A 144,179-nucleotide genomic window follows, 5' to 3' on the forward strand; every position below is an offset into this window, starting at 1 on the left:
CAGTGAATACTGCCATGGACCGTTGCTTAAAATGTGTAATTTGTATGTTTGTGTATTAAAAAAAAAAAAAGGTTATACATTTGTCATCTAGCACCTAAACACATCTAACACAACGTTTTGCACAGGAGGGTGCTTTATTATAAAAAGATATTGTACATAAAAAGAAAACCAGATTATATATACAAAACGATAATAGAGATTATATTGTTTGCAGATATTCTGCAAAGGAACATTTAAATTACAGATCACTTGCACATCTTATGACAAGGCCTTGCAATGCTTAACATTAAGTGGTCATTGTTCAGACAGCTCTATGCGAGTTACATTCTCACAGATATTTCATTGGATTAAATAAATTAAAACACTGCTCGCCCTTCAACAGTAGTTTGAGACGCTGCTAAAAACCAGAATCATCTTTATGTTTGTGCCATGCTAACAGTTATGAGCTCACATTTGTCAGTACTATACACTAAACTTGATTTTTTCCCCCCCCCATGAAATCTATGGATTTGCACCTAAATTCAGGAAAACTTCTGAACTGGTCAAAATAGAAAGACACAAATTCAGCTTTGCATGGTCCCCCTATATAATATATACAATGACAAAACTGATTTCTGCTACTTCATTTTTTTTTTTTTCTGTGGGCAATGAGACTCATTCAGCTAGTGAGCCAGTGTCGCCCGGTCAGTGCAACATAATCAAGTTCACAATACTTCAGCAGTTCAAAACAAAAACACCATCAAAGACCAGCTTGGCACAGTTTAAACTCACAGTATATGGGTGAATCTCATGAAAACATGTCCAGATCACACACACAAAAAAATGCATTAAGGAAACAAAGCCTATAGGACCATTGAGAATTCTTTTCTTTTCTTTTCTTTTTTTTTGCATTTAATAATGCAATGTATCGGATAGCTTGCATTTTGAGTTTTTATTTTTTAAATAATTCCCATTACACTCAATGGTGATTTAAAATTACTGTAAAACATTTTTATGTTTAAAACAGCATAAATGAATGGCAGTACAAGAAATATTATCAGAATGTATAAGAACAAATTAAATAATTTTCAGATAACGGTAATGAGAATTTTTTTTTTGCATTATGATAATATTAATAATAATTTGGGGAAATGTGCTTAAAATTTGTGCATAAAAATATGTCCTAACACAAATAAAAAATGTAATCTTAGAATTTGTTGTTTTTGTTATTTTTTATCGTGGGGTGAAATATACAGTATACAATGTGGACATGTTAATATGAAGTTTTGTTTGATATGCAGAAGAATATCTGCACATTACTGCATCTGTGTTTTCCCTTACAGCTATGAGGTAAAATTATAGAAAATATTAGCAAATCCTGAAGGCGAAATTTAGGTAAAAACATCATTGTCACTTACATATTTTTTTGGCTAATTATTTTCCAGGCATAATAATATTCCAAAAATGACATTCAAACATTTCTTCCTCTTATAAGGGAAGAGTTTGACAGTTTAGTAAAAAAACTAAAAAATAAATAAAAAAAAACAGAGAGAGAGAGAGAGAGAGAGAGAGAGAGAGAGAGAGAGAGAGAGAGAGAGAGAGAGAGAGAAACTTAGAAAAACAAACAAAACTACCTATCCCTAGCTGACACTTGGCAAATACGGATCTCAGTACAATGACAAAACACGCACAAAAACAAACACTAGCAACAGCCTACAGGCAACGTCTCACTGTAATATATGTACAAAATATATGAGGCAACCTAACCAGAAAGTAGTGAGACTTGTTTGTTTCTTTTCATATTCTTTGTAGAGGCAATATGAGCCCTGTCTCCTCAAACAGTGAGCATTGTAGATGCCTCGATACATTGGTGACTGGACAAAAACAAACATTCAGTCATATTCTAATGCACTTTGCAATGTTTGTAAATGATTGGCTGCATTGTATGATGTCTCTGGGATTTAGCATTAGTCAGCATAATGCATGATGGATTCAACGTAGTTGCCAGGAAACAGTCCGGTCACACCATTACACACGCCCTCGAACCAGCCATCATCATTTTTCTTGATGATGTAGATGATAGCGCCCTCCATGAAGGACAGCTCATCATCTTTGTCCTTTGTGTAGTCATAGATGGCCACCACTGAAAGAGGAGAAGACAGGGTTAGTATCCATCCATCCATCTATCTCTCTGCCTGTCTATTAGTCCATCTATTCATCTATCTGTCTTTCTCTTTTTCTCTTTTTCTGTCAGTCTATCCATTTGTCTGTCTGTGTCTGTCTGTCCATCCGCCTGTCCACTATCTGTCTGTCTATCCATCTGTCAGTCTATCTATCTGTCTGCCTGCCTGTAAATCTATCCATTTATCTTTCCATCCTTCTGTCTATCCAGGTTTGTTTTTCCGTCTCGCCTGTCCATCCATCCATCTGCCTGCCTGCCTGCCTGCCAGTCAATCAATCCACATATAAGTCTGTCTGTTTATCTATCTATCTGACTATCTTTCTATCAATCTGTCTGTCTGTCAGTCTATCCGTCTGTCTTTGTCTGTCTATCCATCTGTCTGTCAGTCTATTCGTCAGTCTATCCATCCGTCTGTCAGTCGGCCTATCCATCTGTCTGGCTGTCTTGTCTGTCTAGGTAAAAAATACAGATTTCTCGATTTTAAACCAATTCTCATTTTTGAAGAACCAATATTGATTCTTAAATCCCAAGAATTGATCTATCCGTCTGTCTGTCAGTCTATCAGTCTCTCTGTCAGTCTGATTCTTAAATCCCAAGAATTGATCTATCCGTCTGTCTGTCAGTCTATCCGTCTCTCTGTCAGTCTGATTCTTAAATCCCAAGAATTGATCTATCCGTCTGTCTGTCAGTCTATCCGTCTCTCTGTCAGTCTGATTCTTAAATCCCAAGAATTGATTTTTCATTTTATTCTCTTTTCAGTTGATGAATGAATTTGTAGCAACTCCCATCCAATAAAATCGCATTAAGCTTTGTGCTTTGTTACTTCTGATATGAAACAAAGTCTCAGCAATTTTATTACGAAATTCAAACCATAAATACCGTTTTGGCGCTCTTATGTGCTGTAGCGCCTCAGTTCAAGCGGCACGTGAACCGATCATCTCTTCTGCTTTACTGCTAGTTACAGCAGCAAATAAAAATGAATGAACATCAGAAGGAATGTTGAAAGAAACAAAACAGCTTACTGAAATTAATCATGTCTCATGTAATTGCTCTATTAACTTTTCAACCATGGAAAGGCGTCAAAACCTTTACCTCAGAAAAGCCATTCAATGACCATAAACATGATAATTATCTAGAAAAACTATTCTAGAGGAGCATTTTGATAAATATATGCCCTAGATTACATATTCATTATATTTTACCTGTTCTTCAACATTGAATATATTTTTGAATAAATCCTTCATGTATTAATATTTAAATGTTTACATTTTAAATGTAATCATTCAAAATGTATTAATATAACGTCATTATTATAAAAAACGTGGTATTTAAATGTAAGTAGCCAACAAATAAGTTAATTTAAACCTTTAATATTATGGTGAAGTACCAACTGAGGTTCCCTATATAGTTAACAGCATTGTAACGTATGGTATACACAGATCAGGCATAACATTATGACAGGTGAAGTGAATAACACTGATCGTCTCCATCATGGCCCCTGTTAGTGGGTGGGATATATTAGGCAGCAAGGGGACATTTTGTCCTAGAAGGTGATGTGTTAGAAGCAGGAAAAATGGGCAAGTGTAAGAATTAGAGGCATATGGTTTGACAAGGGTCAAATTGTGATGGCTAGATGACTGGGTCAGAGCATCTCCAAAACTGCAGATCTTGTGGGGTGTTCCAGGTCTACAGTGGTCAGTGTCTATCAAAAGTGATCCAAGGAAGGAATCGTGGTGAGTCGACGACAGGTTCATGACTCATGGGTGGCTAAGGCTCGAAGGCTGGCCTGTCTGGTCCAATCAAACAGAGAGCTACTGTAGCTTGAATTGCTCAAGAAGTTAATGCTGGTTCTGATAGAAAGGTGTCAGAATACACAGTAAATAGCAGTTTGTTGCGTATAAGGGTGCATACACTCTAAAAAGTGCTGGGTAAAAAACAACCCAAGTTGAGTTGAAAATGGACAAACCCAGAAATTAGGTTGTTTGAATAGGTCCATTCACTGGGTTCAAACAACCATATTTCTGGGTTTGTCCAATTTCAACCCAACTTAGGTTGTTTTTAACCCAGCATTTTTTAGAGTGTAGTGTAGTCACAGACCAGTCAGGGTGCCCACGGTGCCCCTGTCCACTGCCAAAAAATACCAACAGAAGGCACGGAGCATCACTGTACCATGAAGCAATGGAAGAAGGTGGAATGGTCTGATAAATCATGTTTTCTTTTACATCACTTGGATGGCTGGGTGTGCATGGCTTACCTCGACAACACATGGCACCAGGATGCACTATGGGAAGAAGGCAAGTCGGTGGAGACAGTGTGATTCTTTGGGTAATGTTCTGCTGGGAAACCGTGGGTTCTGCCATCCATGTGGATGAGACTTTGACACGTACCACCTACCTAAGCACTGTTGCAGACCATGTACACCCTTTCATGGAAACAGTATTCCCTAATGGCTGTGGCCTCTTTCAGCAGGATAATGCGCCCTGCCACAAAGCAAAAATGGTTCACGAATGGTTTGAGGAGCACAACAAGTTTGAGGTGTTGACTTGGCCTCCAAATTCCCCACATCTCAATCCAATTGAGCATCTGTGGATGTGCTTAAAAAAACAAGTCCGTTCCATGGAGGCCCCACCTTGCAACTTACTGGAAGCAACTTCAAGGATCTGTTGCTAACATCTTGGTACCACAGCACACCTTCAGGGGTCTAGTGGAGTCCATGCCTCGATGGGTCAGGGCTGTGTGCGATATATAGTCTGCGATAATATCGTAATTGTCATTTTAACGATGTTCAATCTGACATTATCAAGTATATCCCTCACACAGACACACACCCAGAGTGTGTGTGTGCACATACACTACGTAGTCTTGAAGTAATGTGATGTACGTGATGTAGTCTTGATGGTAAAATGCTCATAAAAGGAAAAAATACATTGAAACTTTTTGGAAAAGATGATTTCTGTTACTGCTGTGAACTGACCACCACACAGAATGTGGCGGGACCCACTTTATATTAGGTGGCCTTAACTACTATTTACTAACATTGTAATTAATCATTTGATACAAAGCACTTATTGTGTACATATGTTTTTACATTGTACTTACATTGTCAAAATTACCTGCATGTAATTACGTCTATAATTAATTTCTGTAGTTACATTTGTAATTACACAGTTGGCACTTCTCTTACACCTAACCCTACCCTTAAACTGACCCACAGCACCACACCTGTCCCTAACTCTACCCGTATCCCACCTCAAAATCAGCAAAAGTGCTTTGCAATACAATTTGAACACAGTAAGTAAATTGTACTTATATTTTGATGTAAGTACATAGTACTTAAGACCACCTAATATAAAGTGGGGCCATATGGAGAATATCAAAACCTTTAGGAGTCAGCTGATCACCAGCACCAAGGTAGCATTAAAATAACACACTCAGCAAAATATCATCTAATTATTGTAATCGAGCAAATCCCAGAAAATATGAAGATATTTTTTTTCAATATCGCACACCCCTAGGACCAACACAATATTAGGAAGGTGGTCATAATGTTATGCCTGATCTGTGTATTTACATCTATCTGAATGGTAATTAATGTACAGTGTGTCCCTTTCAAAATACAAAAAACAAAAAAATCTAATTTTCCTTGAGGAATTTTGCCATGTACTGTACCTGATAGGCCCCAATTAATCAACCTGTTTGTCTGTCTGCCCATCCATCCATCCATCCATCCATCCATCCATCCATCCATCCATCCATCCATCCATCTGTCCGTCCTTCTGTCTGCTCGCCTATCTATCCTTCTGTCTTTGCATCCATCTGTCTTTGCATCCATCCATCCCTTTCTGTCTGTTCATCTATCTATCATCTGTCTTTCCTTCCATCCATCCATCCATCCACCCATCAATCTTTCCATCCACCCATCAATCTTCCCATCCATCCACCTATCCATCCATCCATCCATCCATCCATCTTGATTATGATCTCAATTGAAAAAGGCATTCTCAATTCAAAAATCTTACATTAAAAAGAAACAAAAATGAATGAATCATATTGTTGTGCCTTTGAAGTAAATCTGACAATGAAAACTCGAAATGAAAGGGGTGCTCACTTACCCTTTTCTATATAGGATTTTGGGGCCCAGTGGGGGTCTCCATCAGCATAGGGGTCATTGTAGTGCACCAGAGCGGCATCTTCTTCATCATAATCCACAGGTGGAGGTGGAGGGGGCGGAGCTGCTTCCTCAAACAAGGGCGTGTCCTCAGGTAGAGGAGGTGGGGGAGGAGATGGGCTGTCTGTTACTGGAGGACAAAAATGATCAAAATTCATTATAATTTAGAAATTAAAAACATAAATCACAAAAGAGGTGTAATAAAGTCCCTGTTTGTATAAAGTGTTTTTGAATATTATTGTATTTTTTTTGCCCTACTTATAAGTAATAGTACTATAGAATAAGTCAACTCCCAAAATAAAACACTATTTCATAAAATTGTTTTACCTTTTTTATAACTATTATATATTAATAGTTCTAATTATAACTATTAATACACCTATATATGAATACATACAAATGTAATCAATATTACATTTTAGGTAGAGAGAATAATTCATACATGGCTGCAGGTGAACAGAGACCGTATGTGAAGGTATAAGCGCTATGCTAATGTGAGCGTTACTCACTGTTCTCCTGAACTCTGGCCACAAAGCCAGTGAGGGGAATCTGGGGCGTCAGCTGCACCATGGGAGGAGGCGGTGGAGCGACAGACACTGGAGACACATGGAGCGCAGATGCACACACATTCATACACATCCAGCCAGACAGAAAGAGGATAACAGGCAAAAACAACCCCAAAGAGTTACACCCAGGCAGATAAACAGACAGAAGGTAAAAGCAGTTGTGAGTTATTGTGACATGAAGAGATGAAAAGCAGAAAAGCAGGCAGATCATCGGTTACTAGGTCTGCCTAGTTGCTAGTAACCTCATTTATTTGGTTTAGTGATTCTAGTGGTGAAGAAATTACATACTTGAGATTGATATTTGTTTTGTAATGGCATTTAGATGTTGTAAAGTGAAAATTAAGTGCCACTGAATAGCACTCCCTAGCATGGAACTGAACTCACTTGTGTTTTGGGGATACGTGGGACCCCCGTTCAGGTGGGGCTGAGGCACAGAGAACTGGGAGGAGCTAGCAGGGGCGCGCCGGTAGGTGCCGGTGGCGGACACCATAGAAGCGGAGGAAGAAGTGGTGGAGGAATTGTGTCTGGAGATCTGTCGTGAGATTGTTCCGAACTGAGACATTGGGATTGGGCCCAAACCTGGACCTGGAGGAACTGGTGAAGGGAAGACAGAAAAAAAGGACAGCCACAGAAAATAAGTCCAATGTAAAATAGATCACTCAGTTAGGGGCTGGGTGGAATTACCAAAATAATAGGGCTCGGTATTGATTCAATTCTGATTCATCAACTTGTGATTTGATTCAGTTCTACTCTCAATTTAATTTGAATCAATATTGATTAATTTGTATATAAATACAAATGCTCCTCCTTTTGGATGTTGGAAGGTGCTATACAAATAAAGTTTGATTGATTGATTGATAAATAAGGTTTTTTATCGTACTAGCCTGACGTACTAGCCTGACGTGGTCATACTCAATTCTAGTCAGAATATGAGTCTGATACTGCTCCATTGGGCTGTGATTATGGTGCGTGTTTAAACTGAACCAGGAAAGACCTCAATTGGATAGACCTACAGCCAATCAGAGCAACGAAGTGATGCCTTACGTTAGTTGTCAAATGTCAACAGAACTCAACTGCACTGTGTTGCCAAGTCTGCGTTTTTTAGCACGGGTTGTTTTCCATGTCCACGGGTTAAAGTGACCTCAATTATGTGATATATAGGCCCAGGAATGCGAATTTTAGCAGGCAACCTTGCCAAAATAACACACATTTTACCTCCCAAACGGCATTTTCCCTTATGTCCAGACCGAGCTGCCCAAGCTCAAATGTTGTGTGCGGGGCTGAGTTCAGCATGCATCCAGGCTAGTACAGAACATCTCTCAAATATTGCTGTAACCATATGGTCAAAATTGCCATTTCTTATTTTTTATGGAATATTGCAGTATGCATTATAAATGATTTATCTGTGCATATCAATTCATGTCCCCCAATCAACACAAGTCTCCCCAATAATAAGAAATTCTTGCACTGCTCTGCTGTACTTCATTATGCAGTGCTCTGTATGCTGGTAGGATGACAAAACATTTTAGTCTGGTTTGCCACTCGTCAATGTCAAATTGATTAAAATGGCCAATCAAATCAAAGTAGGCAGCAGAGTTTACATTCTCTTTTGGCTCATGCACACAGCCTTCACACACAGACAAGCATGTCAATCTATCACTTAATGCCATTGTGAAGACAATTCTTTCCGGTGAAAATCAACAAACAAAATGCACACAAATGTGTCCATTCTCTTAATAGACAATCGATGATAAACATCTTAAATCTTTCTTTGAAAAAAAAAAAAAAAAAAAAAAAAAACATTTGACAATGGATTTGAACCCGGAAACCTTTGACATTTTTTAAAAAAATTCTACCATCAGAACAATAGGGAATTTCAAATATAGCTCTATGTATTTATTCACTAGTGCGAAGAATCTTGGGTCTAATAATATATCTGATGCAAATTAAAGGGTTAGATCAACCAAAAATGAAAATTCTGTCAATAATTACTTACCCTAATTTCGTTTCAACACCCGTACCGCTGCGTTCACACCAAACGCGAACTGAGTGTCAAAATCCCGTCTACCACGTCTAGTTTGACGCGTGAACATTTTGAATCCATTCGCGCGACTGCAGCAAATTGGACGTGCGTAGAAATCGAGCATTTGAAGTGAAATAGACGCGCGAGGCTGCTCTTGCCGGGGTTAACGAGCGCTGAGCGCCCGGAGTACGCCAGGATCTCACAACTCCAAAAATGCAAGAGTATTCTTTTTAAATAGGCACTGTCTTTATAAGTAAACCACATATTTTAGCTTTAAACAACTATATTATCAACTGAAAAGCATTAAAACTACATTTAGTGACAAAATAACAGTATTTTTAATTATATGCAGTGTTTCTCATCATGTCACTTTTCACACGTGACAGCAGCAAGCAGGCTCCTCATTGGTTAAGGAGGCGCGAATTGATGCCAAAGTTCAAATTTTTCAACTCGGATGAAGGGAGAGGAAAGGGAGTTTGTGATGAGAGTGAAGCGGGGAATAAAGTGCGATCTGTTTGATGTTAATCACCTCCGTGTTTGCATTCACTCCAGTTACATTTTTTTCACTCGGACACAAGCGTTACAACGCCACGGATGACGACGTTCCCTGCCGCCCTCTACATGATCTCATTTCATTACAGCAGCACCACTATCACCATGGCGACTTCACTCCAATAATCACAACTAATCATAATGCCTTGAAATAGCAAAAGTATGAAATATTAATAATAAAATATATATGAAATAACTAAAAAATCTTGTTGGGGCGGGGGCTCACTGGCGCCCCCCAGCTGTTGGCGCCCTAGGCGACCGCCTAGTTTGCCTATGCCTAGAAACGGCACTGAGCGACGAGAATAGTTTTTGATTGGCAAAAAAAAAAAACGAAATACCGACTTGTATAGTGATGGGCCGATTTCAAAACATAGATTCAAACGGTTATGAATCAGCTATCCTGAATCCGATTCAGGACTCGGATCGCCATTGTCATGTGATTTCAGCAGTTTGGCAGTTTGGCACACGATCCGATTCATGAATCAATATGCTGATTCATAACGCTTCGAAACTTTGTTTTGAAATCGGGTCATCACTATATGATGACCACTAAGTCGTTATTTAGTTTTTTTGTGCACAAAAACTATTCCCGTCGCTTCATAAAATTATTGTAGAATAACTGTAGTGAGATGGGCTTTGTAACAACGTCTTTAATGACTTTTATGGGTCTTGAGAGAGGAAATGACATTGATGTCAATGAAGGCCTGTCTGAGCGATCGAATTTCAACAAAAATATCTTAATTTGTGTTCCGAAGATGAACGGAGGTTTTACAGGTGTCGAAAGACATTAAGGTAAGTAATTATTAAGTAATTAATGACAGAATTTTTATTTTTGGGTGAATTAACCCTTTAAAGCTACACTGTGTGATATTTTCCCCCATCTAGCGGTGTAAAGGTATATGACCATCCAGTGAATAATAGTTTCTGTTCCTCTCAATTCTGATTTCGTGTGGCCGATTTAGTCCCAGATTAACATGGCAATCCCCCTCTTCACATTTGACATGGTGCCATCGAGTGTTAAAACGCGAAAGACGAAGCTTGAATTTACGGGTATGTCCCTCTTTGGCTAATGTACTTTCAAGATGGAGGGGCAACATGGCGACCGGCATTCGAACCCTCACCCGTATGTATTTTCAATGGCATATTATAAACTTACGAGAATACTTTATTACTTGAAAGAAGTAAATATACTTTAATGAACACATCTATTTTTGAAAGAAAGTGCTTTTAGCTAAGAATAAACTAAAAAAGTTACACAGTGTAGCTTTAATGAAAGAATTCTTTGCAAATAGTCCCAAAAGGATTATTTCCCAACTAGAATTAGACCTAGGATTATTTTCACTGCTTTCATGGCAAATTTATTCAAAAACATACATTAAATAGTGAAGACAGGTTAAGCAAAAATATAATGAATATACGTATAATATATTTAGCAAATGCTCCTCTCTAAAGTTTTTCTAGCCATCAAGCTAAATACATTGAGTTTACCAACTGTTTTATTAATGCATTTCTTAAAACACAAATCAGTTACAATTAAATAGATTTCAGAAAGTACATTTCAACATACCTTCTGATGTTCATCGGTTTATTTTGTGCTATAACTAGTAAAGAGGAAAAGACGATTGGTTCACCATTCATTTGAGCGGCTAAAGCAATCTGTCAAGCCACATTAGAGAGCGCCTACAATTTATTTTTTGTACGTAGAATTTTAAAGCTGAGAATGTTTGATATCAAAAAGCAACAAAGTGCAAAGCTTACTGTGTTTAATGGAATGTTTTGTAACGCTTTGTTCATGCATAAACTGAAAACACCACAGACTGAAAGATTGATTCTGGGGATAAGAACAGTTATTCAGAATGAGAATTGAATGAAATTAAAACAATCTATATTTTTAACCCAGCACTACAATATAATACAATATGTGAACAATGTGAATTGTCACCTGGTGCCATACTTGGAGGGGAGGGTGTTGGCACAGCCAGAGGGATTCCCATACTATTACTGCTGTTCTCCCGTCCGCCGCTGCCCCCACTACTGCCACTGAGACACACAGAGTCAGAGGGTTACAAAGAGCTATTAAAGCTTAAAACGTGCATTGTCATAAATTCACAAATCCTTTATTGAGCCACTCAAAAAGTCATTATTGACACATCAAGACCTTTTGTAACATGAGTTTGGAGAATAAATGTGAGAAATTAAAGGTTAAGAAATAGTTTACTGTTATTTCTAAACTTATTCACCTTAATCTTTCCTCATGAGTATAACAAGCCCACTGGGAAAGCAATGACAGTGGTGAATCAAGTTTATGAGAAAGAGAAGAAGACTTGTATATTTAAACAGTGCCATAGAATTTAAAAAATGACCAATGAATCTTTATAAATGAAACTTCACTGATACATTTGTTTTTTGCCAGAGGAAAAGGAAATAATATAGACATCCATGAGAGCTTTGAGATGTCCCGATTAAGTTACAGTCATTTTTAAAGGTTAGAAACACATAGAATATATATATTCTCATAATTGTGACTATATCTTATAATGTTACTTTATAAAACAGTGAAGCACTTTTAAAAACAGCAACGCACAAAGTGCTTTACACAATATAAGAACACAATACATTGAACAAAGTGTAATAAAAATATAAAACCACAGAACACACAAAAATAACCTCTATACATAGAAGTTTTTTAACAACATTTAAAAAAAAGACATAAATCCAGCAGATCTAATATCCACTGGATATTAGTCTCCCTTAATTGGTTCTTGGAACAGCTATCAATTTGATAAAAGATTATCTAAATCATCTCACTATTTTATAATGTCTCAAAAGCTCAGTTTAATAAATAGGCGCCAAACCATTTAATGCTGTGTGTGCCCACAATTAAATCCTAAAATCAATCCTAAAATGAACAGGTAACTAATGTAAAGAAGCTAAACAAGATATCATTTGATTAAATAACTTTGTTTGTGTCAATAGTCTGGCTGTAGCATTCTGTACTAATTGTAAACCTGATTAAGTATAATGATTTAAAGAAAGCAAGGTATTACTACAATAATCAAGACAGGATTAAATAAAAGCACGAATAAGCTTCTCTGTATTATTAAAACACAAAAACCACCTAACCTTGAAAATGCTTCTTAAATGATAAAAAAAAGACTGAACCAACTTCTTAACATGATTCAAAATGAAGATATTCAGAAAAGACTTATTAAGAGCTAGCTCAATCTGATTTTTACTCGAGCTCAGACCAGTTATTACAACTTCAGAGTTATCAGTGTTTAACTGCAGAAAGTTTGAGGCCATCCAATTTTTTATATCTGTTAAACATGCTTGAAGGACACCAAAACTAATCAAATCCTTGTAACTTAGTGATAAATATAACTTTATGTCATCTGCAAAGCGGTGAAAACTAATATTGTTTTCGGATTACAGGGCCAAAATGAAGCGTGTAAATTTAAATCAGAATTGGTCCCAACAGGGTAACCTGCAGAACACCACCATTTCCAAGTGACACTACCAATCCAACAAAATCCCTGAAACACCAACCCATGTTTTCAATGTATTAAAGGACAACTCCGGGGAATTTTTACGTTTATCTTGATCGCTATACCTTTGTGAGTACAGTCTATAGAAAGAAAAAAAAACGAACCGGATTGGTGCTTGCAACACGGAGCTATTACAGTTAATGCCCAGAGCCCCCACTCAGCTAAAACAGCAGCTTTGGGGGCATAAACGTAAAGGGTGTTTTTGTGCCTCTTAACAGACACAAAATGCAATTAAAATGTCTGTCCAACATGAACAGGTCCCTCACATGACAACAAGATGCGATTAGCCACTTAGCCATTGTTTAAATTCACCTGTTTTAGACGGCTAGCTCTAGTCTCGCGCCTAAGTCCCGTGGGAACGCAGTTGTTGCCGGAAAAAAAGGCAAATAGTCCAGTTGGGAAGAGCGTCATGTGTGTAAAGCATGATTATTTTATTACTGCACGTCTTTCCTCAAGCCATGTGTCCCCAAATGGAAGGATAAATAAAGTTTAAATTACCTCCACAGTGGTTGCACCCGTCTTCGACCACGGAATGACATTTTTCTCTAACCCGCCCAGCTGTGTTGTGTCTGTGTAAGTTAGTAATCCTTGTCAAAGCGTTCGCTGCAAATTTTCACATTCTGTTGCCACAATTCGGAAAGGCACAAACGAACCATTTCTTCACTTGTGAGCCCGATCGGATCATCACTCTAGTGATGTACGGTTCTCAAACGAATCGTTCTTTTTAACCGGTTCTTTTGAACCAGTTCTTTTTAGTGAACCGGGCGAACCAGTTCACCAAATCGGACTGAATCATTCTAAACGGTTCACGTCTCAAATCAGCGCTGATCCCACAAGTTACTTTAGTTGCTCACTTTCTGACATGAGTGACAGTCCCTCCGGATAGAAATAAACTAATGTCTTGAATTATATGGTGGAACTCCAACCGTTCACTGAACTGAGTCTTGTTTTGCTGAAAGCACTGACGAGCAGCTGATTCTGAGCATGCGCGTGTAACTGAACGTGCTGGATCAGCAGTACAGAATCGAAAAACGTTTCTTTCGGACACGTTCGATATGGAGAACCGACGAGCCGATGAGCAGAGCCTCTTCATACACACAACGCTCTTCCCAACTGGACTATTTTTTCGGCTACAATGGCGTTCCCACGGGACTTCAGTGCGAGATACAGTTAGCTGTCTAAAACAGGTGAATTTAAACAATGGCTAAGTGGCTAAACGCATCTCATTGTCATGTAAGGGACCAGTTCATGTTGGACAGACATTTTAATTACATTTTGTGTCTGTTAAGAGGCACAAATACATCCTTTACGTTTTATGCCCCCATAGCTGCCGTTTTAGCTGAGTGGGGGCTCTGGGCATTAACTGTAACAGCTCCATTTTGCAAGGACCAATCCGGTTCGTTTTTTTTTCTATAGACTGTACTCACAAAGATATAATGATAAAGATAAACTTAAAAATTTGCCAGAGTCCTTTAACTGAAATTGAATGTTCAACTGTATCAAAGACTGCAGTCAAATCTAAAACTATTAAAACTACTGAACATTCTCCAACATACACTGCCATCATTAATTCATTAGTCACTTTATTCTAATTTATCAAATTAACTATATTATTATTATTAAAACAACCATTAACAATTGCTTGGCCACTGCCTTCTCTACTGTCTCACAACTGAGACTTTATTTCTTGTAATAGCGACTTTTATCTTACAGCTTTAATCGCCGCATCAAACCTTCGCACCGGGTAGTTGCAGGAACTTAGTTTCAAAATTCTCTTGCTGGATAAAAGCATTATTTCTTCCAGTACAGTGTCTCAAACCAATGGAAGGCTTGCATTGTCTTCTGTGTGAGCTTTACCTGTGCGTTCTGGGTCTCTGATTGAGTGAGGCTGTGCGTCCTGGGCTGTTCTGGCTGCCCAGGCGCGCTGGACTGGTCATATAATCATTAGGCACCACAGGAGGCTTGACTGGCTCAAGGGTCTTATATGGTGTGTTTCGTCTGAGAAACACAAACAAACATTTGTTAATTAAGATACAAACAAACTACATGCAAAAAAAAAAGAAAAAGAAATCTGCTGTTGGATGCCAGATTCCTAAAAAAATTATTGTGGCAATAACTGACAAAACTCACAGGAGACAGCAAGAACACATGAAAAGTGAGATATAGTGACTTACCCCAGGGTACCTCTACCTGCCATGGGGGGGCTTGGGGGCTTCTGTGTGGGTGGGTTGGTCCTGGATAATGTTCCTCCACCTGCCCGAGCTGGCTGGTTATTCCCTTGCTGAAGAAATTGCAGGGATAACAACATTAAGGCACCTTTCACAGTCATGATAATATCTATTTATTTAAAATACTAATTAGTTTATCAAACATCCAGCATGATGTAAACTAAAATATGTATATTCTCATATCAGATTATGGAAATGAACTATAGTGTGCATTACACCAGGGGTTTTCAAACTGGGGTCCGGGGACCCCCAGGGGTCCTCCAGAAGGTTCTAAGGGGTCCCCAGAAAAATTCAGAGAATTAAAAGACAAATGGAGTCTACCGAACAATCTAATGGTTTCATTTCTAATTGTTTATCTCCTTGTTTGCCGTATACATACTTTCAAGATTTGTATATGTTTGCTACGTATCTTTCTAGTGAGTTTTTCTCATATAGTCCCCTTTATCTTGCTCACTGGGGTTCTTAACACGGTACGTAAGCTGCTTAAATAGACCTGCATTATGAAAGTTGCTTTAACAAGTAAATTTTCATTGAATTTTTTTCACTTCAGGTTAATATATATGTATACAACATTAAGTATAGCCAATTTAAGTTTGCAAACAATATGTTGTATTTATAACGTCACACCACACTTACTATTTATCTAACAGTTTAAAAGTTTTATATATATATATATATTGTATTTATATGTATTTTAGGAAGAGGGTCCCCCATAAAGGATCTTCATTTGGGGGTCCTTGGCATCATGAAGTTTGAAAACCCCTGCATAACACAACATAATAAAAAATGTTTTGATACCTGAAAAAAAAGAAACAAAGGCAATGGTGGTAGCCACATAGGACCCAGATAGCATTGTGGGTTGTGCTTACCTTTGCTTTAAGCCACTAAGTGAAAGCATTGAGGAAGAGAGAATAATTAAGGTTATTTAATTACTTCAACTTAATAAAAAAGAGAGAGAGGAGAAGCGAAACAAAAAACCTTTGAAAAAAGAACAAATACTGATCTAATTTGACTGATAAGAATCTAGACGAGACAGAGCAAAAAAAGTCAAAGCTGCTTACACAAAACAACTGAATGATAATCACATAAAATGTCAGTCATAGTTACCGTCTAATCAGCCTCATAAGCAAAGTTATAAATAAAGTTAAATGTCTTTTCTAGCTTACGGTGTATAATTATCCCTACGTTCTTTATTCTAAATGTGATTGCAAGCATTTTGTCTCACATGTGAAAAACAAAGTATATATATATATATATATATATATATATATATATATATATATATATATATATATATATATATACTTTTTTTTTCTTTTCTATTTTTGCTCCTGCAATGGGTAGGGGGGTGTCCTATCCCTGTGCGTTGAGCCGACCAGATGAACCAGTTGTTTCCAGTGCTGACAGTCTTGTGCCAGCTGCTCTGCATCCTCCATAGCAACTTCATGTTGTTGGAGGTCGCCTGCTAGGACGTCAAGCCATCGGGTGCAGGGTTTGCTTCGTGGTCGTCTCCAGCCTGTGGCTCTCGGATCAAACTGGAGAATGGCTCTCGTCGGATGATCAGGAGGGAGGCGGAGGACATGGCCAAACCAGCGGGTGTGACGTTGTGCAGCTAGGCATGATGCTCTGAGCTGGCACGTGTGGGCTCTAAGCACTTGATTGGAAACCCGCTGGGGCCACCTGATGTTCTCGATGGTTCTGAGAGCCCTGCTATCAAAGCCATCTAATCTTGCAGCCAGTGTCTTATTTAAGGGTCAAGTCTCCGAGCCATAAAGCAGGATGGAGAGTAGTGCTGAGTTGTTAATCCGAAGCTTTGTCTTGCCATACCGTCCCCATACCACAATCCCACCTCCACCAAACTCTACAATCAGGACAATGCAGTCAGACAAGTAACGGTCTTCATGATTCGTCACTCCACATGTTTCCACTGTGTCCAGTGATGCATGCTTTAAACAGCTCCATCCAAAGCTTGGCATTATGAAGTGAGGCTTGCATGCAGCTGTTTGGCCATGGAAACCCACTTCATGAAGCTCCCGCCACACAGTTTTTATGCTTATATTAATGCCAATGGAAGTCTGAATCTCTTCAGCGATGGAATCAATGTTGGCGACTTTTACTCACCATGCACCTCAGCATTTAGTGATCCATCTCTGTCTTTGCTTTTGTTCCTAAATGCTTCCACTTACCAATAATACCATTTACAGTTGATCATGGAATATCTAGCAGGATAATTTCACGAACTGACATTGCAAAGTTGGCATCCTATCACAGTATCACGCTTGAATTCTTTGAGGTCTTCAGAACGACCCCCTTTTCCCCCAAAAAATGTTTGTGCAAATGCAGACTTCATGGCTAGGTGTTTTATTTTACACCTTTGGCCATGGGTCTGACTGAAAAACCTGCATTTTGTGTCCCGATACTTGTGTCCATATAGTATGTGTGTATATGCAGCTTAAACAGATCGTTTACATATTGTTTACATACACCGATCAGGTATAACAATATTGTGTTGGTGCCCCATTTGCAGCCAAAACAGCCTTGACCCAGAGGCATGGACTCCACTAGAGATTTCACAGATACTTTGGTATCTGGCACCAAGATGTTAGCAGCAGATCCTTTAAGTCTAGGTAGGTGGTACATGTCAAAGTAACATCCACATGGAAGGCAGGAACCATGGTTTCTCCGCAGAACATTGCCCAAAGCGTCACAGTGCCTCCACCAACTTGCCCTCTTCCCATAGTGCACCCAGGTGCCATGTGTTTCCCAGGTAAGCAATGCACAAAAGGGCCACATTCACCCTAAAAAATACTTGGTTAAAAACAACCCAAGTTGGCCTGGAAATGGACAAACCCAGAAATTGAGTTGTTTGAGCCCTAGTAAATGGACCCATTCAAACAACCCAATTTCTGGGTTTGTCCATTTTCAACCCAACTTGTTTTTTTTTTAACCCAGCATTTTTTAGAGTGTTCTTCCATTGCTCTGTGGTCAAGTTCGTATGCTCACGTGCCCACTGTCGGCACTTTCAGCGGTCGACAGGGTGGGTGACAGGGTGGACAGACATGGGTAACTGATCTGCGGCTATGCAGCCCCATACACAAAAAACTGCCATGCACTGTTTTCTGACAGCTTTCCATCAGAACCAGCATTAACTTCTTGAGAATTTTGAGCTACAGTAGCTGGTCTGTTTGATCGTACCACACGGGTCAGCCTTTGCTCCCCATGTGCATCAATGAGCCTTGGCTGCACATGACCCTGTCGTCGATTCACCACTGTTCCTTCCTTTGACCACTTTTGATAAGACACTGACCACTGTAGACCGGGAACATCCCACAAGATCTGCAGTTTTGGAGATGCTCTGACCCAGTCATCTAGCCATCACAATTTGGCCCTTGGCAAACTCGCTCGAATCCTTACACTTGCCCATTTTTCCTGCTTCTAACACATCAACTTTAAGGACAAAATGTTCCCTTGCTGCCTAATTTATCACACCCACTAGCAAGTGCCATGATGATGAGATAATCAGTGTTATTCATGACCTTGTTATAATAATTATCTAACACTTCAAAGTTGTAAATAAAGTAATATGTTTATATAACATATTGCAACTTGATATTGATACTGTATTTTGCCATTGTGACAATTCAACATCCACCAATTATGATAATCGCAACTTAAAGATCTGACTGAGGGCCGAGGAGAGACGTATGTCCTCTGGGCATGTCAGTCAGAGGTGACTGACAAAGAGAGAGCAACATCTAATGAGTTAAGTGTCCTAATTAAAGAGCCAGTATGAGGGCAGCCTGCGGGGCGTGTACTCAGCCGAGGGGGAAAAAGGCCACCACACATGAGCACCAAACTAATGAAGCCTTTAAAACAGGTCTTGGGGTGAGCTGCTGCCACACGGCTTCAAGATCTGACTCAATTATATATAGGGAATGAAAAGGCTGAACAACTAATAGTGAATATTGTTGACACCATGTCACAACCATACACCATCCAGACCAATCATGGCATCATCCCATAAAAGCCATTAGAAAACACATAAAGGTCAGAGTAACAATGCAAAGACATCTTTCTTAATTACTTCTCAGTGCAAATAGGGACAATCTAATGTGATAACATCGGTACGAGGGTTCAGAGAGCAAAATGATGTCATTATAACAGCTCAGAGCTGACACTGATGGACATGAATAATTTAATAACATGAATATAGTAAAGGAAACCTGAGAGGGGTCCACACACACACACACACACACACACACACATATACACACACGCACATGCACACACACGAAGGATCAATTTCTTTATCAGTTTGTTGATTCTTCCTTTTGAATACTGTTCTCTGAAGCAGTCGGGTAAGGTTTTTTTTGTGCAATTTTTTTATGCATTACATCAAGGAAAAGTTATTTGAATACTGACCCAGTTCTACTTCAAGACTCTTTAAACTTACATTTAATCTGAAATTAAACAGTAACATGATATAAATCAAATAAATATCTTATTTTATTGTAAACTTGCGATTGATGTTTTAATCAAATTCTTAAGCCAGCTGGCCTATTTTGTATGCTTAAACTCTTTTTACCTGAGAAGCATTTATAATAATACCATGTCCTCTTAAGGTCTTATTTTTTTTGTCTTGGTTAATAATAAAATAAATCATATTTTGATTTCATTTATATCTATAAATGCCAAATGTTAATCTATAATACTTCTGAATGCAAGTTTTAATTCATAATTTATTCAAAAACTCTAAACCTAAGTATGAACAGTAGTAATAATAATGCTTACTATAGTAAACATCAAACTTACTTTAACACCGTGACCCACATCATCCAGCAGAGTGTAATCTATAGGCTTCCTGATGTAGCGCACGGGTCGCTCCATGTTGCCCGGGGCGATGATCTTGTGGGTGCGAGACGTGTTTTTGTTAGTGGTGAGGATCCCAATCTCTCGTCTGGCAACTTTCTCTTTATGGATGTCCACAGTCTAAATAAGAAAATAACAAAACGGAGATGGAAATGGGAAAATGTTTACAATTAATGTGAGCAATCATAGTTTTCATGTAGCAAATATATATTGCTTAAAATTAGGTGTCTGAATACAGATGAATTGTGACTAAATTAATATTCATACAGGCATTTCTATATGCAAATTTAGACTGAATACTTGTATGATGAATACAGTAGTATCTATTAACCAAAACACAGGATTCATATAGCATCTCTATATTTGTCCATAACTCAAATGATATACATTTTACAACATGTCGAAATATTTATATTGCAAATTTTGATTTTTAAAAGTGTATGTGTACATCTTTTAGAGCATATGACAGGTAATATAGTAATGTGCGCATTAGCACAACTGTTTACATTGATAAGAAATATGAAGTTTCTTAAGCACCATATTAGAATGATTTCTGAAGGATCATGTGACACTGAAGACTGGAGTAATGGTAAGTCAGTCAGTTCAGATGCACCAATGATGTACACATTAATGGTGGGATCCAAGCAGAATTTGCCATTTTTTACATAATTTGCCTGCCATCTTCTTAGAGACAAGTGGTGGCAAACCAGTTTGCAGGAGCCTTTTAACTTCAGTAGAAGGCAAATCATTAGATCTAGCTTCCATTAAGGCTCTGAAAATCTACTCTAGCACATGATGGGGGAACGGGATCTCTTATTACCCTCAATAAATACACCCCACCCCCCACTTTGGATGAAAAAATTCACTCTGACATTTTGTTCAAATGGTGATGCATCTACAGAGAGAACTAAAAGTATCTGAGATGCTCTTTACAAATCGTGGCATATAAATCTTGGCTCGCACTGGATATGACATGTCAAGCATTATGATCATTTAATTTCTAACATATTCAGTGTAGTTAATCACCATCTGCATAATCCATAGTCTAGTCCATGTAAATCTAATTATTTATGCATTACATAAGTGATGGCAGTCAGGAACAGCGAAGCATGTGAGGTCAGCAGGAAATTTGAGACTTTCTTTTGCATTTGGCGCTTTTCTCAAATTTAACACACAAATATATGAACCATAGGACACAATAGCAACGGTCCAAAATGGCAGGTAAATCGAGAAAGTCAAGTCTAATTTGTATAATTCTTTTCACAATACGCAATGTTTCAAAGCAGCTTTACAGAAGCCTACAGTGTTGTCATGAATTGTATGGCAATAAAATGTCAATTAAGATACAATTAAGTGAAAACTAGCTTGTTTGCAAAATATCTGTGTTATCAAAGTCATTTAAAGGGTCATTTTAATGTCGTTCCACACCCATAAGACCTCCATTCATCGAAACACAGTTTAAGATATTTTATATTTAGTCCGAGAGATTCTGTCTCTCCATTAAAAACGTATGCACAGTATACTGGCCCTTTCCAGAAGGACCAGAAAGGTAATAAAAACATCATCAAAGTACTCATTATGTGACATCTCTGGGTTAGTTAGAATCTCTTGAAGCATCGAAAATACATTTTGGTCCAAAAATAACAAAAATTACGACTTTATTCAGCATTGTCTTCTCTTCCGGGTTTGTTTTTAATCCTCAAACACAGATTAGAACGGTTATGAATCAGCATATTGATTCATGATTCGGATCGCGTGTCAAACTGCCAAACTGCTGAAATCATGTGTCATTTGCAATCCAAATTCTACATCGATTTGGAATCGGTTGAGGTTTTATGGGTGTGGAACAACATTAGGGTGAGTCATTAATGACATTTAATTTTTTGGGTGAAGTAACCCTTTAAGTGGCAAGAAATATAGGGTATGGCTTTAACCCTCATGTTGTGTTCGGATCATTTTGACCCATAGAGGATTTTCTTTTTCCAGAAAATGCTAGTTAACGTTACTGTATTGGACTAAAATACTGACTTTAGTCACCCAGGGTATAATTACTTCCTCCAAAAATGAGTTGAGAATTTGTCATTTTGACATCATTGTCTATTACACTTGTGGTGTTCCCAGTCAAAAATAACCAGCTACAAAAATGTGCTTATAAAAAACTCATTATTCTATATTATCCCCAAATATTGGACTCAATCTTTTGTCAACTTGTTTTTTTATTCATTAGGACAGGTTTTGTAGTTATTTTTGAAAACGGATTGATCGTAGGCCTCATTGATCTGAGCTCCTGCTCCTAAGTTCTTGCGTGGAAAAACAGCATTTGTGAGTAATTTTTAGCCTGTGAATCGTACATTTAATTTGTACAGAGTGTATGGCCACTCTCCAGTGACAAGCGTTTACTTCCTTGAAGGCGGGTACTCTGTTGAAGTTTAAAACTATTGGATCTGCCCTGAGCCTCTCTGGATCTACCATAACCAATCACTAACGTTTGGTCGTGACATGTCATCTCAAACCATAGACTGTAGCGCATGACATCAACTTCATCGTTCTCAGCCACTCCCTCTTTCCCCTGATTTGGCCGGTTAAAATTTGATCGGATAAAACCAGAGAATTTACGGCAATACCAGACCGAGTACTGAAGGAAAATGAAAATTAATCGGAAGTACATAGGAGGGCGAAGCTAGGCTAAGTAATTTTGGCAATATTGAGTACAAATTTTTAAATATTCTGTACAATTTATCATTATCACAGTAGTGTGCTGTAATGTTTAACCAGGAAGTTTGTTTTGAAATGCTTTTATCTTGTACAAAATGGTAACACTTGTGGTGTTCCTGGTTAAAAATGACCAGCCTAGAAAAAATTGCCTATTATTCTAGATTATCACCAAACATTGGAATCAATCTTTTTGTAAACTTGTTTTCTATCAGACAGGTTTTGTATTTATTTTAGAAACTGAATGATTGAGGTCAGTTTTGTCACTATTGTCTCTGTAGTTCTGTAGTTTAAGATTAAATTTTGGTTTAAGTTCTGGATTCACAACAAAAAAACGAAATCCAGAAGCAAATTTTTTCAGCGTGATAAAAGTCTTTTGGGGGGTTCACTATCTACCAGTTGAGAACCACTCAATCAAAGCATGTTGGGGTACGGAACACATGTTTTTTTTTGTTGGTGTTGTAGTGCCAAGGGCTGACCTGAGAGATATGGTTGATGGAGGACTCCATCCTCCGCAGCTGTGAAGCCTGGATGTCCAACAGCTGCAGTACATTGTTGGCTAAGGCATTGATCTGATAGGCCACACTTGCCAGGGACTGGGTGGTGTAGGCTTTGGTCTCCTCCAAGGCTTTCCTCTTGTCTTGTGCCTAAACAAAGATAAAAAAGCAAAGATACCACAAGTTGTAAAGGTAAAGTTCACACAAACTATATTATTTATTTCTTCTACAGAACACAAATGTAGATTTTTTTTGGATATTTGAAGAATGTTGGTAGCCAATCTGTGTGTCACCATTAGCTTAAAATGCATGGACAAAAAAACAAAAGAAAGATTCTCAAAATATCTTCTTTTATATTCCACAAAAGAAAGGTGTGTAAGAAGGTGCTTGTGAAATATAGTTTCAAACAAATCATGCACAATAAATGATTTTCCAAAGCATCTCACACTACTAAAACTGTTGTGCTTCTGTGAATGATGATGCACCGTTATGAAAATTTTGCCAGATACAGATAATTATTTATATTTGAAAGCTGATACTAAACTGTATGTTCCTTTTTTGAAGTGATCGCAAACATATTTCAAGCAATCCAAAACCATCATGGTGAACAGTGCGCATATGAAGGAGGGAAATAATCCATTATTTATCAGCTTTAATATATCAGCCCATTTTTTAAAATTGGGCCAATAACGATAACATTACGATAACATAGATGAACCTATATCAGCCGATATATTTTGCATCCCTAATGTAAAGCATTTTGGTATTCTTAATGGAGTCCATAGGAAATCTCACATCAGATCAAATCATGTGGAAAAAAAGCATTGGCTGCCCATTGGAAGCTTGTGATTCACAGTGCAACAAAGAGTAGAGATGGGTCAGTAACATGCTGGATGCAGAAATCACTCGGTCACTATTGTGCATTTAAATAATTACTCTTAAACAATCCAAAAATGTCAGTTTGAACCTCACAAAAGACACCCATGAGCCTCACTATTAAGTACAAACAAAGGCACTGAAACCTAGGTCTGTACATTATGAATACACTGCCATTCAAACATTTAGGGTATATTTGTTTTTCCCTTAAAAAACAGACAAACAGTACTTTTATTCAGCAATGACAAGTCCCAGTGAACCAGTAGCAACTGAGTTTTTTTCAGTATTCTGACCAGTGGTAGCTGATGAAAAATATTATAGGTGGGGCTATTGTATTTGCGGAGGGTCTGGGGGTTCTACCTCAGATTTTTTTTAAATTTCAGGTCCCTTGCTTAAATAACTCAAACCAATACAAATAGTCTAAAAAAAAGACAATATTAATTTAACTGCCATAGAAGACAACAGTTTCACAGGTAATGATAATGAACAAGTTGCATGTTTGAATCAGCGTATCGATTCATGATTCGGATCGCCAATGTTACGTGATTTCAACAGTTTGGCAGTTTGACACACGATCCGAATCAAGAATCAATAAGCTGATTCATAATCATTAGAAACTTTGTTTTGAATTCGGCCCATCACTATATAAGTCGTTATTTAGTTTTTTTGTGCACAAAAACTATTCCCATCGCTTCATTATTTTAGAATCACTGAAGTGAGATGGGCTTTGTAACGACGTCTTTAGTGCCTTTTATGAGAGGAAATGACATTGGTGTCAATGAAAGCCTTTCTGAGCCATCGGGTTTCAACAAAAATATCTTCATTTGTGTTCTGAAGATAAACTGAGGTCTTACGGGTGTCGAACAACATTAGGTTAAGTAATTATTTTTCATTTTTGGGTGAACTAACACAGTTGTTCCCCCTAAGACCTGTAATGTGTGCTAACAAAGTAAACAGTCAATTTTTATTTAATGAGAGGCAGTAAAGACAATTATAATGTTACAAAAGATATACAAATAAATGCTGTTCTTTTGAAATTTCTATTTATTAAAGAATCTTGAAAAAATGTATCACAGTTTCCACAAAAATATTAAACAACACAACTTTTGTCATGATTAACATTGATAAAATATTTTTAACAGCAAATCATCCTATTATAATGATTTCTGAAGGATCACGTGACGCTGAAGTGTGAAGACTGGAGTAATTTTGCCATTACTAAATTATAAATTTTAAAATATATTCAAATAGAAATCGGTTATATATTCAACATATTACTGCGTTTACTTCATTTTTGTTTAAATTAATGCAGCCATAGTAAGCAGAAGAGACCCCCCCCCCCAAAAAAAAAAAAAAACAATAACAAAAAATTACAGACCCCAAACTTTTGACCGTTACTGTATGCTGCATGTTCTTTAAATCTATTAATTAAAAATATGGTCATTTAAACCTGGTTAACAGCCGGTATAAGCATGTGAAGGATGATGTAAAGAAGTTATTTATTGATCATTGAGCGTAAAGTGATCATGACTACCTAAACAAATAGCCAAGATAAAATGATTGGAGTTCATTTTGTGAGAAGAAAAAAAACTGCAGTGTGATACAAAAGATATGAGAGGCCTCCAAATATATAATTTTGCAGTCGTTATACAAATATATATCTCTGAAATACGTGGTCATGTAACAAAACAGGATATTCTGTAAAATAATCAGATTTTTTTTTTTAAACTCTGATGAAATCAACAGCAACAAATAACTTTTTTCAACTGTAACTATAAGATGAGATGATGCAATTGTTACAGCATCTTATAATATGATAATCCATATCATAAAAATTCAAACAAAATTCACATATTAAACAATTTCCTGTTTCATCAATGACATATTCAATAGCTTTGAATGACCAAATATGTACAAACCACTGTTTGACTTTAAGCTATTAAAAGCAAATACACATGGAAATAACATTTTGAGTAGTTTTAGCACATATCTAAGTGGTTTCTGGATGTTGTGGGTGGTTGTTTATTGGCTTAAAGAGTATCAATGATATTCTGGTTCATAAATATTGTACACTTCACTCCTTTAATGCGAATGTTTTAATGCAAGGGTTTGGTTAAATCTCTAACCTCAAATATGAGAAATAGCAAGCAGCACTTTGCTGCATAATTACCAAATTGCCTTGGTCTTGAATCTAGCAATTATCCTCCTCCTCACACTCCATGGACTTGTGAGGGAATTAGCTTTCAGGATACTAATAGTTTCAATGTTAGAATACCATTATATGAATACTAGTAGCTGACTCATTCAGATATTGCGTGCCGTTGCAATATGCATATTGCGATATGTACATTTGTGATATTTTGATAATTTCTATTAAATATATATTGCACAGCCCTAATGTGCACGGTTAAATAAGGAATAATTGACGACGGGTCATTGAATTATTCAAAAAATAACGCACACCCAACCCGAGGTAGTAATGTGTTACACATTCAAGTGTGCAACAGAGTCAATTATTCCGCTAATACCATGTTAACCACCACTCAAAACATTGTTCAGATGTTGTATTTCAAGACATTTGTCGCTCTTGTGTAGCCTAGAACTCTCAAGACAGGTCTGAGCTGTAAAAACCAAACTCTGGTCGGGCCAATCACAACGTGTATAGAGTCGGTGGGCGGGGCTTAACATAATGACGGCCGAGTTGCGTTTGCGTGCTTCTAGTAAACACAGAAGCTGGCGAACGGCGGTCTTTCGAATCAGCTTTGACCGCGACTCTGGAAGACTTGGAGTTAAGCTTTTCTCTGAGAAAAGAACAAAGAACGGCACTGAAGTCATTCTTAAGAAGGGAAGATGTGTTTTGAGTTTTGCCGGCCGGATACAGCGAAAGTTTAATCTATCAACTAGCTCCGCTTCACGTTCAATCAATCAATCAATGTTTATTTATAGAGCACATTTAAACACAACCAAGGTTGACCAAAGTGCTGTACACGGTTTAAAAGAAAACAAAAGAAAACAAGAAAATAAAGAAGTAAAAGAACAAAAACATGCACGCACAAACAATCAATAATAAACAAGGAGAGCCAAGTTAGCATAATAAGCAGTGTTAAAAGCAAATGAAAATAAATATGTCTTAAGATAAGATTTAAACGTATTCAGAGAAGGAGCAGGAGGAAGGCTATTCCAGAGTTTGGGTCCAGCAGTAGCGAAAGCACGATGGCAGCGATTTTTAAGACTAACTCTTGGTACTGTCAGTAGGCCACGATCACGTGATCTCAAGTCTTGTGGCGAGCTATACGGAACTAACAGATCAGTAATATTGCGAGGTGCTAGGTCATTGAGGGCTTTATAAACAAATAACAACATTTTAAAGTCAATCCTATACTTGACAGGGAACAAGTGCAGAGACATTAAAATAGGTGTTACATGATCATATTTTCTTTTCCTGTCAAGCAGTCTAGCAGCAGCGTTTTGGACCCTCTGCAGACTAGAGATGGAGGCCTGAGAGATACCATAGTAAAGAGAGTTCAAGTAGTCAAGCCGCGAAGTTACAAGAACATGGATAGCAATTTCAAAATTGCTCATTGATAAAAACGCTTCACATTGCTCTGGTTGGTTGTAGCGCTATCCAGTTGTGTGCAGAGGGAGTTTAAAAAACAACCGTTTATCCCGCCCCTCGGATTGAGCCCTGTCAATGGTGATTTTCCAGACCAAACATCTTGATGTGGGTCTAGCTTTTCAGGCTAGTTCTTGTGTGTAGGACTAATTTCTTACACATCTCATTCCAAGCCTCCGCTGCTAAATCCGAATGTATGCGTGTGCATGCTTGGGTGGGAGATAGAGCAGGAAAGAGCATGTGCTTTCTATACGTAATACAATTTATTTATTTTTAAATCACAAAAATGGGAAATATATATTTATCCTCATTTATCCTCAATCATTTAGCAACGTGATATGTAACTGTAATGTGGTCGAGACCTCCCTGGAACTACTTTAGCCATGCACTTACCTAAATTAATTGCACACTTTATGCTTCGAATGTTTGTCAACCAATCAAATTCAAACATTCAACAGCCATGTAGTATAAATAATTTATAATAAATACTAAAATATTCCATAAAAAGACTTTAACAATTAGACTGCAAGAAGCATGCAGCGCTGACCCCAGGTCAGCTTCAAACGCCACCTGTTAAAACACGTCACTCCTTCTCAGCTGTTCTAAGACCATGTGTCTGTCGCCACGGGGGGAAACATGAATGATCCATGAATGTCCTGCTTGTGGTTTTCCACTATGTCCAACTAGACGGCTGACCAACAGCTCTAAAACAATGTATGACTTGTGATATCTTGATTTAGATGGTGCAAGACATTAAAGCATAACATTTTAACAATTAATAAAATATGATAATTTTTTTCAATGATCAGGAACTGCATGGTTTTCACTTATTATGTGAAAAATGTCATATCAAGTCTAGACTATGATTCCTAATTATTTACATTTTTAAATGAACACTAACAAAAGTTTGGGGTCCGTAAATCTGTTTTAATGTTTTTAAACAAAGTAACGTTAAAGGGAAAGTTCACCCAAAAATTAAAATTAGCCCATGATTTACTCGCCCTCAAGTCATCCTAGATGTATATGATATTCTTCTTTCAGATGGAGGGTTAGGGTTAGGAGTTATATTAAAAAAGTTCCTGAATCTTCAAAGCTTTATAATAGCCATAATTATTGTTCTGTTTTTAAAGTCCATAAAAAAAGGCACCTGTCCGTCAAATAACTGCTCCACACGGCTCTGGGGGGTTAATAAAGGCCTTCTGAAGCAAATCGATACTTTGTGTAAAACAATATCCATATTTCAACATGTGTAGGTCTACGCCGTGTGATTCGGCGTGTACGTCTATGCCGTGTGATTCCGCATGTACGTCTACGCCGTGTGATTCAGCGTGTACGTTTACGCCGTGTGATTCGGCGTGTACGTCTATGCCGTGTGATTCGGCGTGTACGTCTACGGCGATATTCGGCGTGTACGTCTACGCCGTGTGATTCGGCGTGTACGTCTACGGCGTGTGATTCGGCGTGTACGTCTACGGCTTGTGATTCGGCGTGTACGTCTATGCCGTGTGATTCGGCGTGTACGTCTACGGCGTGATTCGGCGTGTACGTCTACGCCGTGTGATTCGGCGTGTACGTCTACGGCGTGTGATTCCGCGTGTACGTCTACGGCGTGTGATTCGGTGTGTATGTCTACGGCGTGTACGTCTACGCCATGTGATTCGGTGTGTACGTCTACAGCGTGTACGTCTACGGCATGTGATTCGGTGTGTACGTCTACGCCATGTGATTCGGCGTGTACGTCTACGGCGTGTACATCTACGGCTTGTGATTCGGCATGTACGTCTACGCCGTGTGATTCCGCGTGTACGTCTACGGCGTGTGATTCGGCGTGTACGTCTACGCCGTGTGATTCCGCGTGTACGTCTACGGCGTGTGATTCGGCGTGTACGTCTACGCCGTGTGATTCGCCATGTACGTCCACACCGTGTGATTCGGCATGTATGTCTACGCAGTGTGATTCGGCGTGTACGTCTACGCCGTGTGATTCGCCATGTACGTCCACACCTCCGCGTGTAAGTCTACACTGTGTGATTCGGCATGTACGCTACGCCGTGTGATTCCGCGTGTACGTCTATGCCGAAACACACCATCATCTTTAAACACCACACCAAAAACTTTATTTAATAAAATGCTTTACTGTCATTTTTGATCAATTTAATGTTTCTTTGCTGAATAAAAGTATTAAACCCAAACTTCAAAATGGTAGTGTATTCATTCTTTTTCCCGCCCAAATGAACACATCCAAATCCATGATTCACTCTACATGACGCATTCTGGATTTCATTCACCATTGGTTTTGATACTAATTCAAAGGGCATGGTACAAGTCATTGTAAAACATGACTAACTTCTGTCTAGTTCCAAAGATCCCTGTTTTGGACCTCTCTGAGTATGATACACCCACTAAAGCCACAAGAGGAACATCTTTGAGTCATTTAGTCCTGTTATGAGTCCTCTGTGAATATTAGAGAATGTGTCATTGCTAAACCAACTCACATGAGGGTTTAAAGACAGTGACTCCTCACTAGAAATGCAAAACATGTCATTAGATTTCCAAATTCTTAGTCTTATATGGTTTGTATTTTTATAAATGTTTTTTTTACATTCTTTATGGTCAGAGTGTACCAACATAACTTTACTGTGAGACTGCATAAAACTACTCGCATTAATTGTGTAAAGATACATCGATAAAATGGATTGAACATGTGATGTATTGATGCAACACTGTAAACCTGAATAAGTTGGCAAAACTACAAAAAGAATCAAGTTAAAAAAAGAGTAATCAGTTGCATCAAAATGTTTAGATTAAGAAATTCAAAGTTAAATTTAGCAGAATTGGACAATTTTTTTGTACTCAGTTTGAACCACGCTTATGAAATATTTGAGTAAACTAAACATACATTTTATTTAAAATTATCATGTAATGTCAACTTAAATATTTTTAGTTGAAACCTAGCTAGCTTTAACTAGTTAATTCAGTAAATGTTATCTTCCTAATTGGTAACACAATGCTTAGATAGCATTAGCATAGCAATTGCTGAATGAGCGTAGCAGTATAAAACTAAAATATTTAACATATATCTGTTCTCAAACCAACCTCATGCTCCACTCGAACCCCCAGAAACAGAAACACTTCTAAATTAGCACAGCAATACATTAAACACTACTAAATCTCACACTTAACAACATTACTTTTGCACAGAAAAATAATAATGAAAATGCATGTTAAATTAACAAGTGAAAAAACAAAATTTAACATGCATTTTTCTGCAGAAATGTCATTTTTGCAATACTTGAGCACCTATTTTTGTTGTGTCTTATAATGCCCAAATTGGGGACTCTTCATTTGCACATTTTAGAAGACTGAAAGACTTTTTTGACTTTTGTCATTGCATCTCATATTGCACAATCCAATAATCAGATGTCATCAGATGATGGATGATATTGATTTGGTTGTTTTTTCTAATATTATAAAAAAAAAAAAAAAAAAACTAAATTGTATATTTTACTGTGGGTGTCCCAATGGAGACACTAGATTTTCAATTTTCAGAATCCACTTAAATGTTCATGTTATATTTTAGATGTATCTGTGAGCTAATAATAATTTTAAAAAACTGGTACTCTTTTGATATCTCGAGCAGGACCCTGAATAAGAAAAAAAGAGAGTTTGTAATCGTATCAAGGCATGGTGAGGTATCAGTAAATTAGTTCATATCAGACCATACATTCCCCAAAACCAAAACTAGATATAGACCTGTGAAACCGCATGAAAGACAAAAGTTTTTTTGTTTTTTTAAATAACCATCTTCCTCCTGTCAAGACATATTAGTAATCTTTAAAATATATTTATACTGTACTGTTTTTCCAATATATTCTAACCTATGTGAAGTTGAGTTCTGATGATCTGAGAATAGCAGGCTTTAAGAGAGAAAACATGAAAAAACAAATCAAAAGGTAAATCTGCATCAAGAACATCCTACCAACCATCAGATGAATTTCAAAGAGATTTTTTGATTGTTGAATAAGAGCGATGTAATGTGTCTCAAGAAAATGTTTTCTATAACTAGCTTTTACAAAATCACAGCATATTATTAACTGCTGGGATGATCTAACATTCTGTAGTGTGCTGAAGGTAAAACAAATAGACAAATACTCCATAAATTGTGGGTTTTATTTCTCACATGCTAAATGTCCCTTTGGCAAACGAAGAATAATGAATGGACCTCTAATTTAATCATAAAAGGAAATTATTCTCTCATTGTAAACACAAATTCATGCCGTAATAACATAATTGTCATCTTTCTAAAAACACATCCATCATAAAAAGAGTTTTCTCAAAGGCTACCCTACAACATTTGTACATTTCCAACAGTCTGTGTTTTATTGTAGGCGTGTGAGTGAAAAGGCTTCGGTGAGAGACACATTAACACAGGTGTGTCAGCAATAACTTATTCACACCATCATCGACATTTCGCGTCTAGGCGTCTCGCCATTCTACTTAAGCCAATACACATTTGCAACACACACATGAAAAGATATTCACTGTATGTATATTTTTTTAGACACTTATTTCACGTTTCACTTGCATATTACAGCATTACCAGAACGTGGATGAAGTTCAACAGCGTTTAGGGGATGAAATGAATATCGAATATCTGGGCTTTCATCACATTCATACTGTCACCCATGGGACTTGACACCCTTCTGGACCTCGAAACAAACTAAACAGCAGAATTCAGCATTTGGAACGTTCAGAGCATGACGTATTAGTTCGAAAAATGACGTATTGGCTTCAAACACATTTGCAGTCGATACATTGACGCTGCCTGCCCTGCAATAATATATTAGATAGCATAAACCTAGATTGGTTTCTTATAATATGTTGTGCGATATTTTAAGCATTAAACTTATATATTTTTTAAAAAGCTCATCTGTCTCCATCCATCGTACAGAAAGCGGCACGTCTCTGACACACCCTCCGAAAGTGAATTCGTGCATTGTGTCCATCAGAATCAAACAACGCAAATATCATCCGGATACAAACGCTCAGCATTCATATTAAAGGAACTGATCGCGTGTATTATGCCTCAATGCGCCCTCATAAGCGTTTAATAAGGACCATCTGTAATGCTACAAATGCAGTGCTCGCATTGCAATCACATCAACACTGATTCAGACAATACATGAAAGGGAAAGGTAATTTCTCCGATCTATACCTGCACATAATTGTTCTCGCAATATTCCGCAACCCTCGAAAGGTTCTGGTAGCTCTCCACAAGGGCTCTTTTTCCAGCCGGGATTTCTTCCTCTAACAACATTTGTAGCTCTGCCATCTTACATCCCTCTGCATTACTCTTCTCCCCCTCTTTCATTGAAACCAGCGGAGCTTCACTCTCCGACAGGAGGTCCCTCGCCTGGCATTGTGGGAATCCCGTTGACTCCTCTGTTTCAGCAGGACGACAATTCTCAACGCAGAGCTTTGCGCACTGCTCTGTGATTGGGTGTGTGGCTCTAAGAATAGCTTCTGAACCAATGGGAGAGGAGTATGCTTTTCTCAGCAATGCGAAACAGAACAGTCAGAATCTGACCAGTGTGTGAGATTGACGAGCAACCGCGAGCAGCAGATTTACCTTGAAGACTGAAAAATCCGTGTTGTTAGCATTCTTTTTGATTAACATTTTAGCACTTAAGACTTTATGTGCTGTTGTTTTAAGCACGTATGCATGTTACAGAGATCATCATGTGCTTTTCAGTGAACCACGTCTAACGAGTGTAATATAACATTATATAAATAATACAATACTGCTATAGCTACCATGGGGGAAATTATTCAACAGTGATAATAAATTATCTTATTAAATACAGTAATAATGCGATAACGGATGTAAAATAATCTAAAAGGTTATTGTTGTTATTGTTACTGTTGTTAAAAAATAATAAACAAAAGGGTGCTTTATTAATAATAGAGACCTGTCTATGTGAAAATGGTATCAGAAATTGTATAAATCCATCAAGTGGAGACAGCTCCTGCAATCTTAAGTAAAAGACGTTTAAATATCCTTTCGCTAGGCATTGTGGATCCTGTAAGCTAAAGCGCGCTACATTCTATTTATTACAATTGGGGCCAGCTTAGTTGGAAACTACATCACCCAAACTGCCTCTGTTTCAGTTAATACCTAGGACTCATTGAGCAGTATTTCCAGATGGACGAAACACAGGAGGTCAGTTCTGCAGTAGTATTACATATTTTTGTTCTGTTCAGTTGCGCAGAGGCATTTTCCCTTCTCTTGAAGACACATTTTTACGAGTTTAGACGATGATGTCTTAGTGTGGCGACAGGTTAATTAAATTGCTGATATTAAACTAATTAACCAAAGTTGTGCAAGATCAAATATATTTAAAATATCAAATAAGAATTAAGTCTGCATTTAAATTATTACCTTATTAAAGTGATTTGCTTTTTCATCCTCGTCTTGATTAAATGTTTATCTCATTTGCTGACATATGTCAATCATAATGTGTAGATCTGTCCATGAAACGAAGGACAATGGAAGATCCCACATCTATTCTGAGGAGGTTTGAAGCAGCTGTTAAAGTGATCAGAAGTTTACCTGAAGATGGTAATACCACTATATTAGGCTGAATGTCAAGTATTGAACTTCATGTATATATATATATATATATATATATATATATATATATATATATATATATATATATATATATATATATATATATATATATATATATATATATATATATATATATATATATATATATATATCTCTTCTTTTAATCACTCTTTCTTCATTTCACACAGGCTCTTATGACCTGTCCGATAATATGCTGGTTATGTTATACAGTTACTACAAACAAGCTACAGTAGGACCCTGTAACACCCTAAAGCCAAATTCTTGGGATCCTATTGGCAAGGCTAAATGGTAAATATTATCTTTAGATTATTTATAACTACATGCTCATTTTAGGTTTAGTGAGTGTTTAGTTTAACAGAAACTTTGACAGGTTGTTATATCTAAATACTTTGATGAAAATGTAAAATTTTGTCTTGTTTCTAGTCTAAATATTAAAAAAAAAAAACTTAAATCAAGATGCATTAACTAGCTAAGTAAAATTACATTGTATATATATATATATATGTTTGTTTTCTGGAAAATAAAATCAAAATTAAGTTTTTTGATTTTTTTGCTTAAAAAAGCTAAATTATCTGCCACTGTGGTAAGAGAAATAATCTTGTTTCTGTCCGATATGACAAAGTGAGAAAAGCATTTTTTGCAGTGTTAAGCAACAAGCCAGATATAAATATTAAACCCAGACACATGTTGTTTGCAGGGAGGCATGGAAAGCCTTGGGAAACATGTCTAAGGACCAAGCCATGATGGAATATGTTCAGGAAATACAATTGGTTGGTAGTTTTATACATTACAGATACGAATCTCTCTCATAAATGTGATATAAAAGCATTTTTTAAATGTTGTATCATAGATAATAGAAACCCTTCCAGTCACAGATAGGATGGCACAATTATTGGATGCTCTAGATCCATTTTATGAAATAGTGGAGGAGGAGGAGGAGGAGGATGAAGATGTGACCAGAAAAGCAGCACTTTTATCCACAGGTACTTTTCCTAAAAGTATATAAATCCCTTACCCATAAGATAACCTTATTTGAGCCCTTTTAATCAACATTCTACATTTTGATGAATTCAAACAGGAAGCACTAAAGTCGAAAAAGCTGTGTGGCCAGTGTCTAATGGAAGTGAGGAGAACAGCGTATCCTCCTCAACCAATGACACCCATAGTTCTCTCAACACTGGGGAAGAAGAGGAGGAACTGGCTTATGGTATGTTTTAGTTTCCATAAGATTTCATCTTTGTGTCTGGTCCCATGTATCCACCTTATTTTTCAGATGAGAGTGTGCACGGCCATTTATAATTTTAATGTGTCTGCCTTCCGGTGTCATTCATACAGTTATTTTGTACAAAGTAGCTCGTTATGCAGACTAACATTACAAACTGGTATTACTTACCATATTATTTTAATGTATTGTCTTAATTAAAAACATGCTGGATTGTAGCAAACCATTTTACAGTTTACTCCACTTTATTGATATATTCTTCTTATTTCCCTATAGCGGCTAATAAATTGGAAGTCTCGCACATTCACAGAAATCACATTAAATAAGGTGGATACTGTATAGGCCAACGTTCAGTTCTGTTGAAGAAGACAACTCTTGAGGGCCCAGTTTTGTTTTTACACTCTGATTAGAAAAGATTCTGCAGTCATTTAATTAAATTACATTGGCAGATAAAGTAAGCAAAGTGTCTTATAATCTGTGTGTTTATTATTTGATGACAACATTCTTACTAAATATCACACAGATGACTCAGATGATGAGATATACAGGGAGTCAATGGAAAAACCAGCAAAACAAGAGAAGGTACAATCTTTACTTGTCTTTTTTCAATTCCTTCACAGGCTCAAAAACATACTGCACCTCAAAAAAGAAAAAGAAAAAAAGAAAGATATATATATATTCTGCATAAAGAAAAAAATATAGATTTTATTACTCAGGTTGGTACAGTTCTTTAATGTTTTTTAAACAATACCCTTATGTTCAATAAGGCAGCCTTTATGTGATAAAAAATTCAATAATAACTTTATAATTATGAAATATTATTACAATCTAAAATAAATATTTTCTATTTTAATATAAATTAAAATTCCTGTGATGTAAAAACTGAATTTTCAGCATCATTACCACAGTCTTCAGTGTCACATGATCCTTCATAAATCATCCTAATATGCTGATTTGCTGCTCAGGTATTATTATTATTATTGTTATTATAAATATTATCAACAGTTGTGTAAATATTACTATTAATATATTATTATATTATTATAGTAATATTATTTCAGAATTCTTTGATGAATGGAAAGTTCAAAATAACAGCATTTATATAAAATAGATATTTTTTTGTAACAGTGTAAAATTCTTTACTCTGACTTTTGATCATTTTAATGCATCATTGAAGAATAAAAGTAATTTAAATTAATAAAATATTTAAAATATATAATAAAATATTTAAATATTATTTATTTATTTATTTATTTATTTATTTATTTTTATTTATTTATTTATTTATTTATTTATTTATTTATTTATTTATTTATTTATTTATTTATTTATTTATTTATTTGTGTATGTATGTATTTATTTATTTGTTTGTTTTTTGTTGTTATTTTTACTCTTACTGATCACAATCTTTTCAACAGTAGTGTAATGTATGAAAAATGGTATAACTACAAAAATAACTTTGCAATGCAAATTTTTATCAAATCAGAAATTTTAACCTGGACATGTTTTGTGAGATTTACAAACCTGTAAGTTCTTCGGATGCTTTTATTTATAAGCCGATTAACTTATTTAATACTTTAGTGTTGACAGAGTTTTCAAATTCACACAAACTTTTGAAACAACATTCATTAAAAAGATCTAGAACTGGGTTGAATCCATAGAATCAATCAGGCTATATAAGGTCACTGACACAACATACATCAATAGGGATTTGGAATTGTTGTGTGATTCCTGGCAAAAACAAAGTATAACTGAAAAATCATTGGCAAAACATTGTTAAGCGACATCAACTGGAGTCCACCAATTGATAGTTAGCACAAGGATACGCTTGTGACATTTCTTGGATAGAGAGAGAGAAAACCAAAGGAAGAAATGTATTTGTTTGTCATGTCATGTCAGACAAAATAAATGGGAGTATACGATGCTCTCCCTAGGGTTCGGGAGTTCCCAGGGTCCATTTGGCAGAAGTCAACGTGGTTGGGGCCAACATGCAACAAGGGGGAAACAGAGAGCCTCAGTGTGGGAGTCAGGATGGAAAACCGCAGGGAGTTACACCCCCCGTCCCCCACCCGCCGACACTTGGAACCGTCCACACTGAGCGAATCTCTCCAGGCAGTGGAAGAGGTTGGGCTTGAGTCAGTGTTTGAATAAGTCTTGAGCACCATGACGTCAACAAGTAATAATGTGATAAACAAGCCAATTTTCCACCAGCATTTGTATAAACTTATAATAGTACTGAATACTGTTAGCCTGACAAGCCACATCAAGATGTTTGGTCTGGAAACTCACCATAGACAGGGCTCAATCCGAGGGGCGGGATAAACGATTGTCTTTCAAACTCCCTCTGCACGCGATAGGATAGTGCTACACCAACCAGAGCAACGAAGGTGAAACAGAGCTTGTTGATAGATTAAACATTCACCGTATCCGGTCGGCTAAACTCCGAACACATCTTCCCTTCTTAAGAATGACTTCAGTGCCGTTCTTTGTTCTTTTCTCAGAGAAAAGCTTAACTCCAAGTCTTCCAGAGTCGCGGTCAAAGCTGATTCGAAAGACCGCCGCCGTTCGCCAGTTTCTGTGTTTACTAGAAGCGCGCAAACGCAACTCGACCGTCGTCATTATGGCCCCGCCCGCCGACTCTATACACGATGTAATTGGCCCGTCCAGAGTTAGGGGAATACAGCTCAGAAGGGTATTGAGAGTTCCTAGACGAAACTTGCGGGCAGATTAAATTTGCTGCCGCTAGGGTGCGTCTAGATTTCTAGGCTAGAATACTGTAATATTTCCAGGAAATAAGAGACTCTTAATATTGCATTGTTACATTCATTATAGTTTATATTGCTGTTTATTTCCTTTAATCACCATGAGCTTGGATTCGTTTTATAAAAAGAAAGAATCCACACTTTAGATCATTTTAACTTTGTAGTTAATGAATTAATTGCCAGATAAATATTTTGAATCGAAAAAATAGTTTATTGAATCTTTAGACAAAATCTAAAAAATAATTAGTGTTTTAATAAATAAAATGAGTTTTTGTCCAATCAGGCTTTTATGGCTCAAATAGTATAATATGGAGAATATGAAGCTTATATTAAAAAACAACAACAAATATTTAGGCCCAAACTGACCAAAAATATGTAATTTGGTGCAGTTGCTGACATTTATATGTTCAACACACACACAAAATCTTTATAATCTTTATAATAGTATAGTAGTATATTGCAATTTACCTTTACCAAACCATTTTTGGCATTACTGTCACTAGAACTGGGTTGAATCCATAGAATCAATCAGGCTATTTAAGGTCACTGACACAACATACATCAATAGAGATTTGGAATTGTTGTGTGATTCCTGGCAAAAACAAAGTATAACTGAAAAAATATACAGGATTTACTAAAGACACGCAGTAAAAAATTAGCGCTGAAAAGGTGTGGACAGGGTTGTTTTTGCTGCTGACCTTATTGCATATATGCATTTGTAGAAGTTTCCCTTTCAGACGCAAAATTTATGGGAAGAGAGTATTTAAATGAATCACACAAAGTGATTTACTATGGTTTGCACTAGTCAATTTACTGGTGTTTTTGGCATTATTTACCACCCCAAAAAAGCATGTCTTAAACCAGACACTAAGCGTCTGTATTTAATTTCTGCGTCGTCAGTAGTTCATGCACAGAACTTTCCACTCCCATCAGCTTTTTTTCTAATTTGCCCTGTTTAGTAAATCTGGCCCCTAATGTCTTATGCTATTTAAATGCTTAGTCATTACAACTTATATACTGTTTAATTGTATAGCAATGTCTATGTTTGATCTGTGTCTGGGAGTTAGTGGAAGCATAAATGGATGATTTTTTTTCATGTACTCTCAGGGCATCAGTTAATGAGAACTTATCCACATGACAAAAATGAGCGCAGTTGCCAAGGAAATGGTCGGTGCTGGGAGACAGAAGACAGAATGGACAGAAGAGCATTTAATACACAGATCACTGTGAAACTGTCAGAGTTACAGGACAACATGCAGGATGTGCTGCACAGACTGAATACTCTGGAACTTCTTACAGCATCACAAGTAAGGCCACCATTACAATATGGGTCGATACATGTAATAAATGCACAAGTGTAGACTGTAGATTAGTGTACTTTACATTCAAAGATTGGAGCCATTTTATCTACCTAAAATTCTGTCATTAATTCCTCAACCTCATGTCGTTCTAAACCCGTAAGACCTATTATTCCTGAATTATGCCAAGGTAAAAACATAATCACCACTTCCAAGGTCCAGAAAGGTAGTAAAACATCGTTAAAATACAATAGTCCATGTGACTACAGTGGTTCAACCTTTATTTTATGAGGCAACAACCTTTTGTACAAAAAAAACAACTATTTAACTATTTCTTCTCGTCTGTGTCAGTTCCCTATGTAGTTTACATTGTAAATACAGTGCAGCGGTTCCTTAATTCTCATGCATTCATTGTGGTCGGCCAATGGTGAGCCGGCGTTCTGGCATAAAATCCGGGAGCGCTGCACAGTATTTTTTTACATTTTTTTTGTAATTTTTCTTAACATTTAACTCTTTCCCCGCCAAACATGGAATTTTCTGTTATTTGTGAGAAAACGCTTCCCTACCAAATGCAGAGTTTCCTGGGTTTCTGTGTTTTCACTGTTAGACGCTAAGGGGCGCTAATTCACATCTTCAGAATGAGTACAGAATCTCCTGATCAAAACACAAGCGAGGAAGATGCAGTAAAACAAGTGATCATATGTAAACAGATGCATATGTAAAATAACATGATCATCAACATTATTAACATCACATAAATCAAAACGTCCTAATGTTACTGAATGAAATGTGAACCCAGGACGAGGTACAGGACTTTGAAACATTAGGGGTGTTGATGGAATCGATCTACTCCATCTGTGTTTAATCATCGTCCTGTATCTGATCTGGATGTAGTCTTTGACAAAAACATGATTTTCTCAGATTTTTGTACAAAATGTTGCTTTTTTTTCTATGAAACTTATGCATATTCAAGTGTTTTCAGAAACAGTTGGAGTATTTGTTTTAAATTAGAGAGTCAGCACTTATTTAAAACAAATACTAACTATTTACAAAGTTAGTTAGTTAGTTAGTTAGTATGTTAGGGAAAGTACATACCATACTCACACATTTTAGATTTCATAACTGGCATATACAATCATAATTTAAAACAAATAAATCTAATTGTTTTTGATATATTGCATACTCAGATATTTATAAAACAAAATATTCTATGGGCTATTACATTTTTGTGAAAATGGTCAAAAACCCCTGGCGGTGCCTAGTAACTTTTTATTTTTATTTTTACGGTGGCCGGGAAAGAGTTAATGGTAAATTAATACCATTAAATCATGACATCACCATCAATAATTCAATTAACACCTTGAATACCTTTAAAGTTGCTATTAACTTAATTATGTATTTGCTTATATTTGGATTTAGGCTGAAAGCCCTCCTCTCAAAACTTTGAACTCCAAGTCACCAAAAAAGGTCTGTTTATGTGACATCAAATACCTATACATGGAATGCAAAATATAGCTTCATATTAAATATGTTTAATTGTATCTGCCTTTTTTAGAGATGGCCCTGGTGGCCTTTAAACTTGCCCCCCATCGCTGTAGTGCTGACTCTTATCTGGCCGTTTGCTGTGCACTGGCTAGTGCAGTTTTACTTACTGAAGAGAAGGAAGTAAGCATTTGTGCTGTTGTACTATTAACTATGCTATATGTAAACGTTTTTTTTTCCAACAGAAAAAAAATGTTGAGTAAAATATGTCTGCATCTGCATCTTTGTTTTTAGATGGTTAAGAGTGAAGTGAAGAATCAGATACCAACTGTACAGCTCCTGGGGACTTTCAAACAGTCTGGACATTTCTGGTGTATTCAAAAGTTGATGTTATGATGTCCCACTAAACCTCAGAAATTAATACTATTGCTTAGCAAGGATGCATTGAAAGTGACAGTAAAGTCATTTATAATGTTATAAAAGATTTCCACTTGAATAAATGCTGTTGATTTCAAAGAATCCTGAAAAATGCATCACAGTTTTCACAAAATCATCATATTGGGATGATTTCTAAAGGATCATGTGATACTGGAGACTGAAGTAATGTTGCTCAAAATTCAGCTTTGACTGACAGGAATAGATTACATTTTATAAAATATATTAAAGTAGTACTTTTAAATTGTTCAAATATTTCACATGACTAATTTGACTGCATTTTGGATAGGCTTTTGAATTTGAACAGTAGTTAGTTATATAATATTAATATTGTGTATTGTGTTTGTTATTTATATGACTTTGAATGCAGGTATTTACAGTCATTTTGAACCCATCATAGCCTTTTAAATGTAATTTTATTTTTTAATATGCTTAATTTGATTCAAATTCAGGACAAACAAAGTACTTTGACATGGACAGAGAACAATACATGTTACAGCTTTTCCAAACAGGGATTTATAATAAAAATAAAATATGTGTGGATTAATTCACTGTACCAAAGAGAAAAGTTAAGCTACACTTGAACTATTTCTGATAAATATCTTCTCTAGAGTATAGCTGATAGACCGTAAACAAATTGTAGAGTGTGGACCATTGTAAGTGCAAGAATGTAAGTTTTTAATTATAATTTTTATTTTATTTTTTATAATCTACAGAATACAATAATTCTAAGTATGTTATTGTTATCGTCAAGTAGGCAATTATTTTGTAAGGCAAATAAAGAATTTGAAACAGACAGTTGTGTGATCTGACTGCGACAGATAGGCCCATTGAGAAATACTGTAGTGTGTTCCACACGGACGCAATTAAAGGGAGGACAATAACAATATGATGGTGTTCAAAGGCTTGATGCTAACTTATCATGATGTACACGGGGTAGGGATGCATTAAGGCGCTTTGGGGGTGGTCTGAAAGCAGCTACGTCCATGAAAAAAAACTATTAAGTCAATGACTAACGAGACTTCTCTTAAGACAATCTTCTTTTAGCACATAAATACTATTTAACAGTTAGCACGGATAGTCTACTACTGAAACGGGTCTATGACTGAAACACTGCAGACGCTAGTATGTAAACGCCATTCAGTTAACGAATGGACGTCTCTGATAATGCCTTATGAATATTAATTTCGTTATGTGATTGGACGCTCCAGTCAAGTTACCCAGCAACGGGTATTAAATATATTTAATATTCACAAGACATGCCTTCGATGTGCTATGATTCGTAATTTACAAGTGCAGACGATTGCACGTGGTGAATCTGAAAACACGTTTTGTTACATGCATTGATTAAATTTGCGGTTTATTGATAAAAGCAGAAGGAGAATTTGATGGACGAAGTAAATCGAGCAGATCTTCCGAACTGGATCCAGCAGCACGCCGTCGTAAGAGCGAGTCACATTCATATTATGATCAGTTGATGCACTGCATTTTTGGACAAGTGACATTTCATTTGATCTTCTCTTTAGTACCAAGAGCTGATGCGTTTAGATGTTGGTGACAGTGCTCAAGTGTATGCTGCTTTCCTGGTGTATATGGAACTGATAGAAGGTGAGGAAAAATCAGCAGTCCTACAATTGTAGTTAGAAGTGGAATTTAAAAAAGAGACTAAACAACAGTTTGGCTTTCCTTTGAAGTGCGTAAATGGAAAGAGGTGGTTGGAGTTTCCTGCCCAGAGTTACAGGCGGTTCTGCTGGAGGGTCGAGAGAGGGAAGGAGAAGCACTTCAGATGATCTACCCTCTGCCTTCACACAGATCCATCAAACACAGAGAGTAGGCACAGTCAATGTTTACTGTAATACTGTCATACTAAGCAGCTCTTAGGGCTGTGAAGTATCAAAGCTGCTGGAAGAAGTGATGGGCGCTTTCAAAAACACTGCTTCATGAACTTTAAAACATATCGTTTTAAATTCCAAGCTAACATTTTCTCTTTAAGTTGTCAAAAAAAAAAAAAAAAAACCCAAAAAAACCCTCCATTACAATGTTCTGGGAAGCTTAGGTTTTTGTTAGAAAAATAAACCTTGAAATATAAATTAGGGAATGTTCTGTATATTTTCCAATTAGGTTGTCACATAAAAAATTAGGTTCCAATTAGGTTGTCACATAAAAAAATATATATATACATATATGACTGCTTTATAAACCTTATCCCTTAACATGACTTTGATTTAATAAATATTACAATGGAATCTTTATAGGTTGCGGACTGTATTGGACAGAGGTGTCCCGATGCTCTTGTGTGCGGTGGCTTCTGACTCCAGCCTGGTGTACCAGAGACTGTGTGATGGCTTTCTGACCCCTGACCCTCCAGTGGACATCCAAGACCAAGGCCGCCGACAGCATCGCAAACGCAGGTTACAGACGTGAGATGAGCACCCAGGCAGATTGTGATCTAATGTGTGGATTGGGCAGCATCGCAATTGATATAGGCTGGTTTAAATGCATTTATGAACTTGTATTGTCCTTGAAGAGGGAGAAAGACTGCATTTATAAGATACGCTTAGGAATGGAGTCATGGATCTTTTTTGTGTGTTATATATTATTGCAGTATTACACAAAGACAACACCAATGAGCTGCTCCTTTTTTTACTCAAACACTTGAAATGACAGATGTGTAAAATTACACAGCATAATTCCCAAAAAGCAAACAGAGAAAGCTGTAAAATAAATGTTTTTATTGTTGAAACTGTGTTCATTTACTCACCCTCATGTCATTCCAAATCCAGAAGACTTGTTCGTCTTAGAAGCACACAAGATGAATTCTGAAAGTCCATTCCATCAAAACATTTGACATGCCAAAAAGTTCACAAAGATGTAAAAAACCAATCCATAAGAATCAAAGGGTTTAATCCGAATCTTCTGACGAGAAGTGATTACTTTATATGATGAACATGTTAAATTTAGCATTTCATTCACATTTAAGCATTGGTTTAAATATAGTACACAGGCGGTCAATCAAACTTGTTTAATGTGCAAGTTTGTTTTTAGCACGTCAAGCAAGCTTGGTTGAGCTTCCACTTAGCATATTTGATTTGCTTCATGTATGTGCACTGATCAATGTGAGTAAATGACATTTTCTTCTTGGGGTGAATTAACACTTTTAACATCACTGATACAGAGCTGGAAAATACATCAATAAAACAGATGCCTATGCTTAACCTTGGTGAGTTGGTCAACGTGTATTTATTTATTTATTTATTCATTCTCTCACTCGGCATCACATTTACTGCATTTTTGGCATTAATGTTTGGCCCAACTGTGTACATAGAGAACCTAAGCATACATGTGGGGTATTACTCACTTTAGTGTGAAAATACAGAAATTAATGGCTTACTGTTGTCTCTCATATCAGAAAAGAAAACACTGTGTGCTTAAGGCTATGGCAAGTTACTGTCATACTGTAAAAGGAAGAAGCACTTCCTGATAATAAAACTTATCTATGTAAAACTTTCTGAAGGCTGGTTTTGAAACTTGTACTGGTTTACAACTAAAGAAAAAATGAATATAACTCAAGAGAATTTATGACATCCACCTGCTATATAGAACAAAATGAGTATCTGCAAACTACATGACCTCAAGATACTGTAACTGGAGTCTCTAAACATGGCTAGATGCTGTGATCTATCTCCTCTTCCCAACACGTCCTCAAGACCGGCCCTGAAGAAACTGCACTGCCGTCATTCAACATCAAATCTACTGATGATACATACAGCACAGCTGTCCTGAGCGTTGTAACAAAACGCAAAAGAAAACGGTCAAAAAGACACATAAAACACTGTGGGTGAAAAATACTTGCTCACGTAGTAAAAAACAAAACTGGAATGCTAGAAATGGCCTGGTTTCTGTCCATATTCTTTCACTTCCTGTGTCTCAACAGCATAGACAGAATCACTTAAGTCTCTCCGTAAGTCCTTAGGAGATATCATCTCCACCGCTGGTCCACAATGTGTAGTGTCCATGTCAAAGGGAGGGCGAAATCCAGGATTCTCTGAATGGCTCTCTCCACTGAATGTAGTCTATGAGTAGGAGAAGGCTTATGGGTAGGTTAAGGCAAGGGATTGAGGAACAGTCTGAAAATGGCTTTCCCATTCAAAACTCGGGCCAAATCCCAAGTCTCCTTAACCATGGCCTTTCTTTGCCCCCCTACCAGTTAAATACTAGTCTTCAAGAGTCTCAAATACTGACCTGTAAGACATTTGGGAGAGTGTGGATTGTAAACGGAGTGAACAACAGGGCTGAAAGTCACTTAACCCCACGCTCTTGAAGATTAGTACCCGTTGGGTAAGGAGGCATGAAAAGGAGCTGTAAGGAACTTTGGGACAGGATTGACTCGACGTCGGCCCGAATCAAACGTCTCAGCATGCTATGTCATATCCTCGTCCTCCGAGCAGTAGTCCCGTCCCTATAAAAGTAAAAGTACCTTTGAATAAATGGCAAACAGGCTCAAATTTTCTGAAGAATGTTTTGTCTGCACAAAACATTTTTTAATTTAGCCGTTCACATTGTTGTTTAAACCTCCTAAGACCCAGGGCGGTTTTATTTTAGATTCGTAATTTATTTTCATCTGACAAATCCTGACAGTGTCTGTTGTTGTTGGCTGACCTGCCTGTGCAGTGTGAATTGGCCATCAGTAAAGTAACAGCAGACTTCTCCTAAACAAGCTACGTGGTTTGAGATATTGTTCATGCTTACAAGAAACACTGCAGGGTGAACTGCTAATGTTTGACAACTTTAGCCCAAATGATACTTTGGTTTTATAAGCATAAGAGCATGTTTTGTAGGTTTTGTAAGCATATGCGCCTCAAATGTGATTGTCTACTTAGTATTCGTGTCGTTTGCGGATTTTTCTAACTGCACATACTCTCCGCTCGCACATGTGCATTGTATTTTTCCCACCAATTTGTTCATCTAAAAAGTGGCAACTTCCCTGGCCCGATGTTTCACATTTTATAAAGAGACGGAGCAACAACAAAAACAATCTACATGTCATCCATGTCCAGTATCTGCTCTTGTGAGCTATCAAATGGAGTATACTTTTAAGGGGCTAATGCTGTGTCCGAGATACCTATTCTATTGGGTTGAAAATGTTGCTTTGGGACTGTTAAAAAGTATGTTCTATATAGTATAAATGCATGTAGTATAAATTTACTTTTTTGGCACCCTTCTGTTGGTGTACCCAGTACATTCCAGTACCTAAAGGGTGGAGCTAGACTCATTGCAGAACGTTGATTGGTTGACAGAGAATAATCACTTGTGTGAGCTACAAGAGCAATGACAACACAAGAGGCGCCATTTTTCAATATACAGTTGAAAAAACAATACCGTTGCAACACAATGTTTTTTCTTGTCTTGTGAAAAACAACCACCTATTGTTGTTAAAGGTGCACTATGTTGTAGCCTTACGTCGTCATACTCAATTCTAGTCAGAATATGAGTCTGATTCTGCTCCATTGGGCTGAAATTATGGGGCGTTTCAACCAAACCAGGAAAGACATCAATTGGATTGATGTACAACCAATCAGAGCAACGCATAACGTTAGTTGTCAAATGTCAACAGAACTCAATTGCACTGTGTTGCCAAATCTGCGGTTTCCCCGCGGTTTGTTTTCCATGTCCACAGGTTGAAGCGACCTCAATTATGTGATATATAGACCCAGGAATGCGAATTTTAGCAGGTAGACTTGCCAAAATAACTTGCCATAATTACTCCTCTATGGATCATGTTCAGACCGAATTGCCAGAGCTCAAATGTTGTGGGTGGGGCTGAGTTCGACTGGCATCCAGGCTAACCATGTAGTATTTTTGGAGTAAAATATCCAAAAAACACCAGGCCAGTGTTATATATTTTGTTCAGTTGAGTTCTTACAATATCTCAATAGTTTATTTCCAACTATTTGTAAATTGTACAAAAATTGCTATTTTAACCAATGAACCGGGACGTCTGAGGGAGTCGCCTGTCAATTGCGTCACATCTGCGTTACCCTCGGTTTCCAGTTTTACTCTTAGCAGTGTGAACACGTGTCACAACAGCCGTTGAGTGAACGCACATAGTAACGTCATAACATAATTTTAAACACACTTAAAATGTTTCTCATATGATAAATAATATGATAATAATATGATAAACAGAGCTGCTTTACCTCATACTCATGACCAAGGGGGTAATCTAAGTTGAGCACTCGGAAAGCACTCGGAAAGCGTACCACCTATAAGGGCGACCATTGCTAACCAAGCCATTACCTGGTGTTAGCATCCCATTGACTCCCATTAATTTTTTCATCACTTTGACAGTGAATAACTTTACATCTGAGGTGTTTAAAGACTCCATTTTTCCATTGTTTATTTCTAAAGAAACACGACAATGTATAAAACGCTCCGTTACCTTGTATCTTACACTATCGCCCCGTAGAAGCTGTTTTTGTAAAAATAGGCTAACGATTACATCATAACCAACGCGACTCTGTCGCACAGTAGAGGAATTACTGTATAGACAGGAGAAGATGCTCGGGCGCAATCTTTTACTGTCTATGAGACAGTTGGGGGGACGTGGAGACATAAAGTCTGATAAAGTCAAGGGAGAAGAATGGAGAGAAGCCCATAGAGAGCGAAAAGTAACGGGACAAAACATTTAAACAACATGATTCAGAATTCACATTCCACAACTACTAGAAGACCTACAACTGTCAGACAGGAGGCGCACGTCACATCTACATCGTCAAGCTCAGTCTGAGCCTGTGCAGTACGCTCAGCCATCAGGAAGTGAGTGCTTCTAATTGACTTCATTTTCCACCGTTGAAGTCTATGGGGTCACTGTGTCCATTTCTTTTACTGTCTAAAGCCGCGTTTCCACCGCAGGAACTTTACCCAGGAACCAGGAACTTTGGGTGGTACTCTGTGTGTTTTGACCGCAGGAACCAGGGTCTAAACGAAGTTCCGGGTAAATATTTCCCCCTCCAAATGGCCCTGTTCGCGAGGTAGTACTTTTTCAAAGTTCAGGAACTTTCGAGGGCGGGACTTGGGCGCTGAACATGCTGATTGGTTGAGCTCACACAGCATTTTATTGCAACCGGCATTTCAACCACATTTTCTGTCGTTGTTAATTTCCTCTTTAGTAAACCTATACATAACCAGCAAAAGCAGCACAGCTTGAATCTCTTCCATACTCATTATTCATTTTTTTACAGCCTATTTTTCACCATGTAAACGACCTGACCGATTACTTTTAAGTGTGTGTCCTTACATGATGTGACAGCGTGCTCATGTTGACAAGAGAGAAAAGCTAATTTTTCTATAAAGATAATGTTGGAATAATGACACAGCGTATATTGCCCCAGGCAGTTTTTACTTTAAAATTTTTTTTTTCTGAGATGATTATTACACTTTAAACAAATAAAAAGCTTATATAATACTGTATTAGTCCCGGTGGCCGTTAAGAGTTGCTATGGCTAAAGTAAACACATTCCAGCTGCTGGAGAAAACAGCGTTGACATTTTTGATGCGGCAGACAAACTGCATGTGACAAAATGATTGCGATTGAAAGTCATCACATGTAAACACCAGATCGGTTTAGATAACGTCTCATGTAAACAGTCCACTAAATCTTTCAATTGGTACAAAAAATGTCATAATTTTTTTGTTCATTTTTGCGGCCGCGCAAAAATGATTACTACATTCACTACAAAAATGCAGTCCTACATCACCGGACTAATTTGCCTAATCTTCACGGAACTTTAGATCGCGGTGGAAACGCAGACAGTTGCAGGTCTGGGGGGAGAAAAGTTCTTGTAAAAAAGTTTCTGGTACAAATTGTTCCGGGTAATTTTGGTGGAAACGGGGCTTATGCTCATGACTGTGTCCCATCATAATAAAAGTCCCACTGCTCGCGAGGCGTGTGTTGCGTAACAATTGCTCCAGTGGCCTTGCTCAGCTCCACAACACTCGGTCCGGCTCTGCTTCAAACTACAGTAACGTTAATATCCGCATCCATGAACATGATTTCTTCCCGAGTCCTATCCCGATTCTTTTCCATCGGCTGTGAGGTGAAAACCACATGTCCCAAGATTCTGAGCTCAAACTTGGTATCATCAAACAATGCCTTTGTTTTGAATAGGCGCCCTCTAGTGGACGGAAAAATTACATAGTGCAGCTTTAGCCTTTTCGCTTACTTCTTTGCGTGAGAATGATGTCGATCACTACTTTCTGGCATTCACTATACCTATCAAGTAAGGGTACTATTGGTGGTGAAAACACAAGCCAGATCAGGGTTTACATTCCCAAATCGTACTGGACTGTACTGTACTGTAGTACCAATCAGTGGAAACGAGCCATAATTGTTGGGGAAAAGATTCAAGGTGCATGTGCGAGCGGAGTATAAAAAGTGCTATATCCCATACCTTTTCAATCTTCTCATCCAGCATCCTGAAGAACTCCTGCTGGCTCTCTGAGGAGTGGATACTGAGGAACAGTCAAGGCTTGGTAAACATCTTATTTGTCCTGAATTCTTAATACTTAAGAGCTGTAACCAAACACAAACTCACCTTATCTTATTACCATTTCCGGTGGCATCTTTATGCCTGCCCTTGTGCAAAAATGTGCTCTTTTCCTGAAACGCATACAAGAGGGAAAATGTATGTTCTCCAGGAAGATAAAATGATTATTTGGAGATGCATAATGTTTCAAGAATACTGTGTATCGATCTTTACCAAGTTCTCTTGGTTTCGTGTGTTCGTCCGCTCCTCTTCTCCATGCATGTACTTCACCTTCTCAACGCCTTTCAGTTTATACTCATCTACAACACAGAAAGAGTCAACTGGAAAAAGGATTCTTAATCCATTTATAATTTTAATTGTAATTATGTGAATTTTCTTATTTAAACAGGATATTGTGTAACAAAAAGTAGTATGGGACCAAAATGTACATATGTAGTGGATTACGGATAACCAACCCTCCTGAATAACCACCGATATCCACAAGACATACTTTTTAGGGGGATCTAATGGATCATAAAACCAGGAATCCAGTAGTATATTATGCCCCGTAAAAACTGACAACACAGGCTCATCCGGGTAACGGTCACTGAAATTGACGCTTTACACTTGCTAGGAATGTTTTGTGTTTGGTGAGCTAATAAAAATAAAACTCAAATATTTTGTGCACAGTCATTTAATTATGTCATCCAGTATCACAAACTTGCTCACACTTCTTTCACACAAACGCAGCTGCTGCCATTTTGCACTGCACTGTAATGGATAAGATAAAAAACGGGTACGATTTTAAAACTCAAATCAATATCACTTATGCCCATAATTATTAATGTGGTGAAAGTCTGTGTAAATAAGTTGTATTACTGTACCGTATCCCTTAAGTGTCCGTCTAGTTTAAACTTGCCGCTTGCTAGCAACTTCTCTCTCTGTGGAAGCTTTTGCGTTTAAAGAGCTAATCAAATATTTTGACTCAGATCAATATTTCATGTCTAGCTATTTAATTATGTGGCAAGTAGCTTTGTAATAAGCGGGATAATGTACATCCAGTTGGGTTTTATTCTGCAATAACAACCAGCTGGATGTACAGTCTTGCTTATTTATTCAAGCCCACAAGAACAAGACATGAGTTGTCATCAATGTTTCAAAGGCAGTTAAATCTAGATTACTCCAGGTAGGGATTGTCTCTATAATAACTGAATCTAATTCACTTTGGATAAAAGCACTTGCTAAATCACTACTTATACTAATAGGACTGTAAAAACTGCTTTATAATATAGTGTATTCCCACTATGAAACCACCAAGAATTTCAAAAATATACCACTTGGTTCTCAACTTCTGTTAGACCCAATTTCTTTTGCTCTTCAATGTTCTACAGCAGTAGAATTGTTGTCAACATTTAGTTACAATTACAAGAATTAGAATTGAGAGTACAATATGTATGTGTGTATTAACAACATAAAACTTCAAATAAAAGCTTTTCATTTTTAATAAGCTTTTAACCCCCTCCCCTTTATTTTTAAAATAGAATTTATTCCTGTGATAGTGAAGCTGAAGTGTCACTGCAGTTCGGTTCGCCACCTCAATACACAGTCAATTTAGATTCAGGAAATTTTAAATTCAATTCAACTCTGCCTCCGTAAATATCTTATAGATTATCATAACATGTAGATATGTGAACACACAGCTAGTACACTGACCGGAGAAGGCATCTCCGTTGCTGTAGGCCTTACCCCGGCCCTCTTCATCACTGGGTACAGATGACAACTGCTTGGCTGAGGTGCAGCCCATCGCCTCACTTCCTCTCCTCTCCTTCCTGCATGGCACTCTCTACTGCACCTGACCCAACAAATACAGGTTTGAGCTCACATTGAACTGCAGAAAAAATACAAGTTTCAAATATTCAGATAAAGCAATCTACATAAACCAAAACAGATTACAGTGGCACACATGGAGCTTAGTCCCTCTGTACTGATATACACTGAACTTAACCTTCATATCTGTGTGTCACATATGTTTCTTTCTAGTGCTGAGCAGTTGATATGAATTTGGGTTAATAGGACACTGGCTTCAGCAGTGGATGCTGGTGTGCTTGGACATCAGTGAGTAACGTCTGTTTAGTTTATGTGCAAGAGCGAGGCCTGATCTCAGGTCAGACTGCATGTCATCAGAAAGAGCAGAAATGGTGGGATGAACTGATAAGAAAAAAAGGGTTGAGAAGATTAGACGCACATAGCATAAACAAATATGAGGTTTCATGTGCTCAAGGCCTCTTTTTCTGCAATGTTTTTTTTTTCATTAAAATTTTGTGAGTTTTGTGTGTTAAATTAAATGTTTACTTTTAATCAAAAGCAAGTCTAATTAATTGAAGTGTTCAATTTTAATGGAGTAATTATTTTATTTAATCAAACGAAAATTAAATAATTCCTTCCCAAACAAAATGCAGAGGTTTACTGTTAAATTAAAACATCTGAGGAAAAATTATGATTATTTCTTTAAAAAAAGAAGTACCTTGTACTGTACAATAGTTATACAGTATATATATCTGTCACAATCTCTTCGAAATCTTATTTTAATCTCTTAACACAACTCCTAAACAGATAATACAAATTATAAAGTGGCCTAAGTTATGTCTGAAACCTAGGCAGCTTACTTGGCAAGTCATTCAATGACTAAACATTTTGTTTCTGTGTATGACGTTTCCTCCTACAGAAACTGGTTTCAGGCCGGATTCTAAGGAACATATCATGTCTAGTGATAAAAGATTAAAGTTTGATTTTTTACTGATCTTACAATGAATGGGAGAAACTATATATATATAATTCATTTAAAAAAAATCTCATTATACTATTTGAAAGGGATCATGTATATTATATGTGAATTTTTCAACGTGGCAATCAGTGGTAAAACAATTGGTCTTGTAAAGTGCAGACTTTTATAACTGCTCGAAGACGTCATTTCTTGTGCATGAGCTTCATCCAATCAGGGCACACTGCATGCAGCACGTCCAGCTGGAGCCTCGCTCGCGCATAAAGGGCCCTTGTGTGGCATCAAAAGAGCTGCAAGCAGTGTCAGCCAATCCAATGAGGCTGAACTAATCGCTCTCCGAGGTGAGAACCGTTAATTCACACCACATACAAACCACAGAGGTAAAAAAACAAAAAAACAAGTGACAACTGTTCCTATCTGCTGATTCGTTAACAGTGGGACACGTTTGTGCACGAAACACAAACTAACAAAAATGGCCCGCAGAGCAGAAATATTAATATTCAACATAAAGCAGAGCACCCGTGACGATTTTCTCTCACAACATTGATTGCATCTTGTATCAATGTGAGCAATGTGGCCTAGTAGCGAGTGTGCATAATAATAAACACTTAATAACGAAACGATAAACAAGCACACTGCTCCCACTGCAGACCATCACAGATGCTTACAGCTACAAACTGCTATTGACGCACATTAAATTAAATCGGATGTGATTCGTTTTGTTGGTAATGTTCACCAGAACAGGACAACAACAATGGTTGCGACGCAAAGGTACATTTGACTCGAATTCTTTACATTGATATTACAGAGTGGGTTAAGGGCATAGTAAAACACTTTATGCAGTTAATCTTACCCTCAGTGCAGATGCAGAGTTTAATCGCGCTGTTCGTGATCAGGAAAAAGCGCTCAAGCGGGATCACTAGGCTCAATTCAGATCAGCCCAGAGCCATGAATCGATGCGCAGAATCGTCGTTCGAAACGACCAGTGTGTTCAGGCAGAAGCACTCGAGCACGATTAGTTCACCGGATGACCGAATTGATAGAATGCAAAATACGTATTTAAAAAGACAATACAATATGTCTGTGTAACATATCTTGTGGGATATCATTTATAAATTCGTTTTTAAAGACTTTCTACATTGTGATAGTGTTTTTTATTATAATTTGATTTGATTAAACGGTATGAAAATACTTAATTTTTAATCTTATACTGATGCAAGTTGTTCATTCACCAAAGCAGATTTAGTAACCAAACGCCTATTTATTGTTTTTGAAAACTAAACCAAACACTGTATTCAAATAATTATTTTAAAAACTCCAAAGCGGTTTAACTGTAAGCCTGTACAACATTACTGTTCAACAGAAATAATATATCTATTATAAATAGTATTTTAAAGCTCAGCCTTGAAAATGATGTGAAAACCGATCAAAACCTTGTCCTTGTGGTACACACACACACACACACACACACACACACACACACACACACACACACACACACACACACACACACACACACACACACACACACACACACACACACACACACACACACACACACACACACACACACATACACATCACGCAGTTGATGCAGATTTGTTGGCTGTACATTAGGGCTGGGACAACGCGTCGACGTCATCGATGACGTCGACGCAAAAAATACGTCGACGCAAAATATGCGCGTCGATTCGTCACTCAAAATAAAGATGGCGGCGCCGGAGAGTAGTAGCAACCATAGATGTACATAATAAAGTATATTATGTAATTAAGTATATTATTTATTATGTATATATATGGTAGCAACACGAGTGGCTCCTCAGACTTTCAGAAGTGCAAGGCTTGCGGGTTGGCCACAGTCTATGGGGTTGGCGCGCGGTGCGCACGGAGCATCACAGGGATGCGCGCACGCGTTTTGTTGTCACGGCTACATAAACAAATTTTTGCAAACAGGAAGACAGATGTTTTGGTAATATTTGATGTATTTTAATCACAAAAACAAACGTTTGCATCAAGTGAAAGCATCAGACACATTGGCTAGGTTACCTACATAATAAGCTGTTTTAAATTTAAAATGTTCAATGTCTAATCGCGCTGATGTGACCGAGGGTATCCATCCTCTAAGTGAGCAGTTTCATCCCAGGACTATTCCGGTTTTAAACGGAGTATTGGCGCCCATAATGCACTCTACATGTAACTTTTTTCACTGTCATGCCGCGGATGCGCGTGGCGTTTCTGTTGCGGGTCAGCCACGGGGCTGCGTGGCGTTTTCTCTGCCTTTGCACACTAGAAGCGTGTCTGACGCGGCGCTGCTGCTGCTATTGATGCGGAGGGAAGCCCTATTCCTAATGTTAAACATAAATAGCCTACTGATACAGCAAAGAAAACGTCGGGAGCAGCCACATATCTATGGTTTTGACGGCAAAATAGGCTACAGAATATTTCGTTGTGTATTGACAGTTGCAATATTTCAAAATCGATAATTGACGTTTTTTATTATTACAATTAGGCCTATATCTGCATTTATGTAAACCTACAGACTTTCAAACATGAAAATGTAATTTAATAATATGTATTCGTGTCAAAATGATATATAAACATCTTTTCCTATTCTATTTTGCCTGGAGACGCTCCCAACACACGTGAAAAATAGGCGCTCTTCTATTTCCAGCATGCACGCGTTTTCCGCGCGTCACAGGCAGTGTGCAAACTCCAACCTGTTAACATGGGAGCCGAAACAAAAACGGACACGCCACGCAGCCGAGACGCTCACGCTTGCAGTGTGTCCCCGGATTTGATTAACCAACTTGTTGATATTTAATCGATGGGCACAGCCTGTAGGCTGAGTTGCATACATAGAAAAATCGTATAATATGTTTCTTTGTTGTAGGTTAATACTTATTTATTTGTGTGTGTGTGTGTGTGTGTGTGTGTGTGTGTGTGTGTGTGTGTGTGTGTGTGTGTGTGTGTGTGTGTGTGTGTGTGTGTCTGTGTCTGTGTGTGTAGCCTACTTTATGTTTTCAAGGTTTTATTGAATGCATTGCTCTTGTATAGTCTTACTTTGGAATTTTAAGAGCAATAAACATATATTGCAATGTTAAGGAATTTGTTTTTTTCATTCAGATAATTAAATCAACATGTATAAATTGCTATTAGGCAATTAATGGGGAGATAATCGGTAATCGAATCGAATCGTAACCGAATCGGACAGGAAAAATTAATCGTTAGATTAATCGATGCATCGAAAAAATAATCGCTAGATTAATCGTTTAAAAAATAATCGTTTATCCCAGCCCTACTGTACATCCATGATGAGGATCTTCCACCACATCCCAAAGCTGCTCTATTGGAGACTGTGGAGGCCATTTGAGTTTAGTGAGCTCATTGTCATGTATAAGATGATTTGAGCTTTATGACATGGCGTGTTCCTACTGGAAGTGGCCATCAGAAGATGGAAACCCTGTGGTCATAAAGAGATGGAGGTGGTAACAATACTCTGGTAGGCTGTGGAGTGATGTTCAACTGGTACTAAGAGGCCCAAAGTGTGCCAAGAAAATATCTCACACACACTTAAGCCTGCACCGTTGATACATCGGTCCATGTTGTTTATGCCAAATCTTGGTGGAACTAAATGTTAGGATGTTATTTCCACCAAGAGGTGCATATTCGGTCAAAATCTTGTATGCTCTTGCATTCCAGCACTCTGTAAAGTCTCCTAAAGCACACCCCAAAGACTTTCAATGAATTAAATTGGAGGTACCAATCATAGACCATAAAAAAATAATTCATGTGTAAAAATGATTCTTCATGCTCCCTCCATTTATCACAATTTGAGCCTGATGAATCATGACATAGTCATCTTAGAATATGGCAAAGATCTTTCTACATGGTTGTTTTAAAAAAACATCATCTTACGTCATCAATCAGGGTTAGAAGAACTGTTGCCAAACATAATTGATCCAACCATAGACTCTTATGCGTTTGCCTATTTAAATCCATCATTTAGGATATATAATACTAAAAATGCAAACATTTTACATTTTAACATTATCAAACGTCAACATTTTATATTTGTTTGTGTCTTTTCCTTGCTATTTTCTTAGTTGTAATTTCTAGGATCGGAACTTTTGGAATGCGAAAGCCGGGAAGAATTTGTGGTAACACACCCTCTTCCGGCCAACTCATCTGAAGTTGAACTCTGCCGTTAGTGTAGTTGTGTCACTTAGTACAAATGTGTCACTTTATGCCAACCAGTCAAATAGGAAAGAGTCGAGTGGGGCGGCGAGGAGTTGGAGGAGGTTTCTGAAACGGATTTCAAATTTTGCGAAGGAAAAAGACAAGGATAGGTAACAAACGTTTGCTGTTGTGCAGTCATGGATGAAGATTCTGAAGAATCGATCATGGAGGGCAGGGAGGAATATACGGAAGTATACTCAAGGAAGAAAAACTCAAAACGCAAGAAATCTGTTAAGGAGCAAGAAGATAGTGGGGATATGGTGTTAACTGTAAAGGATTTGAATAAAAAAAAGAACAAAACAAATCAGGAAAATTCAAGAGAGCAGATTGTACAAAATACGGAGGAGAATGGGTTCAAAGTAATGCTGACATTTGAAAAGAGCTCAGGAAAACATCTGCATCCATTAGGACTGACCAAAGCAATTGATAAAAGTATCGGAGCGGTTATCATGGCCAAATGTTTAGGGCAAGGGAGAGTGTTGATTATAACGAAAGATGGAGGGCAAAAAAACAAGCTGCTCAAGATGAAAGAAATGAATGGGGAAAAGATCATGGTCAAAGAGATTGGCGTATCCAAGAATGAAAAGGGAGTAATATATGGAATTCCAACATATATACCTACTGATGAAATTCAAGAAAATATAAAAGGAGGAAAAGTGGTTGATGTGAGAAGATTATATAAGACTAAAGAGGGACAGCGACAAGATACTATGTGTGTCTTGCTGACATTTGAAGGAAAAATGCCTGAAAAGGTACAAATGGGATATATTAGCTATCCAGTAAGAGTGTATGTTCCAATGCCACTAAGGTGTTTTAAGTGTCAGCGAATTGGACATGTGGCTGCAGTATGTAGGGGGAAAGTAAGATGTGTTAAATGTGGAGGAGAACACGAATATGACAAATGTACTGAGGTGAATGGACTCAAATGCTGTAACTGTGGTGGTCCTCACAGTGCTGCATATGGAGGATGTGAGGTTCAAATGAAAGCTAAAGAAGTCCAAAAATATAAGGCTGAGCATAAAGTCACTTATGCTGAAGCTGTGAAGATTTGTGGAAGTAAAGTAGATAATGTGGAGAAGGTAAGGGAACAAAACAATCAAGAGTTCAGGAACATAGAAACAACAAAAACAAAAGAGAATGAGAATAAAGGTGAGGGTGCTATTAAAGATAATGTACTAATATTGACAAAAGAGAACTTTCTAGCCTTTATTATAAAGGTTATAAATGTCACTGCTATGTTACCAAGTAGATCAGCCAAGATCAAAACAATTCTAGAGGCTGCATCAGAATTCCTAGGGATATCTGGGATTTCAGCAAACACGATACATGAGATTCTGACTCGATCAGTAACAGTAGAAGCTTCTCAAGTTTCTGACTAGCTTAATGACGATAACTATATTACAATGGAATGCAAGGAGCCTTGTAGCAAACGGTCAGGAATTCAAAAAATTTGTGTTAGATTTAGAGAATAAGCCAAACATTATTTGTGTACAAGAGTCATGGCTCAAGCCAAATCTTCAATTTGTCTTACCAGGTTATACGTCTGTTAGGAGGGATAGAGTGGGGAAACAAGGTGGAGGTGTAGTAACTTTTTTGGAAGAAGGAACCATGTATAGGGAATTAGAAGAGATTAAGGATATTGAATGTGTTGTGGTAGAGGTATTTCTTGAAAAAGAGTCAATTGTTATATATAATTTTTATAACCCATGTAAGAAGATATCAATAAATTTGTTTGAAAAAATTGAAAAATGCAAAAAGGAATTATGGTGTGGTGATTTTAATGCACATAATGGGATGTGGGGAAGTAAAAATATAGATCACAATGGGGAAGTAATGGAACAAATTATGGATGATAGAGGGTTAGTATGCTTAAATACAGGAGAAGGCACTAGGTATAATATAACAGATAATACGGTATCAAATATAGATTTAACACTAATATCAAATGGAATGGCTGAAATATGTGAATGGAAAGTAAGCAGTGAGAATACAGTTGGAAGTGATCATTTTCCAATTGTTTGTAAAATACATGTAAATGGTAGTAATACTGGATGTTTTTTACAAAGGAAATGGATGTATGAGAAAGCAGAATGGAATTCATTTAGCAAGTATTGTGAAGCATATAAGGATACACTGGTTGAAGATTCGGTAGAAACATTCTGCAATTCAATAACTAATTTAATTATGGAAGCTGCAACAATATATATACCACAAAGAAATGCAGGGCAGAAAAATAAAAATATTCCATGGTGGAAAGAAGAATGCAGTAAAGCAATAAAAGAAAGAAATAAGGCATTTAAAAAACTTAGGAACAATATGAATATGAGTAATATGATGGAATATAAGAAAGCAAGAGCTAAAACAAGAATAATAATTAAGAATGCCAAGAGAGAAGGATGGAGAGAATTTTGTTCTACCATAGGAAAAGATACTCCTTTGGATAAAATTTGGAATATGTTAAGAAGTATGTGTGGGAAAGGGAGAAAATCAACTCAAATACCAGTTTTAATTGAAGGGGATACAGTGGCAGTAACAGACATAAGTAAAGCAAATATCTTGGGTAAGGTATTAGAAAAAGCACATAAAATAGAATTGGGAGAAGAATATGAATTAAGAAGAAGAGATATTTTAGATAAAAATCCAGATATAATGAAGAAGAGAAATAGTAATAATAGTTGTATAGATTCAGAATTCACAATCAAAGAACTGAAAATAGCAATACAAAAATGTGGCAATACTGCTCCTGGATGTGATGGGGTAAGTTATTTAATGATAAAACATCTGACAGATAGTGTATTACTGAAGATACTCAAGTTATATAATAAAATATGGACAGAAGGAATACTCCCAAAAATATGGAAACAAGCTGTAGTTATCCCAATAGGAAAACCAGGTAAAAATCCAACAAACCCTGGAAATTATCGACCTATTGCTTTAACTTCAAGCTTATGTAAAATAATGGAGAAGATCATAGTGTATAGATTATCTTATGAGCTAGAAAAGAAGGGTCAATTAAGTAAATATCAATGTGGATTTAGAGGTAAAAGATCAACAATGGATGCATTAATTAAGGTCAGTAATGAAATTGAGAAGGCATTTAAAATGAGAGAAATTATGGCAGTAGTATATTTTGATATAGAAAAGGCTTATGATACAGTATGGAGAGAAGGGTTGTTAATAAAAGCATCAAAGATAGGAATAGATGGTAAAATGTATAATTGGATATCACAGTTTTTATTTGAACGAACATTTATAGTACAAGTGGGAGCATGTCAGTCCTCAGTTTTTAAAGCAGAAAATGGTATCCCACAAGGGAGTGTAATAAGTCCAATTCTTTTTAACATTATGATTAATGATATTTTTGACAATGTAGGACATGGTGTGGGTTGTGCTTTATATGCTGACGATGGGACTATTTGGAAGAGAGGTCGAAATGTTCGGCAAGTAATTTCAAGTATGCAAATAGCAATAAAAAAGGTGGAAAAATGGAGTATAGAATGGAGTTTTAAAATGTCAACAAGTAAGTCAAATTATATGTTATTCAGTAAGAAAAAAGAAATTTATAAAGATATTGGTTTGGTATTATATGGAAAATCACTAGAACAAGTTAAGGTCTTTAAATATCTTGGAATTTGGTTAGATGAGAAATATACCTGGAAAAAACATATTGAGGAAATGGATAAAAAGTGCAGGAGGACCTTAAATGTGATGAGGGCAATAGCTGGCAAAGAATGGGGAGCTGAAAGAGAATCAATGTTAACAATATATCAAGCATTGATAAGATCTATAATTGATTATGGATGCATGATTTATGGTTCAGCTTCAGAAACATTATTAAAAAGATTAGATAGAATACAATATAGAGCTCTACGCATATGCCTAGGAGCATCAAAAACAACACCAGTCAATGCGCTATTAGTAGAGGTGAATGAAATGCCACTGAGATTAAGGAGAGTCAAATTGTCCTTGGTATATCTGACATCTTTAAAGGGTTATACTGGAAACCATATAACTAAAGATGTTTTAAATAATTGCTGGGAATATACCAATAACAAAGAAAGAGGATATGGATGGAACATACATCAGTTAGAAGAGAAATATCAGACTGCAAACATAGAATGTAGTGTGTCTCCAGTGTGGGGAGAGGTCCCAACATGGATAATTCCTGAGGTTACAATTGATTTAGAGATATTAGAGAAGAGAAGAGAATGGGAGGAGATGGGTATGATTAAGTATAATGTAAATAAGTATATACAGGAAAGATTTTATGCAAGTATGCATATTTATACTGATGGATCCAAAGACCCCAAAACAGGGATTACAGGAGTAGGAATATATATCCCAGAATTTAAAATAACCATAAGTAAAAGATTAACATCTAAATTATCGATTTATTCTGTAGAAATGGTTGCTATTATAATAGGATTAACATGGGTAGAGGAAGTAAATCCAGACAGAGTAGTGATATGCTCTGACTCTGCATCAGTTTTAACATCGTTATCAACTCATCAATCATCTAGAGAGGATTTGATGTGTGAAATATTTACATTATTATGGCGCATACAGAGAAAAGGAGTGGTAGTAGGATTTTGCTGGGTGCCAGCACATGTAGGAATAGCTGGTAACGAGTCTGCAGACGAATTAGCAAAAAATGCTTTAAAAAGGGAAGAAATTTATTATAATGTTCCTCTAAGTAAATGTGAAGTTAAAACTATTATTAAGGAAAGTATTATTAAAGAATGGCAAGACAAATGGAATACTGATATCAAGGGAAGGCACTTATATAATATTAAAAAAAAGGTAAATACTAAAAGAAAAATAAGTGGTAGAAATAGGAAAGAAGAGGTAATAATAACTAGGATGAGACTTGGACACACAGGGTTGAATTCTTCATTGTTCATAATAGGATTACATGAGACTGGTTTGTGTGAAAATTGCGGGGAAAAAGAAACGGTGGAGCATGTAATATACGAGTGTAAACGGTATGAAGAAGAAAGAAAGGAATTAATGATATATTTAAACAAAAAAGGTAAGGTAAATAATAATTTGGAATATATACTAGGATATGATTTTAATAGAGACAGAGTAGGATACATGACATTAATAAAATACTTATATAAAACTGGGTTAAGTGAAAGGATTTAAATATAGAACGCGGATGATCTACTCAATTCTGAATCTCAGGACACCACATAATTAGACTGGAGGAGCTGAACACGCAGCGCCAGGTGGGTCCTGGGAAGAAGGAATAGGATAGAGCATTGTATTTTTTTTTTTTTTTTTTTTTTTTTTTTTTTTTTTTTTTTATGTAAGTAGGTATGATTGGAAAGAGTAAAAGCAAGAACAATCTGATGAATAAACAGCGACTGCATAACAGCAAATGTAGGTGGCGATATGCACATAGTATGCAAAGCGCCAGTAAACAGAAGAAGAAGAAGAAGAACCAGTCAAATAATCGATCGCTTCACTTTAAAATAGACTGAAGTTCAAGCGTAAAGACCACAGCCAAAATGGTGTTGCAGACGATGATTGTTCGTGTCGCCGACAGTCTGCCACTTGCTGCATCAATGCAAGAAGACGAGCAGGTATGAATGAACCAATGGCAGCATAACAGAACATTTTTTTAATGTTAAAATGCAAAACGTTTTAGTATGCTGAAAACGAGGCGATACATTGAGAAGTTACCGAGTCTTTTTATTGCTGCTTTCTTTTGCCATTGTGATCTGCATAACCTAACGTTACTACTTTTACGTTACTAACGTAATGATCTCTACAGTCTGGCCGAGATTTACAGAAGTATCAGAGTCAAGCCAAGCAGCTTTGCCGAAAACTCAACGAACAAAGTCCCGCACGATGCACTTTAGAGGCAGGTGCCATGAGCTTCCAGTAAGTAATGTTACCAACACAGCTAATAAACATGAGGCAGAACTGTCATTCTAATTCAAGGAAATATCATTAAAATGGAATTAACTTTTTTTTCTCATTAAGAATTGAATAACATAAATATGTTGTAAAACACTATTTCCAGAAACTGTTTTAATATTTAATAAACATATTTTATTATATTTGATAAATTCATTTGGACTAAATGTATATTTTATGAACCGGAAGAACACTTAATTTCATAATGATTTCTCTTATTTAACCTAAAGTATTTATCCAAACATCAATATATAATAAATAGATTAGGATTTTGTTGTCAATATAGTTAATAATAGTTTTTTTTTAAGTTATCTGGAAAAAATGCTGTGTAAATGGACAAAATTCATTAGTCAGTTTTGAGAAGCATCACACAATAAATATGCAGCTATGGTTCACATAATTGATTCATTATTTTGGGTAACACTAACAGAACAATGTTCTCATTTGTTAACATTAGTTAATGCACTACTAACTAACACGGATTAGCAAAGGCTACATATATTTCTACAGCATTTATTAACCTTTGCAAATGTTTCTTGATAAAAATATTCATGTTATTCACAGTTCATTAAAGTTCCCCTATTATGCTTATTTTGAATATTCCCTTTCTTGCAGTGTGTAATATAGTTGTCTGTGAATGTAAATGGCATGCAAAGTTGTAAAGTCAAAAGTGCACAATAAATAAAGTTATTGTCTTCCCAAAGAAAGAATAAACTCTGAACCCCTCGACCTGTCGCTCAACACTGGATTCGCAAAACGCTTGTTCTTGAAAGATGGGTCAGTACGCAATTTATTTGGGCCAGCTTGCTCCTCTTACTTTACGGCTATTACCTAAAACTGTCTATTAATGCAGATTGTCTGACGTTTTAGGTAATAGTGGTCCCTAGCTGCTTAACATAAGTATTTCATTAAGACAGTAATAACTAAACTTAAGTTTAATAAACACTTAACTTTCCTGTGTTTGGTTGCCTTTTCACGATGAATAGCTTGCTGCTGTATTCCTCATTTGTAAGATGATTGAATAAATGTAAATGTTCTTTGAGTACTTTATAGCGGTGGTTCCGTGTTTTTTTCTAGGCGTGGTTGTGTTTATTGGGTGCAGTATAACATGTCTTAATATATATATATATTTTTTAATGCCGTTTTTTCATATTTTACCTTAATTTCACACCGCTGTCTCTCCACTGTCCTTTGAACGGCTCGTTTGCTTCCTGCTTCTATGAAGCCCATCCCTCCTAAAAACGCAAGGGTGTTAGATTGGTTAGATGGCCAAATGTAGTTTTATGTATTTTTATTGGCAGAAGTGCCAAGCACAGGTTGTCCGGAAATGCCACGCCCCTTACCATTACAGGCAGAAATCACATCTGCAGTGACTAGCAAGGGTTTCTGATGTCACCAACCCCGGGAAGAAGCTCATTGTAGTCCAAACCGGCCGTTTTTTGTAGGCAATAAACTGACATAACTGTAAAAGACAATACCTCTTTTTGCATTGAACTTTCAGCGCTGTAACTTTGCAGATACTGTTTATGCTCAAGCAGAAACATTACACACTAACTAAAGTTAAAAAAAGTGAAATCGCATGCAACCACCCCTTTAAGTAAAGGATTTGTTTTACCAACTTTAATGTTACATCAGTCATTCATGTTAGTGCTGGGCTAACGTATGCACTGTTGATAGAGTTCCCGCATGTGCACTGCAATAAATTAGAAATATAAACATCGATTTGTTGATGTACATACTCTTTTTAATGCTGATGGTGAGGAATTACAGCTGCAACATCTCATAATGTACCTCACAATGAGTAGCGTAATCACTGAGAAACATCATTCTCAAGTCGTACTTTCGATGGAGGTTAGGAATAACTAGTTCTTCCAATGTTTCATCATTGGACTCTTGCTCGTACTGATATGGTAAAAACAACATCATCATTACTGTCTTTACAGTGTACAATCACTGAGCTTTAGGAAGCCTCCAGAGCTGAAGTTCAGTTATGGCGATGGCCGTTTAGCTTCTGACGTGTGCTATATGTTTTCTCGGAATGGCAGATTAAATGTAGACAAAAGAATTGTAATGGTTTATTGTTCACAAATGATTCATGCAAAATGCAGTCACATTTAAATGCATTCATTCACTCAACATGAGGTCTGACAGGGTATAAATAGATACATTTGTTTTTTAAGAATCACAAATTACCAGCCGCTCATGCGTTACCCAGTTCTGTTTCAAATCCAAATTGATGTTTGGAGATTTAGACCACGAGGTCAAAGTCGTTCCGCTGAAAAGATTAAACATGTAAGGTTATTACGGTAATGGGAGTTTGATTATGACATGCACTGTAGTTGGTTTACCAATCAGAGCAGAAGTAGAGGAGGCTCTCGGAAAAGGAGGGACTGAATCATCTGATGTTTTAGGAGACATCCAAAACAAAATCAGGAACCTTTAAAATAGCTTAATAGGGGCACTTTTACTAATGTTCACAGATGTAACTTTTGATCTTAAAAATGTTTTAAATGTTGAGATACTAGATGCTGTAGAAATATTGGTCGTAATTTATTTAACATTAACAAATGAAACCTTATTTTAAACTGTTACCATGTTGCCGTAAAACAATTGTGGGACTCTTTGAATTGCAAGTGAATAAAAGATTGTTCCTGTCAATCCAATTAAAATTCCGATTCAACATCCTCTGGGATGTGTGGCCAATTTAATTCAGATTGACTCGTGAACCTGAAAGGGGGCCAACTCTGATAAATGATCATAGAGCTTGTGGTTGAATCTGGTTCATAAATCCATTTTGTTTTCCAGCTATGTCATTGAGAAAGGAGTGTGTTACTTGGCCTTCTGTGAAGCAGGATTCCCCAAGAAACTAGTGTATGGCTTTCTGGAGGAACTGGAGCGAGAATTCAATGATCAGTATGGGGCAAAGATCCTGTCAGTGTCACGGCCGTACTTTTTTATTGAATTTGGTGAGAAACATCTTATTTATATAAGCGCAATTAGAATGTATAATTTAACTTCCTCAAGGTTTATGTACACTACTGTTCAAAAGTTAAAGGTTTAGTTCACTTTAAAGTGAAAATTAGCCCATGATTTACTCACCCTCAACACATCCTAGGTGTATATTACTTTTTTCTTTCTGATAAACATAATCAGAGTTCTATCAATAAATATCCTGATGTTTCCAAGCTTTATAATGGCAGAGACAGTCCATTGAGAGAATCTCAAAAAAGTGCATCTATCCATTATAAAAGTAATCCATATGGCTCCGGGGGTTAATAAAGGTCTTCTGAAGTGAATCAATGCATTTGAGCAAGAAAAATATCTATATTTGAAACGTTACAAAGTGAAAAATATCTAGCTTCCACCAGACCACCTTTCTTATTCAACTTACAAAGAAAGTGTAACGTGTAACCTACATGTTTGAAGCTCCAAAAAGTGCATCCATCCGTAATAAACTTAATAAAAGGGGCCTTTTGAAGCGACTCAATGGGGTTGTGTAAGAAAAATATCCATATTTTACACACTATTAAGTAAAATGTCTAGCTCCTGACAGACCGCCTTCTGTATTCCACTTACGAAAAAAGACGCAACATAGTGGCATAAGCGCTTTGAACTGCGAAAGGCGTTACACTTTCTTTGTAAGTTGAAAAAGGAAGGTGGTCTGGTGGAAGCTAGATATTTTTCACTTTATAACGTTTCAAATATAGATATTTTTCTTGCTCAAATGCATCGATTCACTTCAGAAGACCTTTATTAACCCCCGGAGCCATTGGATTACTTTTATAATGGATAGATGCACTTTTTGAGCTTCTCTCAATGGACTGTCTCTGCCATTATAAAGCTTGGAATCATCAGGATATTTATTAATATAATTCTAAAATGTGTTCATCAGAAAGAGGAAAGTCATATACACCTTGGATAGCTTGAGGGTGAGTAAATCATGGGGCAATTTTATAGTGAACTAATCCTTGCATGTAAGTCTAAGATTTATCAATAAAAAAAATAACATTTTGTTTAGCAAGGATTCATTCAATTGATCAAATTTGACATTCATTCAATTGATCACATTTTACTAAATAAATGTGCCCACTAGATTGTCCCTTTTTTGTTGACCAAATGATACCCATTTATCTCCAGACACTTACATTCAGAAAACCAAAAGGTTATACATCGACGGCAGAGCACGAAGAAATTTGGGCAGCGTCAATTCAGAGTTACATGATGTCCAGAGGATCATGGTCGCTAATATAGAGGAAGTGCTCCAGCGGGGAGAAGCCCTATCAGGTGAGTGAACACTTTTTGCATCCTGCTTCAGTCTCATAATACTATTTGTATTTGTAAAATCATGTATTTATTTTTCCCTGTCTTTCTGTAGCCTTGGATTCCAAAGCTAGTAACCTGTCCAGCCTGTCTAAGAAGTACCGCAGTGATGCCAAATATCTCAACACGCGCTCCACCTATGCTAAGGTGGCTGCCGGTGCTGTCATTTTCATCACGCTCATTGTTTATGTGCGTTTCTGGTGGCTGTGAATATACGTGACAAATTCAAGCAGAAATTCTCAGGACCTCGCTCTCAAAAATGGTTTGGACACCAAAGAGTCTGTTCTGGCCTTAAGGTTGTGTCTGTTTGAGACCCTGAATGTAGCTTTTGTCAAGTTCATAATGGTGTTGTCTTTTTACAGCTGTACCTTGCTTTATTTATAACCAGTGGAAGGTGTTAATGATGTACTTGTTGCCTTGTATGTCTTCAGTATGTTCATAACAGAGCTATGCAAAGTATATGTGGGTTTTATAGGTGTTAATATCACATCTGTACCTGGTGGTGAAACAATTATGCATCTTTGTTGGGACATTTTAAGTGCCCACTATGTCAAAAATGTTTAATTTTTAAGACATTTTTAAAATGTGAAGGTGGTTTTCTAGGAACACCAGAGTAAATGTAGACAAAATAATTGTATTGGTTTATTGTTTACAAATGATTCATGCAAAATACAGTCACATATAAATGCATTCATTCACTCAACATGAGGTCTGACGGGGTATAAATACATACATTTGTTTTTAAAGAATCACAAATTACCAGCCGCTCAATGCGTTACACAGTTCTGTTTCAAATCCAAATTGATGTTTGGAGATTTAGACCACGAGGTCAAAGTCGTCCCGCTGAAAAGAACAAACCCAAAATTGTGATGTTAAATTAGCAATAAATTCAAAAACAATTTTTTTGTTTAAACATTTCTTAACAATGCAAAATCAGATTCTCCTGATGCTTATATGAAACACTTTAAACACATTCTACACATTTTAGTGTTTAGAGAACATGTCTAGCGTCATACCTTTAGCCCATACATGGAGGCATTGATTAAATATGAAAATATTTTCCTGAATTCATTTGATTAAGCTTTGTGTACAGTAGTGTTCAAATGTTCAGAGTCCTTAGATTAAAAAAAGGAAATGAATACTAATGTTTAACAAGAACAACTTAAATTGATCAAATGTACATTTGTAATGTAATAAGATTTCTATGTCAAATAAATGCTGTTCTTTTGAACTTTATATTCATTAAAAAATCCTGAAGTAACATTTGTCTGGTTATCACTAGACCAAGCTCAATTTAGGATTGAACATTGGTCTGGGGAATCTGCTGGGTATGTTCTACTGCACAAGAGGAGTGATAAACGAGCATAAATTAGACGACTCTACGCAATCAAGTAGTCCTTCAACCAATCAGACCACCAGAGGCGTGATCAACGGGAATCGGGTTAAACAGTTGGATAAGCCAGTCTATGATTTTGTTCCCTCAAAAGTGTGACAGAGGCAGCAGAAATTAATGTACAGGTTTCCAGAGTTACAGGGCGAAATCGAATCGGCATCAGATCACGCTGGGTTTGCCCAGTCTTAAGTATCACAGTATCCACAAAAAATATTAAGCAACCGTTTTCAACACTGATGATAAATGTTTTATTTTTATTATTTTACAATAGAAATGTTTTAAAATGTAAATTTAAATAATATTTATCTGCCAATTTTTAAAATCAATTTACAACCATCAGCATTTTGGCTACAGCATGAAAAAGGTCAATATAACAAACCGATGGTTTAGTCATGAACTGTGAGGCACTGAGCTGTATAATGTCTGCTGCATAATCCAAGATTATACTGTAATATTCCTGCTGCGTTGCTGTCTGTGTTTTAATGTTTATTAAACAACAAAAGATCAACAAAATAAATCGCTCAATACTCTTGGACTAAACTTTTAAAGGATTAATTTCCGCGATTCAGACAGAATCCAGTCATAAAAACGGAATTTACTGCATAATGCGGAATGGCACGGAACTGGCTTTGATGAGTAAATAAAGCTATGGTCTATAATATACTAATAGTAGGGGTGACTCTGAATAATCGAAGATTCGATGCATCGATATACGGAGCCGGATTCGACCACTGATCTCACGGTCGAATCTTCGCGGGTGTTATGAAACGAGGATCATACCATTTTGGCAATATGGGGGTGCTCAATATTTTAAAGACGTGGCGCGGTGCTGAGCTGAGCGTCCGGTGTGCGACCCTTTTATGGGTGCTGAGCTTCCCACCGCGAAGGAAAACGCCGTCCCGCGCCTTCAATGAGTGTACACAGTCCTCTCAGCATTCGGTGCCTGTTCGCGCCGATTCAGGAAGTTGTTTAAAATCCTGCAGCGCCACAGAGCGCCATTTTAAGGTTTTATATTAAATTTATATTATATTTACATCATATCGTACATACTGATTTCACCCTGTGCTACAATATATACTCACTGTGCAGCTCTTCTGTCGATTCAAAATTGAGCTTGCACGTATATAATATGCACGTCTGGTGGCTGAGATACCCGAGATGTGGCGCTGAGCTTCGCATCCAGTGTGCGACCCACTTTAGGCACCATCGGTTTAAGAACGTGCATGTAAACACACTTAAAGTGTTCTTTTCCTCTCTTGGCAGGTATTTTTAATACTAGTTAATTTATCAAAATGTTCTTTAATATATTTGTGTGATGTTCTGTACTTCAATCGCGGCTTTAACATGTTATGAGAAAACGGTTTACGAATGTTTATCCACTACATTACCTTTTATTTAAACCTGAATAAGAAAACCATTGTCAGTTCGTCTTTCAGTTGGCAGGCAGTCTTGGTTGCTTTATTAAAAGTTGTTGCTTTGTGCAGTGTGTAAAGGAAAATAAAAATAGTTTTACCCTCCTGCTGACTAGTGTCGTGCCACCCAACCGATTCACACACACACACACAGATGATTCGTCTATCGGTCGACCAAAGAAAGATTCGACAATTCTGATTCGAATGGGAAAAACCTTAGTCGGGGACACCCCTAACTAAAAGTGTCTGTGAATATTAAACTGCAAAAAGACTGTTTACATATGAACCCAGGCCAACATATACATACATACATACATGCATACATATATATGTTGGACTGCTGAATGTTAAAAGGATCCGGTCTATGTTCATTTTAAATGATTTTCTAATGCAGCAATAAACTAGCTAGTAGGCTATAATTTCATGTGCTGTTTATTTTTTAATTTTGCTGATTTAAAACATGATCAAAGTGCTATTTTAAGGAAAAGTTTTCAAATAAGAGGGCATGTGACAAACATCGGTATTGGTCAATACGTTTTTTAAATTGGTTTCGGCCCCCCCAAAAAAATCATATCGGTGCATCCCTAAATATTCCTTGACATACCTCCTCATTGTAGTTCATGACATGTTGTTTGATCTTGGATGAGTCCACCCATGTGATGAAGTCTTCCATACTCCTGTAACAATATTGCAAAATAACTACACATTTCAGTTGCTGCAGACTAAATGTCAATTTTGAAATTAAACTTGTGATTTTTAAAATGTATTTCTTCAATGGGTATCAGAAAAAGGCAATGATGATTTTCATAACTAACCTTGTTACAAGAAACGCAGGATCGGTGATAATCTCAGGCCCAACTCGAATATCTGTTGCTCAGTCAAGAAGTATTTTGGTTACAATTAAGCAAATTAATTTGCGAAGAATATTTTCTTCATGATATTACAGCTTAAAATGAGATGAACATCCATTATATTCAGGGATCAAGTCAATTTAATTATACAAAAGTAAAAAGTAATTTGTACAGTAGCTTGATTAAAAGTATAAAAATCAGGATTGCAATTTGGAAACTTAATTCAAAATAAAAGCTTTTATCATGCAAAAAAAGAGTTCATATCTCTCAATTTTGAAAGAATTTCGAGTATACACTAGGGATGTGACGGTGTGAAGAAATTTTCCCGCCGGTTAATTGACACGTGACAATACTGGTATCAACGGCAGGGGGCTTTTAAATGGCTAATTCTATAGAATCAGTGTATTGATTAAAGGGGGGTGAAACACTCAGTTTCAGTCAATCTCATGTCAATCTTGAGTACCTATAGAGTAGTATTGCATCCTACATATCTCCGAAAAGTCTTTAGTTTTATCATATTTATAAAAGAAATATGGGCTGTACCGAGTCTTTCCGGAAAAAACCGAGCGCCTGGAGGCGTATCGTGTGGGCGGAGCTAAAGAATGACGATCGCGAACAAAGCGGTGACGTCCTCAAGCGTGGAGAAACTCATGGCTATCGAGCTCAGCTAATACAGATAATGATCCAGAATCAAATCTGAGGCAGAAATAAATTGAACAGGAGATACGGCAACATCAGGACGTCTGTCTCTGTGGTATGTAATGTATTTAGGGGCCTGTCAACATTTCTGTGTCTTTACTCGCAGTTTATGAGGACATGATTCGTTTTATGGACTATTGTATGCGACTAGACCTTAGAAGTAGCAAGCAAAACGGTTTTGCACGTCAGAGTCAGACTAGTGTAACGTTATACAGAACAACAATGGAGTAACCATTAGCGCATTTGAATGACGAAGCACGCGATCGTATCGTTTACTGATGTTTACTCATGCGACGGTAGCCAATAGCAGAGACATTTGAAGCAGTTTTACTCACCGGCTGCTTCCAAAGCAAGACCGAATCTTTATCGCTGGGACCGCTCCGTCAAAAACACACTTCTTTGGTATGATTTGGTAAAGTCCTGTGACAGCAGTGACCGTGGAAATCCACTTTGCGACACGACTGAAGCGATGCTTTGAAGCTTCCCGTCATTTCTGCGTTCAAATCGGTTCAAATGTAGCGCTGCCTTCACGGAATGCTGTGCTGAAGCGTTGAAGTCGCTCGATGTCACCCATAGGAATAAAGTGGAGCGCGGCGCGCAACATAAGTCTTCACGGAGGACTGGATCTGCAGCTGAGAGACTGTTTACGGCGTGCATTTCCTCTCTCTCGCTCTAGTCACGCGCGCGCACCCTACCGGGAGAAGAGCCCGTACGGCCCATACAAGGACCTTCCGATCTATTAAAGTCAAGTAGACCCATACTCGAAAAAAACTCTCCGAAACTTGTGAGAAACTGGAAGGAGTATTTTTGACACAGAAATACTCCATCAAACGTCCAACAGTTTTTGAAACTTTGTCTATGTTTAGGATGGGAATCCAAGTCTTTAACAGTGTAAAAAGCTCAGTATGCATGAAACAGCATTTCACCCCCCCCCCCCCCCTTCTGGACATTGACAGTATACTGTATATGACAGTATATATACAGTATACTGTCAATGTCCAGAAGGACCAGGTAGGTAATAAAAACATCATCAAAGTAGTCTATGTGACATCAGTGGGTTTGTTAGAATCTCTTGAAGCATCGAAAATACATTTTGATCCAAAAATAACAAACACTACAACTTTATTCAGCATTGTCTTCTCTTCCGGCTCTGTTTTAAATCCGCATTCACGACTCAGTGATGCTGCTGACGTTGAGCGCCAGTGTATTCGGTTATAATAAATATGGTTGAGCAGAAAAATGCAAGTCTTCCTCTGTGTCGAAATGTGGTTATTTTGTTTACAGCGTGAATTTCCCTCAGACTACAAAAGAAGCTCGGGAACACCAGATAACACGCCAGCAGCAACACTGCAGAGTCGTGAACGCGGATTGAGAACAGATCCTTAAGAGAAGACAATGCTGAATAAAGTCATTAGTTTTTGTTATTTTTGGACCAAAATGTATTTTCAATGCGTAAAAAATTCTAACTAACCCACTGATGGCACATGGACTACTTTGATGATGTTTTATTACCTTTCTGGACTTAGACAGTATAACGTACATAGATTTTAAATGGAGGGACAGACAGCTCTCGGACTATAAAATATAAACTGTGTTCCGAAGATGAACGGCGGTCTTACCGTTGTGGAATGACATGAGGGTAAGTCATTAATGACATCATTTTCATTTTTGGGTGAACTAACCCTTTAAGACTAAAATGACACTTTAAGAAGCTTGATACATATGGGCCCAGGAATTTTTTGTTGTTGTTTGTTTCGTTTTTTTTTTATCCAGGCCAAATGAACCAAGTGAACTGAACTAGTGTGAACAACAGCCTAAATAATATGAAGTAAACATAATATACACAGTTGAGTGTCATTTCTGACTAAAGGATACGGCCCTGCTCGATGAATGTTGTAGCAGTCTTTAGGCTCGGAGCCATACGCAGTTTCAGCATGATTGTGGGAAGCCGTCTCCTAAAGAAAACAGCAATCAGGGAAAAAAAGAACAAATTGGAACTGGCAGAATGAACAAAACTATTTTATCAACTGAACTTTGACCCCTTTTATTTTTGTGATATATATTATATACATTTCTGAATTCTAAATAATCGTGTAATTTCTTTGATTAATTGTTGAAGTGCATACCTGCAGAATGTAGAGGCACAGACTTCATTTGCAAGGGAGAGATTCTGTTTGGTGGGAATCAAACCGATACTGTAACTGCAAAAGAGAAACACGATTTTCAGATTCGACTGCAGCTGCAATTACAATGAGCCCACTGAACATCCATAAGTACCCAACTTACAGTTTTTCCAAGAAAATGGTTGTGCTTTGAGCTCTGAAACCATCTTTTTCGTTCAAGTCCCGTATTTTCTGTGCCAATTCTCTGATATTTCGACTAAGTTTGTTGTATCTACAGAGACAAAGCATAACGTTACACGTATTCGATTCGTAAGTCATGTTTTGATCAGCTGTCTACTCTAAAAATGGACTTTAAAAAATACTTGTTTAAAACAAATATGCATAAAAGGGAGTCATATTTACTATATGTATTGTTAACAACTGATTTTCTTTAAAGTTACTCACTTGGTGTAATCTTCCCTCTTCTCAATACGATATCTCCTCAATATTTTAACCTCGTGTAGATTGTTGTCAACCTCCCAGTTAATAAAATCAACTTTCTTCAAGAGTTTCTGTTCGTGGAATTTCAATTTACGAACCATTTTACAAATAAAAATGACTATATTTATCGCTACGCGTATTATTTGGCTCTAGTGATCAATAGCTTTCACACGCGTGCTTATCATTTCACGGTGGTTTTCTGTAAAGAATGTGCGGCTGTCGGGCTCGACACTGGCGCCCAGTGGTCAGGAGAAATACAACAACATTTATATTAAAAAAAATAATTTTTACAGTTATAAAATGACTGTAATAAAGTTAAAACAGTTCAAAATAAAAACGTAGTGAATAATAATATGCATAGTAATGAATGCGTTATACGTAATAGCCTACGTTATATGTCATTTATCTTTTCTAAATAATATTTTTATGTTGATTATTATTCAACATCAGATCCCTGTGTATTTTTCCAAACTGGAGCAACTACACACTGACATTATGAATTTTGAAAACGGGTAAATACAAAGCAAAGACACTAGCCTATGCATTCCCATAGCCTACAATCAAACAACGTTAACTTACAATTTTGATGCAGAACAAACAAGTTAATGTCTACATTATTTATATGCCAACCCCCCTGTATTTATTAAATTAAACAACAAACAATAGCACGTACATTTTCCAAAAATATAAAAAAGTCGAAAATCTAAGTTTATTTGGCACAATTTCATACACAATTGTCATTCAAAGTGCTTTAAATAAAATAGATTAACAATTAACAATAAAAATAACAGATGAATAAGAAATTAAATTAAAAAAAATAGGCCTATACTTTTTAAAATTATTTCTATTTACAGATATAGGCCCTTAAAATCACACAAAGTAAGCTGCTTTGCAATTAAAACAAATAACAAACAAAAAACAGATAGGCCTAACGTCGTTTTAGGAATTTACAGGATTTTTTATAATTATTAAAAAATCCTTTAATAATTGCGTTGTCTTGGGTAAATGTAGCCTAGGTAAAATGTCTACAAAAAGCCACAAATCGTTGCTGTGTGAAATCACGTTGTATCTAATTTAGGAATAGCTATCAAAACCCCTGAACATCATGAAAAAAAATAGTTCTGTATACAACACACCGGTAGATGTCAATATAAGCAAATTTCCATCTTCATCTGAAAAAAAGTTTAGGGAAACGACAGAAATGAGTGTCAGGCATAGTTTCGCTTTGGTTGAACGTGTGCTAGAGGAAGTCATCGTGTTTATAAATGAATCGGATGCATCATTCAGGGCTGTACTGCACACCTGCTGTGTCTCTTGGACTCCGAGCTCACTCAGCACAACACTGAGCTGCACTGGTGAGAGACCAGGTAGGCATAAAGAGTTAACACATCTTCACACTCTTTTTACATATCTGATTATTTTAAATTGCAACGGACAAGGAACCATATGCGTACAGCATTCGGACGTCATGACGTCAAGAGCGTATTTTGGTTGAGGTGTCGTGTCAACCGTGCGGGGTCCCATGGTTAGTGGTGGCGAGATGAAACTTCATGAAGCATTGGGCTTGTTTGAGATGAGCAAAATCTGCGCAGAACCTTTTTTTTTTTTTTTTATTTTTTTATTTTTTTTTTTTATTTAAAGAATCAAGATTTACAAACAAACATGGCTGCATAGAATCAGTTACTTAAACAGTTACTTATGTCCTAAAATAGGACATAGAGGATATAGCCTGAGGGAGCAGCTCTTAATATAAACAGTGAAAATTAAATGAATAATTAAAACAACAACAAAAGTATAATGACATGACATAAGGGGAGAATTCAAACATTGTTCAGTTATTAGCCTCAGTTGGGAAGTGTTTTAGGATGTCAAATATTTTTTGTGCTTTAGGACCTTTCAAGATTTTTAGAGATTTCATATACATTTTAAATTCATTTAAAAAAACAACAAATTTGGGAGATGATTTCACAATTCTACACTTGTGAATGAAGAATTTAGCTAGACATACAATTGTATTAATACAGAGCTCATCACCTTTGTTTTGTAATATCAGTCCAAATGTTATGTCGTCCCTAGAGAGAGAAGTTGGGAGTGAGGACATCTTTGGCTTAACCCATTTATATATATCACACCAAAAAGTTTGAATTACATTACATGAGAAAAAAACATGGTCCGTGGTTTCAACATCATTTTCACAGAATGTGCATATATTATCATCTATACCAAAACGAAGATGTAGTAAATCTTTAGAGGGGTAAATATTATTCATTATTTTGAAGTGTGTTTCTTTCACTTTAGGAGCAATAGGGAGTGTTAGATACATTGTTCTTAGCTTAGAGATTGAATCCTTATCAAATTTTTGTAGGATGTTATTTTTATTTTGGTTATTAGGGTAGAGATGCTCGATAAAACATCTTCTAATAAAGTGGTTAGTGCATTTTTTATCCAGAACATGGATTCCTTGAATTGATAGTGGGGCCAATTGTGGTTGAATCGTATAATATTCCAAAATGCTTCTTGTTAGAAGGACATAACCTTGAGGTAGTGCTTTATGTAATTTAAAAAAATCTGATTTTGAAGGTTTGAAATTATGTTTGATGCAAAGTTGTTCATAATTTAAAAAATGTCCGTTAGTATCCATTAAGTCGGTCATGGACCATATGTTTTTCCCATACCAATCCTCAAAAAACAAAGATCGGTTGCGGTGCAAGATGTACCTGTTGTTCCAAAGTACAAATGTATGGGGTGAAAAGTTATGTATGTGTAACATTTTCCAATACAAGAGTATTTGTTTGTGAAACTCTGATAATGATATAGGTAATTTATCAACATTAAAGTCCGCTCTAAGAAGAAATTCTAATCCTCCAATTTTCTTGAATAAGGTCTTTGGAATACAATACCAGAAGGAGTTATTGTGTTTGATCCAAGATTTTAGCCAATTTATTTTTAAGGTTCCATTAAGGCAGTCAAAATCAATAACTTTTAGCCCTCCATCATTTGTGTCTTTAACCATATTGCTCTTTTTCATATAATGTGGTCTGTTTCTCCAAATGAAGTTTAGGTTGATTTGGTTGATAGACTTAATTAATTTGTTTGAAATGGCATTGGAATAAGCTGGGTAAATACATCTTGATAAACATTCCATCTTTGTTAGGTAAATTCGACCTAGAATTGATAAATCCCTCTGTAGCCATCTATTTAACCTTGATTTGCATTCTTTAATTTTATTTTCTACATTTAGAAGTTGGCTTTGTTTTTGGTCCTTGCAAAGGTAAATTCCCAGGTATTTGATTTCTGATTTGATAGGGATATTACAGATGGTTTTCAATGAAGTGTCATGTACAGCAAGCAATTCACATTTTTTTAAGTTTAATTTTAGACCTGAGGCTTTCGAGAATTTTTCAATTTTGGCAATAGTTGTTGAAATTTGGTATCTATCTTTTAAGAATATTGTAGTGTCATCCGCTAGTTGGCTGATTATTATGTCTGTGCCCAGTACATTAAGTTTTTTAATTTCATTACAGTTTTTAATATAGATTGCTAGCATTTCTGTGGCTAAGATGAATAGGTATGGTGATATGGGGCAACCTTGAGGGATACCCACATTAATCTTGAAGCTTGGGGTGGTACCACTAGGTAATAGGACACAGCTACTAATATCTCGATATAAGCCACCAACCCATTTTCTAAATTTGATTCCAAACCCAAAGTGTTTGAGTACAGAAAGAATAAAAGGATGTTCCACGGAGTCGAATGCTTTATAGAAATCTAGAAAGAGAAGGAAACCATCATCCTCTATTTGGCTTCTATACTCAATAATGTCCATTACCAATCTTATATTATTATGAATTGATCTTCCTTTTAAAAATCCTGACTGTGTATCTGCAATAATATCTGAAATTCCTGTTTGAAGACGAGAAGTAAATATATAGGTTAGAAGTTTGTAGTCTGAATTTCTAAGTGTAATGGGTCTTCTGTTATCAATAATTCTGGGATCTTTTCCAGGTTTTGGGATAGATATTATAACTCCATGCCTCATTGTTGGTGGGAGTACACATGTTTCAAATATTTCATTAAAGACTAGTAGCAGCAGGTCTCTTAGATCTACCCAAAAATGTCTGTAAAAGTCACCTGTGAGACCATCAGATCCAGGGGCTTTGTTAATAGAGAGACGACCAATTACTGCGTCTAGTTCTGCAATTGTTATTTGATTATCACATGTTTGTTTGAGGTCATCTTTTATTTTTGGAATATGTTTTGCTATATCCTGAAAAAAGTTCTGACAGTCCATGCTAGAGAATTTAGAGCTATAGAGCTGGCTATAGAATTTCCAGATTTCTGAAGAGATTACTTTTTCATCTGAGATTTCATTATTATCAACCATCAGGGATCTTATGCTATTTTTTTCCTGTCTTCTTTTTTCAAGACCACAGAAATACGATGAATTTTTTTCCCCCTCCTCTATCCATTTAGCTCTGGATCTAATAAACGCCCCTTGGGCCTTACGACTGTAGATTTCATCTAGTATAGGTTGGAGGCATAATATCTTCTGTCTATCATCTTCTGATGGGTTTGGTTTGTTGCAGTACAAATTTAACTGATTAATAATGTCTACCTCTTGTTTTTCACAATTTTTTTTAAGCATTTTACTGAATGAGATGGTAAATTGACGTATTTTATATTTTAGAAATTCCCACTTTTTGGTAGCAGTTGTTAGCTCCTCAGAGCTGGCATATTTATTAATTAATACTTTGATTTTTTGGCAGTAGTCATTATTTTTGAGCAGACTGGAATTGAACTTCCAATATGTGTGTGAGTGAGCATTGTTGTTATTGGGTTTGATTTGTAGTAGAATAACACTATGATCTGTTAGTGGTGCAGCTGAGATATCAGAACTGATATTATAGATCATCAAATTATTTGCAATTAACCAGTGATCAATTCTGGATTTATAATTGTGGCTTGAACTAAACCAGGAGTATTTAAGTATTTCAGGATTTAAGTGCCTCCAAGTATCAACCAAATTTAGTTTTTCGCAGAAGTTTGTGAATATAGTGTTTGGATGATTTACAGAGTACCTGCAAGGATATTTATCAAGAAATTCATCATGAACTAGGTTTAGGTCACCACCAATGATGATGTTATCAGTTGAGTGTGTTAATTTAATATTGCCTAACTTCAATTCAATTTGCTCAAGTAGGTTTCGGTTTTGTCTACTGATGTTATATCCATAAATGTTGACTAAGATGAATTTCAGACCATCTATGTTTATAATAAGAATCAACCAGTGGCCAGCTTCATCTGCCATATGGGACACAATATGACCTTTGAAATTATTTAGGAGGATGGCGACACCTGCTGATCTCGAAGTGCCATGGCTAAAGTAAGCTTCATCTCCCCATTGTTTAGACCAAAATATAACATCATCAATCTTAGAGTGCGTTTCCTGCAAAAAAATTATATTTGACCTCTTCCCTTTACAAAATAAAAAAATACTTTTTCTTTTTGTCATGTCTCTTAGTCCCCTTGCATTAACAGAAATTAGAGAAATGTTACTCTTCAAACAAAACATAGAAGAAAATAATAATAATAAGGATAAGAAATAATCAATAACAACGGATTACTGAACTTACTCAGAACAACGGTAGAAGTTTCCTATCAGGAAAATAAAATATTGTAGTAGCAAAACCCTGAGAACACGTTTTCATTTAAACTCACTTATATTCGGGATTAAAAAAAAAAACCCTGGACAGTTGTGTCTATGGTGAGACTCTTTGACCATTAATGAAAGCATGGGGGCCCCGGAACACTGTCTTTAGACCAGCCTTCCTTGCTTGTTCAACTTTCGGCCACACAGCCCTCCGTGCCTCTCTGTCTTCCTTAGTGAGGTCTTCTGCGAAGCGGATGTTGAGATCCTTGCAGACGTGGTGAAGTTTGGTGATTCGCCAGAGTTCGTCCCTGAAGTGGCGTCCTGTGAACTGCATGATTATCTGACGAGGGCGGTTGGTGTTACTCGGCCCCAGTCGATGCACAGAATCTAGGATGAATTCCATTTTATCTGCGCAGAACCGATCACCGGTGATCAGCGCAAGATGCATGCCGGTTAGAAATGTGTCCGAGGGCGGTCCGCCTTGCTTTGATGTCATGCTGACGTATGTCAAAAATCTCTCGCGATGGCGAGGCGGATGTGTCGGATTCTGCAGTCGAGCGCAGTTGCTCTCCACCGACTGCGCTGGCCAAAAGCACGATGGGAAACGACTTGCTGACGACACAGCTTAATGCTCATTGGTTTAAACAACTGTGATGTAAGGTTGTTTTCTTAAATATTTGATTTTAAAACTCTGATATCATGTTTTTATGTGTATAAATTATGTGTGCATATTCTCAAACTCTCGGACAGTGCGGTCTTTCTGTGGGTTAGCTATGTGATTGTTGTCATGTTAATAAAAATATATAAAAACATGTGTGTAATTAAAATAAAATTCTTGATAAACAGGCCTTTCGAAAGGAAATAAATAACAAAAACTTTGGGTGTCTTGTTCATAATTTTTATTTTCATATAAAAGCAACAGAACTTAAATTACATCCAGTTTATCAGCAACAGAGCGCACGAGTGTGAATCCCGCGAAACTCCGCACCTGATCTCGCAGGTGTCTGATCCACTACGAGAAGAGAGAACTGTAATCTCACACACACACACACCTGATCTCGCAGGTGTCTGATCCACTACGAGAAGAGAGAACTGTCCGGCTTGCCTGCTCTTTTTTCACTCCTCCCCTCACTGCAGCTGCCTAGTCTCGCCTTTATTTCAGGCAAGGCAAGGCGCATCTCAAACAAGCCTATTGATTGAAGCTTTTCAGCAAAATAATTTCACAAAAGGGTTAATTCATTTCTCGAGGCTTCAGTTTGCTCACAACACTATACCACCTGGTGGTCAAATAGTGTAAAACAAGCAGATAGCTATATTACACGTGGTCAAAGAGTGTAAAACAAGCAGATATTCAATGTATTTTATCTAACTAATCTAGACAATCTATTTAATCTAACTAATCTAGACAATCTATTTTATCTAACTAATCTTGACAATCTATTTAATCTAACTAATCTATTTATATGAATATAATTGTTGGCCTATTTCTGGTGGCATATTGTATAACTGTGTAATATTGGCTTGAAACGAATCGGGCTATGTTGTGTGTAAATTACTATCCCAGGGCATGCCTTGTAATATTATATAGCACCTGGCTGGAACCATTGTCAGTTTGAAACCGAATGAGCCTTAGAGTTTCCTAAGACTCGGGTAATGTAAGCAATTATATAAATCTGTGTGAATAAGATAGAGGGAAGTTAGCAAAGGAAGAGCATAAAAATTGGACTTAACACAGCCTCGGTACACCTACACTATTGCCAAAAGTATTGGGACACCCCTCCAAATCATTGAATTGATTTGGAGTTCCCCTATAGTTCCACTGAAAGGAACTCTTAATGCTTAAACATTCCAAGACATTTTGGACAAATTCATGCTCCCAACTTTGTGGGAACATTTACGGGATGGCCTCTTCCGGTACATCATGACCAGTGCACAAAGCAATGTCCATAAAAGACATGGATGAGTGGAGGAACTTGAGTCCTGACCTCAACCCGATAGCAGGGCCATGCACAGACATTTTGAGGGGCAGTGGACCAAACCACAAAAGGGGCCACTATAAGGGGGTTGAGTATCAATAACAAACCTTTCACAATCATATTGAAAATACAACTGTTAGTGCTTAAGTGCTATTCAATTTTTTTATGTTGTAGATTTAAGTAGCAAATGAGAATCACCAAAATGATTGAATACATTTTGAGATAAAAGGTCTTGTTTATGATTTTCAGTTTTGTTCACAGTAAATAAAGGATCAGTTTTTCAATAACAGAAGAATATGGTATTTGGGGTAAAAGGCATATTTAACATGATAAACAGCAGACTGACTTTAACATTTGTTGGCATGACATGGTTAGATTCAGAAGGTAAAAATATATGAAGTTGGGTGTCCACCTCAGAGATAATCATCATATTTATAATAAAAATATGATAATAATCATATAATACAAATATTTAATTGTTACTACTGTAAAACTTTATTAAAGTATTATGGGATTTCATTTAGTGCTTTCAGATTCTTTACTTTATTTTAAAAATAATTTCTTTACTTTTTTTATATTAAACATATTTTAATATTCGTTGAACAATAATGAGTTTTCAAAATGAACAGAAAATAGGCTACTGCAAACTTTGCTAAAGATATATTTTTTTTGCAGTATGAACATAGACCTAATTAAAAAGCAATTTTTTCTTAGGGTGCGCCTTTAGCCCCATTGTACCCTATGATACAACTAATTTATATGATATTTATAATAGCCTTTATTACCTTTTTAAATTGTGTATATGATTAATATGGTATTAATAAAATATGCCATTTTAATAAAATATGCCGCGGACTATCACTCTATTTATACTCACCTGATTATCGTTATTGAGAGCAGCTTGGAACGCCCCCCACAAACGGGTTTACCCATGTGAGAACAAATGCTAACTCACCATTTTTCATTATTTAGTTAACTGCAAAAGTATAAATGAAATGCCTTTATTACAGAGTCTTTAAATCCATTTTGACCACTTCTAGTACCCATACTGTAAGAGCACGATTAGACACCCATACAAAAAAAGTGTATTTTCCTACTTTCTGGAATACCACCCTGGAGGCGGGTGCGTTATGTGCACATTTTATGTGTCTCCCTCATTATCACATCTGATTTAACTAATCAGAGACTGCAAGAACTAAATTGGGTGTGTGATAAGGGAGACATAGAAAATTTGCAAGGCTGGGCTGCCTCCAGGTAGGGATGGGTTGAAACCAAATGTCGACATACGTCTCGAATTTTCATCGCACTAGTGCTTTGAAAAAGTGGTCCGGAGCATTGCTTGAAATGAGACTGTCACATGACCTGTGGAAATTAAGCTTTGTTACCTCACTCTAAATGTGTAGGTGTTTTCAAACACCTGACCCGAAACCCACCCCACCCCTAAACCCTACCCAACTGGGATATGTGCAAATCCGGGGGGTATTCCAGAAAGCAAGGTTAACCTACCACCATGACCTCTCGGTTGATTAACCCAAACCTTACTCGAGTTATGCTGGTTCCAAAAATGCATCTGTGAGTAAGTTCAGATAACTTATGTTAAAGGGTTAGTTCACCCAAAAATGAAAATTCTGTCATCATTTACTCTCCCTCAAGTTGTTCCAAACTTGAATGAATTTCTTTCTTCTGCTGAACACAAAGAAAGATATTTGGAAGAATGTTTGTATAGAAGCAGATTTTGAGCCCCATTGACTACCATAGTAGGGAGAAAAATACTATGGTAGTCAATGGGGCTTAAAATCTGTTTATATTATATTATATTCATACAATTAGCATCTCTGTCTGAGACAATATCACACTAAGGAGGGAATCATCTATGAATGACACATGTCTTTCCTTTTACATGAAACTTCCCCAAACTCCTGCTCCCTCTTATATTTAGATCACCTGAAATACACAAAAAATCTACTTGATTCTATGTCAGTCCTCACTGTACTGTATATATATGTTTGATATTATTGGAAATGTCTTAGTGCGACTGGTACAAATATCTCAACTCCACAGAAGTAAACCAGAACATGATAAAGGTTTTGAGAGTATCTTGCCTTAGGATGGAGGGTGTGGCTTTCAGCCATTTGGTCTTTTGTCAATATAATTCTATGGGTCAGTGATTACATTTCAATTCCCATTGTTAACATATGTTTCCATTTGAATGTTTCTGTCTTGGTCTGGGTATTTAAAGGAATGTTGCAAATAGATCAGGACTTGATACTGTAATCAGGCCCTGTCAGCCCGTAATGCTGGATATCTTAAGATAACCCAGCATTATGTCATTTTTAGCAGTCAGGAATGAATTTCATTCTTTCCTTCAGAGTATTTGATGTTATGTATGGATTAGGCTACCTTTGAATTGATTATGTAATTGGCATTATACATTTACCTGACTATTAATGAATTGTTACACTTTGATTGTTTCTGACTTGCTCTGGATTATTCAGGTTATGGACAGGTATAATTTCAACTAAGGGTTAAACAGAATAATTAAGTGTGTGATTAAACTATTAAATATAAATCACCAAATAAACAATTGGCATAAAACCTAAATTCGAAATGATGATTGAATGGCGTCAGATAAAGAGGAATTGGAATTAAATCCCTTTGCCCTGCTGAAAAGACAGAACGTGCAGGGACCTTTACCCGCCATTGTTAGCCTCCATTGGGATGATTTGGTCAGGCTTACACCTTGTTATTAGCCTGGATGCCAGCCGAACTCAGCTCCGGCCACAACATTTGAGCTCGGGCAGTTCGGTTTGGACTTGATCCATAGAGGAGTGATTATGTCCGAACAGAAACTCGTCGGACCAATGAAATCATCAGGGCGGGCTTTAGACAATGATGGACAGATGATAAACTGTAACGTTATCATCCACGCCATCAAAGGCACTTGGGTTATATTTGTTCAAATCCTATTTATATATATATATATATATATATATATATATATATATATATATATATATATATATATATATATATATATATATATATATATATATATATATACTATTAAATATATATATATAGATGCCTTATTAGTGGCTGCATGGATCGGTCGAATGAGGTATCTATAAATATGTCTATGATCACGCTGGGATTTTGACCTTATTCAACAGAAGTCATGGCATTTGGAAAACTAGATGAGATTCGCCTGATGGTAAAAAACAACAACATAAATACAGTTCTGTTTCTTGCAGAAACTGATCATTTCGTGTCTTAAGACATCAGTGTCGCCACGAGCCACAGGGTTTAATATGGATTCGTATGTCTGTGTGTTTTTTACTCTCATCATTTGTTAAATTTAGTCATAGTGACTGTCATAAAAAACACTCCATTGACATGCATTATATGAGCAGTTGGAGTTAAAAATCTTAATTTGTGTTCTACAGAAGAAACAAACACACCTATCTTGGATACCCTGGGGGTAAGCAGATAAACATCAAATTTTCATTTTTGGGTGAACCTATCCCTTTAAATAATGTAAAAAATGAGTTCATCAGAGTGGTCCAAGACCCTAGGACTTTTGTAGCACTTAAATCACGAATGTACACAAACAAAATTGACTGGATTCAAGGAGTTTTGTGGTTGAAATAAAAAAAGTAACAAATCCTCCATACTTTTGTCTTGAGCATGTTTTTCGAATTTGTATAGGTATTGTGAAGAATGTTGGTGTAAAATACTGTTTTACAGTACACACCCCTTCATTGTTTTGCTGATCTGGTGAAATATATTCACCATTTAAATTGTATATTCATTCAGCTCCTAGAAACGGAGGTAGCTATTATTTATTAGACTTAGGTAAAACTTCCCACTATCAAAAGTATGTAGCCTACTCAGACTGCACTTTAGGTTCCAATGGTGCAGTTGCTGGAGCTGTTGACTTGTCGGCCTGAACAGAGCAGAATTGTGTTTGACCCCCCTCTGCTCAGCCTCATCTCTGCATAAGGCAGCCTGTGTGCTCTGTGTGTGCCCTGCCAGCCACCTCACCTCGGCTTCTCAATCACGCCCAGACTTCTATTTGCCAATTATTATTTGCGTTATTTACGTTAACGTAAAGCTAGCGATTTTAAACTTTCACCGGTTTTTCAATTAACCGACTCAATTTGTCGTAATAAAGCTGGTCTTGTGTAAATAGTCTTTTCTTTTGTGGAAGCAAAACTGCGTGAAAATATATGATTGCAACACTATCACATCCTCCTTCCATCCGGCTGTGTGTCAGCGGGAGTGGCTTACGTTTGGCCTCTTTGCTGTCTGATGCATACTTTCTGCACTGAATGGAGCTGTCACTTCTGAAAAATAGCTGCTCAAGCGACAGAATTAATTTGGCAATCTCAGCAATGACATCGATACGATGAGTTTTACTGGGGTGAGTGAGGATTATCTGTGAAACTTTCAGAGTTAGTGAACAGATATTGTAATGACATGTCGACTGTGCTTATTTAATTCTATATGCATGCGGCTAAGGTAGGCATGTGGCATTTTTTTCATGGTGAAAGCAAAATTGTAGTTTAGTTAAGTTATTTTGATGGAAAAGAGGATAGGAAAATGAAAAAGTTAACTTGCATGCATTTTGTAAAGTGTCTCTTTTATTTATTTTTTATTTAAGAAAGGGGGAACAATGCATTAATGAATATTAAGACAAATGTAATATGCCTTAGGCTAATTTCCATCTGCAGACCCCATGCAGGTACATATTAGATGCTAGGCTACATTAAAGGAAAGAAAGGAAAAGTGTTGATATCTTTTAGTAATGTCTAATGGGTTGAGGCATGTGAACACTTAGTGAATGCATTAGTGATGTTATGGGTTTATACCACACCGAGTACGGTAATACTGATAGGCTAACACTGATTAGTCTATCAAAAGGCACGTTATTGTTATCCTGGTCACAATACATTTTTATGTATTGTTTTACTTAAATGTGCATGTCGCAGCATGCAGCCTACACTATCAGTTATAAGTTAATCAAAGAACAAAAATCACCCACTGATTTTGGCTGAATAACTTTTGTAGCTAGTGTTAACATGCATTAATCTACATTTATTTTATACAGTGAAGATTATGCAATGTTATTTTAAGTTTGATTATTCAGTTTCTGTACCTGAAAGTTAGACCTGAAACTTCTTAGCACTGTTCTTACTTTTTTGCTGACTGTTTACCTTGTATTCAATGTTTTAAATGTATATTACTAGGCTTATGTTAGTATTTTTTTGCTGTGGAATATCAGTTGGAATCAGCAACTATGAAATTTCACTGGTATATACAATTTTGGTATTATGCTTTATGTTTTTCGGTCTATGTACGCTCTAAAGAAGACTTGAACAGCCCATGCATAAAAATCTAGAACTGCCACTGCCCCGCTGGTGATACCGGTATTACTAGTATTACCAGTGTTGTCATACTCCCATGGTGGGAACATTTACTCATTATTACTGTTACGAAGTTATCAGGCATGGCAGAGTATCTAAAAAAGCAGGAATATTTTAGTAAAACACAAGGAGAAACAATAGGAACAGGGACCCGTGAGGCAACACCCACAATGACTAAAAAAACACAACTAAAAAAACACAACATAAGCACTACATAAGGAAAACTAGCTTAACAAGATCACAAGGGGAAAACTTGGGAAAATTATCAACATTAAAAATTTAAAAGACTACAAAATATGGCATAAGACAGGAAATAACAAAATATTTTTATTATATTATAAAATATAATAAAATTCTTATATTTAATATAATAATTACATATAATTTGTAATACAAAATAATATTAACCTTTGTCATTAGACACACTATTTAGTTCCCTTTCGAGAGAGGTTCCTCGTATTGCGTATGCATATGGGAAAAACTCCTTTTCTCGAGAAAGTGAAGCAAAACTTTATTAATAAATGTATCTATGTAAAGCGCAGTGCAGCTGCACGGCCATAGCCCGGCGCGAGGAGCGCTCTGATTGGCCGGGCCGCGGCAACTGCAGGAACCTATGGTGAGGCGGCTGAGAGGAGCGAACGAATGGGGGCGCTCAAGAGAGACCGCCGAAAAAGGGGGCTTATGTTAGCATACATAATGCTATATTATGCATATATATTATATATATATGTATGTGGAGGCTATATAAGACCCTGATTCACCATAGGTATCAGATTTTATCTCCTTGGATAAAGATTTAATGGTACTTGGAGTTTCCTGTTGTTCTAGCATCTTGCGTTATCTAGAAAATGCTGTTTCCCTTAGAAATTTTCAATTTAATCAGAAATTGTTTAAACAGTTAATAAGTGGATAAAATCTCTACTTGCTAGCCTAGAAATCAAGACGCACCCTAGCGGCAGCAAATCTAATTTGCCGCGAGTGTCGTCTAGCAACTCTCAATTCACTTCTGAGCTGTAAATGCCAAACTCTTGTCGGGCCAATCACATCGTGTATAGAGTTGCTGGGCGAGGCTTAACATAATGACGGCCGAGTTGCGCTTGCGCGTTTTTCTAGTTAACACAGAAACTGGTGAACAGCGGTCTTTCAAATCATCTTTGACCGCGACTCAGAAAGACTTGAATTTAAGCATTTCTCTGAGAAAATAACAAACGGCACTAAAGTGATTCTTTAGAATCGAAAATGTGTTCTGAGTTTTGCTGACCGGATATGTCAAAAGTTTAATCTGTCAACGAGCTCTGCTTCACCTTCGTTGCTCTAGTTGGTTGTAGCGATATCCAATTGCGTGTACGGCGTGCAGAGGGACTTTCAAAGACAACCGTTTATCCCGCCCCTCGGATTGAGCCCTATCAATGGTGAGTTTCCAGACCAAAAATTTTGATGTGGGTCTGGCTTGTCAGGCTATAGCTACTTGCAGGAATACAGTTGTAATTGCCACTTTCTTCAGTTTAAGACGCTGAGCGAAGCTTGCTTGAAATGGGCCGAACAAACGAACAATATTGAAAATTAAATTGTTGTGGTATCCGATTATAATAAACATCAACCATGACTGTTGACATTTTTTATCTGTGGGAAGGGTAGAAAAGTCCTTGCACAGCCTGGAACATGACATGTGTCCATGAGAGAAGTTTGTTTACCGTACTACATCATCTTGTCTCTCTTTTTCTCTGTTAGACTAAACTGGGACACTCATCCCTGTCCCCTGTCTCTGTATCAATTGAGGCGTCCGGTATTTCCATGTCGCCCACCTCATCACAACTGAAGTATGTATCTCTGGGGGTGCTGGTACTGCAGACCACCTCCTTGGTGCTGACAATGCGGTATTCCCGTACGCTGCATTCTGAAGGTCCGCGCTACCTGGCATCGTCTGCTGTAGTGTGTGCGGAAGTTCTTAAGATAGTTGTATGCTTGCTGCTCGTCTTAAGAAATCACAGTAAGTTCTCTGCTCTGACTATATTGATGTTTCATTTCAGTAAGCTCAAATCCCTGAATTGTAATGTGTGAAAACTGATGTAATTATTTACTTATTTATACAGTGTTATGCAGTCTGTCTGTAATGTATTAGATCTCTCGATACCAGTTCAAACCGAATTGTCTTTCTTGTTAGGAACAGTGGAGGAGAATTTTGCCTGCTCACTGTCTAATGTGAAGTGCTGTGTGTGACTCTTAGGTTTCAGTGTTCGTGCACTGAATCGGGAGATAAAGGAAGAAATAATCAACAAGCCTCTGCTGACGCTGAAGCTGGCCATTCCCTCAGGTATCTACACTCTGCAGAACAACCTGCTCTATGTGGCTCTGTCAAATCTAGATGCAGCTACCTACCAGGTAAGAAAACATAAATCCAGAAGAAGGCTCTTTTTTAAAAGCTTTCAGATCATAAGTTTAGTTTAGGTTTTTAGATTAGTTTTTATTAAAGGGGTCATATGTATGGATTTGTGTGTTGGCAGTGCCTGTACACAACCATTTATCATATAATGATAAAAATCCATCAAGTGTTTTTTAAAATCCTCGTTATATGTTTTCCCCTGTCTCAAATCGAGCCGTTCGACCGCGTGATGTCACACGGTCGGACACCCCTCCCACGACTGTTGATTGACAAGCAACGTTTACCCTCAGACGCGATCCGAATCATGAATCAATACACTGATTCACAACCGTTTGAATCGCTATTTGAGGATTGAACACAAACAAGGAAGAGAGGACAATGCTGAATAAAGTCGTTGTTTTTGTTATTTTTGGACCAAAACGTATTTTCTCCTTCTCATCAGATGATGCTTTACAACACGGCCACTCTCTTGCAGAGTTTAATTCCAACCCTGAAAAAACACTCACCTTGCCTGTAACTTGAAGCCGAGTACACACTGCCCGATTTTATCCCCGATTTTGACTTGGCAACAGGTTTTGTGAAATAGCCGACAAATGCACGAGATCATAGGCAATTCGGTGCTCGTGCACGCAAGTGACAATCACTTAGTGTGAATGATCAAAGACGCGATCAGAGAGAATCGCAGACACCCATGAGATATTTGGCATGCTAAATATCTGGACCTGTAGGCGATTCATAATCCTGCCGCGTGAAATGAGTTCTGAGTGAAAATTAAGATTTTTGTGTATGTACACCGATGTTCTAATTGAATTTTTACAGTAATATCTCTTTAATGCATCAAATTTAATGCATCATTACTGAAAAAAAGTATTAATAACTTACTGACTTTCTTTCTTTTTATCTTATTTTCATTCCTATTATGGTTTTCCAGGTTACATATCAGCTGAAAATTCTCACTACAGCCCTGTTCTCTGTGTCCATGTTGGGCAAAAGACTCGGCCTTTACCAGTGGCTCTCACTACTCATTCTGATGGCTGGCATTGCACTTGTCCAGGTAAGGATATAGTAGTCTTGTGAATTTAAAAAAAAAAAATTTTAACAGCCAACCAGCTTTTGTGACTCTTAAAATAGAGCATGACATGATTATTTGCTTTCATTAACCCATAGATCTCCTCAAATAAGCACACACTAGACTCAACTCTGAGTTTGCCTTTAGCATGTTGCTGAGCAATGGTATACTCGAATAATCATAAAAATAGAAAGCACACACAGATATCATGTTTTCTGTGCGTTTTTCACTGTCATACTTTGGCTTGGATTACATTAAATGACCAAGCATTTATTCATGCAAATGCTTTTAAACCATTCACATGCAATAAGACATGAAAAGAACTGAGTGCATTACTATTATCTTTTAGAGCAGAGTTTATAATAAATAATTTAATTTTCATTTTATATGTATTTTAAATCACATTTTATTACTTCTTTTTATTTTAATTAATGTATTTATTTGAATCTTATTTCTATTATTTACTTTTCCATTTTTACACAGTGTTTCTCTTAACTGAGACCCATCCCCCTGTATATTGTATATATATATATTTATATATATATATATATATATATATATATATATATATATATATATATATATATATATATATATATATATATATATATATACAACTCTTTCTTTGTTTCTGTTTGGCATGAACCAACAGTGGCCATCTGAAATCACGACAAACACCCAACAGAAGGATCTGACGGCCAGCTCTCAGCTGATGGGACTGCTGGCGGTTCTTGTGGCCTGCTTCTCCAGTGGATTTGCTGGCGTGTATTTTGAAAAGATCCTCAAAGAGAGCAAGCAGAGTGTCTGGGTCCGTAATATTCAGCTAGGTCAGCAGATTTCTTTTAAGAAATATATGTAGAAACTACCCAGCAATCCATTGAAATCCTTAAAGGAACACTACACCGTTTTTAGAAATGGGGCTTATTAAACTTTTTTCCTACATTTAGATATGTGGGCAAATGCATTTTTGTCTTAGTGCATGCATTGTTTTAGTTTGGCAGGGTCACCACTAGCTTAGCTTGGCATAATGAATGGAATCCTATGTTGCCAGCTAGCATGCCAGCTATTTCTAAAAACGGTGGAGTGTTCCTTTAAAAGAAGCTAAAATGCTTTTAGTCTTGGTAGCCATTGTTTTACATATTACTGCTTCAGGTTTCAGGAAGTGTTTGTGTTTATGAGCCACCATCCTTATTTCTTTCATAACACTTGTTTCCTTCTCATATCAGGTTTATTCGGACTGATTTTTGGCCTTGGGGGAGTGTTTGTGTACGACGGAGAAAGAGTGAAGGAGAATGGACTCTTTCAAGGGTACAATAATGTGACGTGGACTGTGGTGTCTCTTCAGGTACATTTACACTTCCTCTTCAGAATAAACAAAAACGTACATACATACGCAGACCTGCATGTCACACTATTTGTTATATCTTTTTTGTATTTGCTCCACTTATCTGTAGGCTTTGGGTGGTTTGGTCATTGCAGCTGTAATTAAGTATGCAGATAACATCCTGAAGGGCTTTGCCACATCCATCTCAATCATTCTGTCCACCCTCATCTCTTATTTCTTATTGGAGGATTTTGACCCTACCAGGTAATACAGTTGTTTCAAAACTCATTGATTGTATTTGGGTCTTTCTCAGGAAACTGTGCCATGTGTGTCCTGTGATTTACTCAAGCAGCAACCTCCCACAATCTCTCTTGAAGCCAATAAGGAAGTAATGTAAACTGCAATTCCTCAAATGTCCACTAGGTACAGGCTCCAGATATATAAAGCCTTAAAGTTCTGCATAATTAAGGGCGTGGTTACTTTGAGTGACAAGTGGATAGCCATTTATCCGCCGTCTATAGTCATTGCGTCACCTAAGCTCCGCCCACATCCCGCTTTTTGCCCATTTTTTGTTATCCGGGAATGACGCGCGATGACACGCTAGCAAGATGGCAACGCCCAGCTCGTCTCTACTTTACGCTTCAGAACGGCTTATCGGAATCCTATGGGTGACGTCACGGACACTACGTCCATATTTTTTTACAGTCTATGATTTACTACTGTGATTTAGCTACTGAGTATTCCTGTGAATTACCAAATTGTGTGCACAAGAAAGGATTAAGCAGTCAGTAAAGAAGTCACAACTGTAACAGTCTTAGTGTAATGGTGGCTAAATATCATCCCGCCCTAAACTCACACCAAAAGGTGTGTCAATGTTGCTATGTTGTACTGGTCGGGATGCTCCAACAAACAGAGCAATGTTTTGATAGCACCACAGTGCCTCTTCACCCTCTGAGGGAAATAAATTCACATTTAGGTTACACTTTACTTGGTAAAATTTTATTTTAAGGTGACGTAGACATGTTACTACATGTAGTTATATAGTAATAACTATATGTGACCCGTGCATGCAAAATGAGTCGCAATGAGCCAATTTCCAAAAATTAGTTATTTTATTAAATTTATTAAAAACCCTTCAATGTATGATTTTTTTGAATTGGACAAGAAATTAAATCAATAGAGTCAGCAAAGTTAATTTTAATAAAAAAAATAAAGTTAGGTTCCAAAACAAAATCACCTGGCAACCACACCTTAAATCCCTGGTAATAATACCACCTTTTTCAAAAGTCAAAACCAAATATTTATAGGGAAAAAAAAGTATTTTCAACTTTTTTTCATGATACCACAAGTTGTTAGCCTGACAAGCCAGACCCACATCAAGATGTTTGGTCTGGAAACTCACCATAGACAGGGCTCAATCTGAGGGGCGGGATAAACGGATGTCTTTCAAACTCCCTCTGCACGCTATAGGATAGCACTACACCAACCAGAGCAACGAAGGTGAAGCAGAGCTTGTTGACAGATTAAACATTCGCCGTATCCAGTCAGCAAAACTCAGAACACATCTTCCCTTCTTAAGAATGACTTCAGTGTCGCTCTTTGTTCTTTTCTCAGAGAAAAGCTTAACTCCAAGTCTTCCAGAGTCGTGGTCAAAGCTGATTCGAAAGACCGCCGTTTGCCAGTTTCTGTGTTTACTAGAAGCACGCAAACGAAACTCGGCCGTCGTCATTATGGCCCCGCCCGCCGACTCTATAAACGATGTGATTGGCCCGGCAAGAGTTAAGGGAATACAGCTCAGAAGGGTATTGAGAGTTGCTAGACGACAATCGCGGGCAGATTAAATTTCCTGCCGCTAGGGTCCGTGTAGATTTCTAGGCTAACAAGTTGTTTGATTAACATTAATGAAACAGACAGCCTTATATTAAGACCTACTGGACATGATGTATCTAAATAATGTCACGCATCAGATGTTTTTCCACAAAAGTTAACCATATGTTCACATAAGACATAAATAATGTTTGCGTGAATACTCGCCAGGACAGATATTTTGAAGTACTGTAATTCTGTGTATGTGTAGATATCAGGATTGCACGCTGTGTGAGGCGTCTTTGTGTGCACGGGTCGGATCTGTCAGTCAGCGTGAGTGAGGTCATTTTTGTGAAAACCTCAAAATCGTAATTTTTCACCTGTTTTGCCTGTAGCTCGAAATAATTCTATGTGCATTACGACTCCTTTTTCTAGCATGGGTCACATATTATGCACAATTACAAGTAACTAACCCTAACCCTAAACCAAGCCAAACACTAACCCTAAGCCTATACTAATTACATATAATTAATTAATATTACCCAGTACTTAAGTGTATAATTACAGTGCATAACTGTCCACTGAAGGCAAGTTGCAGAACCCAAGTGCAGTTTATTTACATAAATCCTAGCATTAATCCAACATAAATAAACTTGACTTGAACTATCCTTGTGGACTTGAACTATCCTTGTGTAAGGGTGGATCGCCTACAGTGGTTCTGACTGCAGGGTTGCCGAACGACTAAAGAAACGTTATCAGCGTGATGGTAGAAAACTGTACATTTCTTGTCTATAACCACCCACTGCAACTTATACCAACGACGGAAATAAGCGCAGTTACAATAGCAAAATATGTGGGAGAGCGTTGCTTTAATGTGACTATATTGTATTGCAATAGGGAGCACTTCAAAGTCAATACCAAACCAAAACTAGTAAGCAAATCATGTATAATTGAAAGAATTTAATGACAAAATCCGGTTATGGTTACACTTAAAATAGTTACAAAATAGTTGAATGAGATGATAAAACTTATACCATTAATCGTACCCAGCATGTATAGAATGTTACCTGAGAGATAGGGAGAGATAGAGAGAGATAGAAAGAGAGAGAAAAAGAGAAGAGCCAAAGAAGGCCCTAGAAGAGACAGCCAGAGAAAAAGAGAGAGACCGTCAGAGGAAGAAGACCTCCAGAGAAAAAGAGAGAACCTCAGAGGAAGAAGACCCAGAGAAAAGACCTCGAGCAACAGTTGCAATCTTCTTTTATACATCCCTTGACCATGTGACTGAAACCCTGAGACATTCAAACTGACCAGTCAGACCAGACTTCCCCCACTGTACTACAGGTGTGGCACCATTTGGCTTACAGGCCCTAAACATCTCTTTGTCTTTAGGAATCCCAAACAGCCCCACTGATAAGAGAGAGGGGGGTGAAACACAGTAAAACAAATGTCTTTGTTCAAAGAAAAATATCAAAATATCTTTGATTATTTTGGATTCTTTCACTTGAAACATGAAATCAACATGAACATAAACCTGGACTAGACACAAAACTCAACAAACAGCAGTTTACACAAAAAATACTAGACCAAGATGCAGGGCAAACATGAGGGCTTAAATACACAGAGACTAATGACTAAAGGCTGGAATACACTACACGATTTTTAAAATCTGAACAGATTTAAAAAAAACACTAGGCATCATACACTTGCCAACTTTGTAAATGGTTGCAGAGAAAAGCTAGGCATCATACACTACCAGACTTTAAAAACGTCCGGAACACAAACTGAAACAAGCGCCTGGTTGCTAGGAGACGCATGACAGACATAACAACAAACATGGATGTGCAGGAGATGAGCGCGGTAATTTTTGAAGCAACTATCTGTGCGCTGAGCAAAAAGTCAACAAAAAGAGCCAAAACGCACTAGACGTGGCCAGTAATGGTCAGATTACAGAGGGAGTTAGAGGTAACGTTAAGTGTTTTGCTGTGCTGATGAGTCAAAATATTGAGTCTAATCTGTAAGATTGTTCTGTTCGTTCATTGTTATTTTATTTTATTTTATTGCAACACATGTAGATAGAGGACGGCTTCGGATTCATATGAATAAATAGATAATTAAATCATTTATTTATTTACAACATTGAGTTTTTCATTAAAGAAACACTAACTGTGTCTCATTTCTTTAAATTTCGAAGACTGTTTCCTCCGGAGGACAAGTCCTGTGTAGGATGCAGTATACGGAGTGTCCTCAATCAGAATTAAATGAGACGTCCTTCGTAGGACACACAGGCAGGAAGTATCTCGTTGCTATGTCAGCAAGTTCAGCCCGTTCAGCCTCGTTGTGCTCTCACGCCAGTTATATGAATGAAAATTATTTATAACTTGAAAATGACTATGAAATGTTTCTTGTCTTGACAGGAATGTACTGTTCTAAACGTTTAAAATGCACTAAACTTGTAATCCTGTTTACCACAACTATCTGTTTGAGGTAGAGCTTAAAAAAAGAAGAAGCTTGAACTACTTAATTTAAACACCACACCTACGCTCGCATGTACATTTGGTGGTGGTGCCGTTTTTTCATATAATATTAAAAAAATATGACGATTGTTAACGGAGACGCAAAGAATTGTGGGTTATCTCCAGCCGTGAAGGCTACACCTCATGCACACTCCGAATTCCTGTGAAAGTAGGACGCATTCGAAGGTCGCATTTGGAGTGCCCTACTCACTTTTTTGAAATGAGACGGCCTTATGACGTATGCACCCTTCGAATGTGACCTCCGGAGGACGCAGCCTTCTGAAATGACACACAGCTATCGTGTAGTGTATTGCAGCCTTAACAAGACACACCTGTGAACAATCAAGACAATGAAGCAATGACAAAACAGAACTGATAAACACATGACAAAAACAACCAATAAGAACATAACACGAGGACAAGATAATCACGACAATAGAGCACATGGCAGGATCACATGACAAAACCAGGCTTTGCCTTGTTGGCAAGTGCTATTCACACTAGCTCCGTCTAACAATGCCTGGCTGTGCCAAACAATATTTAATAAAACCGCCAATAGTTCAACGTCCTCAGTGGCGCAATCAGTATAGCGTATGCATTGAATGAATAGATCACTGTTGCGATCAAAACGGCTTTGATTCCTCCTTGTGCTAAACTTGCTTTTCTCTCTTTTCTCATCACAAATCACATTGGAAGGCATTTATTTTCAATAAGAATTAAGCAAATGTTGTACATGTTGAAAGTGCCATACAAAATGTTGAATAATAATAAAAGCATTTATTGGGTAGGGTTAGGGATAGGTGTATGGGGGCTTTTAGTGTTCCTTTAAGGCTGCATCCATTTAATAATTTAAATAAAAATAATAATTCATACTCTGTTATTACTGCATCCTGTTAATGTACAAGAACACTGAGGCGCAAATAGTATCTGTCAAAATAAATGATAAATTACATATAATTACTATTTATATGGCAAATAACTGCCACTTTTATATGGTATAAATAGAATAGTTCACTATTTTCACTTAGTAAATAGAAACTACAGCTATTTGCCCTTAGTGTAAATATATGTTACAGGGTGTTTTGGTGTTGGGTTCATGTTTCTTGTTTTTAGGTTTTCATGTTCACTGTCATGATCTGTCATGCACTTCTCATCATGTGATCCTGCCACTGGCTTAGTGTCTTTGTGTCCTCAGTCTTTGTGTATTTAAGCCCTCATGTTAGCCATAGTCTTTGTCTGTTATTGTCAATGTGTACCTCTGTTGGTGAGTCTCAGTTTATGTCAAGTCAAGACAAGTTTAGTTAGTCAAGTCGTTTGTTTGTTTTTGCCATGTCTTTGTTTTATGTTTGGATTTTTGATTTTGAGTTACGATTTAATAAAGCTGCATTTGGGTTCTCAACCTCACCTCTCAGTGGAATATCGTTACAATATCCATTGATACGAAAATATTTAATTTTTACTGAGTGTAAATAGAATCAAGTAGCTATTAACACTTGAGGCCTGTTGCATGAAGCTAGCTGAACAAACTCTGAGTTTCAGAGTAGGTTTAGAGTTGACAAATCCAGATCAATCATACCTGGTTTAGATCAAGTTCGACCGTTTCTCAAAGCTTGGTATAAACTTTCTCTGTCAACTCAGGTTTAATCCAGAGTTAGCGATTAACTCTGATGCACCTGTAAGTGTGACGCGTGCTGCAAACAGCCAATCACAGTGTCCGTTTGATTAACTTCTCGCAAGAAAGAGGGCGCAATTCACTTCTCTTCTGAAGATTGAGAGATCTTTTTGAAAATTATCATGAAATTAAATCCATTTACAAAGCAGGAATAAACACTGCTGCTGCAGCGACAGTTTGAGAAGGCAGCTTAAAGAATATCTGACTATATCGATGCATGATGTGAGTCAAAGAAATATGCCTAATAATTATAGGTTCACAAAGAGCTCAAATGAATACACGTTATTCAAAAGAATTATGAATGCATGCTTTATATTCATATTAATATTTGTCTACTTGTCAATTAATATAATAATGTTATTAATATATTATATTAATTAAAAGTAATTATAATTTGTATAATATAAATATAATAAATAACTAGCGCCAAAGGATGAGCAATTTTGTATCTAACGTTTTTTTTTCACTATAAACTGCAAATTTGGAACGAGAGATACAGGGGGTGTGGCTTTATCGCGTCTTTACTTGCAGCTGATTGGTCCAGTTTGGGTTTGCTTTCTCTAACCCAGAATAAAACCTCCTCCAGAGCAGGTTACCATGTAGTGCAAGTTACCATGGGGATGAACACCGTTAAAAACCAATCCACCATCTTGAGCCCGAAAAAACAGAGTTTCCTCAAAGTAATCTTGAACTTACCTGGGTAGCAACTGAAACCAGCTTTGTGCAACAGGCCATTGGTGTAGCATCTATCGCTATTTACACTTAGTGCAAATAGCTGCTGCCTTAAAATTTTAAGGTGATGTAGTTTCATGTTACTTGCTCAAATATGTAATGAGTACTAATTACAGTAATTAAAAACATGTACTTAGAGTTATGGTTAGGGTTAGATTTAGGGTTAGGTATGTGTAATTTTGCATAACCTACTGTTATTACTGTAGTAAATAAGTACATGTAATAACATTAACCTTAAAACAAAGTGTTAACCTCATTGTTTTATCTAGCAGATGCTTTTATCTAAAGAGACATACAAATCAGAAGTACAGCATGTAAAAGGTACACCATGTAACATTTTTTTCAGTACAATATTCAAAAACCAAAAGGCCAGTGTTATATTTTGTTTAGTTGAGTACTTACCATATCTCAAATGTTTCTAACTATTTGTTAATCGAGAGGAAAATTGCTATTTTAATCAATTGACCGGGATGTGTGAGGGAGTTGCCTGTCAATTCCATCATATCACCATTACTTGGTTTCTGGTTTTATTTATCAGAAACGCTTTACTCTTACTGCTGTGTGCAATGTGTCATAGCAGCTGCCGAGTGAATGCAAAGTGTAGCATCATAACATAATTTTCAACACACCAGATGTATCTAATATGATAAACAGATCTGCATTACCTCATACTCATCATGACCAGAAAATTCAGAAATGGCGGAATAATAAAAGTCCCACTGCTCACGAGGCATGTGGTGTATCTTATTAACAATCGTTCCAGTGGCCTTGCTCAGCTCCCACGCCACACGGGTCTGCTCTGCTTCATACTACAGTAATGTTAAGTTTTACTCTTATAGTGACTCTCATAGAAAAACACCCCATTGACATGCATTATATGAGCAATGGTTGGAGTTAAAATCTTCATTTTTGTTCTACTAAAGAAACAAACACACCTACATCTTGGATGCCCTGGAGGTTAACAGATATTTGTGCAAACTATCCCTTTTTTTCTTGTAGCTCAACAGGCAAGTGTTTATTTTGTACTGTTTTTATTTGTTAAATGCATGTCCTGACTAGAGTGAAATATTTGTCAATTTACATTTGTGCTATTTTACATGTTTAAATAATGCTAGAACACATTAACATTTCCTTTGAACAAGCCATCAAACAGTCCTTTTATACCACGGGTGTCAAAGACATGTGCATCTGCAGGGAAGCAAATTAAACCTTTGTGTGCATTCATTATATTGGTAAGATATATTCATAACTTTAATAATAATAATACATTTAATTTATAAAGATAATCTGTTTTAAGCTGCAACAAAGCAGATAAACTCTGAGAAAATGAAAAAGAAAATGATTGTCGTCTGTTGTAGCGATAGTCTTTCTTTTAATTACACATGCAATATTTGTGCTTCTCACCTGAAATAGGTTATGTTGGTGATACAACAGAGAAACACATTACAGTTTCCCACTTTGAATGTGCAAGTTACTCACAGTAATAATGACAAGGTAGAGAAGTTCAAGGGGAAAGTATTAGCAGTAGAAAAGTACATTTCACAGCAGTGTTTTTTTACAAGTTGAACTTGATTTTAATTTGAGTACTGCAATTTTAGAATGCAATTTAAAAGGTTTTCAATGGAAAAGCACACTGTAAAAAAAATGTTGCGATCCCTTAAACAAGGCAACTTATCGCATTCAACTTTTTACGTTAACTCAACTAAAATACTTTTCTTCATCTAATGTGTACCAGGTAATCTTTTTTATTTAAAACTTCTTTTCAAGACAATCAGACACGTTGAACTATATTTTTTTAATTGAAAACTTAAGAAAAAAATAAGGCAAACTATCGATCTCAACTTTTTAAGGTAACTCAAATAATTTGCTTCAGTTAAAGTCAACTTAAAAACTTTTGTTTGTGAAATAAGAAGCAGGTAGTCTTTTGAACTTAAAACCTGTCAAGGCAACTAAACAATGTTTAGCATTTGGTAATGCAAGCAGCTAATCCCTTTTTTCCTCCCCATATTTTATTATCAAGTTAGCTACACAACATTAACATCATTTGCCTCTTAAAACTAAAGGCACACAGTTTACTAATTTCAACTGGGCAATTAAGTTGCAAAAGTTCCAATAAAAAACGACATCAGCACACAAATCTCAAGTCAGTAAAAATATGAACTCTTAACCATATTACAGCTAAATAGCAGTGAAAACAGAAGCAGCAGCATAAATCAAGCCAGTTAATGTAAATCAATAATCATATACAATAGTTATTTTTTATGTGCCTGCTGCCTCTTCAGTCTATCTTCCTGCACACTTTGCAGACAAATGTGACAGGTAGTATTATTTTTGTTAAGTAAGCTCAACTTTTTGATTTTACAGTGCAGCACAGTGGAATGCAAAACAAAAAGTTCTGTGCACTAAAAACGTAAAACATTCTAATAATGTGCCAAACCAGTTAAAAGAAGTTCAACTGTTAGGAGCCAGTCACGCAGAACAAGTTTTGCATACCAGAGCATGTTTTTTCCATAACTGTTACTCCCCCTTTTGAGAGTAGACATGAAAATGCACTATCCAAACTTAAATGGCTGTAATTAATGCTTCGGAATATAAACCTCAGTTTGGTCTTATTTTAAAGATTATCACTGAAGTGAAAGTAGTTCAAAATATGAAAGTTTGAAAAAGTTATGGAAGATTAAATTATCTATAAATGAAAAATACTGTACTAAATATATTTATTGTTTATTAGATATGTATTTTACATAAAAAAAACTCTAAAATTAATATAAAATCAAAGCCACGTGTCTAACCAATTTGTGTTTCAAATTTGAAGTTGATATCACAAAAATTAAAGTTCCCTTGAAATTTTGTTTAGGCGGTAGGTTTTTTTCTTTCTTTTTTTGATGCATTTTCCTGTACATTTTTGTCCAAATATCACTTTCATCACAAAAACCAAATATAGGACTGAAAATGCTGTTTCATGCATACTGAGGCTGGACGTTTGATGGAGTTTTTCTATGCCAAAAATTTTGGTTTCTCATCTGACGTCAGATATGGCGGAATGTCCTTTTACGGACCGTACGGGATCTTCTTTCAGAAGGACATGTTCTATGTTCTCTGAATAGGAAACGAGACGCTGCGCTGTGAAGCAATATGGGGAACGCCCTCTGTGTGTTTGCCGATTGTCTGAAGCCCTTAAAGAATCACGGCAATTCATTGGCTGATGGTGCAGCGCTGCCCCCACGCTCAACTACTTGAGCCTATACTAGCGCCATACCTATACTAGCTCCATCTTATCTCCAGATTTCTCTGACGAAAAAGACGGCTTGTCGGCAGTGCGGGGAGCTTGGCAGCGTATGCAGCGTCTCGTTCCCTATTCAGAGACCATAGGTTACGTGAGTAACCTGAGACGTTCTCTTTTATAGGTTCACTCGACGCTGCGTAGTGACACAATATGGGGAACGGTATACCACACACAACAAGCTATCATGCTGCCGCATCTGGCACAAACGCCAGGAAGAATGCTGCATGACTGTTTTTAAGCAGATAGAACATGCGAACCCAGGACCATGTCAAGATCTAAATTGTAAAACTTGATAAATGGGTGCGGGGAGGACCAACCTGCCGCTACACAAATGTCTTCTAAACAAGCTCCCTTGAAAAGAGCCTGAGAGGCGGCCACACCTCTAGTAGAGTGTACTCGAAAGCCTAGAGGTGAAGGAAGCAAACGCGCACCTCATAAGACAAAGAAATAGCCTCTGTTAGCCAATGTGAAACTCTCTGTTTTGAAGCGGCAAGCCCACGGCAGCCGGTTCCGAAACATACCAGTAATTGGTTACTTCCTCCAACCACCCACATTCATCTTCAATGCTAGAACCGGACATAACAAATTGAACCTTTCGTCCTCCGAAGAGTTGAAAGGCGGGAAAGAATGGAGGACAGTGACCTACAAGCGAAAAGAGGTTGACAAAACCTTGGGTATATATCCCGCTCTGGGTCTTAAAGAAACTAGCCCAGGAGCAAAATCCAAACAAGTCTCGCTAACAGAGCTTGTAAGTCCCCTACTCGCTTTAAAGAGGTCACAGCCAACAACAGAGCCACCTTAAGAGTCAGAATTCTAACAGGTGCTGACTCCAAAGGCTGAAAGGGAGCCTCTGACAACCCTTCCAGGACAACCTTCCAGGTGCCTGACCCCTCTCATGAAGGACGAAATCTGTGTCTTCCCAAAGGAATGTCGTCCATCTCCCAATGAGCTGCCATGGCAGCTATATACACCCTAAGTGTCGTCGCCGCCGCACCGGCCACAAACTTCTCTTGTAAGAACTCCAGTACCGAGCCATCAGGGCAGTTAACTGGGTTCACTGCATGAGCTGAACACCATGTCCCAAACACTCCCCACTTTGAGGAATAGAGCTTTATAGTAGAAGGAGCTCTAGCATTATCAATGGTCTCCTGAACATCCGCAGGAAGATCAACCCTCATAGTGGGTGGCTCTTGATTGGCCACACCCACAGCTTCCAAATTTCTGGACGAGGACAGATCCTGCCCTGAAGCTGGGACAACTGGTTTTCCCTGACTGGAATCTCCAGTAGAGGAGTCTAGCAGAGGAGTCAGCTCTGAAAACCATATCTGGGATGGCCAGAATGGTGCCACCAGCAGGAGAGAGTCCGCTCTGTCGCACCCTGTGCAGGACCGCTGGAATCAATTTGATGGGCGGAAATGCATAAAGTTTCAGCCTTGGCCTAGGATGAGCAAACGCATCCAGTCCCAGTGGTGCTGGAGGGCTCAGGGAGAACCAAACTGGGCATTGGGACGACTCCTCCGACGCAAAGAGGTCCACCTCCGCCCTGCCAAACCTCTCCCAAATCTGGGCTACTGTTAGCGGGTTCAGCATCCATTCCCCTGACCTGAGTTTCTGCCTTAATAGAAAATCTGCTGCGAGGTTCAGAATCCCAGGAACATGGCCCGTCCTGAGGGACAGGATCTTAGCCCATGGAGAAGGTGACGCGCATGCCTGTCCAGGGTGCGCAATCGCGATTCCCCCTGGCGATTTACATATGACACCACTGCCATGTTGTCTGTCCTGATAATGAAATGGTGTCCTATTAGGAAGGGAAGAAAGTGCCAAAGGCCCAGGAAGACCGCTTTCAACTCTAGACAGTTTATGTGCCAGGTTAGAGTCTCTCCTGTCCAGACTCCGCATGCTGGTCAGCCTTCGAACACCGCACCCCAACTGGAGAGAGAGGCGTCCGTCGTAATCATCTGACGACGGAAGGCAACCCCCATACTGACACCTCTTTGGAGAAAAAGAGGGTCTCGCCACACTGATAGAGGTCGAGAACAACTTTGCGACACTCCTAGTAGGCGATTCTGTTGATTGAGCCTCTACAAACTTCATCCACCAGTGGAACGGTCTCATGTGAAGCAGACCCAAAGGAAGCTGCGGCCATGAGACCTAGAAGCCTGCGACAGGTCCTGACAGACACATGATGGCTGAGCGCGAAGCGGGCCAGACATGTCCTGATGCTGGAAATCCTGGCAGGAGCAAAACAGGCCTGCGTTGACACGGAATCCAGACAGACCCCTAAAAAGATGGTCTGCTGGGATGGTATGAGAACACTCTTGTCGGTGTTCACTCTTAGGCCAAGAGACTGGACATGGCAAAGCACAATGTCCCTGTGGCGGTTCGCCAGCTCCCTGGACTAAGCCAGAAGGAGCCAATCGTCCAGATAATTCAGTATGCGGACGCCCTGGAGCCTCAGCGGGGCCAGCGCAGCATCCATGCACTTCGTAAATGTTCTTAGTGTGAGACCAAAGGGGAGTACTTTGTACTGAAAGACCTTCCCCTCGAAGGCAAACCTGAGGAACTTCCTGTGTCGCCAAATAACCTGAATATGAAAATAAGCATCCTTCAGGTCTATCGAAACGAACTAGTCCCCTGCACGAACCTGGGCAATTATAGACTTCAATGTAAGCATTTTGAACTGCCCTCTGGTGAGGGAAAAGTTCAATCGACGCAGGTCTAGTATAGGCCGCAGACCGCCGTCCTTTTTCGGAACCAGGAAGTAACGGCTGAAAAAACCCTGCTCTACGTTCGTAGATGGAATTTCTTCTATCGCCCCCTTTTAAAAGGAGGGAATATAGTTCCTGCTGTGGCACAGAGGCCTCTGAGGTACTGTTTACCACAGTTTGGAGGATCCCGTTGAAATGTGGGGGTTGCGGCAAAACTGAAGCGTGTAGCCTGACAGGATTGTGCGAGCTACCCATGGCGACACCCGTGGCAGACGCTTCCACTCGTGAAAGAATTGAGACAGAGGAAGCGGATTGGTGAGGTGCAGTGAATCATACCTGTTTTGCTGAGGTGATGGGATGGACCTCAGTGGGGGGCATATCTGATCGCAACGGAGAGCTTTGGGCGTCCAGATGCGTAGTGAGCACTTCCCTGACCTGGGTAGATGAAAGAAAGTTGGCTGTCCCTTGCAGAAAACCGTCCATGTCTCCTGTAAAACGGGCAGCTCGTAAGGTGAGAAAGTCTAAAACGTCTCCTTTCTCTAACGGCGGAGGTGTAAGGGGCGAACCCGCACATCGAGACGCGCTGGGCGGCGAATGGGATGGGACTGGTCTCAGGGAGCAACTGAGGGGTGGGCAGAAACGCTTGTGCGGTCAGACCCAGCCCCATACGTCAGATGCTGCTCTCCTTTTTCTGGCCAGAGGGTCAGGAATGGCTCTGGGGAGCCGGAGTGGGGGGCCTGCTGCCGGAGCCCTTCATCTCGCGACATCTGTGAGGTCTCTGGCACCGGAATGGACGGCCACAAGCTCCCCAAACCGTGGCAGGTTGGGGATGACTCTGGTCACTCCTTCCGGCAGGGAAATCTCTCCTGTGGGAAGGGCGCTCTCTAGGCTGGGAGGAGGAGGTACTAGGAGATTCCCTCATCCTCCTAGGCATAAACTGCCTAAAAGCAGCTGACTGGGATTTGGCTCTGAACTTGTCAACTACCGTGCTGATGGCTTCGCCAAATAATCCGGACGGGGACATGGAGGAAAACCTTCTCTTTGTCACGGATTTCTGTTAAGTTTAACCAAAGGTGGCGCTCGGCAGCCACCGACCCAGCCATTGAGCGTCCAACAGCGCGCGCAGTGTGTTGGCTTTCACGGCTAAATCTGTGGCCCAGCGGAGCTCTTTTACGGCCTCGGGCGTGACACCGCCACCCTCATCCATGTCCTTCAAGACGTCCGCTTGATTTGAGAGTTGAGGGACAACTACGAAACTCCATCGCACTTCACAAAGAGGAGAACAAAGTTCTGCTATCCGTAGTCGCTGAAGTGACGAAGGTTGAGAGAGCTGGTAAAATCCAGGATAGTTCGGGCCAGAAAAATCGCACGAAGGGAGCGATGCTACTGCTTCGTCAAGGCAGAGAAATCTGGAGATAATCATCCAGCCGCTCAGGTTTTTTTTTGGAAAGACTCAGTGAGACACATCTTTTTTAAAAATATATATAATAAAACTAAAGACTTTTCTGAGATATGAAGGATGCAATACTACTCTCAAGATTGACATAAGATTGACTGAAACTGGGTGTTTCACCCCTCTATAAAATAAAATTTGTAATATGAAACATTACACCGCCCACTAGGGAGGAACCTGCTAGAATAAATTTGAGTACCGTTTCCATGGTAAGGCAACGTCCGATTTCAAAACGGTTTTCACTTTTCACAATGCATATTGTTTCAAAGCAGCTTTACAGAAAATGTGTGTCTACATTTTAATTTAGATTATTTAGATTATATTTTATAATAATAGGGTCATTTGTTATCAGAGGTGACTGTGTCCCACTAATGTCCATAAAATGTACAGTTTTAAGATGATACAAATCATGTAATTAGCTAACATCATATATTCATTTAAGCAGAAACAATGATCTCATTAAAGCAGTTATTACAAGTTTTGTATGTTGATTCAGAGTTGGCGTCATCTGAAGTCCTATCAGGGGTTACCATCATCTCTGAAATCTTGGTAAGAGGCTGGATCCAAGCTGGAGCTGGTGTAATCTCTAGTTACCTCAGGATGGGCATCCCGAGGTAGAAAAGAGAAAAGTAAATGGAAAATAATTAGCGTAGCTGCTTTGCATGTCAAGCAAAAGATAAGCATGTGCATTGCATCTGATATAACTGGATTCAAGGTTATGAGATGAGTCTTTAATCTAGATTTAAACTGGGAGAGTGTGTCTGAGCCCCAAACGTCATCAGGAAGGCTGTTCTAGAGTTTAAAAGCCAAATCTGAAATGATCTCCTTTAGTAGAGTTAGATATTCTGCTAGGTACTTAACATGCAGAGTTTTGTGCCTGTAAATAATGTAATGGTTTGTAGAGCAATGGAAAATCAGTTAAATACACAGGAGTGACCATTTAGGGCCATATGGGTCAGTGGCAATACTTTGTAATCAATACAGAACTTAGGTAATCAGAGATAATAGAATTGGTGTTATATGATCATACTTTATTGACCTGGTAAGAACTCTAGCAGCTGCGTTTTGGAATAACTGTAGCTTGTTTGTTGAGGTTGCAGGACAACCAGCTAGTAACGCATTACAGTAATCCAGTTTAGAAATCATGAATGCATGAACTAACTTGCATCAAACAGACACCATGTTCTGTAAGCGAAGTGGAGGAAATCTGTTTTTCTAACATGTAAAATATGATTTTCAAATAGATTTTTAACTTGAATGCATCCACCTAGTGCAAGTTTACATAGAAAAACAATAGAAAAGCAACACAAAGGAATGCAAAACTTTGGCTTCCGTTTGTTTGCTGAGCTTTTATCAGTATTTAACCAAAAATTATTCAGACACCAGATATAATTTTTTACTAGTGGGTGCAAGACACTATAGTTCATTTATGCAAGTGAGATAGCAGAATAAAGTGAACCGTGACATTATACCCAAAGATTCTTCCTAAAGTGGACTACCAGTAAAATTGATAAACATTTTGACCTTACCATGTTTCGCTTAAGTGTTTTATCTTTAATAGCTAATAAAATGTTTAATGCGACCACAGACTGAACAAAGCGAAGCAATGCTTGATCATTGCTTGACCTAAATTGGTATTATCTAAGCGTGTACTTAAAGCTAAAAGCTGATTGGTTGATTTTAATCCATTACAAAATTATCTGACATTATGAATTTGCTCTGAGACAGTTTAACTCTCAGTTTTAAATCATATTTTATTACCATTTTCTATAAACTATAGCCAATAAACTGTGATAATGTGAGAAAATGTCTGAATAAATGTTGGTTTGACTGTACATTCATATTCACTGATTTATTTATAATATGTGATTTGGTAGGCCATGTATTCAGTTATATATTCAAGTTTTAGGTTATGAATTGAAAACGTTTTGTGACAGGGTTGAAATAATCTGAATATTGTGACGATAACCTAATGTCTATGGCAGTTATGACATGGTAATTTTGTTGAGATGTGAAAACAGGATTTTTCTAAGGTTCAGCAGTAACCTTTTCAAATGAAATTACTTTAAAACAAAAAATCTTGACATTTTCTGGCATAAATGGCACTGTTTCTTGGGAATGACCCACTTTGTAGAACTTAAAAAATAAAGCTTCTTTCTTTTGCAGTGTGTTCTTCCTGGGTGCAATGCTGGTTATCGCTGCTACGTTTCTCTACGGGTTTGAGAGCACATCTGCGGTCAACCCCAGTAAAGTATAGACGACTGGACACAAAATGAAAAATTACTCTAAACAGTCATCATGAGCGTCTGCTAAGATGCTCTGCTTCAGGTGAAGTTCCGGTCAAGAGAACCAGTGATATTTTAAGGATGCTATTACAAGTTAGCACAAAAAACCCAAGTGAACCTAAGTATGCAACTATCCAGAACTTGAATTTTTCCATATCGTGTCATAACACAAAGAACCAAAAGTGTAGTGCTATGACGAGGCCACAACTGCTTCAGGCAGGTCAAGTGGCAGGATTGTTGGTTACACTCAGCTGAGGACCTTCAAGGACTTCATTTGAAATGTGTTTACATATAATGAGAGATTTTTGACAGAGCTTACATGTTACAGCTTGCATATTTATTTTGTGTGCCATACACTGGTATATGGAAAGCGGGATTGTTTAACTTTTTTAATGACTCCTTTGAGAAATATCATTTTCTTAAAGCCAATAAAAAGTGTTCCTAAAATGCCTTCCTGCCATATTCAGGTAATAAAAACATGTTCAGATGCCATAACCATCAGATGCACTGACTGCATTTTGATTGGTGGAATAATCCTGCATTGTGGGAAATGTTGAGCTTGTGCTTAAGAGATCAGACCCTTTGAGATGCTTAGTGCACTTTTATTAGTCCTTGAATGAACAATGTGAACTGTCAGACCTTGATGCTCTTGGCTGGGGTTTCAAAGGAAATATATATGTTGCATCACAGTTTGTTTTATGCAAAAACGACTTGCATGCAAGAAGAGAGGTGAAAAATCCCTTCTCTCCCTAAGTGGGTCTTTCTTGCCCATAATGCAATGCTATGAAACTTTTCCACAGTAAACTCAGTCTCTTCCATTGCATAGACTCGTTTTGCAGTGGGAAAGCATGTGGATATTTTATTACTCGTCATTTCGGCACATCCTGTTTTATGAAACGCTGAAATCTTGACTTAAACCACTTATGTGCTGCTGGTGTTCATGCATTTCCAGATACCAGGTCCATACGTTTTAATGTATCTTTATTTAGATGACCATCTTGAGGAGGAATATGGCTTTGATCGAGATACAGAAGATGTAACTGAGGGATGATAGAGGGAGATGAAGTGAGGTATTATCATATTACAGAGAAGGAACCCTGTTTGATCTGTTCGACCTTCGTCTAGATCAGCGCTCCGAGCTTTAAGCGTACTGCATGCATCTCCACTTCCAACAAAAGACTATCGTTTCCTTTGAAAGTGATTTAGGCGAAGAATAAATTCTCTGTTAGATTCAAGAGTTATTAGTCATTGTTTTCTGTTATATGTCCAGACTGGATATCACCTGTTCATTTTAAACCAGTCTAATTCAATGCATAATAAAACAATGCCATTCATTAAATTAAAAGCATGCAAATGATGAATAAAACTATCAAGTCATTTGTAAGTAGTAAATTTAGCAAACAGTTTCTCATGAAAGCAACAGCCACACACTTATACTGTCTTCATGTTGGTTGGTTGGTCCCTCCACCCAAGCAGTTTGCTCAAGAGAAAGATTCAAAAAAAGTATTTTTTTAAATCAAATTTAGAGTTGTTGTTTTTTTCATATTTCCTCACTTTGTAAACATCTGCTAGCTTTATATAAATCTTTATTTAAATATTAATTTGCATTGCGTGCTAAGACTGAAATTCATTTATCTTAGTTATTGTATAATTACCGGTATTTAAACAGCCCTGTATAACATTTTTGTGACACATGCTACTTTATTAGCAAAAGCTTGATTTTGAAAAAGAGGATTTATTTTCCATAAAAATTCAGTAATTGTGTCATCCTAATCAAAGCAACCTATTTCACCATTTTGTTTGTTATATATTGGCTATGTGGTGCATTAAGCACAGCTGACCGAAAAAGGGATAGTTCAGCCAAAAAATTTAATTGTCATTATGTTGTTTCTATGACTTTCTTTTTTCTTCTTCTTCTGTAGAACACAAAAGAAAATGTTCAAAGGATGTTGTGGTTTCTTTTTGTACATAAAATGAAAACCATTATACAGATAAAAAACTTTTATCTTTTGCATTCTACAGAAGAAAGAAAGTCATACGGGATTGAAATGACATACAGGTGAGTAAATAATGAAGGATTTTTTAAAAATCCCTTAACATTTGTAATGGAAACTCCATTTCACCTGTGTCATAATAACCCAAGGAGTGTCAGTGGGAGAGGACGGAGTGAGACAGCTTGAGAATAGAGAGAGGGAGACAAGGGACGTGGAATGGCACAGATGGAGTGTGTATGGCATGTGACTAATCTGGCGATGCCTACGGTGCAGCACCCACTGCGTAAACGCAAACGGATTCATGTGCGAGCATAAACAAAGTCCTATCGACTCCACTGCCAGGATGTGTCTGATTGTATCTGAGTGTATCCTTGACATTACTAGATACACTCCACCTCAACTGGCGGAAGTCTTCATGCACTCTGCTGTCTATTTTGTCTTACAGCGTGTAAAAGATTTTTGCTAGCATTTGAAATGAAGTCACAAGTCTCAATCAACTGATAGAAGTTTCAAAGAGTTTTGCTGGTTGTCCTACAAAGCAAAAGTGTTTACTGCAATGATTCCATTGGATTCACTTTGTGTGGTATGCGACCAAACATTCAATCTCTTTCATGCATTATATACCATCCGTCCTGAAAGTTTAGGGCCCTGTTGCAAAAACCCATTAACTTTAGACCCTTAGTAATAATTGTAAAGAGGGTTAGTGAAAATCAAAAATTCTGTATAATTTATTCACCCCTCATGTTGTTACAAACCTGTTTGACTTACTTTTCTCTGTGGAACACAAATATATTTTTGAATGTATACTCTGTTTTTGCCCATATTTCGAGACCAATGGCCTGTTGCACAAAGCTGGTTTCAGTTGCTAAATGGACTGCATTTATATATTACCTGCTACCCAGGTAAGTTCAAGATTAGTTTGAGCAAACTCTGTTTTTTCGGGCTCAAGATGGTGGATTGGGTTTTTAACGGTGTTCATCAACATGGTAACTTGCACTACATGGCTAACCTGCTCTGGAGGAGGTTTTATATGGGTTAGAGAAAGCAAACCCAAACTGGACCAATCAGCTGCAAGTAAAGACGCAATAAAACCACACCCCTTGCAGTTTATAATGAGAGAAAAAAAAACGTTAGAGACAAAGTTGCTCATCCTTTAGCACTAATTATTTATTCTATATATATATTATACAAATTATAATTACATTTAATTAATATAATTGTTATATTAATTGACAAGTAGACAAATATTAATATGAATATAAAACATGCATTCATAATTCTTTTGAATAACGTGTATTCATTTGAGCTCTTTGTGAACCTATAATTATTAGGCATATTTCTTTGACTCACATCATGCATTGATATAGTCAGATATTCTTTAAGCTGCCTTCTCAAACTGTCGCTGCAGCAGCAGTGTTTATTCCTGCTTTGTAAATGCATTTAATTTCATGATCATTTTTAAAACTTTCTTTGCGAGCAATGAATCAAACAGACACTGTGATTGGCTGTTTGCAGCACGCGTCACACTTTCAGGTGCATCAGAGTTAATCGCTAACTCTGGATTAAACCTGAGATGACAGAGAAAGTTTATACCAAGCTTTGAGAAACGGTTGAACTTGATCTAAACCAGGTTGGGTTGATCTGGATTTGTCAACTCTAAACCTACTCAGCTTCATGCAACAGGCCTCAATGTGATTTGATGTTTGTTGACTATAGCCCCTTTTCCACCGAAATTACCCGGAACATTTTGCACAAGGAACTTTTTTTTACCTGAACTCCCCCCCCCCCCCCCCCCAGACCTGCTACTGTCTTCATTTCCACTGGGGTCTAAAGTACCGTGAAGATTAGGCAAATTATTAGTTCGCTTACGTAGGACTGCGCGCGGCTGCTCCTCCCAGTCAGTGACGGACATTAATCATTTTTGTGTGACACTGTCTGCAACAATAACAAGTGGAGGAGATTCAAGCTGTGCTGGTATGTATTGATTTACTAAAGAGGTAATTAACAAAATGGCACAAAAGAGACGAGCACTGATACTAAAGCGAATTCTGAAAGCTTGTAAAGCTAGATTTAAAATGACCACGACTTTGACCGATGGCCATAAACTGTAAAAAAAAAAAAAAAAAAATAGAGAAAAATTGCTCAGACAAATGCGCTCCAGACTGATATTTACTGAATGCAGAACGAACCTCGCAAAAGACTTTTAAAAATACAGCCGGTGGAAAAGAATCAGACAGGACTCGGGCAGAAATCACATTCATGGATAAGCTAATGTATTAAAGATTTATTAACGTTGCTGTAGTATGAAGCTGGGTTGGGTTGGAGCGGAACAAGGCCGCTGGAGCAATTGCTAATGAGAGACAAGCTTCACACGCGGCTCGAGAGCAGTGGAGCTTTTTATTATCTTACAGATGACCGCTTCCGCTTCTTTTGGTCATGCATATATAGGGTAATGCAGAGCTGTTTTATCATATTAGATACATTTGTGTTTAAGGTTATGTTATAATGCTTCTCTGTGCGTTCTCGGCAACTGCTATGAGACACTTGTTGCACACTGCAGTAAGCTAGATTGATATTAGGCATGGTAAATCAAAAAAGCTAGATTTAAAGATACACTGTGTGATATTTTCCCCCATCTAGCGGTGTAAAGGTATATGACCATCCAGTGAATAATAGTTTCTGTTCCTCTTAATTTTGATTTCGTTTTAACTCCTACGGTGGCCGATTTAGTCCAAGATTAACATGGCAATCCCCCTCTTCACATTCGACACGGTGCCATCGAGTGTTAAAACGCGAAAGGCGAAGCTTGAATTTACGGGTATGTCCCTCTTTGGCTAATGTACTTTTAAATTTGGAGGGGTAACATGGCGACCGGCATTCAAACCCTCACCCGTATGTATTTTCAATGGCATATTATAAACTTACGAGAATACTTTATTACTTTAAAGAAGTAAACATTAATGAGCACATATATTTTTGAAAGAACTAAGTGTTTTTAGCTAAGAATAAACTAAAAAAGTTACACAGTGTAGCTTTAAACAATACGACTAACTGTGTTAAGCTATATAACAATGATTCGTTTTCTGTCAATTAATGTATCCAAACAGTTGCACACCTGTCTAATAAAATGTATACTATATAATAAAGCATCTTTGGTGTTTCTATGGTTTCTACTAAATAATATCAAGGGTAATGCGGGTATGATATCATTGATAGGCGATCCACAGACATGGCCCGTGTTTTGGTTAAAATAACTTATTTCTCTGGATTTAAACATTCTTGGAAACATTTGGGATAATGTAAGTACATGAGTCAACAAAATATAAAACATTGTTCTAGTGATTTTGGGGTATTTCAAATTGTACATATTGTGCCATGAATATTAGTACTGATTGATTTTATGGTATATTTATGCCCTGTTTTGAGATTTACATTTAAGTTGACTTTAATATGGACAACAACAGCTGAAACATTTGACCAAAAAATCTTCTTTTGTGTTCCACAGTAGAAAGAAAATCTTAGGATTTTGTTATGTCATGAGGGTTTTGGTTAAACTATTCCTTAAACTTAAGGGATTTGTTCCAACTGGCTGCTCATTACTCAGTACTAGTTACTCCCAGTCATTTTAAAAAAAACGACCAAGTACTTAGAAGTTGAAAGGTAGTCAAACTTCATGGTGCACGCAGAGAAATCTTTTCTCGACATTCTAGTTCAGAGGAATTTTGAAACCCTACAAAAGCTGGCATTCCACAGAGCAGCTTGCGATTTCCCAAAATCCAGTGTCCAAACAGTGCATGCAGTCTTCAATGTTCTTCAGGCACTGTTAAGACTATTTGGGTGGTATAACCACCAGAGGTTGTCCCCTCCTGGGCCTCCACATCAGCACCTGGGCATCGTTGGCATTGGGCCTGCCCAGCGCATTGGGTGGGATAGGCTCATTGTTACTGAGAATGTGTGGCTGTTCCTGGTGCGGTCGTCCCATCAGTTTGGCACGAGAGCCAAGCGGCATGGAAGGCTCCACCTCAATGTCTACCCGCATACGCCAGCGTACAGTCTGAAGAACAATGCGCTCTTTGGTGTCTGCGTTTAGCGCCACCAGCCAGGTGATGAAGCTCTGGTCTCGGGTGATGTGTGTGAGCATGGGCGTGTTGCTGTTGCTGATGGGCACTGCCCAAGTCACACTGGGGTAGAAGTTGTCATTCATGCTCACCGTTAGCCGGGATGGCTTGGACGTGGGACCTGAGAGGGTCACTGTTTCGGTAGTGTTACCATACCAGGGATAACTGACTCCGTCAGAATCACTAATGGCCTTTACCCGTCCTTCCCGAAGCTCTGGTAATTCCCAGCTGGACCTGTGGAATGAAAAGAAGATAAGCGGTCAGAAAGGATAAAAGAGGCCAAAGAGCGGCAGTTCCTTAATACATCAAATGGGTGAAGAGGGTAAGTAAATAGAGATGATGAAGGTGGGTGAAAGGATCTGCTCAATACAAAGTGCCTCATACAAATCATGAAAAACAGTGATTAAAAGGCACAGGGCTGTGAATGAAATATTCATGAATGTGTTTTTTTCTCAGTTATCCTTCCCACTCATTTTAATTATCTCTTCCTAAGCTTTCTTTCTCAGATTCTCTCCTACTCTGGTGGTCTCCTTTTTGCCCTGATTTTGGGGTTAGTTTTAAAGCTGGAGCTTAAAAGCCAGAACTTCTCCCAGATTTAATGGGTTGTTAATGCTCATGGTAAGAGACAGTGTTAGGACAATGTTTGAAATGTTATTTTAGGAGGACCAACAAACTATCCAGAAAAAGCATCCTACTTGGCAAAACCATGTCCAATACATTAGGGTTGGGGAAAATTCGGTTTTGAATTGAAATAGAAAATCACTTTTGAAATTGTCTATCTTTCAATTTGTAAAAAGAAATTTAAATTGAAGTGGAATGACAGGAAGAGCAATTTACTCAATTCACCATTGTGGGTTAAAAGGATAACTCACCCAAAAATAAAAAGTTACCCCATGATTTACTCACCCTTAAGCCATCCTAGGTGTATATGACTTTATTATTTGAGACGAATACAATGGGATAATAAATAACTTCTTGGCTCTTTATAAAGGGAGATTATTTGATTTTGAAACCTAAAAAAGTGCATCCATCATAAAAGTACTCCACATGGTTCCGGGAAGTTAATAAAGGCCTTCTGAAGCGAAGCGATGCGTTTGTGTAAGACAAATATTTTTAAAAACTAGCTTCCAACAGACATACGCATCGATTTATGGCAAAAGAGTGACCTCTGACCCAACAGGTGTATTGATGAACATGGAAGAACAGAGGATAAAACAAAACACCAGTCGTGCATTAGAAGTCTAAAAAGTTCATTTTTAAAGAGAAATGTCAGAGGATTTCGATATAAGAAAAGTTTTTTTTTTTGCCCAGCCCCATCTGTTTGAACCGCATCAAATCTTACGCTACTCATACATTGCGTCAGGGGTTACTCTTTAGGTGTAAGTCGACTTGCGTAGGCCGTCTGCCGAAAGCTAGTTAATTTAGTTTATAAAGTTTTAAATATGGACCCACTTTATATTAGGTGGCCTTAACTACGATGTACTAACATTTTAATTAACAATTTGATACAATGCATTATTGTGTACATACATGTTTTTATTGTACTTACATTTCAAAAATACCTGCATGTAATTACATCTGTAATTAATTTCTGTAGTTACATTTGTAATTACACAGTTGGCACTTCTCTTACACCTAACCCTACCCTTAAACTGACCCACACCACCACACCTGTCCCTAACTCTACCCATATCCACCTCAATATCAGCAAAAGTGCTTTGCAATAAAATTTACATAGTACTTATGTTTTGATGTAAGTACATAGTACTTAAGGCCACCTAATATAAAGTGGGGCCTTAATATAGCCTATAGATATTTATTTCTGACAAAAACATATAATTTTGCTTCAGAAGGCGTTTATTAACTCCCTGGGACCATATGAATTACTTTTATGATGGGTGGGTGCACTTTTTGGGCTTCAAAATCTCAATCCCATTCACTGCTATTAAAAAAGCTTGGAAAAAGACATTATTTAATATAACAGAGATTGTATTAATTTGACAGAATAAAGTCATATGCACCTTGGATGGCTTGAGGGTGAATCATGGGGTAATTTTCATTTTGGGGTGAACTATCCCTTTAAAAGACCTAAACCTTCATACTTCAAAGCTATAAAAACGTGTTAAAACTTTGATACAAGACTTTGTCAAACCAACAGAAAAGTTTATCTTTCAGTGTAAAAATACAGTGGTACACAGTTCTTTAAATTGCGGTTCATTTGACTTATTTTGCATTCCAATTCTAATTGCAACTCTGCATCCTGTTTGCTAGCTACTTTAATTTAAATTCAGGAATTGGAGTTTTAAAAGCATTCCCAGTTCTAAATGGTACACAGCCCTGCAGTAAATACTATATACTAAGGACAGATTCGATAAAGATATGTAGAGATGTCAAATTTCACAACATTATACTCACTTATTTGTCGACCACTGATGACCACAAACTCAACAGAACGACCAATAAAACATATTGACACTTGAGCTTGCCGTTGTTTGTTTGGATTATTGATTACTCACATGCCAATATCACCATATGTATTGAAGAACTCCATTTGGGTGCACGCCTGAATCCAGCCCACAGTCCATGTTTCGTTTCTAGGAACCGGGGGCATCACGATCCCAGCCGATGCTCTGAAGTAAGGGGTCTTGTATCGCAGGACAATGGGCGAATTCTCCTCAATGATGGTCGGGCACTGGTCAATGGAGGCTGAGACCTCATAGACCACTATGTTCTCCCGTCGGATGCGGGGCTTGCAGGCGATGCTCTGAATGCAACCCATGGTCCTGCTTATTAGGGGTGTCAATGTGGCCAATGACGAAAAAAAGAGGATATATCTAAGCAATATATTCATTGGCACTTTTTGCAACCCTTGAAACGCTGACAGATCCTCGTCTTCATTTCCAACTCAATATATCCTCGATAAATCCTCTGGGCGAAAGCAATAAAAATCATGTCTGCTATAAAAAAGACATGTTTTGCTGCATTTCAGAGTGCCCGCGTGTTGTTCTAGTACATCTTTGAGACAGATGGAGATGTGTAACGGGAACACAGGGGTGTTGTGGACCTACGGGCGTGTGGATGATCCGTGTCGCCTGTTTCTGAGGCGCTGTCGTGCCGCACTGCCCTTGATGCTCGTCCCCAGCAGATGTGATCCGGCCTCCACCGAATCGGACACCCGGTGTGCGCCTGTTTCCCGTCCTCCTTCCAATTGACGCGTCCGGCTGTTTCTCTGAGCCCTTTGATCCTGGTTTTTCTGCTGGGCGCGGGCATGTCAGTGCAGAAGAGGGAGCCGATGCTGCATAGAGAGTGTATGTTTGTTATTTTTCCTCCAGGTGAACGACCTACCCAACATTTCGTTGATGCGGCTCCTTTTGAAACGGGAGAAGCGACACACAGCCGGATCCGACCAGGGAGGGATGATCAGTATATCTGATTTAGGCTACAATGCAAACTTGGGTCACCTTTACAAACGCGATGCATGTCATGGGCATCACTGGACTAATTTTGTTTTTTTCCTTTGTGTGTTTCCATCCCTTACATCCATAGCGAAGACACCCTGTGCAAATCTTTGGAGAACACAAAGACAATGATGATAATAATAATAACAATAAAATACACAGCGAATGCAATCACCCTGCAACATTATATAGCGCAGGGATTTTTAAATATATTCCTCCAATGAAAAACAGCAGAGCATCTTAACGCAGACATGTGCTTATATGGTCGCTGTTCAGTTGCAGTGAGGTGCTGATCAGTGTTGCCAGATCGCGCACGAAAAACACGCAACCTGGACTGGCTTAGCCTACATAAAACCTAGCATAAGCATTGCTAAATTGCAACTTATTCTTTTATAATAGTAATAAAAACAACAAACAAACAAATGCAATCTAAACTAACAATTAGCTAAATCTCTTGAAATTATTAAAATATGCACTTTAAAGTCCACATGAAATCAAAATGGATTTTTGTTGTTGTTGCTTTTAGCAGGAATATGTTAGCCTTGCTGTTATCTTTAAGCTAGTGTGCTCCAAAAATGACAACATTCGCATTTGGAGATGTAAACATTCAAAACGTACAGTCTCACGTCTGCAAATATGGATCAATGATTTTTGATGACATCACTCTGCACCTGATTTTTTGTCCAATCAAATGCTCTCTAGAATCTGAAGCGTCCCACCGACTGATTTATATAGATCAGTGACCCGCCCCCCACTAAATAGATGCTGAAGCTAAGACTGAAATCAGTCACAACATTTACTTATTTTCTACATGGTAAATGGCACATATAGGGCAGTGGACTATGGGGCTAGGGATGAATTCAGACAGTGTAAATATGCTTTCTATTGGGGTGAATTAAGTTTCAGGTTAGTGTCACGTGAACTGCCGCAGCACGCACAGTCTCTGGTCCGCTCCGGGTGTTCGGGGGTGGTCAGGACCCTCCCCATCTGTGTGTTGTCCCCTCTATAAATATAATTAATAAACACACTGAGAGGGTATTTGCTTAAAATAACTATATGTAGTTAAAAAATTACCCCCCCCCCCATCTCACAATAGTTTGGTCCACCACGCACGTCACCTACACACACACACAAGTCCAATGGATTTTATGTTTATTGCCCCTCTCCCCAACTGATAGATGAAATTTACAAACTTGTCTGTCAATATAATTTATATTGAGACAATATGTATTGCAAAAAGTATTATACAAATAAATGTGAATTGAACTGAATATTTTAATTATATGTAATAACATTACATTATCTAGTGCCAAGACAACTTTTTTCTTAGAGCAGTGGATGGACAAGTTTATTGTGCTATGAGGATTATTATCAGCAAACCTGAAGTACGGGAATGTATTCTGCGAATAGGCCAAAGCCCGGAAATTCTCAATATATTTATAAGCAACTTTAAAAGAATAAAAACAAACATGGTGTCGCTTAGCATATAATACGCAGACATGGCAACACGGGTGCTGATGCTGCTGCGCGAACCCCAGGCGAAGGAGGGGTGCGCGTTCTAGAGAGCGTTCAGAGGTATGGGCGTCGTTTAAGTGACGTCCGTGATTCATCTGCTCTCTGATTGGCCAGACACGTGTACGGCGGAAGTGGAATTGCCCGGCGCATTTCCTTGACACGAATCAACCGGTCATTCAACCAGCTCTGTACCCGATTCACAGGGGTCGATGGTCATTCATTGAGTGCTACTATCTCTTATCTAGACGGTTTATGATTGTGGGCTTGCTGCACAGGCTGTCGGAGAAGCTTCCAAGCGTTGTGCACAGGATCAGTGTGATAATGAAGCCGCAGGTTGTGTTTGTTTTGGGCGGGCCTGGAGCGGGGAAAGGGACACAATGCGCGAGAATCGTGGCGGTAAGAGATTCAGCGCATTTGTCATTTATAATATTAGCTGAGAATACATATTTAATAGTTGTATATAAGTCAACTATGCTTTATGGGGCTTGTAGTGTGTTAATGGGTTCAGGTTTTCTCTGCTCCTTACGCGAATTGTTCTTTTCCGCATGTCCTCTAAGACATTTCATAAGGAAAATGCAATTTTTCATTGCCATTTGGTCGGACTACAGTCCATCTGACATGATAGGATAATTATTTTGATGGAAACATCTTTCTCTCTCTCTCTATGAGTAATAATTCCCTGGAGTTTTTCCAGCTATATCCTGGTTATAAACAGGACCATTGTTCAAACAGGTCCCACACCCTGATGTCTGCTGAAGGGTTCAGTCAGTGTTTAGCTGTCATAATTTTGCGTCAGCACTGGGTAGAAGGACACGTGGCTGACATCCATAAAATCCACCCACAAAACGTAAATCTGATATATATATATATATATATATATATATATATATATATATATATATATATATATATACACACACACACACACACACACACTTCTTTAGAATGTATTCACATATTTTAAATTCAATGATGCTTGACCTTAATTATAGCACCAACCACCAGTTCTGAACTGTTGAGGGGTGGTGCTTTGAAGGTCAAGCATCTACGAAAGATCTAATGAATGTTAATTTTAATATTAATGTAAAATATATTGACACACGTGAAGAATGATTTATATTTTTTTTAATTATTGCCTACTCTGACAACTTTTTATTATTATTTTTTATTTAGATAATTTAACCTGTTACTCTGTGAAAACATGACATTGTTTTATATAAATCTTGGGTAGTTGACGGTTTTATATATATATATATATATATATATATATATATATATATATATATATATATATATATATATATATATATATATATATATATATATATATATATATAATATTGTCAGCACAATATATCGAAATTCAAAAATGCAACAATATGCATCATGGATTTGACAATCTGTATTGTGTACAGTTCTCCTAAAATGAAAATTACTCTGAAAGCTATAGTGTCAGTACTGCATTAAATGATATATAATGTTGAATAGAATGTGTAATAATTCAATGGGAGAATACACGGTGGTCCTGATAATGCCAAATATCTTGTCACCAGTAAAATGTGGCCTACATTATTTTAAATATAAAATTATACCGCTAGTCTGCAGTGATTTACAGTAACTTGATTTACATAATCAGATTACTTTTCTTAAATTACTTTTTTTTACACAGATTACTTTTTTATTAAAGTAACGGATTACTTTAAAAATTTAAATCAAAATACCTTACTTTTTAAATTTATTGACTGACAGCTCTCCTGTCCCCATGACTGAGAAAAAAAAACGTGTAGAAGCGATGTGTGTTAAACATGGTGGGTTTTGTTGTTCTAGACTAAATGTGAGCATGTATTTACTCACCGCACTTGCACAAAAATGTTCACTATTCCTCAAATTGAATAAAATCACTCAAATGCAAAATCAGAATACTATGCAAACCAAATATTTTATGCATTTAATCTAAAATGTATTGACCAATGTCTTGCTGCTGACCTTCGACGATTCAGTTAAATCATGATCAAAAATGTATTTAGTTTTGTTTTTAATTGGTAAAGTTAGTTTTAAACTTTTCTTTCTTCTGCATTTGATTATGAGCTGTGCCCTGTGCTTTATTATAACCCCCCCCCCCCCCCCCCAAAAAAAAAAACGAAACAAGCCCAGCTGAGAAAAAGTAAAGCAAAAGTAATGTAACAATACTTTTTAAAAAAGTAACTCAGTTACGCAATTAGTTACTTTTTAAAGGAGTAACGCAATATTGTAATGGATTACTTTTCAAAGTAACTTTCCCAAACACTGTTAGGAAGTGACCTAGTGCAAGCATATTCATAATATTTCTAAACTCTGTTTTTTCAGCTTCAGAATCATAAATATTTTTATTCTGGAGTCACCATTGTACTGTGTATTGAGTTACCAAGCCTATTAATTTCTACTCCCAATGTAATACTAAGTTTAGCATTTTAATCAACAGTACATTTTTTGTTAACCTTTTAGCTATATGTCTTGGTGTATCACAATAATATCGTATCGTGATATGTATTGAATCATGACATGAGGGTATCTAATATATATAAATAGGAATGTAAGTGTATATTGTATTTACAGTAATTGGAATTTCTCCATTTAAGTCAGAATAATTGTTTAAAATAGCTTAAAATGTAGAATAACATGTCATGCCACAGCTTTTTATGTCAACTACTCATTTTCTATAACTGCATAGCATTGTTTAGGCTGCAGAACAGATATAAATTCTTTTGTTATTTACCCGTTATCATTTTCTCTCTACGCCAAGTGCTATAAAAACCCTCTCTGTTAGCCATATGGCATCTAAACCAGGTTCTTTAATGAGCCTCATACATGAGTTGTATGCTTATGATGTCTACACACACAGCAGCCAAACGTTTGGACACTCAATTAGTGTCTCATGATTGAAGTTGTGGAGTGTTTTGCTGCAAAGCTGCCTGTTCATTTACAACACGCCTCTTTTTCTCTCTCCATTCATATAAATGCCAGCTGTGATTATCTATAATAAAAATCTTTTTATCTTCTGGGTTGTGTTAACTGTGATGTGCTGGATTGAAGTTCTTAATGTGTGATGTTTTTGTTTAACGCGCTGCGCTCAGAACTACAGCTACACTCACCTGTCTGCCGGAGACCTCCTGAGAGAGGAACGCAGCCGCACAGGCTCGGAGTTCGGTCAGCTCATTGACAGCTACATCAAAGAGGGCAAGATAGTTCCTGTTGAAATCACTATCAACTTACTGAAAAAGGTGGTTACACTTGTCTGTCCTGTTTTAAAAGCAGTCCAGTCAGAGTAATTGTAGAAGGGAGCCGGAACATTAGCAGTTGACATTTCCAAACAGATTGAGAAATATTCATTGACAACTAATATGTGCAGTTTTACTATCAGGGGAGGAGAGTTCAAAAACTGGTTTATAATGGGCATAAATCATAACTCCGCCGATACCATTACAAAAAGGCCAAGCCTCTTTATAGCAAAGGTCGAATTCTGATTCACCTTTTGTGAGGCGAGTTGCAGATTAGACATTCATCTCATCTAAAACATTTTCAGATATTTGTTTTTTTAGTTTTTGGTTACACTTTATTTTAAGGTGTCGTTGTTACAGTGTGATTGTATGTTTATGTAATGAGTAATATTAATTAACATCATGTTAATGTTACATGTTATTATAGGATTAGAGTTAGGTTTTAGATTAGGGTTATTTGCATGTAATTATGCATAATTTACTGTTATTAATACACTAAGTACATATAACAAGGACACAAATAAAGTGTTTCCCCTTTTTTGTTGTAAATCTCTGCATTTGGCAGGCCATGGAGCAGACAATGAAAGCTGATGAAAAGAAGTTTCGCTTTCTTATTGATGGTTTTCCACGTAACCAAGACAACCTGCAGGGGTGGAACAATGTCATGGACGACGAGAAGGCAGATGTCAAGTTTGTTCTTTTCTTTGACTGCAGCAATGAGGTGAGGATGGACATATTTTCTGGGGTGGGGTTAGTTTATTTATTTTTCTTACAATTACAATAATTTTGAATGATCTTTAAGATGGTCATGGAAAAACTACACTATCTAAACAAAAATATGGAATGTCATTTCAGCTAGTTGTATGTTTCAGGTGTGCATTGACAGATGTTTAGAGCGGGGAAAGAGCAGCGGACGCACTGACGATAACAGAGAAAGTCTAGAGAAGAGGTATTTCTATAGCTCTAAAGCTATTATAATAGCTTATTAAATATCAGATATATTGACATGCATGCATAAGTATATAGTGACCTCAGACATTTGCATTGTATTTTGAAAATGTGGCAGTTACCATAGTTATATTGGCATTATATGGAAATGGAAGGACTGTTTCTCTGTTTACAGCAACTTTGGGTTGCGCTTTTCATTTGCCTTAACTTTTCCTACGAATTTTTGTTTAATTGTCAGGATCCAGACTTACCTTCAGTCCACACGACCCATTATAGAGCAGTATGAGAAGCAAGGGAAGGTGCGCACGATTGATGCCTCCCGGGCAGTGGATGAGGTATGACTGATCTTTTTTTTTCTCCCTTTAAGCTTTGCGTTAAAGGGTTAAATAAATACAAATAATTGTATTATTCTTTATTAACTTTTAGTATTATTCATTATAAACTTTAATAAAAAGGGCACTAATAAAAAATTATTAAGGGCACAAGGATCCTGGCAAAAGTGGTATAGGTGCACTCGCAAACCATAGACAACAAGATCGTGTTTTGTAATAACACTTCTAAAGTTATGCAAAATTAGGCCATTTTTTGCAGATCTCTTGACCCTTAGATCATTGTGCAAATGAAGCGTACCAACTTTCATTTCAATAGATAAAAGGAAGGTTGAGATACAGCCTCTCATCCAATTTTGGATCAGTATTGTTAACTTTATATCATTTTAACTTTTGATTTAAAAAACAAAAGAAAAAATCAGTTTAGTAATTTCTATGTCTTGAGTCAAAAGGTGGTGTAGAATTTTATTTCAAAATAGCGACTACTGTAATGGGTGGAGTCTAAATGTAAGACATTGATTGTGATCAGCATGAGAAGATAAATCATCCGTAATCAATTTTGTTTCTATGGCAAAGTTTTAAAAAGTTATAGCTAAAGTACATTTTTGAACTTTGAATTTCAGATGACTAATTTTAGTCCAAATTTCAACATTTTCCTATGTACAGTTAAAAGGGCTGTCTCTCATTGTGGAGGAATAATATAAAAGTGCCCTTATTATGCTTTTTTTAAAAAAAAAAAGCTTTGGAGGTCTCCTACAACAGTTTTAAGAGGTGACCTACGACATGTTTTGTCCTGCTCCCACTTGCAAAAGCCCACATAAAAGTATAAATAGATTTTTTTTATGTACGTCCATGAAATAATTTCAAGTAATTTAAAAGGTTAGTTCACCCAAAAATGAAATTTATGCCATTAATGACTCACCCTAATGTCGTTCCACACCCATAAGACTTCCGTTCATCATCGGAACACAGTTTAAGATATTTTAGATTTTACTCCCAGAGCATATGCAGTCAATGCCCACTATACTGTCCATGTCCAGAAAGGGACTAAAAACATCATCAAAGTAGTCCATATTACATTTTGGTTGATTAGAATATCTTGAAGCTTCGAAAATACATTTTGGTCCAAAAATATCCAAAACTATGCATTTATTCAGCATTGTCTTCTCTTCTGCGTTCCTCCAAAAAGATTCAAACCGTTAATGAATCAGTGAATCGATCAATGCTTCGGGTCGCCAGTGTCACGTGCATATTTAATGAGCATTAGCTCCCCTGTCAGTTGAGTTCACATAGGGGAGGGATTTTTTTGAAAGCGGCAACTGGAATCTTTTTCTCGATCACAGAGCTTGTAAACGTCATTATCAAACAAACACACACAATGATTTATTTCTTACTGATTGGAATATTATTTTTGTATTACTTGGTTTGCCCAATCGGTGGTTATAAGCAGGAACCACACACACACACACACACACACACACACACACACACACACACGTGTGCCCAGATCAAGAAAATAATATTGTTTCACTATTTGAGATTCACCGGCCTGCCAATGGGCTTATGTTTTGGCATCGTTTTTTCCCGTATCAATTCCAGCAGGAGTCCTTATGAAGTGCAGCAAAGTGGATTCACAGTACTTAAAACATTGTCTTCTTGACATGGAGACAACACAAACCAAACTCTTCCAGGGCTCAGCTACAGCTACGGTGTTAAACACACTACATGAAAGGGAATATTTGAAAACGCATAACAGCATAATTTAGCACTTTAATAAAGAAGCCAACAATTACAATTGGGGCTATAGAACCTTTGGTGCTTGGCCCCTAAATAACACTGCTTTTTAATATGCCATAGTACTGTAGAGGTCAATGTGGTATACATCCTTACATCATCTTGGGTTTCATTTTGCTTCCTTTTAACTCTTCTTTTAGGTGTTTGCAGATGTGAAGAACATTCTGGATAAAGAAGGCTAAATGTCCACAGCAAAAATCCAAATTCTTCTTGAAAATGAAGGTGTCTGTTTATTGATGTCAGCAGTGCTATGCCATATATATATATATATATATATATATATATATTTATATATATATATATATATATATATATATATATATATATATATATATATATATATATATATATATATATATATATATATATATATATATATATATATATATATATATATATACACACACACACACATACATATACATTTTTACTCATTATATGGTTAAATTGTTTTTGTTTATTTTAGACACAAGAGTTTATGCTTATATCTGTGTTTGTAAGTCTGAAAGGAAAACGCTTTGTTTTTGAGCAAACAATCCGTACTTCAATATTACACTAAAAAGTAACAATATTTCAGAAAATAAGGTAAGCTTGAGCAGTAGCATTCAGGACACTTCTATAGGAACAAAGCATGCATGCATTTGAAGATTATCTTTCTTATCATACATGAGAGATATACTTAGAAACTTTTACTATTCAGTGGATAAAACACAATTAGAAATAAGCAAAGAATAGGTTGGAAAATGCTTCTGCACTTAACCATTTCATTCTCCAAGCAAATGAGTGATTAATAAATGTCCAACAGGAAGTAAGAGCCTTATAGTAGATTTCAAGACCTGTTTGTGTTATATTTGGTGACCTTTTTCTCATTGTTTTGCATAGTAATCCACAGCAGGTTCTGAGGACCTATTGCTGGCTACCCAAGAATTGAGAACTCAATTTTAGCTGTACATTTTCTTTTATCATATTGTGGCTGCTGTATTCCAAACACTTGCCATCTTTGCTCAGGCAGTAGATTTTTAAGATGTGGGGAATGGGGGCTCATGTTTTTATTTGATTTTCTCAGCATCTTTGGCGTCGTTCATGAATAAACTGAATTTGTCGCATTGATGTGACAGTTCAATCTGTTCAAATTGTGTCCATAAATAACTTAAAACAGTTTATGAAATATCAAGGATGGCAGATCCTGCTGAAGAAAAATAAATGTTCTGATACTGAATGTCTTCTGACTCTTCCAGTCGAATATCTAATTTAAATTTTGCAAGATTCTTATCTCAATATTTCAAAATTCTGCACTACAGGAGAAGAACAAAAGCCTAAATGCTAGTTTCACATCCAGGCACGATTATATGCATCATAATTTTTTTGCCACGTTAAATAAATTGAAAATATATTTTTAAAAAAATAAGTTATTTGGGGTTTTTCAATTACCTTTTTTTTACACTATGTAATTTCAAATAATGATTCAATGAATCCTCTTAAGCCTATCAGTCTTAACCTGATTCACTATATTATACCTACTATAAATGTATATATTTCAGACCTGTTGGGATGGTTTTTGCAGGAAATTGCATGCATACGTCACCAAAAGTTGGTGTATAGCTTGACAGAGCTCATAATAAACAAGAATCAACATTGGCTTTGCTTTTCGTAGATGGTGAGAACTGAGGGATTTGAAATGTAAAAAAGATGCAGAGATTATGTTTTTATAGGTAACTATTTTATTGAACTGCTAAATTGCCATGTAGCTCTCGAACTTTGTAAAGCAAGCATCATGCAGAGCCAAAGCACAACCAAAACAATGTTCTTCTGCAAAATGTATCTGTTTTTTTGTTTTGTTTTGTTTTGTTTTGTTTTTTACTGCTAGAGGGAATTAATGTACCTTTACCCATTTAGGTGCCAGAGGTTTTTTCCATTTGGAAAAATTTTCCATATTTGATTGAGACATCTTAATTTCAAAAGTCTATATCTTAAAAGTCATAAAATATAGAGACACTTTCTGTAAATTAGAGAAATATCAAAGATGACATAAAGTTTATGTAGGGATTATATTTTCCCATCTAATTTGCATATTATGATGTCATATGGTGATGGCAATTTTGGATTATAAAACCAGCCCTTACATCCAAAGAGCCCCTATAGGAATTCTTTTGCATTCTCTGCTTTGAAGGTTAATATACAAAATTTAAGTGTGTATATATGAAATACTGATGATTATTTGTCTATTAAGAAACTTCTATTAACTTGATACTGTAAACATGAAACCATGGATTTTAAAACGAGAAAATGTCTCAGCACGTGCAGAACAGTAAAATCAGGAGTCATTTTAATTTTATTTAAAGGTACATTTTTACTCTATACACCTCTTTAAATCGTAATCCATTTTGGATTACATACAAAAGGGTCACACCTCTTAAATACACTCTTAGCATTTTCTGTTCAAATATTATTTCGTATTATGTTCAGAGTAACCAGCAGTCAATAAACACTTTAAACAGTACTGCCTATTTGTGAATTCCTATTCTTTCTCACACTATAATAGAAAAGAGATAAATATTCCCCATGCATTACATTCAACATAATTGTTTAATGTAATGTCACTGAATCTCCGTAATGTTATTATTTCCCTCACGCAGCATTACTCACGCTCTCAATGCGGGCTGCATCCTCTCCCGCTGCAATATATAGGCTAAGAATAAACCATCTAAAATGTTATGAGTAGTCATACTACTAAAAGAAAATGGGATCTGGTGATTTATATGATGTTTGCGCTTTGACTTTACGAAGAGTGTCATTCCGCAAGGAAGCGCGTCAAACTGACTATTCGCTAAATGTAAATGTTTAGTTCATCCAAAAAATGTAATTCTGCATTTAGCCTACTTCATGTGTCATGTTTTCACGTGTCTCACGTATTTCAAGCATTTAAACGTCCGTGTTTACTACGCGCGTCGTGATAAATGTGGTCATCATATAAATAAGCTATCGTGTCTCTTCAGACAGAAGACGTGGATTTGGATTAGACACTCGATTGGGCCTATATATTTTTACGATGCCATAGAGTTCATTGCGTTTATTTGATCTTTTAAGTTTGATAGAAATTGACTTTAAATGGACAACAAATCTCATGTTTTTACAAAGAATATCTTCATTTGTGTTTAGAAGTTAAACCAAACAACATGAGGCTGAATACGTTTTTATTACATCTAGTTTTAGCAATAAACAATAGTGGCCCTTTAGACAAAGCTACGTTCATGGTTCAGACCCAACTTGTTTTTCATTTGTGGAAGGACCAGATTAACTTGTATGTTACCTCTGTAGCCTACTTTTGTTGGTGAATGAATCAGCGTGACACTTTCACCATCTAGTGTTAAACAATGTGGAAATACTATGGATGATTAGGTTCTATGGTTTTGGACATTACATGTAGCCTACTTAAGGCTATTTAACTCTATATGCCTCAACAAACCACTTGACATTTAATATGTTTATTAACCTGTCTTTATTAAAAATCAAGATAATAATTGATGTTGAAAGAAAAGTGTAAGCTATATTTTATGTTGTGTTTTATATTAATCACCATTTCCCTTTACAATAAGGTTCCAGTCAAAGTTGGTTAATGCATTAACTAATAAAAATGCAATAGATTTATTACAGTATTTATTCCTCTTTGTTAGCGTTAGTTAATAAAAATACAACTGTTCCTTGTTAGCTCAAGCCCATTAAATATTATCAGATGCTTCTTTTAATAATGTATTAGCAAATGTTGAAATCAAAGAAGATTAATAAATGCTTTAGAAGTATATTTTTGCTAATTAGTATCTCATAAAATGATGTATAGTAATAATAATAATAAAAGTACTATAAAAAATTTGTTTAAAAGTTTGATGAAATACGGCATTTTACACCACACTGGAATTGCTTCACTTGTCATGTCAACTACCCGACAATACAAAATAGTGGCTACAAACTCTTGAAAAGTATGTATCATGGGTCTATATGCATGTAAGGTTCTTAAATACAGTATGTGGAAAAAATAAAGAATGGAACTTTGCACTTGTTTGATTTGGTATCAAATATTTAATAGCAAGGACATTCGGTCCTCTAGTACCAAAACAACTGTACAAACACATGTGAATACAATATAATTGTCAGACAGAGCAGAGCTTCTTTAAATGTACCATTTGATAAAACGTTCACACTGCAATTGCATAATTCTTTTTGTACCAATCTTCCCCATATATTATATATACAGTGCATAGTTTGCCAGGAAAGGGAGTGAAATTACATTCTGTAAAATAAAAATAATGATACAATTATGTTCAAATATCCAATCTTACATCAGGAGTTTGCAGTCAAAATTTAAGTACAACAATGATTTTAAGTCAGTATTTACATTATTATTAAAATCTTAACAAAACATCACGATACCCAGTTGAAATCATGAAGCGTGAACCAGAACATGCTGGTGCACTAGTCCTTCATATTTCAGAAATAATATGTAACTTCACCATATGAGTAAACACAGCCATCTAAAGACCTGTGCAGGCATGTGTATTTTCTGATGGCCTTTCTTGTGGCAGTACCAGTAAAGGATCGAGTGAGTCTCCTTCAGCAGAGCTTTACTTGAAAAGGTTTTTGTGAGTCTCTGAACAGCTTGAGGTTTTTCAAGAGGTCACGAGGGAGCTGGCAGGCAGGTCTGTTCTGCTTCTGCGGTGCTGGACCTTGGTGTTGGTGATGGCTCCGTGCTTCTGCCGCAGATGCAGACGCAGCTGGCTCTTGTGACGGAAGTGCAGGTCACAGTTCTCACACTGAAATGAGAAGCCAGAATGATTTCATTAGGACCCCGTATGTACCCCTGGTTTCACAGAAGCTGCTTAAGATAGTCCCAGACTAAAATGCAAATTTGAGCTGTTTTAACTCACTGACATATCTTAAAATATGTGCCATTGTTTTGACTGAAGATGCACACCAGTAATGTTTTTTTTCTTCTTCTCTAAGACACGTTTATAAAAGCTATTTAAATGCCGTTATTGAACTAAGGCCTAACCCTGGTTAAGTCTAAGCCCTGTCTGTGAAACCGGGCTTAAATCTTCTTCGGTTTTAAGTTAACATCCCAAACTGACATGTGAAGAAACTACTAGTCAACTGATATATCGCCTCAGACAATATTTGGCATGTTTTAAATATCATCATCAACTGTTAAGTATGGTAGCCCATTTCCAGCACATAAGAAAAAAAATGCTTTGGGAAATCATAATTATGACATACTAAGTTATAATGGTATAACACTTAACAGTAAGGTCTCATTTGTTAACATAAGTTAATTTATTAACTAACAATAAGCAATACATTTGTTACAGTATTGTTAATCTCAGTTAATGTTAGTTAATACAAATGTTCATATTAGTTCACAGTGCATGAAGTAATGTTAACACTTTTGATTTGAATGATCTGTCTGTCTTGATTTGAATAATGTATAAATAACCATTAACCAAGATTAATAAATGCTGTAGATGTATTGTTCACTCTTAGTTCATGCTAACTTAGTGTAAAGTGTTATAAAAAGTCATAATTATAACATGTCAATTCACAAAAGTCATAACTGACATATTTAGACTATAATCTCATAATTATGACACTTAAGGGCAGATTTGACCATTTTCATTTCATAAATTACCATGATGCATGATGGAGGCAGAATTGAGCTCAAAAAGATGAAATAGTCAAAAACTTTTTGTCAATTTTGACTTCCTCATAATAATAACATCTTAGTATTTCATAATTTCAACTTCATGTAATAATTATATATTTTTTGTCAGTGATGACAGTGAAAATTATGAATTTTGATGTCAATTTTTATATCAGAATTTTCACTTTTCATCTTGTTACTTTTTTATCATAATCATAACAGTAACGCATCTACAAATCAAAAGTTGTATTTGTTGATATTTCATGCACTGTGAATTGTTTTTGGGCTACTAAGTGTAAGACTTTATTTTGACCGCGTTGAGAATGCAATAAAGCTCCCATTCTTCGTCTTTAATATTTATTATCTTTGTTTTACAGTTATGTCTAAAATATAAGGCATTGCAACATCTAATAACTGTTTCAAACTATAATTTAAATGTGAAATTTAAACTACACTGCGGTATATTTATTTGGCTGCTACATTGTCCTCTGTTTATCACATTTGTAATGTGAATTTGATGATGACAGTGCTTACATGATAAGGCTTCTCGCCTGTGTGTATTCGTAAGTGACTCTTCAGTGTCTGGAGGTGGCGGAAGCGCGTGCCGCAGATGTCACACGGGTATGGTTTCTCTCCAGTGTGGATCAGTACGTGAGCCCTCAGATGAGCCACCTGGGAAACCAGAAAGTAGAAGATGAAGACCCTCATATACATGGCCCATGTACAGACACATGGTCTGGAGTTCTTTTTCACCTGGACAAAGCGAGAGCCGCAGGTTTCACATTTGTATGGTTTTTCTCCTGAGTGGATCCGTGAGTGTGTCTTCAGATTGGCGGGCCTGTTGAACTGAGCTCCACATACGTTGCAGCGGTACGGTTTCTCTCCTGTAAGTTTAAAGCATTCAGAAAATGTAAAAACGGCAACACACTGGGTTTAGAGAGTGTCACTTAAGAATATTCTTTGTTTGTTTACCTGTGTGGACAGACTTGTGGTTAGCTAGGTTTCCTTTATAGCGGAACATGGCTTGGCAGCGGTCACACTTGTATGGTTTTCCGTCCTGCAGCCACTGGGGCTTCTCTGCGTCAGATTCGCTTTTGGACTCACAATCGTTACAATAGAGTTTTTCCCTCTCTGCCAAGACAATCAAAACAGTTGTTGTTAGGCTTTTTCCACACAGTCTGCATATTGTGAGTGATGTAATCAGATTTTTGAGACTGTGAATGATGGTAATGATATAGGCATCAATAAGATGCCAAAAAACCTTTATCCACAATAATTAAGGATAGTAGACATTGTGGAGGGGGGAAAGTAATTTTTACTTGGCTAAACTGTATTTTTCAAATTCATGATTATGTTGCTAGTTAATATTAACTATTAAAACAATTAAATATTTTAATATTGAAATAGGTATTAAATCAGTCATTTATATAACATAAAATGTAATATCTAAATATTATTGCATATTATTATAATAATTTATTATTTAAATTACATATACATCACCAATATGCATAAAATACTTGGATATGAATAAACATTATCCTTAACTACAAAAATATTTAAGTTAACAATTCATATTACATAAAAAAGCTCAGATTGGGGCCAAGAGTTTTATACATAGTTAATAATAGTAATAATAAATTGTGTATGTATGTGTGTGTGTGTGTATATATATATATATATATATATATATATATATATATATATATATATATATATATATATACATACATATACACACACACACACACACATATACATATACACACACACACACACACACACACATAATTTTTTATTATTTACTATTCCAAAATATAAATAAATATGATTATTACAGTTATCGCCCCCCAAAAAAAGGGTCACAGAAGAAGTAAAATCTGACATGCCGACCTAAACAAAAATCCTATTCCACCCTAGATGATGGGGGGAAAAAAGATTAATCTGAACATTCTGACTGATGCTCCCAAAATATGAATCTCTTTTAACCAGATTTCAGCCCATGTAAAAGTAGAAAAAAAAGTGTATTCACCTGTTCCTGTGGGTCGCATGCTGCTCTCCTCTGTCAAAGAGTTGGGAAGTGAAGAGCCACGCTCCTCTTTTTTGATGCAATCATCTTCAGTTCTAAAAACACATGATACCATGTTTACAAATACTGCGTCAGATGCTAATGCTTGCATTGGCATCCAAGACTTTCACTAGACTGACCTGCTATCCATAATGAGTTGCTCCTCATTGTTTTTGTTGGTGGATTCTGTAACTATGTGGGATGGAGTTAGTGAGCTACTGTCAGTCGCTCCATCCGTGGCGTTCAGCACGATGAACTTGTACTTCTTCCAGTTGTGGGCCTTTGGGTGACTGATGGAGCTGGGAGGAGACGCCGCCCCTCGACTGCAGCTGCTGGACTCTGCAGGTGAGTTGGGTTGGCAGTCTGATCTAAGAGGGCTCTCGGGACCACTGGTGTGACACGGTTCAGTGTTATCCACCTCTGAATGCAGAATCGGAGCCTTCCGCTCTCCATCAGCTCGAGCTGAACGAAAGAGAACAGGTGGACGGTTCCTCTCTTCTCTGGCTTCCGTGGCTCCTGCATTAGTCATCGTCCTAGCTGAGACTCCGCTGTCTGGCAGGGAGTGCTGTTGACGGGCTATTACGCCGGTCTTGGGGATCTGCCAGAGGGGGGTTTTGGTGTTGGAGGTCTCCGGCGGAAGAGGTAGATGTCTGTAGAAGCGGGTCGGGCTTTCAGTGGACGTGCTGACTGCATAGTGCAGGTTGGGAGGGCCGTAAGTGCTGAAGTTAACACTTGATTGACTGTTCAGGGCATCTCGAAGGATGAAGGGATTTTCTGAATTTAAACAGCTGTGATTTACCAGCATCTTTGCTCTGTTCTGCTTCACACACAAGCCCCTATGAGAAAACCAGCAGATGCTAAGTCAGTGATTGAGTCCAAGATAAAGAACAAGGAAATCTTGTTAAAAATGCATGAGTCAAGTTCTATAATTTGTCTTGGTTTTTATTTTGTTTTGCAAAAAGTTCATATATTTGTCTGTCTGTCGGTCAGTCAAATTATTTTTTCTTTATTTTGATATCTTTATGACATTTTGTATGCCCCTCAAAAAACATGTATTGGTATTGTAAACAAAATGTTATCTTAATATAGAAATAAAAAACATGTTCATTAAACATGAAGTGAATAGCTTTTTAATTAATTAATGAATCAAATATTAAGTAGGATAATTTTAATAGACAAAAATGAGGTCCAGTTTCCAAATAACATGCCTTTGAACACTATATTCTCTAGTCTGTGCTTGAATTGTTTTGTGTGCCGTTCTAAGATCTCACCTGGAGTCTATGAACCTCTGGCAAGTGTCCATCACATGGTCCATCTGTAAGTATGTGGCTGTGTTGAGGGTGGCTATAATGAAGTTATCTTTAAGAGTGAGGCAAGACGTATACATGAACTCCAACAGTATGGCGAAGCCATCGGGGTCTACCTTTGGATCTAAACTTACAACGCTCAAGTTGCTCTTATGAATGTCTGCAAACATGGAGTAGAAGAGGCCGCTGGAAAAAGACAAAATGGAATACAGATGTCACTTAAAGTGCATATCTTATATTTGCTATTTAAAATCAGAAATCATAGCACTTACCTGCATGCCATCAGAACTGTCTTATGGGCCTGGAACTGCTCCCCACCGACCACAATGGTGACATCAGTCAGGATGTTTCTGCTGCGCAGGCGGTTAAAGTTGAACAGCACGTCACCGGCATGCCGAGTGAATTTAACGCAGCCGTCTGCTGCACTTGACATATTGTTCACCTGCACAGAATTAGTTCAAAATATAGTAAAATGTTTGCAAAAAATATATATCTTTACTTTACTTCACCAAATCTAAAATCACTAATTCACAGCATACATTTTATTTTATTTTAATGTTACAATGTTATATCTAATGTTATACAATAGAATATATAAAATGTCAAAATGAAAGACATGCAAGTTTAGTCAGATGAACACTAGATGTCCACAAAGTTATTTGTCTTGGTTTTTATTTTGTTTTGCAAAAAGTTCATATATTTGTCTGTCGCTCAGTCAAATTATTTTTTCTTTATTTTGATATCTTTATGACATTTTCTATGCCCCTCAAAAAACATGTATTGGTACTTTAAACAAAATGTTATCTTAATATAGAAATAAAAAAACATGTTCATTAAACATGAAGTGAATAGCTTTTTAATTAATTAATGAATCAAATATTAAGTAGGATAATTTTAATAGACAAAAATGAGGTCCAGTTTCCAAATAACATGCCTTTGAACACTATATTCTCTAGTCTGTGCTTGAATTGTTTTGTGTGTCGTTCTAAGGTCTTAAGAAGTTTAGTCAGATGAACACTAGATGTCCACAAAGTTACACAAGTTATGACCGACTTTTACATTAGGCCTAAAATATTTTGTATTAAATATACTTTCACTTTGTGAAATGTGTCCATGTTGTCATTGTTTGCTTCAAGTTTATTTAATTTGAATTTTCATTAGTTCTTTTGTGAAAAATAGGGCACTAAAATAATAGATTATAAAATAGATTCTCCCAAATCTACTATAGTTGTATTTTCATATTTGCTAAATGCACTTGACTTGAGAGACCAAAGTGTGCAGGCAAAACCTAGTGAGCTGCCTAGTGCCTAACTAGACAGCATGTTTGGGACAAACATTTTCAAACAGTAATATTTACTCTTTTATACCACTGGATCTCCATCACTACATCTTTAAACATTTTATATAATTTTCTGAAACTATGCTCAATCTGAATATATAGCATTCCCTTGCATAATGTCAAACACCACTATGTAGTGAGCAGTAGGCTATATGATTTAAGACACCAGCGTGATGCAAGCATGAGGCTGTTCCTGTAAGTGACACTTGTTGAATAGCGTTCATGGTGGTATATCAAACCTCGTAGGATATTGACGTATTAAGTATTATGACAGTATACAAATACAAGTCACACGAGTGAACTGTCTGTTACAAGTGTTTTGGTGTAAAACAAGCGTTTCAATTTGCTACGTGAATGATGCAGTGTAAAACAGAGATTACAGTACACATAAATAATCTCATTAACGTGCTTAAAAACTGACGCAATCGTAACAGTGTATAATATAGGCTATGTTCGCATTTTGGATTTATTAACCATTGATCATTTATAACATTTTCCATTAATTTAGTCATGTTGAGAGTTCACCAGCATAAGCACATGCGCAAGGGCGAATGACAAATTCAGAGAATTAAAAATAATGTAATACACAGATTTTTAAATAATATAACGGTAACGTTATATGACCTATACGCGTCTCCTGATTTTTAACCACACACAGGCTGTCTATTCTAGGTAAGTTAACCTTAACGTAATAAACTTTGTTTCCCACCCATAAAGTTGCGCAAACCTGTCTTTATTATACAATCCCGAGTGAGCTTCCTAAATCAACTTAAAACACACTATCTAATGCAACTTTATACAATAGAGTGAAACTGACATATGAGACGAATAAGATTAGTTATTCACGCAATTAGGCCAACAAAAGTCGAGTTGCGTAATTAACCCGACACATCTAAATAGAAGAAAGTAGTCTGATTTAAAACAAAATAAAAATTAACGAACAACTCGTTTTTCTCTAGAGCGTCTCATGTTTAGTCTAGGCTTATTACTAGATAGAAGAAAATCACCTGGTGTATTTTTCTTGGAAGTGTCCGCCGAAGACAGTTCTTGGAAGAACTCTTCTGAGAAGACGCAGTTCGCAATTCTCGGAATTTTACCAGAGGACTGAACCACTGTCACACGAGAGGGGGAAACCAGAGCTTTCGCTCTACACGATTCTCTAGTGCTAAATACCTGCTTATCAGAATATCATACAAATCTTTCTGATTGATTTATAATTAACACGTGTACTTCGTTGTATTGCTTTTGCTAGCTTAGTTATTAACGTGGTTGGAGTCATTACAATCCACTTGTCTGTGTGTAGTGGATTGATCCGGAGACTCGGTCATGACCTACGTCACTCTTCCCACCCTTTCACTGCTGTACAGATTCCGCAGAAATCATTCCTCGCGATATGACCCCTCCGTTAATGTGTATATTATGTCATGTTAAAGACAGCCACTGACTCAATGTATAGTCAACATAGGCTACATTATCTTATGAGACAGATGTACAAAAAGCAATCTATTTCTGTCTGTCCGAGATAAGCAGACTAGTTTCTCATGATGTCAGATGTGTAACAAGACAACAATGTTGACATTAGCTATTTGTTTTTCTCCACTTCTAGATTATTACCTATGATAATAACACAATATTATTAATAATATTTTACATTTATATGTTTTATATTATTATAACTGTACATGGATGCATTTAATGAGTAATATATATATATATATATATATATATATATATATATATATATATATATATATATATATATATATATATATATATATATATATATATATAGTAATTAAATAATTAAACATATTTCATTTAATATATTTTTTCTATAAAAATGTATTTATTTAATTTAGTGCTGTCAAATTGATTAATCGTGATCACATCTAAAAAAAATAGTTTGTTATTACCATGGTGTATAATTATGTAAATACACACACATGCATGCATTTATTTAATACAATTTATATTTATAAATAATTATATTTATAATTTATATTATATATATAATACAAATTATATAAATGTATAGCCTACAGTATTTACATGCACATTTGTATTAAATAAAAACATTACTGTGTGTTTGTATATATATAGCCTACTATGTAAACAAAAAACTTTTATTTTGGATTTGAATGATCATGATTCATAAAGTGTTGAAATATTTCTTCCAAATCATTTTGTTTGTTTTATATTACATGGAGTTTTGCTAACTTTAGAATAGATTTTAAAAAATGCACTTTGCATTAGTTGAACATAGATAAATAAATCAAAATAAAGTCTTACAAAATGTTCTCATAAAAACATTTCTTTTCAGAGAATAACATACAAATTTGCTACAATTTACAGACAAAACATTGTGTAATATTATGGAAAACAGTGCTTTTTGATACTGAATTTTAATTTTTGGGCGCACTTTCCCTTTAACATTCACCTTTTCTAACTGCTCTCTAAAGTAACATCACAAGATCTGGGAGGTCAGATTGATTACAGCATAGAATTAAGATGGCAACTGAGGCAAATAGGTTCTTACACACACACACACACACACACACACACACACACACACACACACACACACACACACACACACACACACACACACACACACACACACACACACACACACACACACACACACACACACACACACACACACACACACACGCACACACGCACACACGCACACACACTTAAGCTCATGACTGCTTCGGCAGTGTAACTTAACTCTCAACAAAGCAGCTATTCAGGACCATAACGCAGAGCACTATTTATACATCAGTCCCAAAGAGGTAGGCTACTGGAAACACGCACATTAGGTTGCACAGAGCAATCTCTCTGTTAACACATTCAGGTACTCCAAGAGCACAACTAATAGCCAATTATAAATTCCTTTATGAGATACTATAGGGCCAGAGGTCAAAATACAAAAACATTTGTAATAAAAGTATAGAGAACTGAAATCACAACAGGTGTGATGAATTATTCTAGTTGTTTCATGCATGATTTGACATGCATTTGTTTGACATTGTTTGACAATATATATATATATATATATATATATATATGTTTTGACTAATATAAGAATATTTTATCATTTAAATGAGAGTGTTTTCATTATTTACTAAATATTTTGTCAACATAATATAATGTTTAAAAAAGTTTAAATGATTTAAGGACAAAGATTTAAGATGTAATTTATTTTACATTATAAAACAGATTAGCCATGTTTTATAAAACATACTTTAAGAGATAGACTTCATTGCCTTAATTTCATATTATGATATTTGCAGTCAGTGTTGGGTAAATTTAATCTAAATTTAAAATTAATCTAGAAAGTAATCAATTACTATCGACAAATTACATCTTTAACCGTGTAATTAGATTACTGTACTAACTACTCTCTCTAAAGTTTTGCATGACTTAATTATTACTAATTGCTTTCTAAATCCTATCAACCTCACCAATTGAACAATACAAGAATGGACATGAAATGGACTGCTTCTTTGAAAATAATTGTTTTCCTAAAAAGATCATTAAAAATTACATAAATTATTCTTGAGCTGACCAAAGTATTTAAAGTGAGGTTACATTAAAAACAACTAATTATGTACATTAAAACTAATTTTACATTAAAAATAACTAATTATGTATTTTAAAAATGTACGCAATTAGCTAACAATGTATTAGCTAATTTAAAGCAGAAACAAAGCTCATTGGATGTTAACAAATGATTTGGATATATAGAACATTTTAGCATTGGTGCATGTTGATTCAGAGCTGGGTCATCAAGTCTTCACAGGTGTTGAAGCGTCTGAACAATTGTAGAATTATAGAATTGTTCTATAAAATAAATTGTTCTGTTTATGTAGTCTACACAAGCAATTATGGTTAGTTCACCCAAAAATGAAAATGATCCCATGATTTACTAACCCTGAAGTGACGGTGTAGCCTATGACATTCTTTTTTCCGGAGTTGGCTATTTTAAAAAAGTCTTGGCTCTTCCAAGCATTATAATATCAGTGCCTGTTGGGTCATGCAAAAGTATATAAAAGTGCATCTGTCCTTAATAAAACTGTTCCACACAGCTCTGGGGAGTTAATTAAGACCTTTTGAAGCAAAGTGAAGCGTTTGAGTAAGAAAAATATCCATATTTAAAACTTTATTAAGTAAATTATCCAGCTTCCGGCGAATAGCCTTCAGTATTCAACTTACGGAAAAATTGCATCGCCCATTCCTCTCGCAGTTCATAATGCGTACGCTACGTCTGACTACATTGCACACCAGTTATGCGTCAGACGTGAGTAAGCATTTTGAACTGCGAGAGGCGCGGGCGCTACTTTTCCGTGAATTGAATACGGAATCCGATTATAAAGCTCGGAAGAGCAAGGACATGTTATTACTCTGATTGTGTTCGTCTGAAAGAAGAAAGTCATACATGGCTACACCAAGATGGCTTGAGGGTGAGTAAATCATGGGCTAATTTGAAGTTTTGGGTGAACTAACATAAATATCTAATCGGCCAGTCACATGGCAGCATCTCAATGCATTTAGGCATGTAGAGATGGTCAAGACAAACAAAATGTGCATTAGAAGGGGATAGAAAAGGGATTTAAGAGACTTTGAAAAGTGGCGTGGTTGTTGATGCCAGATGGGCTGGTCTGAGTATTTCAGCAACTGCTGATACTGAGATTTTCACACACAACCATCTCTAGGGTTTACAGAGAATGGTCAGAAAACGAGAAGATATCCGGTGAACGGCCGTTCTGTGGGCGAAATGCCTTCTTGGTGCCAGAGGTCAGAGGAGAATGACCAGACTGGTCCAAACTGAGTAACTCAACAGTAACTCATATGCAAATAATGCAGAAGAGCATCTCTGAATACACAACACATCAAACCTTGAAGCAGATAAACTAGATAAGCAGAAGACACACCGGTGTCACTCCTGTCAGATAAGGACAGGAAACTGAGGCTATACAATTCACACACGCTTATCGAAATTGGACAATAGAAGATTGGAAAAACGTTGGTTGATGAGTCTCGATTTCTGCTGGGATATTCAGATCTAGGATCAGAATCTGGTGTAAAATGGTTCCATCCTGCCTTGGATCAAAGGTTCAAGCTGCTGGTAGTTTAATGATGTGGAGGATATTTTCTTGGCACACTTTGGGCCTCTTAAAAACATTTGAGCATCATAAAAGCAACATCTCCTCTTCTTCATATCCACAGTGTGTCCATCTTCTGATGGCTTACCAGCAGGATAACATGCCGTGCCGCAAAGCTCAAATCACCTCAAACTGGCTTCTTGAACATGACAATGAGTCACCAGATCGCTTTGGGATGTGCTGCAATAGGGAATTCTCATCATGGATGTGCAGCTGACAAATCTGCATCAACGGTGTGATGCTTGTCAATATGGACCAAAATCTCTGAGAATTATTTTCAGCACCTTGTTGAATCTATGCCACAAAGAATAAAGGCAAAAGAGTCCAACCCGGTACTAGCCAGGCAAGAAACATTTGGATGGTAAAAAAAGTAGCATGTTAGAATTGAAGACAGTGACTTCTAATCAAATAAAACACTGAAAGACTGTCCTAGAAATGTCTGCCATGCATGAGCCAATCATTACAATGTAGAGCTTTTATGTTGCACATCTTGTTCTGTATTTCTTCTGTATGGGAAATAGTTTTGAAGTTCTTTCATTGTGAAAGGTTGGCAGCTTGTCATATCTCTTAAAGCTCATTGTGAAACTGCCCCCACCTCTCTCACACATCCAAACACACGCTTCCTCTTTCTTTAGAAGAGGAAAGTGCCCTATCGGAAATAAACGCTCAAATGTTGTCACAGATCTCAATTCGGATGGACAATGACATTTTAGAGAAATTTGGCTCGCCTTACATTCATGCGGCTTTTCTGTGTTGTTGGCCATGTGGCCATGAGTGAAGGTCATCCTTTTCTTCAGAAACATCAACACATAATATATTTATTACGGATTTATTGACCAATCATGCCACACCCAGGGTAATTTACCTTATTTATTTTTTACAGCCCACCCAGAAAAATCTTTGACCCACCTTATGTGGAAAGTCTGTATGTTAGAAACTTTAATTAGACTAATGCTTTAGTTTGAATGGTAAATCAAGGTATTTTTTTATCAACAGTTTAACATACATATTACTTACATGTATGTCATACAAATCAGTATACCTACCAAAAATGCAGTATTCTTTTTACTCATCACTATCACACATCAAAGACACAGTTCAGAAAATTGAGAGGCTGTTCCAAGAAAAGCGTTCATTTACAGGCCTTAGATGACTCAATGATTGTGGTTATGAGTTCACTATGTGCTTTGGTTCTTGGGGTTCTTTCATGGGGATCGGTAAGCTTGCACCTACAGAGGTGTAAAACGTTCTTTGTTTATTCACGTTTGTCTTTGCATATATTTTTTTCTGATAAAAAAACAAACAAATTTGTTTGGAAATAAGTGTGAAATTTAAAGCACTTTATTTCAAAGTGTACTTGGACACACAAGGAATTTACCTTGGTTAATAGTAGTTAATAAGGTAAATGTGTACCTTTAAAAAAAAAGCTTTTGTACCCTTTTTTCTGAGGTTGTAGATATTACTGAAAATATTATCTTTCAGCAGTAGCATATTCAAATATTGACAGTATTTCTCTTCTGGGAAAACAGAACAAAAATACTGATGAGTCATCTTGCACACATGGTCCAAATGTTTGTCCAATTAAGGAGGCGTTTACCCTGCATGGCTTCTAATAATAATAACTAAAAAAATTAACTTTAGTAAAATCTGTATGCATTTTGGCCATTAATGGAGCACTATGTAGTATTTTTGCAGTAAAATATCCAAAAACCACTAGACCAGTGTTATATATTTTGTTCAGTTGAGCACTTACAATATCCCAAATGTTTCCAACTATTTGTAAATTGTGAGAACATTGCTATTTTAACTAAGGACCGGGACGTTTCAGCATAGCGTTTGAGGAAGTCGCCTGTCAATTGCGTCATATCTACGCTACCCTCGGTTTCGGGTTTTATTAGGCAGAAGCACTTAACTGCGTTAACAAGTTAATGCATTGAGGAACGTAATAACATCATTTTCAACACACTTAAATGTATCTGATAAACAGAGCTGCTTTATCTTATAATCATGACTGGAAACACGGAAGTGCGCGCTCCCGGCGACTGTGTCCCGTCCATTCATAATAAAAGTCCCGGTGCTCGCGAGGCAGGTATTTGTGTTACAATCACTCCAGCAGCCTTGCTCAGCTCCACAACGCTAGGTCCTGCTCTGCTTTATAGTACAGTAACGTTAATAACCGCATCCATCAACATGATGATTTCTGCCTGAGTCTTATTTTCCACCGGCTGTGAGGTGAAGACCACATGTCCCAAGATATTGCGCTCAAACTTGGCGTCATCTAACTACGCCTTTTTTTTTAACAGGCACCCTCTAGTGGACCGGAAAGTTGCATAGTGCACCTTTAATTTACACGTCAATGACATTTTAGGAGCCTTAAAGGAGTACTTCAGCGCTGGGAAGATGAATCTGTATTTAAACTGGGTCATTAATGTAGTAGAAATGTGAAATTCTTTTTAATTTGGTGCTTTGTAGACTGAGAAAAGACAGAAAATGTTTTTTTGTCTCATGAGG

General features: G+C 37.0%; 10 protein-coding genes across 20 annotated transcripts; 5 read left to right on the top strand and 5 right to left on the bottom strand.

Annotated features, from left to right (window-relative positions):
- Nucleotides 1-860: 860 nt before the first annotated feature.
- Nucleotides 861-33,234, bottom strand: abi1b (abl-interactor 1b). Of its 6 annotated transcripts, none has more exons than XR_010907837.1 (12): nucleotides 33,026-33,234; nucleotides 23,304-23,471; nucleotides 20,056-20,232; nucleotides 16,113-16,127; nucleotides 15,190-15,296; nucleotides 14,873-15,013; nucleotides 11,413-11,510; nucleotides 7,280-7,489; nucleotides 6,839-6,925; nucleotides 6,274-6,459; nucleotides 3,041-3,112; nucleotides 1,984-2,122 (listed from the first exon to the last, which is right to left on the bottom strand). XR_010907837.1 is itself a non-coding variant. In XM_067454175.1 (11 exons), exons 1-11 carry the CDS (start codon nucleotides 33,179-33,181, stop codon nucleotides 1,947-1,949), a joined length of 1,521 nt encoding a protein of 506 aa, XP_067310276.1. In that variant the 5' UTR covers nucleotides 33,182-33,234; the 3' UTR covers nucleotides 861-1,946. The 6 variants fall into 6 exon arrangements, 4 of the variants coding, with proteins under 4 accessions (XP_067310276.1, XP_067310277.1, XP_067310279.1 ...); XR_010907836.1 differs by having other exon boundaries at nucleotides 3,041-3,115; XM_067454175.1 differs by lacking the exon at nucleotides 3,041-3,112 and having other exon boundaries at nucleotides 861-2,122.
- Nucleotides 33,235-33,919: 685 nt separating this feature from the next.
- Nucleotides 33,920-41,819, top strand: acbd5b (acyl-CoA binding domain containing 5b). 2 transcript variants are annotated; one of them, XM_067454179.1, is made up of 12 exons: nucleotides 33,920-34,030; nucleotides 34,334-34,429; nucleotides 34,630-34,750; nucleotides 35,160-35,232; nucleotides 35,313-35,445; nucleotides 35,541-35,669; nucleotides 36,208-36,266; nucleotides 37,619-37,808; nucleotides 39,554-39,753; nucleotides 41,164-41,211; nucleotides 41,300-41,409; nucleotides 41,521-41,815. In XM_067454179.1, exons 2-12 carry the CDS (start codon nucleotides 34,342-34,344, stop codon nucleotides 41,537-41,539), a joined length of 1,170 nt encoding a protein of 389 aa, XP_067310280.1. In that variant the 5' UTR covers nucleotides 33,920-34,030; nucleotides 34,334-34,341; the 3' UTR covers nucleotides 41,540-41,815. The 2 variants fall into 2 exon arrangements, with proteins under 2 accessions (XP_067310280.1, XP_067310281.1); XM_067454180.1 differs by lacking the exon at nucleotides 33,920-34,030 and adding an exon at nucleotides 34,046-34,148 and having other exon boundaries at nucleotides 41,521-41,819.
- Nucleotides 41,820-42,390: 571 nt separating this feature from the next.
- On the top strand, nucleotides 42,391-44,882 carry tsen15 (TSEN15 tRNA splicing endonuclease subunit). Its single transcript, XM_067454185.1, has 5 exons — nucleotides 42,391-42,597; nucleotides 43,038-43,103; nucleotides 43,188-43,269; nucleotides 43,356-43,491; nucleotides 43,917-44,882. Exons 1-5 carry the CDS (start codon nucleotides 42,550-42,552, stop codon nucleotides 44,083-44,085), a joined length of 501 nt encoding a protein of 166 aa, XP_067310286.1. The 5' UTR covers nucleotides 42,391-42,549; the 3' UTR covers nucleotides 44,086-44,882.
- zgc:55943 (uncharacterized protein LOC406337 homolog) lies at nucleotides 44,379-53,971 on the bottom strand. Of its 2 annotated transcripts, none has more exons than XM_067454187.1 (6): nucleotides 53,822-53,971; nucleotides 51,933-52,038; nucleotides 50,421-50,506; nucleotides 50,256-50,320; nucleotides 50,112-50,172; nucleotides 44,379-46,120 (listed from the first exon to the last, which is right to left on the bottom strand). In XM_067454187.1, exons 2-6 carry the CDS (start codon nucleotides 51,988-51,990, stop codon nucleotides 46,082-46,084), a joined length of 309 nt encoding a protein of 102 aa, XP_067310288.1. In that variant the 5' UTR covers nucleotides 51,991-52,038; nucleotides 53,822-53,971; the 3' UTR covers nucleotides 44,379-46,081. The 2 variants fall into 2 exon arrangements, with proteins under 2 accessions (XP_067310288.1, XP_067310287.1); XM_067454186.1 differs by having other exon boundaries at nucleotides 51,900-52,038.
- On the top strand, nucleotides 53,168-68,078 carry sec22ba (SEC22 homolog B, vesicle trafficking protein a). Of its 2 annotated transcripts, none has more exons than XM_067454183.1 (6): nucleotides 53,168-53,309; nucleotides 62,683-62,789; nucleotides 62,981-63,090; nucleotides 65,932-66,092; nucleotides 67,264-67,410; nucleotides 67,502-68,078. In XM_067454183.1, exons 2-6 carry the CDS (start codon nucleotides 62,715-62,717, stop codon nucleotides 67,654-67,656), a joined length of 648 nt encoding a protein of 215 aa, XP_067310284.1. In that variant the 5' UTR covers nucleotides 53,168-53,309; nucleotides 62,683-62,714; the 3' UTR covers nucleotides 67,657-68,078. The 2 variants fall into 2 exon arrangements, with proteins under 2 accessions (XP_067310284.1, XP_067310282.1); XM_067454181.1 differs by lacking the exon at nucleotides 53,168-53,309 and adding an exon at nucleotides 57,073-57,216 and having other exon boundaries at nucleotides 62,646-62,789.
- On the bottom strand, nucleotides 68,076-74,629 carry imp3 (IMP U3 small nucleolar ribonucleoprotein 3). Its single transcript, XM_067454184.1, has 7 exons — nucleotides 74,369-74,629; nucleotides 74,088-74,195; nucleotides 73,928-74,002; nucleotides 73,677-73,756; nucleotides 71,067-71,118; nucleotides 70,856-70,928; nucleotides 68,076-68,289 (listed from the first exon to the last, which is right to left on the bottom strand). The coding sequence occupies exons 1-7, from the start codon at nucleotides 74,503-74,505 to the stop codon at nucleotides 68,263-68,265; spliced, it is 552 nt and encodes a 183-aa protein (XP_067310285.1). The 5' UTR covers nucleotides 74,506-74,629; the 3' UTR covers nucleotides 68,076-68,262.
- Nucleotides 74,630-75,596: 967 nt separating this feature from the next.
- slc35a3b (solute carrier family 35 member A3b) lies at nucleotides 75,597-110,285 on the top strand. Of its 2 annotated transcripts, none has more exons than XM_067454189.1 (8): nucleotides 75,597-75,771; nucleotides 89,185-89,443; nucleotides 89,681-89,835; nucleotides 90,768-90,890; nucleotides 91,558-91,732; nucleotides 92,132-92,250; nucleotides 92,360-92,493; nucleotides 108,566-110,285. In XM_067454189.1, the coding sequence occupies exons 2-8, from the start codon at nucleotides 89,248-89,250 to the stop codon at nucleotides 108,654-108,656; spliced, it is 993 nt and encodes a 330-aa protein (XP_067310290.1). In that variant the 5' UTR covers nucleotides 75,597-75,771; nucleotides 89,185-89,247; the 3' UTR covers nucleotides 108,657-110,285. The 2 variants fall into 2 exon arrangements, with proteins under 2 accessions (XP_067310290.1, XP_067310289.1); XM_067454188.1 differs by lacking the exon at nucleotides 75,597-75,771 and adding an exon at nucleotides 86,314-86,450.
- Nucleotides 110,286-112,869: 2,584 nt separating this feature from the next.
- On the bottom strand, nucleotides 112,870-118,562 carry fam78ba (family with sequence similarity 78 member Ba). 2 transcript variants are annotated; one of them, XM_067454190.1, is made up of 2 exons: nucleotides 117,313-118,562; nucleotides 112,870-115,030 (listed from the first exon to the last, which is right to left on the bottom strand). In XM_067454190.1, the coding sequence occupies exons 1-2, from the start codon at nucleotides 117,645-117,647 to the stop codon at nucleotides 114,508-114,510; spliced, it is 858 nt and encodes a 285-aa protein (XP_067310291.1). In that variant the 5' UTR covers nucleotides 117,648-118,562; the 3' UTR covers nucleotides 112,870-114,507. The 2 variants fall into 2 exon arrangements, with proteins under 2 accessions (XP_067310291.1, XP_067310292.1); XM_067454191.1 differs by having other exon boundaries at nucleotides 117,212-117,346.
- A 1,317-nt stretch (nucleotides 118,563-119,879) lies between these two features.
- On the top strand, nucleotides 119,880-126,373 carry cmpk (cytidylate kinase). Its single transcript, XM_067453150.1, has 6 exons — nucleotides 119,880-120,165; nucleotides 122,883-123,029; nucleotides 123,592-123,747; nucleotides 123,899-123,975; nucleotides 124,213-124,309; nucleotides 126,238-126,373. The coding sequence occupies exons 1-6, from the start codon at nucleotides 120,022-120,024 to the stop codon at nucleotides 126,277-126,279; spliced, it is 663 nt and encodes a 220-aa protein (XP_067309251.1). The 5' UTR covers nucleotides 119,880-120,021; the 3' UTR covers nucleotides 126,280-126,373.
- Nucleotides 126,374-130,151: 3,778 nt separating this feature from the next.
- Nucleotides 130,152-137,614, bottom strand: bcl6ab (BCL6A transcription repressor b). Its single transcript, XM_067454193.1, has 9 exons — nucleotides 137,508-137,614; nucleotides 135,434-135,603; nucleotides 135,126-135,347; nucleotides 133,995-134,690; nucleotides 133,819-133,910; nucleotides 132,759-132,917; nucleotides 132,540-132,670; nucleotides 132,321-132,458; nucleotides 130,152-130,905 (listed from the first exon to the last, which is right to left on the bottom strand). The coding sequence occupies exons 2-9, from the start codon at nucleotides 135,592-135,594 to the stop codon at nucleotides 130,762-130,764; spliced, it is 1,743 nt and encodes a 580-aa protein (XP_067310294.1). The 5' UTR covers nucleotides 135,595-135,603; nucleotides 137,508-137,614; the 3' UTR covers nucleotides 130,152-130,761.
- Between the last annotated feature and the right edge of the window lie 6,565 nt (nucleotides 137,615-144,179).

Source organism: Pseudorasbora parva, chromosome 9, assembly GCF_024679245.1.
Source record: "Pseudorasbora parva isolate DD20220531a chromosome 9, ASM2467924v1, whole genome shotgun sequence".
NCBI lineage: Eukaryota > Metazoa > Chordata > Actinopteri > Cypriniformes > Gobionidae > Pseudorasbora > Pseudorasbora parva.

Bases quoted from the DNA above. Each gene is read 5' to 3' on its own strand.
- imp3 (XM_067454184.1), bottom strand. From the start codon at position 74,505: ATGGTTCGTAAATTGAAATTCCACGAACAGAAACTCTTGAAGAAAGTT. The intron at 74,003-74,087 runs GTAAGTTGGGTA...TCTCTTTTGCAG, and splicing joins ACCATTTTCTTGGAAAAACT to TTACAGTATCGGTTTGATTC. The intron at 73,757-73,927 runs GTATGCACTTCA...TGTTTTCTTTAG, and splicing joins TGTGCCTCTACATTCTGCAG to GAGACGGCTTCCCACAATCA.
- sec22ba (XM_067454183.1), top strand. From the start codon at position 62,715: ATGGTGTTGCAGACGATGATTGTTCGTGTCGCCGACAGTCTGCCACTT. The intron at 63,091-65,931 runs GTAAGTAATGTT...TTTGTTTTCCAG, and splicing joins GCAGGTGCCATGAGCTTCCA to CTATGTCATTGAGAAAGGAG. The intron at 66,093-67,263 runs GTGAGAAACATC...ATTTATCTCCAG, and splicing joins GTACTTTTTTATTGAATTTG to ACACTTACATTCAGAAAACC.
- acbd5b (XM_067454179.1), top strand. From the start codon at position 34,342: ATGAAACGAAGGACAATGGAAGATCCCACATCTATTCTGAGGAGGTTT. The intron at 34,430-34,629 runs GTAATACCACTA...CATTTCACACAG, and splicing joins CAGAAGTTTACCTGAAGATG to GCTCTTATGACCTGTCCGAT. The intron at 35,233-35,312 runs GTTGGTAGTTTT...GTTGTATCATAG, and splicing joins ATGTTCAGGAAATACAATTG to ATAATAGAAACCCTTCCAGT.
- fam78ba (XM_067454190.1), bottom strand. From the start codon at position 117,647: ATGAATATATTGCTTAGATATATCCTCTTTTTTTCGTCATTGGCCACA. The intron at 115,031-117,312 runs GTGAGTAATCAA...TTCATTCCACAG, and splicing joins ACATATGGTGATATTGGCAT to GTCCAGCTGGGAATTACCAG.
- zgc:55943 (XM_067454186.1), bottom strand. From the start codon at position 51,990: ATGGGCTGCACCTCAGCCAAGCAGTTGTCATCTGTACCCAGTGATGAA. The intron at 50,321-50,420 runs GTAAAGATCGAT...TATGCGTTTCAG, and splicing joins CACGAAACCAAGAGAACTTG to GAAAAGAGCACATTTTTGCA. The intron at 46,121-50,111 runs GTATGGGATATA...TTACTTTTATAG, and splicing joins TGGATGAGAAGATTGAAAAG to GGACGGGACTACTGCTCGGA.
- cmpk (XM_067453150.1), top strand. From the start codon at position 120,022: ATGATTGTGGGCTTGCTGCACAGGCTGTCGGAGAAGCTTCCAAGCGTT. The intron at 120,166-122,882 runs GTAAGAGATTCA...CGCTGCGCTCAG, and splicing joins AATGCGCGAGAATCGTGGCG to AACTACAGCTACACTCACCT. The intron at 123,748-123,898 runs GTGAGGATGGAC...TGTATGTTTCAG, and splicing joins TCTTTGACTGCAGCAATGAG to GTGTGCATTGACAGATGTTT.
- abi1b (XM_067454175.1), bottom strand. From the start codon at position 33,181: ATGAAAGAGGGGGAGAAGAGTAATGCAGAGGGATGTAAGATGGCAGAG. The intron at 20,233-23,303 runs GTCAGCCCTTGG...TTTCTTATTTAG, and splicing joins CCATCAACCATATCTCTCAG to ACTGTGGACATCCATAAAGA. The intron at 7,490-11,412 runs GTGACAATTCAC...TCCCTTCACCAG, and splicing joins CCCTCCAAGTATGGCACCAG to TTCCTCCAGGTCCAGGTTTG.
- tsen15 (XM_067454185.1), top strand. From the start codon at position 42,550: ATGATGGTGTTCAAAGGCTTGATGCTAACTTATCATGATGTACACGGG. The intron at 43,270-43,355 runs GTGAGGAAAAAT...TTTCCTTTGAAG, and splicing joins GTATATGGAACTGATAGAAG to TGCGTAAATGGAAAGAGGTG. The intron at 43,492-43,916 runs GTAGGCACAGTC...GAATCTTTATAG, and splicing joins AGATCCATCAAACACAGAGA to GTTGCGGACTGTATTGGACA.
- bcl6ab (XM_067454193.1), bottom strand. From the start codon at position 135,594: ATGTCAAGTGCAGCAGACGGCTGCGTTAAATTCACTCGGCATGCCGGT. The intron at 135,348-135,433 runs GTAAGTGCTATG...GTCTTTTTCCAG, and splicing joins ACAGTTCTGATGGCATGCAG to CGGCCTCTTCTACTCCATGT. The intron at 133,911-133,994 runs GTCAGTCTAGTG...ATGTGTTTTTAG, and splicing joins CAACTCATTATGGATAGCAG to AACTGAAGATGATTGCATCA.
- slc35a3b (XM_067454188.1), top strand. The intron at 90,891-91,557 runs GTAAGGATATAG...ATGAACCAACAG, and splicing joins CTGGCATTGCACTTGTCCAG to TGGCCATCTGAAATCACGAC. The intron at 91,733-92,131 runs GTCAGCAGATTT...TTCTCATATCAG, and splicing joins GGTCCGTAATATTCAGCTAG to GTTTATTCGGACTGATTTTT.